General features: G+C 42.0%; 1 protein-coding gene and 1 long non-coding RNA gene across 2 annotated transcripts in view; one reads left to right on the forward strand and one right to left on the reverse strand.

The window, feature by feature from the left end:
- The first annotated feature begins 13,225 nt into the window (after positions 1–13,225).
- Positions 13,226–78,097, forward strand: FNDC1 (fibronectin type III domain containing 1). Its single transcript, XM_052680856.1, has 20 exons — positions 13,226–13,344; positions 37,606–37,809; positions 39,605–39,703; positions 40,825–40,939; positions 41,255–41,442; positions 41,729–41,836; positions 43,845–44,033; positions 44,816–46,621; positions 47,348–47,463; positions 49,272–49,383; positions 51,626–51,994; positions 56,531–56,599; positions 58,442–58,594; positions 61,250–61,480; positions 62,728–62,836; positions 69,594–69,673; positions 71,550–71,579; positions 73,771–73,932; positions 74,787–74,909; positions 76,194–78,097. Exons 1-20 carry the CDS (start codon positions 13,254–13,256, stop codon positions 76,307–76,309), a joined length of 4,470 nt encoding a protein of 1,489 aa, XP_052536816.1. The 5' UTR covers positions 13,226–13,253; the 3' UTR covers positions 76,310–78,097.
- A 63,886-nt stretch (positions 78,098–141,983) lies between these two features.
- LOC128082090 (uncharacterized) overlaps positions 141,984–144,179 on the reverse strand; it is an 8,805-nt gene continuing 6,609 nt past the window's right edge. The window contains exons 2-3 of the long non-coding RNA XR_008207546.1: positions 144,055–144,115; positions 141,984–142,335 (exon numbers count right to left, since the gene is read on the reverse strand). This is a non-coding gene — a long non-coding RNA (uncharacterized LOC128082090). The remainder of the gene's footprint in view (positions 142,336–144,054; positions 144,116–144,179) is intronic.

The raw sequence follows: 144,179 nt of genomic DNA on the forward strand, positions 1-144,179 counted from the left end.
TAGCTTACACCCACACCAAGGCTTTGTGGCATTGCTGAGTAGATGCAGCAGGCCTTCACACAAGTGGCACTAAAGCCCATTGTTTAAGGAGCCATATGCAGCTTTTCACTGCTTGTTAAAATGTTTTTCTTCTAAGCAATCAGTTCTGAAGCAGCTATGTGCAGACAGATCTGTGAGCAATTTAACTTGTTGTGTCGCAGAGCTAACTCCAGCTGTCCTGGGATGACCTGGGAGAGCTAGAGTGAGCCCTTTGGCAGACAGCTCCTTCCAGACTCTGCTTTGTGATTGCATTCCCAGTATTCTGACCAGTTGTTTATGAAGAGGCTTTAAGAGAAAGAAATGATCCATATGCTCATCAAGCAAGCCCCAGAAAGCAACAAGGCCTGTGGTATCCCAGCAGCAGCACAGGATGACTGACCTGGAGGAATGTCAAGACATGGGGCAATGCAAGGCTACAGGCCTTGTAACACTCTGCTTACTTTCAGGCTAGGACTTCCCAACCTGAGCATGGCACTTGGGTGTTCAATCTATTGGGCATCTGGGTCTGGATCTTATTCAGCCTTTGACATCTCACCTGGAGCTTCCCACTGAATTCTAGAGAGAGTTTCAAGTTCTCATCATCTCTCTGGGTTAGATCTTTATCTGGCCTCTCATCTCTGCTCATGAAGTCTTGTATCCCGCTGTTGAGGCTCAGCCTGTGGCACCTGGAAGACCATGGTTGATCTTGTAAATTTTTGTGGTTGGGAAGAGCTTCACACTTCAGAGGGCAGCTGCAGCTTTTGCTGGCCTGTTTCTTTCCCCTGCCAGCTGAGCTCTCTCTGATTTGCCTCCTGCTGAGGTACTACTGGGTGCACAAGGTAAGTCAAATGACTGACTGTTTTTTCTGCACATTTCCTTCTTTCTGCTTTTCCTGGGGACAATTCTCATGTGACCCCTTCTCTTACTCTGTCTTTTGCCTGTGTTTTTCCTCTCACTTTTTTTCTGTTAGCAGACAGCATAGCATTCCAGGCATTAGCAGTGTTATGCTACTGCTTGATGTCTCAGCCTAGCAACAGCTCCTGGTGCTGATACCACTGTTTCTGTCTTTCAGTGATGTTAGAAGGGAAAGAAAAAAAAAAAAACAAACTTACTTTGGCCAAGCCTGTTAACCTATGACTAATTGCTCTACTTTGAGCTGTCAGCAAGCAACTGGTTTGTATCAGATGCCCCGAGGAATAATCTGGGGAAGACGGCAGTTCTAGATAAATTCCATATATATATTTTGAGATACACATGCACAAGAATCACAGAATCAGGCTGGAGACTCTCCAGAGCTGAATTTTCCTCCATAGTCACTTGATGAACAGTGTGCAGGAGATCATCCCAAATCCTCCAATCAGACCCCCAGTCCCACACAGCTAAATGCAAATTCCACAACGGCAGGACCATCTGTCAGCTCCTCCCAGAATCATGGCTCATTTGCTCACATCTCCCAGCTTCTCCAACAAGGAAAGCATGATTTTACAGAGAAAGGTGGCCTTCTCCTGAAACTGGAGCAGTTAGAAGATGTCAGTGTGAAAGCTAGAAGGAAGTATTTCCCCTCCTCATGGGTCTTCTGTGGCTGGGAGAGGGAGCACTAAGAGAAGGAGAGGAGTGGTGAGGGCAAAGCCCATTCGCATGGCACCAGGCTATGCAGCCTGCAGCCTGTGTGCTGTAATGGAAGACAGGCTCAATGTCCCACAGGATGACTCGATCCAGCCCTTCTCCTACCTTCCCAAAAAAACACATCCAAATTGCGCTTAGAAACAGTTTAATTTTCATTATTTTCTCTCTTGCAGCATAAAAAAAAAACAAAAAACAGAAAAACAAAAAAACAACCAGAGAGCCCTTGGCCTTTGAGCAGCAGTGGAAGAAAACCTCATGATGGACTGACACTGTGTGTATATACATTATACGCAGACTGGGCCAACAGTTGGATAATGTATTTTTAAGTGCTACTGCTTCCAAGCACATCTTGGCACACCTCAGATATTTATCTTTCATTTGCTAACTGAATGGAAAACTGGTTTGTCTTGAAAATCTGTTTTCTAGACACTGTAAATTGTGGCTCACAAAAACATGCTGTTCCCAAGGATGCAACTTTGTTTTCGTTTCACACTGTGTGGATGTTCTGTGGATGTGAATAGCCTACAAACAACCCCCCTCACCTTCTTTAAGAGCACTGCAGCAACTTGTTGGATGTGCCAGGAATAAGCATGTGCCAGAAACCAAACTTGAAAAGGACAAGGATCAGCACTGCAGACAGCAGAACTCAAGCACTCATAAGCAACCGTAGCTCTTATGTTGATTTTTAACCTTGTTTTCCAACTAGCCAATATAACGCATTAAGATTGTTGTACCCACTGGGAAGGCTACTCTTCCATTGTGATTTCTCCTTTGTTGTCCTGTCACCTAGAGGAAAACCCTGTCATATTAATATCTCCTTTCAGATTCCAATCCTTCCTTAAAATATTCACTTGTAATAATGTGAAAAAGAGCTGCCACAGTTCCTGCTTTTCCCACCTTTCTTCCCAGTACATGTGCATAGCTCCCTTCTGAGACCTGTGGAGTAAGATCACCTCACTGATGTTTACTGTTTGTTTGCTGATGAGCCAGGGAACACCACATCAGTAACATCTGCTGGGGCTGCATCTATTGCAGTGTGCAGAAAAGAGAAGTGGTTGACAGTGAGCAACACGAGACTTAAGGCTATGGGGTGTTGCCTGGGAAGCATTCTCGGTCCTTGGAGAAACTTTAACATTTCAATGTATGTTTCTATTCGCTTTAACAAAATAAAAAGAAAAAATACTGAAAGGTTTTGTGCAGCAGGGCATTTCAAATTGTTTTGTTTAAAATAGTTGAAACATAAAGTTTATTTAATAGCATGACAGTTTATACCAAGTGATGAACACGGAATGTAAGACATTAAAACCTCTTGAAATAAAACACGATGATGTTTTTTAAAACCTTCTTGTTGATATTTTGGTGGAAATCAGTGTATTTACTAAAATACTTAAGTATACTTAAGGCATTTTACTAATTGAATACCACTGTCTTGTAAAAATTCTCCAATTTTATTTAACCTAGAGCCATATCTCATCCTGCTATTTAGACATTCACCAGAAGGTGGGGCTTAATGTCTTGTAAATGTACTACAATTATAATAGTTTTTACTAAGTCCTTTGGATTTGAGGGCTTGAAATCTGTCTTCTCTCCACCAGTTTTGCAGAGGAAATCCTTATGGATGATCATTTCACTGGACTGTTAAACCTCAGACTCAGGAGCGTTAAATAGCTTGTCTAATCCCAGAACGATCTAATAAAGCAAAAATATTATCACCTAAGATATATTGAAGTCCAGAACATTTGTACCAACAGCACAAACGATTTTGTTACAGGAGACTCTACCAATTTTTTTCAAGTTTACTGGGAAATTAATGAATGGAGAGAGGAGTTTCGCCTCATGTTTGTGCCCCAGTGTTAGCAGGCTCTGGGCACACTGTGGATCTGTGGGTCACAAAGCAGCTGGCCTGATCCCCACATGGCCAACTGTGATGTTTGTGTGAATCTTGGTATCACACGAACTCTCCAGAAAGCCCTGTCTGATGCTCACTGCTGACTAGCAATGGGAAGAGCTCCTGTACCACGGCGTTAACTCATCAACTTCAATCACACTGCAGCAGTGGAAAGTCCATTGGATGGCATGGATCCAGATCCCACCGTGCCTCAGGAATAAGTGTCTCAGATATTGAATGTGAATCAGTTCTCTGTGGGGCTGTCTGGAGGATGGGTGAGTGTATCTACAGTGACCCGTGTTACTAGGATGCTGCACAGCAGCAGTCTGTGCAAGAAGGAGCTTTCTCAATGCTTTCTCCTTAGATGCACAGTGCTGCTTGAATCTATTCAAGTTCGTGTTAGATCATGCTTAGGTAGGTAACTGGAAGTTGGCAATCTTTAGCTAGTTGCTTTATATATGTGCTTCGGACTAAGTCTTCATCCTGATCAGTACTTGACTAAAGCCAGAGCATATCCCTCAGCTTCCTCAGTGGTAGTTTGGGTGGAAGGAAAGCTTTCCTCTTTGGATGATGCAGAGGTTGAGTCAAAATAGCGTTTGTTCATCACCCTCTTTACAAACCAGAAAGATGCTATTTGGATTCAGTTTTTTTTGGGGCAAGTTCATTTAGACAATCTTCCTGGAGGACATGGGTGAGATGAGGCACTGATTCTTTCCCTGTCTGCATATTAACAACAAAATACCTTCAACTGAAATTGGGTGACCAGAGTAACTACTCTGCTGGAACTTACATCACAGCCATAGAAAAGTCTGGTTTGAATCACACACTAATTTTACTAGGCTAGTGTCTGATTTTTGGCAATGGCCAAAGACAGAACCTAGGCAAGAGGACAGAAAATAGAGCCAGTATAGAGTGATTGTTTCCTACACTACTCATCTGAGCAGCAGTGATCTCCAGCTAAGGGATTCGCCAAACAAGATGTGACATCTTTGTATTTGATTGACCTCTTAGAGATTTTTAGCACCTCAGGTGGCAGTTTTCTTGGTTTCTCTTTGTCCCATGTCTGAATTCCCACTACTTCAATTTAGAAACACTGTGAAAAATGTTTGGCTCTAATGAACACACTGGAAATCAACTTAGCATTAAATACAACAGATTCCTTTTGTTAACCACCTAGGTACTGGCTAAACTGATTAGTAAAGATCTAGTCCTTCCAGTTTTCATCATTCATCAACCATTCACTTAAGCAGTAAGAAGCCAGAAATTCAATATATTGAATCAGAATCAATGCTTCAGTGTCCTCTTCTGAAAAAGAAGAGCAATCATTTTCTGTACTTCCAAACATTCCATCATTCCAAAAGCTCTTGTCTACAACAGCCTTATCTCCATTACAACTAGTGTATAGTTGTTTAAATGTGAGATCCCATTGGATATTTAAAACATTGCAGTTTTTCAGCAATCGATAAACTCCTAGCAGTACTGGCATTGAGCTGAAGTTAACCACAACTGAGAGTGAGGTTAACACATCAAACTAACTTGCTCAGGAAGTTCTTGAGACAAATCTGAAATGCAGTGTTCCTGTCTGGCAGCAGAGGACAAATTAAGCATTTTTCTTTACTTTTAAAATGCATTTAATTGCCAGCATTCTCATGGAGGAAATGGGTTTATGAGAAGAATTTCCATCAAAATTATCTTTGTACCTATTTCCCTAGAAAAGAGTTGATTGTCCTTTATTTTCATAACTTCTGTGCCAAACATCCCAAGTATGAGGAAATATTGAGTTTTGCATCCCTATTGCAACAGCAGTTTCCCTTCAGGCAATCTCTTCTACCAGAAAATTCATGCCAATTGCCTTTGCAGTGCTGTTTAGATGGAGCACTGCCACCCAGTTCTGGTGCTGCCAGTGCTGTACTGAGAGTGAGGCTGTGTTCTTCTGGCTGTTGTACAGCAGGAGAAATGAGATGAACCCTGCCAAGAGGTGCCTACAGGAGAAAAGAGAAAGACATACAATAGCTGGGCACCAGAAACTGCTAAGAATCAACCATGATGTGGTCTTTTTATTTTTAAACTTGGATGCATGCAGAAATAATTTAGATTACCTGGAAGTATAAATGTTACGTGGATTACTTAAATCCTGTCTCCATCCATCTGCATAGGTGTTCTCCATCAAGATGAGAATGACTCAGCTGTTGTTATCAAGACAGTTTCACTTCACTGACCATAGTACAACTCTTTCCCAAGCTGGTGCTGCAGGTGGGAAGTCATTCTACTTAGATAGGGTGTGAAATCAGGGAGCTGAGTCCCTTCTTTAAGAGATGAGACAGGAAACAGCCCTTCATGGCAAATTTTCACATGCGGAAGTTTTATATGGTAGAAAGCAAGGAAATGCCAAAGGCTGAGGGATGACAGGTGCTAAAAATGGCCATTGAGGAGAGAGTCTGAAAGGTGAAAAGAGGAGCTAGTAGGTGCTGGGAAGCAAAAGGGTAGAAATGAAGAGAAAATGATTTAGAGTAGCATTCTGAAGGGAGTATGCACAAGAGCAATCAAAACTGGGAAAGAGAAGGGCTGTGAAATGATGTGAGTTAAAGAAGATTTTAGAGAGACTGCAGAAGGTGAATAAAACTGAGACATAGAAGCAGTTTCATCCAGCAGTAGAAGCACTCCTTTCATGTAAAGGAGTGAGGGGAATTAGTGGAATCTTTTACTGCCTTGCCAGACACAGGAGACAGTGCTAAAGTGGATGCCATCATCACAAGCAGACCAATAGCAAAGTAGTCCATGGCAAAAGCAAGATCTGTTTCAGGGAGTCTGAAACATGCAGATGCTGGGCAAATCAAAGGAAAAGGGCAAAGATGACAGGTAATCAAATGGACATCAGTGAGGAGGTGAGAGTTGGAGAGCTAGGAGGTAATGAGGCAAAAGAAAGTCAAAGCTTGAGAGAGAACATCAAAAGATTATCAGGGGACAGCAGTGCCAGGATGGGGCTGGAAGAAGCACTGGATGAGTGGTGATTATGGGAAAAGAGTGAGGAAGAGCGGGTAAGCTCTGGAATCAGTTATAATGAGAAGAAAAGTCCAGCAGCTTCTGTCTCCCTGGGTCAGAGGACTGGACCTGGTTGCTGAGAAAGATGTAAGAGGGAAAAGGAAGAAGTAGAAGGAAACAGTGATATAGTATAATGTGAGAAGGAGGGATGAAAACTGAAAAGTGAGAAAATTTGACTGGGTAAAGGGAAAATGAGATATGACAAAACCACAGTGCTGGAGAAGAAAAGGGCAGTGGGTACAGCAGGAGAAGAGCTTCTGAAACTGCACTGTCATCACTGACTTCTGTGGCCAGGCTGAACTTCAACTCCCTTCACAGTACCTGGATACCAATAGTTTGTAGTCCACACTTCCAGGCCAGGAATCTTAATAAAAGTACCTAATCCCTGAGGCAGAGAAAGAATTTAATCCGTACAAAGCTGGAAGATAAAGCACCCTGAATAAGATAAATGCTGCGGAAGAGTTTTGCCAGGGTGGCCTTGTGCCCTCTTTCCAAACCAGCCCTTAAATCATGCGGAGATATTGCTTGTTGGGAATATCTTTCTCCAAAGACAGTAACAGCAGGGCTGTCTCCTCTGAGCTCAGGGAACTTCACGTGCCAGCCAAGCATCCCTCTTCTTTCTGTGCCATGGGCAGAGCTGAAGCCTGTAGCAGGGCTCTCCAGCCCCACCCTGCAGCTCCAGCTGTGCCTGTGGGTTGTGCTGCCCTCCCAGCTGTGGATCCGGCTGTGACACCACCTTTTGGCCAAGGAAAACTTAATCGGTGCTGAGCTCTAACAGCTGAACGCCAGCAGTGCTTGCTGCCTAGCACTTCAGCAGAAACATCCAGCTATTGCATGGTGGTAGCCAGGGCTGGGGGTGGGGATCTGGCCTTCCTCATGGCCCTGGTGACAGAGAAACCATTCATGAAGAAATTGGGCACAACTTGTCAATGTTTGGGGGGTTGGCTTATGCAATAGCAGCATTGTTTCCAGTCTCTAGGCTGACACAGAGATTTAGGCAATGGAGCTCCTTATTGTTTGCCCAGGGGGACTCTTTCTGAACAATAAAGGAAAGCACAAGCATCTTAGTGCTGCAGAAGATTTGCCTGAATTGTATGAAGAACCAGGGGCACTGTGGCTGAGTCCCATGCACAAACCGTGTGGAAGTAAATAGCCCTGGTCAGGATCCCCCTTTAAAACTAGTGATGCTCAGCCTGTGCTGTGCATAGGTTAATAGATCTGAATCATACTTTTTTCCTTATGGTTACCATGTAACATGATTTGAAGCTCCTCTGGAAATGTTGAATTGAAAATATATACAACATCAGGATTTTTTTTTATCTTTTTTTTTTTTTTTTTTATGGAAGGGGTGGGAAGAGAACATTATAGTTTTGTGAAGGGCTCTTAACTTAGAAAAAAGTTTTCCTGTCTATGTAATTAATGAGAAGTTGTGTCCAGTACTGTTGTAAAAATAGGGGTTTTGTACTCCAGAGTTTCCAGGAAAATGAGTTTTTTAGAGGGTGCCTATCAAGAGTGGGCTTGTCACTTGCTTCCTAGCGGGGTGGAGGGGGACAATTAGGGAAAATGAGCATGGACAAATTGCTAAATTAACAGAATTTACATGGGTCATGTAGACTTTTATTGGCATTGGGAGATAAGTCCTCTCAGACTTTCAGTTTCACAAAGCATCGCTAATCTTCACAAAATCCCTACAAATATGGAGCCTGAAGAGATGGAGAGAACAATCCCCATGAGATCCAAGCCTGGAGAAAGCCCATTCCTCACAAGAGTGGAGCTCCTTGTCTCTGGGCTGGCTCCCTCTGAGTTGCTGGCCCTGAAAAGAGTGATGAATATGGGCAGCTCCTTCCGTGTCCTCAGTGCTTCCAATTTCTGGCAGAATGCATAGCTCCTTCTATAGGACTTAGGGGGAGCTCCCTTGGAGCTGTGATGGAAACCAATTTATTTTGGCAAAGTGGCTAAAGTTGGGGTTTTGTGTAGAGCCCTAAACTCTGTCCCTCCTTGAGACTGTTCTTCAGAGTATTGTCTCAATGTCACCACCAGCTTCATTGTGGAGATATGAAAGACAATCAAGAACAACAGCCTTGAAACTTGGAGGGCCTCTCCAGTTAACTGATCTTCTGTTGCTGAGGGTTCAGTGCAGAAGTACAAGGCATCTTTCCCCATTTCAGCAGCAGCTACCATTGTGTTTAATTTGGAAGAACATAGAGTAAGAGTGGCCAAGGTGACACATTTTTTGTTAGACTGCTGCTTGCCAAGACAATGCTTACTGGACTCAATGCTTTGTGCTGACTGTGAGTTTCAGCAGTTGAAATAACCTTAAACCCAGTTAGTCAAGTTTGACTCTCTCATGACGCCTGTCATTGGATTTCAAGTCAGTCAGTTTTTCTCCTGATAGTCCCCAAGGTGTGAACATTCCTCTCCAGGCATCACTCAGGCATAGGTCCTATACCTCTGATTACTGTATGCTCCAGGCAGGCAACAGCAACACTTGGGTTTGATAAACTTTAGGGTTTGCTGCATTTACCCAACTAATTTTTGACTGAGCCGTCAATCCCAGAGCTAGACTTGGGTTTTGTGAAACCTTGCTAGAGCAAAGGAATCGTGTTCTTGAGGCTTTAAGCATAAATTTTGTGAACACTTTCAGAAACAGATCTTGTGTATTTTACTGCTGACTATAGTGCTGAAAGGTGTCTGGTGAAGTAGTAAAGATTATAACTCTATATGGATGAATTATATCAACACAATCTTGTAAAGAAAATCACCAACAAATGAGGAATGGGGAACCATGTCATCACATTATGCTCACTGTCATGACAAATCACATTTTAGAATAATACAGTGCTATCTCTATATCAATAAACATTCAAAGGTAATCATTCATTTATTGTAGGAGCAGAAGCTGTTTAATAAAGGGGAGCAGCATGCTCTTACTACCACTCACTCTCATTGTGTTGGATGAGTCTCTGTGCAGATGAAGCACTGGGAGGAGAAGGAGGAGAATTGGGATTTGGGGGCAGCTGCAGCAGTAACTGAGACACACCTCCTTAGGTGGATTGATAAAAAAGAGAAAAAGAACCAAATGAAAGAAGCTTAGAATAAACAAACTGATGTAATGAACTTCAGGAAATACACTGAAGGCAGAGTTGTTATTTTAGAACTGTGACTGGAGTTTGGGTTGGGCCTATGGCAGTAACTAATTTTTCAGTGTCTTTGTCAATACAGTGAATTGGAATGTGTTCAGATCAGCTACAGAGAATACTTTTTGGATCTTTCTTCCCTGGAAGAAAAAGCCAAAAAAGACTGAAAGGAGATGCTGCAGGAAAGTGCTTCAGGAAGGCAAGAGGAGGGTCAGGGTAGGGCTGTGAGCCATGGGAAGGAGGAACATCCAATGGAGCACAATGGCAGCAGTGCCAGGCATTTGGGTCCTGCATCAAAACATCAGGGTTTCTGTGATCAGGACAGCATGGAGAAGACGTAGTTGCAGACATGAACAACTCAAAAAGCAAGGAATGCCAGCTCCACTGCTGTCTGAAAAACCATGAGCACTGTGTGCCCACATGCAGACATTGTTTGACACAACCGCCTCTTCTTTCATCTCTGCTTAAATGAATCTATGAGATGGGAACAGGAACCTAGACTACATTGACATTCCACCAAACAACTCACTTTAACGTTTTACTTTTCAGAGGCCTGTGCCTCTACCACCTGTGTGTACACTGATGCTGAAGGAGGACAATCTGCAAGGAAGGGAGTGCTTACCAGGTGCTCACAGGAGTGTTAAGTGGATAGAAGGCAATACCTGTCTCTCTTTCATCCTGTTTCTCTCCTCTGCAGCTGCTAGCCTCCAACAGGATTGTGCTCTTCAACTTAAAAGCATTAAGTGATTGACGTCAGTTTTCTGTTCATTTGAAGTGAGATAGGTGCTAAGGCTTAATAAGTACAGGTAATTCTTGCACTCCTCTCAGGTTTCCAACAATTTTCTTAATGCTGTGATGAAAACCATTAGAATAACTGCTCAGAAAGTCCTTTAAATATAGCAGTCATATTTTCATGTGTGTAAGTAAAGGAAACATTACTGTAGTTCATGAAAGCTGCTGTGTTCTCACTTGCATCCAGAATGAGACTGCAGCTTGTGTGGAAGCCAGCTCTCAGACAATTGCCAGGTGCCCATCCTACAGCCCACACTGCCACCTCCAAAACCACACCAGTGCTGGGGCTGAAACCTGCTTGGTTCTGTCCAAGTCCATGCTCTGGATTGCACAGGATATAAACTGTCCAGAACTCTTGAGGTTTCCAGTAAATATCTGGACAATTTTGCTCATTAAAGTTTTTCTTTAATGTGCCTCTGTCTGTCTTCTGCTTCTAAACCTGCCTTTGTGATCCCGTGGGATTACCACTCTTACCCAAAGATGCTGCAGATATCTTTCTTTTGCACTGCTGACAAAAATTCTGGAAATCAGCAGTGAAGAAATTTGTCTGCCAAATGCACAAAGCTGTTTCATTACCTCATAATTAGCGGAGCGCAAAAGGGGATCAAAGGAGATGAGACAAGAAGCTCTGCTAGAAGCTAAGCTCTGCCAGCAAAGGATCTGCTCCAGTGAGTTTTTCAGAAATTCAAAAAGCAGGCTCCCAGTGCTGCATCTTCGCTGCTCTGGGGCTTTCATTGATAATTTGTCTGGCTGCACATAGCTTGGAAGAAAAATGTTTGCATAAAGAAGAGGGGAAGAATCTGCAGTTCCAAATATCCCTTGTCTTGGTTTGGGCTATATGTTAATCCCAGAACTTACACAGATGTCAGTTGGGCTAATGGATAATTACAGCAAACACCTTTACTGCAGAAAAACAAATTCCACATTACCATAGGAACAAATCCCTACTCATCAAAACGTGTCACCCTGCTTGATTTGTAAGTTATTCACCATCTCAGTGCAATTCTGCCTTTTCAATGAAAGACCTCACTGATGTGCTGCACATGCAGGTGGGCTGGGAGGGCACTTCCATCGGGACAGATGGCCGCGCTGCTGCCCTCTACCTGTGCTGGATGCACTTGCATTGGGCAGGCGGTGAAGAAAGATGAAAGAGAAATGCGAAGCCTTTCAGTAGGTATGTGGGTGCTTGAGGAAGTGCTGAGTCTGTATGCCTGCCTTGCCAGCTACCGAGCATCACGTTTGCTCTTGAGGGCAAGTATCTGCCCGTCCATCCCAGCCATATCCCTAGATCTGTGGAGCCGTGGCATTCATAATGAGTCCTCTGCTAGGGGAAATAAGGAAAAAAGAAACCCGTCCAAAAGGAAAATGGAAGTGAGGGGTGTGGGTATCACAGTCCTTGTCTGCTAAGCACAAACCAAACAAAAGCAAACCAAACGTCCAGCTCTGTGCACCAATCCAACAGGTGCAACTCCCAGATGACTGCCTCGTCCAACACCTTCACAAACAAACATTTTTGCTGCAGGTCTCAGGCAGGATTTGGTCTTTTCCAATCCTGAGATCCCGGACGCTGGGATCTGGATGGGAGGTGGTACTTGTGCCCTACCTCCAGCTGCCAGAACCCTGTTATCTGGAGGCTCCTTTCCTGCTCGGTAGGCAGCTTTGCTTCTAAAAGTCTCTTCTGTGATGTAGCAGTGAGGTTCTGAAGGAAATACTCCAGGAGTATTGAAAGGAGTTTTTCTGAAGACCCCCCACAGCCAAGGGCTGGGATCAGGTCCCTTGGCTGGTCAGTACTGCTGTGCCCATCTAACACACAGTCTGGGACTCCAGCTCACTTTTCAGCTACAGCTCCCACTTAACCGTGGCCACATCAGGGCACAGGAGTCACTTTGCTGGGAAGCAAACTGGTACAGTTCTTTGGGGGGATGCCTCCAAACTGAGCAAGGACGAGTGGGCACCACCCCCAGTATAGCAGTGCAGTGTCCCCAGGGCATACAGCTCGCAGCGTTCTGCCATAAAACCACAAGCTGCTGTCTGTACTTAATTTCTGGCACCTGAGGCTTGAGAGGAACCGAGCACTGCTGTCGGCAACACAGATCGCGCCGCGGCGCTCCCGTGAGCAAAGGCTGCGAGCAGCTCGGCACTGAGCAGCAAGCAGAGCGGGGCCCTGGAGCAGTACCCCAAACAGCAGAGGTGCGGGTGCGGTTTGGCAGCGTGGCCCCCGCAGCTGCCTCCAAGCCCATCCTGCACACGCTGCAGTAGCATTCAGGGCGGGTGTCTGCACAGGGCAGGTGCGAAGCAGGGCGTTTGGTTTGCTTTGCTTTGCTTTGCTTTCTGCTTAGCAGGCAAGGACTGTGATATCCGCACCCCTCTCAACCATTTTCGTTTTGGTTGTTTTTGTTTTTTTTTCTTTTCTTCCTTAGTTCCCCCTAGCAGATGAGCTATTAACGATTGCTACGGCACTACGGATCTCGTCTGGGTGCAGGCGGGAGGGATGAGCACCAACCTGCGGATGGGAGAAGGAGGTGTCGGACAGCCCGCACGCCCCGGGGCGGGACGGGACGGACCGAGGGCCAGGGCTAGGGCCGGCGGGGGGCGGGGGGCAGAAGCCCGCCTCCGCGGGGCCGCCCCGCTGCAGTGTCCCGCCAGCCCGGGAGGAGGAGACGGCGGGGCGCGCAGGAAGGAGCGGGGCAACCCCGCGGAGACGGACGCCGGGCGGGCGGCAGCTCCGCGCCCCGCCGCTCCCCGGCCCCATGGCGGCGCCCCCCGCGGCCCCGCCGCAGCCCCGGGCCGCGCTGCTGCCGATGCTGCTGCTGCTCGCCGCGCTGCTCCCCGCCGCCGCAGGTAGGCAGCACCCAGGCACGGGCGAGTCAATACCCCGCGTGGGGCCGCACCTGTCGCCGCCCCGCGTCTCTGTCGCTCCTCAGCCCGGGCGCGTTCTCGCAGTCCCGTAACTGCTCGAGGGGCTGCAGGTGGGCAGCCCCGAGCCGAACGTCCCTCCGGAAGGAGAGGCAAAAGGAACACGGTGCGTTCCCCTGGCCCCGCGGGTCGCACCCTCGCACCCTCGGGCAGTGAGTGTGGCTGGGAGCGCTGCCGCGACCCGGTGTGTGACTGATGGCGCTCCGGAGGTGCGCGCTGCGGATCCCCTCCAGCCTTCCCTCGGGGGTGCGCACAGCGCTGCGGCTCTGCCGGCACCGTCGGCCCCGCGGAGCCGCTTCAGCCCCTCATCCCGTTCCCGAGACTCCTGAACGTGAGGAGAAGGGAATGGGGCGGGGAGTTGGTGTGCTTGGGGCATGGGCAATGTCTGTGAGCAGTGTCACAGCCCGGGAGGGGAGACAGCCAGATGCCGAACGCTGCCTTCTGCTCGTCCGACTGCAACGTATGAAGTGGTTTTGGGGGAGGTTGAAGCCTGTGGGAGTAAATCCATCCCTGTTCCCCTTCCCTCGCTTTGGTGCTCCCCTGCTGGGAACCGGTCCCAAATTCACTCCGCGTTTGGGAGCCGTTGCCTTGAACTGTGCCCGGAGGGCGGGGAGGCTGCCCGAGCTCCGCGAGGGGGGACCGTGGCAAAGGGAGGGAAGGAGCCCTGCATTTTTGTCTGGAAAGAAAGAAAAGGCTTTCTCATCTGGCCTTGCGCTGGCGCCGCAGACGAATTCGGGCAGCCCCTTGGGCCAAGGAGGCGACAGAGAGGGGCGTCGCGGCAGAGCCGGGCTGCGGGAGATGTGGCTGTGCGCTGCCCAGAGAGACCCTCGCTGCCCGCTGCCAAATCCATGTGGAAAGGTGCCGAGCTCTTACTGACAGGCAGATGGAAAGCTGTCCTCCTTTGGGAACAACCCTTTCTTGGTTGCTCTCATACAAAGAACGCTGAAGCACCTTCCGTGGTAGACGGCGAGAGAAAATCGGGAGGAACCTTACGAAGCTGAGTTCAGACGGAAAGCCTTATTGACAGCAGAAGCTGCTCTCGTGCTCCCTCCTTGTCCAGACTGTGTGACATACACACAGAGAGCTGTGAGGTCTCAAAGGGAACTTTCCACTTCATTTGACTGTATGCAGTGTATCTACTCAGCTATTGAGGATGATGCTGTAATGGTCTTAACTGTGTAGCTCTGTACTAGCCTCTGGGTGTGCAGAAGTGTGAAAGCCCTGGTGCTGCTCAAGTGTGTAATTCCAGCGCTGCAGGCAGCACAAAGACCATGGCTGTCTTGATGTGTGGTTAAGGAGATACTTGTAGAAGCTGGGCTACGGAGGAGTGGATCATGGCACAGAAAAAGGACATGATGTACACTGTGCCTGCAGGAGGAACGGGATCTTGTCTGTATGATCCGGTGTACTGAGTGTGCATTCATATAGACAACTCCCCCTCATGTACGTGCAGTGCCTGACGTTGGCATTTCTCATGCAGGGCACTGAAGTGGTAAACGTGGCTTCTGAGCTCCTGCTGCCTGCAGGTGCTCTGCTGTCTTCAGAACACTGAAGCAGAGCAGTATTCTTACCAGGCTCCATTCCTGGTGTTTTGGGGCTGTGGCTTTTCTGGCTGACAGCTGGTCCCAGTGTCATCCAGCTCTCACTATCACTGGAGATAGGAGTGTGGCTGAGATGTCATGAGGATATGCTGCTACCAGGTGCTGTGTCCCTTAAGTTGGCACTGGTGCACTTCCCTCCCTGAAAGTCCCACTCATCTCTTCTGCTTTCAGTGCTATGAAGCAGCAACTGTTTTGCTGATGTTACACCACAAAGTGCTTTTACTCCCCTGAGGAGGAGTGTGGCTCATGTCTTCAGAGCTGGAAAGGAGCAGTGGGGCTCCTGAAGCAACAGGAGGTGGCCTGGGAGGTTGTCTGCTGTACATGACCAGCGTGAAGCCGCTGATCTCAGGTTTACATTTTTGTCTATGTGTTTGCTATACTTTCTCCGTGCTGTTGGCTCAGAAAGCCTGCAGCTTGTGTTGAGTGTTCGCAGGCTGCAGTGCCAAGATAAGCATTGCCAAGATCAAGACAGTGGCTTAGAAAGCCCAGGATTTAAAATTGAGAAGGGCTGAGATGTTTTGTTTTTCTGTCTGTTCTCTGGGTCTCAGGGACACACGTTCCTAAGCTTTTCTCCACGCCCTTGAATATTTGGGATCTAGAGGGTTGGCAGCTTAGCCTGCATCTCCACAGCCTGCCTCTGCACTAAAGGGGCACTTACAGCAGCAAGGGATTTTGCACTGGCTTGGTGTCTGTCTGAATTCCATGAAGCTCTGATCCCTGCCCTGATTTATTTCCAACTGCAGCACTTGCTGGTCGCACTCTCTCATAGGATAGTAGCACTCAGGTGCTCTGGAGACTAACAGGCACCTGGGGAGTATCAGATTTCGTGGATAAACTTCAGAGAAGCCTATAATAAATAGGACCGTGTGCCTGAGCACTCAGTTGCTATCAAGGACAACATCAAAGGTGTTTTCATGGTGACTCTTTCGTTTTGTGGTGTTGGCAGCCTAGGGAGTGGGAAGGTTGTGGTGACTGCCACCATATCCCCAGCGGGACCTTTGATATCATCTGAGTATTCTCTACTCCTCCATGCTGTGGGTCCTTTTCTCTCTGGTACTCATATCTCTGTGGACCTCTCCTCCCACATCCCTCTCTCCCATGGCGGGCAGCTGCTGGCTCTCTGATTCATGCAGCTCAGCCAGCTTCAATTCCTCTTCACCAGCTTCCAGGGTGTGCTCTCAGGGGTGTAACACAGGGCCCTCTCTCTGCTGCTCCTCCAAGCTTCTGCAAAATTTGCACATTTTATACAGCCCAGGATGGTGCTGTGGCTTGTTACAGGGATAACAATTGTGTCAGTGGCAAGGGTTCTCCAGTGCTTGTGTAGTGGCAACAGGACATAAACAGCTACCACAAATGAAGGGAAATGATCTATAAAAGCCAGAGCCTTTAGGATACCTGTAGGCCCTGGATTTCCTGGTTCTCCAAGTCCTTGTGGTGAAGGAACCTGTGCAATTGCATTGCCTCTGCAATCGGTTTGTGTATGTAGCTCTGTTTCAGTGCAGGGCTTGCGTTTGGCAGAGTTGGTTTATACTGGGAACAGGCAGCAGCCCTGAATAGTGGAGAAAGTTAAGAAAGATGAAGGAATGATCCTAGTCATGTAGAAATTGTATACCTTAAGTAAAGAGCTTGTGCTAAACTAATGGATTATTATTGATTACCACAGAGGAAATACTGAAATGGTGCTATAAGGAAGTTAATCCAAGCTTCTCCTTGCTGTGGAAGGAAACCTAACATGTGCATCCAAATTACATATGAACCTCTTAGAATGGGGTCTGGAGAAGTGAGCATTTTACATCACCCCAATTCAATGAGTAACTTGATCATCAAATCAGCTCTTCATTAAACAGAACAAATTACCCTTTGAGGACTATGGAGTGTGTTCCTACTACATCATTCCAGCATAGCTATTTCACTGTTACTCATCAAGTCTTTTTGGGCATCTCGCATCAGTCTCTGTTCCAGCAAATCTTTCCGACTGCTGTATTCTTTTGGCGTTATACTGATTATTTTTCCAGTAAAGGAGTCAGTCATTCTTAATATATATGTCTGCTGTAAAGTAAGAAGCAACTCTTCAAATGGATATTTGTCATCATGTTTACTGTATAGTTGGCTGCAATATTTTTGGCTGAAATTCTTGTTTGGAAGAAAGTATGGAATTGCTGGAGCTGGAATGTTGGTTTTCCCATTCGTTTGTCCCCCCCCCCAAAAAAAAAAGACAAAAAAAAGACAAAAAAAAAAAAACAACCAAATAAGACAAAAGCAAGAGAAACTGAATAGTCAACATCATTTACCTGGGTGTTCTGTAAGGGCATGCTCCATCCCTCTATTCAGGCAGATGGAGGGCCAGATTTGGATGCTGCTATTCCTGCTGGATAGTGTCTTGCTTTATGTGGCAGCTCTACTGAAATACATCACAGCACCAGTATCATGCCCTGCATGAACAACTTAGCTGCGTTTTCTCATAGTCTGAATGTCTTTCCCTTTCATCACCTTTTGAAGCCGCACTGAGTTTGGTGACGTAATTGTGTGGGGCTTTTAGTGCTGGATCCTTTGCAGATGGCCCCTCAGCTCAAGAACAGAAGGGCTGCAGCAGCTTGAAGCCAGCTTTGCAGAGGGCACTCAGCATTTGCAGAAGTAGGTGCTCTGGCTTATGTGTTTGCTGTGCTGTGATCAGTGTCAGACAAGCTCTGTATCAGCTTCTCTCAGAACTGTGCCATCAACTTACTGTTACTGGTTTCCCAAAGTGAATGTATTATAAAAAATTAAAGAGCAAATGGAAGTGATAGAAAGGCTCCATCTGGCTCAGATGGACTGGGGCTTTAATGTGATTTTGGGTTGTATATGTTTTTTTATACATGCATTTGCTAAATGTCTGAGATCTTATCGCAGGGGCAGAAGGCTGGAGATCAGCAGACTTGGTTGTATTTATGTCAGAGTCATCCAAACTTTCAGGGTGATAGCTCATATTTCCTTAGCTCCACTTTATCTGTTCTAAAGACCCAGTGCCTGAGTGATGCCCAGCTTCACCCTCTGTTCTCTTCCACTTGGAACTCTCCCTGGAGGACAACAGTGCAGGGGCTGAGGTTCCCCTCTGTGTGTTAGGAAGCAGATTGTGATTTTTGTCCCTAATGTAGACTCCCTCTGTTTGATGCTATGATTTACTCAGTGCTTGCACACCTGCTTATCTGCTGAAGTGGTGGTCCTAGGCACAGGTGAAAGACAAGAATCTGGTTGCAAGTTTGTATCCAGAGAGTGGTGGTCAACTGCTCAGTGTCTGGATGGAGATGAGTGATGAGTGGTGTCCCCCCGGGATCAGACCTAGGACCAGTGTTACTAAACATCTTTATAATGACATCAACATTGAGATTGAGTGCACCCTCATCACATTTGCAGATGACACCAAGCTATGTAGTGTGGTCAACACAGTGATGCCATCCAGAGGGATCTAGACAAGCTTGAGGAATGAGGCCAGGTGAAACTCACAAAGTTCAACAAAGCCAAGTGCAAGACCTTGCACCTGGGTCATGGCAACCCCCACTACCAATACAAGCTGGGGGATGAAAGGATCGAGCACAGGACTTGGGGTGGATGGGAAGCTGGACATGAGACAGCAATGTGCCCTTGCAGCCTGAAAAGCCAACCATACCCTGGGCTGCATCAAAAGAAATGTGGCCAGCAGGTCAAGGGAGCTGATCCTGCTCCTCTGCTCTGTGTTGGTGAGGCCTCATTCCAGAGGTGTCCAGATGTGGAGTCCTCAGAACAGGAGACATGGACCTGTTGGTGCACATCCAGAGGAGGGCCACAGAAATTATCCAAGGTTTGGAACATCTCCCCTGTGAGGACAGGCTGAGAGAGCTGGGGCTGTCCAGCCTGGAAAAGAGAAGGCTCTGGGAGAGCCCCTAATTTGCTTGGTTTGTGAGTGAGATGGTTTACTGTTGATCTAGGTACTGGTGGTATTGTAGGGCCTTAAAGATCTCTGTGACGCTAGAGCCCTCTCCTTAGTTACAGAGTGAATACAGAGCCCTCTCCTCAGTAACAGTGTACCAGAGGAGAGAGGAAGAGCTGCCCTTGCTATGTGTGGTGTGAGGACCTGAATATCTTCACCTCTGTGGTGGGTCCACCAAAGAGGTCCTGAATGGCATCCCCCCTTCAAGAAATGGGTCAGTTCCCCCAGAAAAGAACAGAAAATGAAATGCAACAGAAAAAGTAGGCTCTTCTCTGGCTGCACAGCTACAGCAGTGAAAACCTAGAAAGTGTGAACAATCTTAGGAAGCCAAATATTCTCATTAGCTGTGCGAAGCAATGTAGTGTTTTGTTTGCAGTGTGGTGTTGCCCATGGCAGAGCTCTGGGCTCCTGCTGTTTGCTCTTCCTGGCTGCCATCACTTGAGGCAGCACTGGGATATGCCACGTCAGGAATGCAGTGGGCATGGCGTGCATCTCAGTGACAGCCTTTCCAGACCAGCATCTGAGTGGCTGTGCTGATGGTGTAAGGTAGATGGGAATGAATGTGAAACCTTGGAGAAGTGTAAATAAATTTTTAAATCGCCACTATAGCAAAGCTAAAGGAGAAATGGCTTTGTATTTCTCACATCCCTCCCTGGGATGACAAGGGGGCTGTCCCACACTGTGCTGGCACAGTAAGGCTGCCCTGGACATGGCAATGTCTGCACAGCCATGCACTGAGAGAGCTTCTAGGAGAGTATGTACTCTATGCTCTCCATTGGACTGAAGGAAGCAACACCCGTATTTGTGTCAGGGCAAGAGGGAGTGAAAGAGAAAAAAGTTTTTTTTCCAGGATTAGCAGTGGGATGGGAGCATACTGATAGTGGATAATACAAGGAGAAGGTTGCATGCAGAGAAACTGAATGAATGAGTCCAGCTAACTGGCTTGGTTGGCTGTGGTGGGAAGAGGTTTTGGGGTAGCTTTGTTTAGGATTCTTGTTGGTCTATGATCAGAAAGGATAGGAGGGAAGCAGAAAAGCAGTTCCTAAATTAGGGTGTGTGATAGATACGGGTATTCTGAGCAAACGCATGTGGAGAGCAAAGTGTGTTGATGTCTCAGTACAGTAGGAGATTTTTGTGGTTCTTAAGAGTGCACTTGTTTTGAGAGCTGGCATCATGTAGAAATGGCCTTATTGGGAGCACTGCAGGGCACTTGTCTGTTTGGGCTCAGCTGACTTGCCTAAAGGAGAGGGGAGATCTCTTGAGCATACATTTTAAGACAAAGAAGGAAAAAGGATGATTTTTGAACAAAAAAAAGTTTGGCATTGGTACCAATATTTGCATTCTGGTAGCTTTTGTAGTGCTGTCTCTTTTTTTTCTCATCGGGACTTAGGATTGTCATTTCCTGGAGATGCTCTGTGATCAGGTGGGTTTAGACTCTTTTGGGGTGTTTGTCCCCCACTGCAAAGATATCCTGGGTGTGAGAATGGCTCTGAGCTGGGCTTCCATCAGGACTTTTTGGTAAGAAAGGTGAGAATCTTTTTATTTTTTGATTCAGGCAGGCAACACAACTGCATACAAGCATCTTCATAGACAGTCATACACAAACCATGGGCTCATTTCTGAGCATCCAGAAGTAAGGATGTCAGTGCAGTGAAGAGTGCTGGAGTGAGAATTCAGACATTCAGTTCCTGTTGAAGGACCTCCTGATGCTGTCCTGGTGAGGACAAGCATCAGAGTAGCTGCTAAGTAGCATCATGTTTCTGAAAGACAGGATGCCTGAAGATAGTGGTGGGTTATGTTAGCACATTGCCACCATTCAACCTGTTGCTGTCCTTGGAGAGAAAGAAGACTTCCTCCTAAGGCCAGTGTCTTGCAGAACATGCTGCTAATAATTGCAATAAGGGTGGCTGTAATCAAAATGTAAGAGCTCCCATGAAATTAGCCAAAGGGTTTGCAAGATTTTTAGCACTGATAAAGGACCTGTTTGGTTCTTAGTTGGCCTCTAGAATTTATATCTTAAGCTGTTTGTTCTGTATTGATATTTTTAGGTTTTATTTTCTTACTTTTAAAATGTTTATTACTTCTACAAGCATTCCCTATAAAAATGGAGAGGGCAAATATTAAAACTGAACTGTCTGCACGAGCCTTTAAGTATTTTGGGCTGTGAGAACTGTGTTTTCAAGGAGCTTCACTTCTTTAACAAAACGTTTGTGCTTCTGAATGGTAGCAAATGGCAAACCCAGATGACAGTCGCAAATTGCTTAAGCTGTGTGTAGAGCAGTGCAAACTTTGTTGCCTTGCCAGTAGGATGCAGCCTTGGTTAGAGGGACCCAAGGTAGGGTTTGCTGTCCCAGCAGAGCTGCTTCCTCAGTGTTGAGCATACAGAACTTCACAATCCAGGCTGCCTGTAACTATGTTGAACAGCATCTTGTGTATCATGCAGGTATAGTCAAAGCCCTGTGATGGTGGATTTTCCTGACATAGAATTTTGGGGCTGGTTTTCAGCAGGAGCTCATTTTGTTTTCTAGCTTGACACTGGGGTAAGAGCAGCTATTAATTACCATTTTATTTTTTCTGAGTTTTCTGACCACAGTTGTTCCTTTCCCTCTTCCTTACTCCTTTTGTTCAGTTTTTCTTTCCCAGAATCATGGCTTGGATTGTCCTGCTTTAGGGTGATTTTATTTAACCAGCAATTACTGAAGTACTCCTTGAAGACCACAGCATAAGTTCACAAACAGAAACAGGGAGCAAAGAGCAAATTCTACTACATTTGCTCATGCATGTTATTGTTACTCTGTTAGTAGATTTCCTGAAGCTAATACTGGTACATGCGACAGGACACAGTCTTACTATCACTGAGTAGATATAATCTGAAACCAGATATAAAAAAGACAATTAATGGTGCAGAGCTCTATGATTAATTATCTTCTGGAATATTTTAAACTCCCTGTGTCTTTGGAAAGTCTAAAACCCCCATGGGAAGGCTGCTGTAGTATCCTAAAAGCCAACTTCTGCCCTACTTCCCTTCCAAGCAGCGTGGCCAGTGACTGTTTTGCTGAGGACAATGGCAGGAAATTGTGCTGTAGGCAAGATCTTGCTGGACGTTGTTAAAGAGCCACAGCATTTCTGTGCTTAGGATGCAGTGATGCTGTCACAGCTCCATGTCCTGGAAATAGAAAACAGCTGATGCTGGCTGGCAGACCTGTTGGTGGTGATTACTGCCATGAATGGAGAGGACTTTCTTCACTATAAAAGCAAATATAAAAGAAGATTTTTATGAAGGGTATTTATGTCAAGAAAAAAAAAAAAAGTATCTTCTGTCCTGTACCTCTACTTTCTTCTTTGTAGCATCAGTAACTCCTCTCCTTCCACTCCTTCTGCCAAATCTTCCACATTGGCTGCAATAGGGGTGCAATAATAACAGCAGGCCACTCTGCAGACTGATAACGTAGCAGTCTACAAATGGCTTTGTAGGACTCTGTATATAGAGTTGTAGATATTTCTAGGCTAAGCCAGGGGAGATGTCAATGGATTCTCTTTCACAAACTTGCAGAGATGTGTGTCTTTTCACTACATTCAGCTGCTCTTCAAGGGTTTTAATTGGGTAAAATCCCTGCTGAGTCACCCCAGCTAATAGTTGGCAGACCACAGTATGTAAAGTGATGTGACTGCAGGGGGCTGTGGCCGTCTGCCTTGACAGTATGTGCTCGGATGTTATAGGACTGGATATAGAGAAATGTGGAGTACAACCCTGGGCTTTGCACAAAGACATTACTTTGGATCTCACTGATGGTGTTTTCTTTCTGAAAATGAAATGAAATAGGAAGGTTGTTTATCACTGAGGAAAGTCTGTGCTTATCTGTTTCTTCTCTGAGTCCAACCTAGTGTAGAGTTCAGAAAGACAATGGTAAAATTATTCTGCATTTTTTCCAGTATTTATGAGTTTCAAATTTTTGGAGACTTGGACTATGTGCAGTCAGTTTCCTGCTTCAGGGTACAAACCTGTGTATTTTTTGAAAGGGCTTTTGCAATAAATGATGTGTAATAAAGTTATTTAGAAGAATCAGAGCTGGTATTAATTCAAGATGTGAATTGTGAGCAGTTGTATATTACAGGTCATTAAATAATGCTTTAATGCTTTTTGTTTGTATTTCTTTTGTGAATGGGAAGAAGCAAGTTTAATTGTGTTATTTTAGGATGTACTTTTTCCAATCTTTTTGAAGAAACTTAATCTCTAAAAGCTTCTAATGAAAGAGCAGAGATTAATGCAGAGGCAGTGTTTTGTTCTTAGCAAGCCCGTGCTTTGGAAAACTCAAACTTTTCTGATTTATGAAAGGTTTGTAATGTGGAGAATATGTGGAGAGTTTTAACTTATTTTCCTTCAGTGCATGATGAAGCTTGAATTCCTACTTTCTGACTTTGCGAGCTTGAGGAATTTTTGGCAATTTCTAGTGGAAAGTTAAACGTACATTTCAGCTAGAGATGGAATGGAAAAACTTTACATAAACATGTGAATCTCTGGTAGATTAAAAAATCTATGCTACTTTACAGGGTAAGGGAGCAGGCTTAGCATGTATTGTGATGGGTTTAGGGAGAGGAGTAAATCAGCCCTTCTATATATGCAAGTTCTCCAGAGCTTATAGGGAGGGAAATTTTGGTGAAGTCTGTGATTTACATAAAGAAATGAGACAAAACCAGAGCCACACCATCCAAATTGACAAGACTTTGGGTCCAAAACTAGTCTTTGCTTCAGAAGTGTCTCACTGATCGTTTTTTTTGGGGGGGGGTGGGATCAATATTATGGTGTAGGTACCTGAAGAACAGTTGAAGCTATGAGTTTTTGGCTAGTTACAGCTTAGTTAGCACTTAGTATTGTTTCCTCAAGTGACTAGGGTAATTCATTTAGTGGGCATTAAGGTACCTGAGATGAACTCTTTCTTCAAAGGTTTTGGATAATGACATAAAGAGGTGAATGTGGAAGAGAGGTGTTGATTCCCACTTAACATGGAATCCTAAACCAGTGCAAGAGGAGCAGCATTCGTCTCCTGCTTTGTGGATCTGCCATAAAACATCCCAGCAGCCAAGAGCTGAACAAAGTTTGGAAGGAAATTAAGTGTTTGAATGGGTGTATTTCATTGAATGAAACTAAGCGTAGAAAATGAGTAATGTGAACTAATGGTATAAAACCTTGAGCTTTATGAGTGTGAGTAACCACTACTTGGTGGGGATGGAGTGAAAGCTGGTGTAGGCTGGTGTACCACCTGCTGTGAGTTTCCATAAGCCTTGTCCATATTTCCCATCAAGATAATTATGTGCAATGTTTCCTTCAGCCTTTGAAGGAGCAGGAGCATGTTCTTTACTCCACTGCCTCTGTAATGTGCCAGTGATTTTAATGAAATGGCACTGATGTGAAAACAGAGCAATGGAATGGAGATTTAAGTTCATGAGAAATGATCCAGGTGTGCAGCACAAAGATGCTTCTATGGTTTAGCTGGCCTCTTAATGAGCAGTGCAATTTTCATGGGTGTGTTTTACTGCTTGGAGATCGATGGCCATGGCTGCAGGCAGCAGGATGGGGGTTTGACTCATGAAAGTACATGCTCAAGCTCTGTCCCCTGCCAACCTACTTCAAAGCTAACTGTGGGGATGTGGCATAGAGAGGGAATGCATGACAGCCTAGAAACAATAACCTCTCTCTTTTGTTACCTGGCCTGCAGGTATTTTTGGAGGCCTACTCCAGAGAAAGAGGCTGACTCACCTGCAGACAGGGATAAAGACTTGTGGACAGGCTGTGATGAAATGATGTCCAGATGAAGGTCCAGACTGGGCAGAACAGCATCGTGCAGGCATCAGTGCTGGAGAGAGCATCTATGTAGTTGTAGGATTGTTAGCTCTATGGCAGTATTTGCTTTCTTGGTAGAGTTTTTGAAGTTTCTGATGGGTGTAGCCACAGAGTGGATAACGGCTCTATGTCTCAGGCTGCATGGAGGAGAAAAGACTCTGGGAGGACCTTATAGCAGCCTTCCACTACCCGAAGGGGGCCTATGGGAAAGCTCAAGAGGGACTTTTTATACAAGCAAGTAGTGACAGAACAAGGGGAAATGGCCTTAAACAGCAAGAGGGTAGATTTGGACTAGATATGAGGAAGAAATTCTTTACTGTGAAGGCAGTGAGACACTGGAATAGGTCGCCCAGAGAGGTTTTGGATGCTCCCACCCTGGAGACCTTCAAGGCCAGGCCGGATGGGGCTTTGAGCAACCTGGTCTAGTGGGAGGTGTCCCTGCAATTGCAGGGGGATTGGAACTAGATCATCTTAAAAATCCCTTCCAACCCAAACCATTCTGTGATTCTATGGAGTACTCATTAAGAACAACCCTGCAAAGAAGAACTTAGAGGTCTTGATGGATGAAAAGCTAGACTTGAGCCAGTAGTGTGCTATTGCAACCTGGAAGGAAGGCCATCAGTATCCTGGTTATTATCAACAGAGAGGTGGCTAGCAGGGAGAGGAAGGTGATTGTCCCTCTCTACTCTGCCTTTTTGAGGCCCCATCTGGAGCACTGTGTCCTTGCCTGCAGCCCAAGTATAGGAGAGATGCGGAGCTGTTGGAGTGGGTCCAGAGGAGGTTCACAGAGATAATCAAAGGGCTGGAGTACCTCTCCTGTGAAGAAAAGTTGAGGGCATTGGGCTTGTTTAACTTGGGTAAGAGAAGGCTTTGGGGACACCTCATAGGCAGCCTTCCAGTAGTTTAAGGGAGCCTTCAAGCAGGAGGGGAGCCAATTTTCTTTACGCAGTCTGATAGTGATAGAACAAAGGAGAATGGCTTTAAGCTAATGAGGGAAGATTTAGGTTAGATGTTAGGAGAAAATTCTTTACTCAGAGGGTGGTGAGGTGCTGGAACAGGTTGCCCAGAGAAGATGTGGATGCCCCATCTCTGGAGGCATTAAGGGCCAGGTTGGATGGGTCCCTGGGCAGCCTGATCCAGTGAGTGGCAGCCCCACCTATGGCAGGGGGTTGGAACTAGAAGATCTTTAAGGTCCTTTCCAAATTAAGCCTTTCTATGATACTTCATTTTAGACTATTTAGATATTGATGTTAACGTACTCTCAGGTTTGAGTAACAGGGGAATATGATTATGAAAACCACCATGGATCAGATGTGTAAATAATGTGCAGACAAGAGTCATACCCACAGTGTCAAATGACACAAACTTTGAAGGAGCTGTTTTTGTTCCAGACAATGTCCTACAATGGCATGAGGAGCTTGATGTAGATTCATGTTCTGATTTCCTCCAGGACATCTCCTGGCTGTCAATGAATTCCTGACTAAAGCTAGGAAACAGCTTGTGAGAAGAGAATCTAGAGGAAAACAAACTCTATTGTCTTTATTCTTTGCTTCTGACATGTTTCTGTTGCTGTCAGATTAAATTCAGACCTCACCACTTAGGGCACCTTTGGGCTCTAATTTATCGCAGAAACAGAGCTTGTAAGTTGATATTTGTGCTCTTTCTGTAGTTGGATGTACACTGAAGCCTAGAAGTGTGAATTTCTTGCCCATCTGGTTGGATTTGAGAGTCATCAGAGCCCCCAGCTGAAGCAGCCAGGAGTCTTGAGGAGCAGTACAGGGTCAGCACTGGGAAACCTCGGGTGCATGGCAGATGAGAAGCACCAAATTCCTTCCTTTGGAAGGATGGGCAACTGAAAGGATGTGCTTGGGAGAATAAGATGAAATTGATGGCTTTATCAGGTCCATTGCCAACTTTTCTTTTAATCAGTGAGTTCCACTTTTTGCAAACCTAATTTCCTATGACAGGTGTGATAAAGGAGAGGTTTCCTCCCTGAGGTCAGGGAATATCAAGTCAGACTTGGAGTACCACAGAGTTCAGAAACTCTTTACCTGCTTCTCTTTTAAAGCCTAAAAAAAGGTTAAACAAAGTCAGTAAATAAAGATTAAAAAGATACTTGCATATACAATTGAAAGTTGCTTGGCTACTAGAGATTTGAAATTTAATTGCTATCAAAAACTTGTCGGTCCTAAGCCTAATTCTGTTGATGGTAACACCTGATAGATTTGTGCTCTTTGATGGTTCACCACACTCGCAAACAGTTGATGTTGAATTTGTGGCTTTGTCCTCTGTGGGGATAAGGAATTCTTACCTTCTTAGTCATTCTGATAGTGCTTCTGGCTGATATGGTTGAACCATATCTAAGAGAATGATATACTAGAAATAAAGATTACTTTTGCCAAGTGAAGAACTTCAAATGTAAGCAAGCTAATAATATTACAACCATGAAGTATGCATTGAAGAGAATCCATACTCGAACTTAGAAAGGTTCTAGCATGGAAAACAGAATAACACTAATGTGCATTAAACAGCAGGTGGAGGAGATGTATCTGGACAAAGAAATGACTTGAGTGGTGGATTTAAAAGCCACTTTCCGGTACTGCTTTTGAAGTTGGTTTTGAAGCTGGTTTTAAAAACACTTCTGAAATGGTTTTGCTAAATGTTCAGCTTTTTCCATTTCTTGTCTGTTAGGGAGTTGAGAATAATTAAAGTTTTTATGACATACATTATTCTCTAAACATTGCTCCATTTTCTTTTCACAATTGAAGATTTTACTGTAGATGAGTTACAGTTCTACATATCATATCTAATTTTATAGTCTGCGCTGCACCCATCTCCATCTCATGATCAGCACCTGGAAGTTTTCAGTAGGCCTGGTATTGGAAATGGTTTCATGTTTTATAATCCCAGACATGGCTGCTGAGTCAAGCAGGTTGCCATAGTTCTCCAGGAACTGAAACAGTGGCTTGATGTAAACCATATGCTCTGGAGCCCAGGCAGCCCGCTTTGTGTGGGTTGCAGCAGGGAGCCCTGGGGCCTGAGCCGTGCAGCCAAGAGAGGCCAGGACTCTCCTGCTCAGCTTTGCTGGAGTGTTGGAGTGAGTTTTTTTTATCTGCACCATGAATGGGAAGTAGCAATGATTTGCTGCCTCCTCTTCTCCCTCCAGAGCGGGAGTAGCTTACAAAATAAACTGTGTGCTACCAAGGTCTCAGCTTGAAGAGCGCTGAAGAGCTTTGGATGAAGTCTTGAATGAAAGAATTCAAAGAGTGATACTTTTAAGTGCTTGTCAGACTGCCAGCTGCCATGTTTTTACCCCATTGCCTTGGTTGTTTCTGAGATGTTGTCAGTGCCTTTTGTAACTGTTATTCTTCAGGTAATCAGAGCTGAGCTTTAATCCATCTCTGCATTTCTTTGCTTGGTATAACATTGATCTTGTCTTGGGATCTTTGTAGACAATCTCTTCCCAAAAGGGTACACTCCAGATGGCAACTGAAGCTTCTCCATCTTCTGTGTTGACAGTTCAAGCCATCTGGTTAGAACTACCTATTTATCTGTGGATCTTGTTATCTGTAGATAATAGGGAATCAAACAATTGAGAAGGAAATATATTTTTGCATCCGTTAAAAAAACAAAAACAAGAACAAAAAAACCCACAACCTCCCTGAATATATTGCATTGACTTAAAAAAATAAAATCTAATAGAGTGTTGTATTGAATAGGGAACTATTGATAATTCCTCAGAAAATACTGATGTTCAATAGGAAGTGCCCCTTGTGGTGGTTTTGCAAGTGTTCCTTATGGGAATTCCAACTGCAATTTGGCCCTTTATTTTCAGAGACAGCACTTAGTGCCTCAGTCCCCAGCCACTGTGATGTTTTTTGTTTCTTCTAGTTCTGAGGTCATGTTTTAGATCTCTTAATGTCTTTATGTTTCTTTGGTGGACCTGTATCCTTCTTAAAACATAGTGACTGGCTGTAGAACACAGTTCTTACAGCAGCAAGGCTTCATTGCACTGCAGGTTAGAATAATCTTCAACCAATACAGCCAGTGTTACTCTGATTTTTATTTATTTTATGGTTTTGTGTTGTTACTTTGGTCAGTATGGGAGCAATGACAATGCTGCTGCTTTGCATGGCATTCTTCATTTCATGTTTACTTCTTTGTGATGTCTTTTTTAATCTTCCAGTGTATATTATAAATTTTGTCAGTGCATATAGATATATCTGCAATTTATATCCATGTATATATAACCACAGGGAAATGTTACACTTGCAAACACACACTTCTTGAATGTCTTTATTATTATATGTGTACCTCACTTTTCATGAATGTTGGTGTTGAAAGCTTTGAATTCAGGAAACTCCAAGTTAAAGTTGCAGTCTTATCTGCACAGCGGTGCTGAAGTCTTTCCCAGAGGAGCTGAGAGTGTTGAGTCTTCATCCTATATCAGAACAGCTTAGCACTACTCTCACGGAGAACTTGTGGAAGTCTGCTTATGTGGTTAGTTCAGTAAAAAGTCAACTCAGAATAAATGTTAATAATATGATTTACGGACTTGGCTCTTTTTCACAGTGTGGAGCAGCATTTGGAATTGTTTTTGCTGGTGGATGCTACCATAGTAGAAGTATGTACATCTGTCATTTTGGATTCCTTGGAAAAAGCAGGAATGATTCTGTCATCTGCGTGGATGTCATGGTCACACAGAGTTGTGCCACTCGCAAATCTTCTGCCTTTTCTTCCAAACTTACTGATTGATAGAAAGCCAAGAAGAGAATGTCTCTTTCTGATAAGAGAGATGTGAAGCTTGCAGAGCTGGACACGAATTGTGACTTTGAACACGATTGCTCACATAAGTGAATGGGTCTAATGGTAAGATTGTGGAAAGGGGATCCAAAATGGAAAGTATTTTGAAATAAACTTGCAGCCCCTTTTCTTTCCTTCTTCAATGGTAGATGTGCTTCTCATTCTCTTAAACCCCTCTGCTCTGAATGCAATGTGGGGTGTGTGTGCACATATTCCCCTTTCCTCCCAAACCTTCCCTCTGCTCTTCCAGCCCTCACTCCTGGGGCTGCTAAGGAAGTGGCCATGCCTGGTGGGCACCTGCAGACCACGGCAGGGCTGTGGTGTGATTTTGCAACCCCTACAAGGTTTTGGGGTTTTACCAGAGGAAGTTGGCCTTGGTGATTTGGTCACTGGAGATGCCTCAACTGAAGCCTTCAGTAACTTGCTCTCTGCTGTTCTTAAGTTGTAATTTGTCTGTTAAACACATAGAAGTATGTTGTTGCGTTTGCAAATTGCAAAGTCCTACTTTACTTGGCATTCAGAGGGCTCTTCTGAGAGTGCCCTGGAAACTTCTGTTAATGCTGTCAATTTAAGGAATGTCTCCTGGATGCTAGGTAACTCTTCTACGGATGTATAATAAATAGCTCTGTGTAAATCAAACATTACCGTTGGATACTGGTCCTCTGTCCAAAACTCCTTGCTGGAGCCTGGTGAATTATGGCACACTTTCTATTGTGCTTTGCAGGAACTAAAGTGTTCCAGTTCCTGCTTTCCATGGCCAAGCCCAAGAGTGTGGATACGTGTTGAATGAATTTTCTTTGTGAAACAAAGGATTTGTGTGTCACTTGCCTCTGCTACTTTAACTGTTTGGCTTATTTCCAGGAGGAGATCTGATGCTGAGCATATGAATTAGCAGCATTAAATAAGCCAATCAGTCCATGCAGGGTCAAGGTTGATGGTGCCTACTTCCCAGTAAGCCTGAGGCTGGATTTGGGCTCCCATTTCAATCCTATTTTCTCTAATTGGATAATTCCACTTGAGGTGAAGTACCTCAATGCTAGGAAGAGACTTGTTAGAGTTAGTGCCACACTGTGTGATGTGGCTGAGCTAAAGTAAGTCAAGGACAAGGTCTTGTGCAGTTGGAGCAGGCAGTGCATCTCGATTCAGAGGGCCACATCAGCACTGCAAGAGCTGGCTCACCAACTGCAGGAAATATCTTTGAGGAGTGAACTCCGCTCAGGATGGCCCCAGTCCAGCCCGCGATGAAGCTAGTGGAATTGCTCCCATTTTCTCAATGAACCTTGGATCAAGCTATCAGCTCAAGAAAAAAAAAAAAAAAAAAGAAAAAAACGAAAAATCCATTAGTATTCTGCCAAAGTGACACGGTGCATTAATTTTTGGGTAGAAAACAAATGTCTTCCTGTATTATTTTGTCTGTTCTTTTCTGCTGATGTGGCTTTGGGATAGCTGTGTGAAGATAAGTAACACTGAGAGCATGTGAAAGCAGGGAACAAAGCAGCCACCCCTGCACGGATTGTTGGATGAGGAAGGCAGTAGTGCTACCTAGAAAGTAGCTTTCTAGGTAACCATAATATGCACATATGCTAACCATAGAAAGTGCTTTCTATGCTGCCTCTCAGTGATGGTAAAATGTGGCTTTTCTTTTGCTGCTGGATAGAAAGCCTTGAGCTACACAAAGAATTGCAGAACTTTAGATGCTTGGCTCTGCTACTGAAGTTTTGCTCTCTCCTTTTTCAGATTCATACTCTATTTCAAATTGGATGGAAAAATTAAATGATGTATCCAAATTGTCCCAACCTTAAAACCCATGCATTAAGTGGTTTACCTGCTGGAGGACTATGGAGAGCCATGAGGAAAACAACACCCATTGCGGGCATGAAATGATAGGAGATCATGTTGCAAAGCATTTTTGAAAACAATAAGCTCTTTTCCTGGCAGAGGTCTGGCTGTGATACAGGCCTTGGTGCATGAACACACTTTGGCTTTCCTGGTGCCTTCTGTGGCTGCATTTGCCACACATTACAGACTTAAGTGTCACCAAATGTACATTTCTCAGCAGTTGCATTTAGGGGAGATTGATATAATAAGCTATAGAGTGTTGATGTTTTATGAAGAGTCTTGCCTCACAAGTGGAATTCATTTTAGAGCTGCCAACTAAAGAATCAAAATATAGTGCCTCTCTTTTCTGTTTGTTTTCTGTCAATTTTTTTTTTATTACAAGTACAACTGATACATTTATGTCTTCTCCTCACAATGGCAGGACTTGAACACTTAAGAGCGCATGGTATCCAGCAGCATTATATCCTAAAGAATTATCTCAGAGATGTAGCAACCATAGCTGGTTTCTAGCATTGGTGATGGGTCTTGGGAGGGAAGCTGTAGGGCGTTGATAAACTGAATTGCTGAGCTCTGAAACTGGATAGCTCTTGCAATTTGGCAGTGGTGCAATGTTATTATCTCAGAGGACAATTGATTGTGCTCAGGGAGCAGTTAAGGACTTCTTAAGACAAGGATCCACTCTTTCAGGAGGGTGAATGAACTGGGCTGTTTGGCACATTTTATTTAGTCTTCCTTGTTTTATTTTTTATTTTTTGGTAAAGGAGCACTGGTCTCAAATCCAGAGTACAGAATTGATCAGCCTTATCTGAAAACCTAACATATTAAATATCTTTCTATCTATAAGAAATTCCACCAGCTTACTGTTACAGTGCAGACATGATGATTTTTAGCAGAGCTGTCCATGTCAGGATTTCCTTCCCACCTGGCATTTTTGGTCTTTGCTAATACGTGCGTTTGATCACTTTCTGATGAGCTTGTCATCTCCAAGCAATGTCTCTTTTCAATCTGTTAGTTTGCTAGTTTGTGTCACTGTGCTTAGTCTCACAAACTTCTGCCTGGAATGAAGAGATTGGTAGATGTTTATAGACTGTATGAATGTTGTCTACCATCTCTGCCAAATACGTGTTCTCTCTGCAGCGGAACACATTTTATAGGTCCAGTTTTCCAGGGCTGAAAGTAATGACATATGGGGAGAAAATGCAGAAAAGTTCTTGCTGACTGCGAAAGGCAAAAGCAAACATTTTGCACTTAGATTTGTGGTGGTAAATTAACAGCGCCCAATTTTTTATTTTTTTTTTTTGATTTTTTGATTTTTTTGGTGCATTCGGATTTCAGCTACTTTTTACATTCATATTCTAATTGGTTTGAATTGCTTGGGATATTTTTTCCCCACAGTTACAGATTGATTACTAGGGGTCAGTACTTTCCTTTTCATCTGGAGCTAATCTGTTTTTCCATTGCTCGATAATTGATGAGGCCTTCTGAAGAATCTGTGTGATTTGGCAAGTGCAAGCTGCCTCCTTGTGTGGTTGTTTAGAGGATGTTTTATCCTCAGCTTAGACCTCAAACTCTGGGCTTACATCATTTCTAAAACGTTCTCCCACAGTCCTGACACACACAGAAACTTTGGCAAAAGTAGCAAATGCTTCAACTATGATAAGTCAGTACCAGCGCTTTAATCAGCCCTGCATTTTTGGGTCCAAGAAACAATATACAAATTCCTGCAGCTGTAGCTAATATTTCTACACTGAAAACAGCACAGGGGAGTCACTCGTTCTTATTTTCTTGAATGTAGAAAAGGACTTGATTTTGTTTTAATTGCAGATAGAACTTCAGATGAGGTCTTAAGATGGTTAGTAGTTTATCTTTGTAGTTTGCTCAGAATGGAGGTCCACAAAACTGTTAAGTCGGTTTTCAGGCAATAAGCCTGGTCGTATTCGCAGGCACAAGTACTGGGGAGGTGGACAAGTGTAAGTTTTCAGTTCAGTCAATTGCTTGGTAGTCGATCCCAAAAATTATTAGAAAATAATGGTCAGGAGTGAATGCATTTGCAGTGTTAGTCTTTTCATTGCTATGCTTTTGGAACCTCATCAAGAGTTTGCTGAAATCCAGTTGAATTCCTGGTGTGCCAGGGTAGGTATAAACTGGGGAACAATAACTGCAGGCTTGTGTGCTTTTATAAATGTCAGATTTACTGTGTCTCATAGGAAAAGTCACAGGCACTGTCATAGCTGTCAGTTGTTCAGTTTTCACATTGATCTGAAGTATGTATCTTGTATTTGGACCTTTTGGAGTTATCTGTCACTGAGAATTCAAGCAACTTGCCTACATTTAGACCACTGCAGAAGACAAGGAGAGATGGCTGGCTGGATCAGCCTATAGGCAATCCAAGGAAGTGGTAGAAATGCCCCCACTCTCAGAGACCCTAAAACTGACTGCTCTCACTGTCCATTTTAGGAACTCCATTTTAAAAAGCCCATTTATCTGGGAATGACTCACCAGGCCTGGATGGAGCTGTAATAACTAATGTTGGGAGTGAGCAACAGTGCAAAGCATCCATCCATCCATCCTATGGGGGTATGTTATGCCAGGTAGCGAGCAAGAAATGTGAGTTTCTGTGTGTCTGGATCTCCTGTTGGTAAATGTACTACTTTCTGTATCACTGGAAATGAAAACTCCCAGTTGTAATCCAATGCATCTTTCCTCCCATTTGCAGAAAGAAGTTTAATTTACTGATCTCTTTACCATTTGTTGTTGTACTTGCATAACTGTTGGATTTTTGTGTTTAAGTGAACCAGTTCTTATTGTCACATTAACCTGTTCAGAAGAAACCAGAGAATTTGTACAAAGTCTGGTTGAAGGTAGATGAAGCCCAGCATAACCGCAATGGATCCATTTTATAGTCGTCCATCTCTAATTTCCATCCATACTTCTCTCTTGTCCTATTCTCAATTTCAGCACTGTTTCTTCTCAGTTTATACCAAATTTCCATTTGTATTCATATTTCCATGTTGTCTTTAGTATTACTATAATATCTAATATTGTTGCTATCAAGCAGTTACTTCCCTGGGTCTTCATCATTTCAGCCTCTCCTCTTCAAACCCCATTTCTTGCACCTGTTCTTGTCTCTCTTAGTCTATGACTGAAAACAATGCCTTATTTTTTTTTTTCCAAGAGATTTTGCTTTCTTTTGTTTTCTTTAGCTCAGCAAGACTCAGCAAATAAACAAACTGCATGCTCTCATAAATCCAAGTCCTGACATGTCCACGTGCACATCCAGCACCTGAATTCTAGAGACAGAAGAAGGTCATGGGATTTGACCTTTGTAGTGCTTTGACCTTTCTTTTTTCATGAACTGTGAGCTGTTTAAGACTCTTGTTCCTGAGGAGTTCAGGCTCCCCACAGGAATCACTGCTTTGGGAACTGAATTACTTTGAATGATGCTCCAGATTTATTTCTTCCTCCTACCTGATTTTTAGGAAAATGTTATTATTCAAGTATTTGGGTTTTTTTAATTTTGTGTGTTGGTTGGTTTTTTGTTTTTTTTTTTTTGATTGCTTGCTTGTTTTTTAAGACAAATGAGCCTGGCCAGCAGGATCAGGCTATGCTCCGTAGGGCTAAGTAAGCTTTGCTTGTTCCTCAGCCACTGCAGTCTCTGCATTACTGTTCCCATGGAAATCCATGCTTCTTGCTGGGGCCAATGTGAGAGGAGAGACCAGAGCAGGAGAGTGCACAGACACGGGATGTGACAGCAGAAAGCAGTGACTTGCTGTCTATGGGGACTCACTGAGTGGGAAATGTCCTGACTGGTGGAGAGTGGAGAGTCCAGCTTTGCGGTGCCTTTGGGACAGCAAGTTTGCAGGTGCTCATATAAGATGAAGCAGTCTTTTTCTGTGCCCAAGGTCAGAGCCATCAGCCATATTCTGGATGAGGTTGATGGCTCCCAGGCCATGGGCTGCAGCAGCATGGACAAGTTTCATTCTGCTGCTCTTTGTTCTTAATGAGAAAGAACTTCCTTGCCTAGCTGGACATGTGCTTCACATAAAAATAGTGTTTTTGGTGGTTCCACGTTTACCATCAGAACTATCTAAACTGTTCTTTGATAGCTCTGTCCTGGATGCTTTCGTGTTGGTCAAACTATAATGAGAGAAGAATAATAGGAGTGAAGCTAACTAGAAAAATAGAAGCAATGGGCAATAAATGTTGTGCTACAATGAGGAAAATAACTGAACCCTTAGGAAGCACTGGTTTTAAAACCTCAGCTGATCTCCTTCACTCAGCATCAGTGCCGGTAAAATTCTCTTTACTTAAAGCCACATTTGTTTTAAATTGAATTCTTGCCATATGGCTTTCTGGCTAGGCTAGTTTATTTTGAATCCTTTGTCACTTACAGTTCTCTGTTTTAATTCCAGTTGGAAGCCATGGCTTTTGACTGGTGAAGCAGAGCTGATGCACTGCAGTGTTGCTTCCTGCTCTTCACACCAGCAGGCTCTCAGTTCTCAGCAGTATACAGGACTGCTGAGAAGAAACCTGGGCTTTTATTACTGCCTTCTGACCAGAGCTGGACAGCCACAATGGTTGTCCAATGGGACCCAGCTCATGGAATCACAGAATGGGTTAGGTTGGAAGGGACCTTAAAGATCATTGTGCTCCAACTGCCTGCCATGGACAGGGCTGTGACCTACCAGATCAGGCTGTCCAGGGTCCCATCCAGCCTGGGCTTGAATACCTCCAAGGATGGGGCTCAGGAGGGATGCTGAGATGTGAAGAGGTTATGGCTGCCATCTGCACGTGGGCTGCTAGTAGAAGCTGTGAGAGTGGGGCTTGCCTGGTCTGGCCAAGAGGAAGGTGGAGGATATCCCACAGCAGCCAGCCACTGCTTGAACCAGGACTACAAGAAAGCTGCTGTTTGGTGCTATTAGGCTGTGTGAGCAGCCACAAGTTGCAGTTCGAGTGGGACATTTGGGAAAACTTTCCCTCTAGGCAGCTGATGCAGCACAGGAGTGGGCCCAAAGGGAGACTCTGTGAACTCTGTCCATGGGGTTTTGAAGACTGAGCTGGCCTTGCTCATTGTTGAAGGTGGTCTGGCTCCTGTCAGACAGGCCACCTCTAGGGCTTCCTTCCAACTTGGATTTTGCTGTCTTTTGTTTCTCCATGGTGATGCTGTGATTGAAGATCTCTGCCTGCATGATCCATGACTGGTGAGCTTCCGAAATCTGTGCTCGCAAAGAATCTGCTTTTGGTGTATGTGGGGACATGGGGGCATTGATACACAGTTCAGGTAACATAACTGGAAATAAGTAGGAGCCTCCCAAGCTGGTGCAGGAAAGAGAATTTCACTGCTGCTCTGGCAGGGGGTACTTCAGTGCACTGATGTCTGCCCAGCTCTGCAACTGGCTGCTGGTACAGTCCCAGGCTCTCTGACATTTCTGTAGTTACAGTAGCTGGCTTAGCCAATGGGTGAGAGGGTTTTAGTACAAACAAACTAGCTGCTTGAGGAATCCTTACCTTATAGCTTCTTAAAAGAGCACTGCTAACTTGCCAAATGGCTTGCATAAAGTACCTGTTACAGTACAGAATGCTCAAGTGTCATGTAGCGGGAGTTTGTGAAGTCAAGTGGAGGCATTTGAAGAACAGACCTGTTAAATGCAAGGCTGTCAGTGAGCAGAACCATTAGGGAAGGATTTAGGAGAAGAGAACCTGCTTTTAATGTAGATTAGTTTCTAAAAGTTTAAAAATAGTGAAATTGCTCTGTGCTTCATTTTACACTGACCTTTAGCACTTGCCAGAAAAATAATGTTCTTGTGTGCCTGAACTATGGAAAGGGGATTTATAAAAAATGGGGAAAGATTAAACAGGAAAGCTGCAAGACAATCCTGGTTTCTGGCAGCAGTTCTTGTACTACAGTGTGTTTTCACTTTGGGTGTGCTGTACCACTCTGTCTGAAATGCCTGAGAAAAGACATTGTGGAGTATTGTCTATCCTGCTAGGAAAGCTTCTTTGGGTTTTAGAGCAAAATTAAAAAACTATAAAATTATATTCTTTGTTCTGATGTTATTTGTGTGCTTCCAACAGATATATGTGGGCTGCTATATATGTCATATGCTTTATAATAACTGTGGTGATGTTTGTGTGTGTTTGCTTCCTTTCTGAAGAGAAGGACATGCCAAGCAGACCCCTCAGAGCTCGTGCCCAGTCTCCAGATGGCAGGTTTTCATTTCGGTGGAGGCCACCTTATGGAGCAGGCTTCAGGGGTCCACGCAGCAGATCGCAGATCCGTGGGTATGGAGAGAGCAGCCGAAGGATGAGCTACGCTCCGCTGCCACAAGAAAGGCAAAACCAGGAAGCAAGAAAACTTGGTAAGCCAGATTTTTATGATACCATCTGGGGGAAAACTGCTGCCAGACTGCCCTTGGCAGTGACCCCATCAATTCGTTCTGTCTTTGGTTTCTCTTGCTGTATCCGACAAGGCTTTTCTCCTGGCAAAAAGCAATCTTTTGTAATTGCCTGTTGCTGCTACGTGGCCGTAGATGATGTTATTGTAGCCATCAGAATTATTTCCTCTTATAAATGAAAATGTTTGCTGTATGTTTGGTGTTACATGAAAATGTGATTACCAAGCTAGAAAGCATAGTAAAATATATTAAAAAGAGGCCATGTGTAAGTTACCTGTGTGAATAGCAGAGGAAGGGCAGAGAAGAAGAGGCATAGCTCAGAGTCTCCTCACATGGTGGGGGGGCACCTCTCAAATCCACTGTTTCTTCTTCTCTTCTTAAAAATTGTCCCTGCATTATTTCAGACCAGTGGATAAAAAACACTCACATGTTACCATGTTACCCTCATATGCCCATGTTCTCAGTAATTTCTTAGGGAGGTTCTGGCCACTATCGTTGTATGTGTCAGATTGGCCTCTGCTGTGCTTCCTGTCCTGTCCTGCCATACTGTGATGATTTGCATTCCTTCATTAGATCACATGCTCTTGACCTAAAGACTTTCAGCTAGCTGTACTAATGGCATTTGCAGCAATCTTGTTTCTCTATAGGCAGAGCATCTATTTTTGGGTTTGTCATTCTCCTCTTACCCGTCTGTTCTGTAAGCTCTCTACCTTGAGTGGGCTCAAGGTCTGCATTCATGGCTTTCACTTTAACCTTCTTCTTGGAAGTTTTAGCTGCTCTTTACTGCATTTGTTTAAGGTTAAAATTCTTAGTCTTTCCTGTATATTGGAAGCCTGTCCCACAGACAGTTTGGTCTTGGATTACAAGACTGGTGATGGTTCAGAAATCACATATGACTGCCAGAATTCCTGGCGTTGTAATCTAAATATCTATTTCCTCTTTTATTTTGTTGGCTTAGTACAAAAAGAACATATTTATCTTGGTTTATCCAAGGAGAGAGAACTTCTAGGTCACCTTTATCAGTTATTCCAGGGTTTCACAGCCTTTCCTAGCTGGGATCTCCTAATTATTCTCATCCCTTCTCTTCACTTTTCATCTTTCTGCCAAGACCAGCTCTGGAAAGAGACTCACTGTAGCTGGAAGTTCTTCCACATCTGTGCAAATGTTGTGTTGGCAATCCAGTTCTCTTCTGGTCTGAGTTTCTCTGTAGTGCTTGGCTGCTGTGTTTGCTGCTCCTGCTTCTGTTTCTTACGCTTTCATTCTTACTCTAAGTTTCTTCAGGCTGAGGTTGTCTCTAAGTGTTATATATTGTGGGTTTTTGTTTTATCTTTTTTTTTTGGTCGTAATTTTAGAGGGAATTTGGTATCATAGTGCATCTTGATGAGAAATTCTATGTAACGTGGTTTTAACCATCTTCTTCTTTTCATTCTTTTATATTACAGTTTTTTCAAGATGAAGAACAAATGTTTTTTAAATAATCAAATTCTCAGGAGAGGAACTCAAGGCTAGAGCATAGAAATCTTGTAATGTGTTTTTTTCATGTTAATAATTTGCTTTCTTGCTTCTAGTACCAACTTTATTGTTCTTACCATATGCATTCTGAAACTTATGAAATAAATTATATGAATCCAAATAAATTACGTATCCTTTCGTATCTTAAAAAAGAATAAAATGGATTTTTGCCTGTAAAGTGTTTGTTGTTTTTTTTTTTATAATTATCAAGTTTACAGAAAAATCTGTTTTTCCCTCCCATGTACAGCCTCTGAATCAGTTCATGTGGTTTCTTTGCCATCACGGAGTACCCAAGGACGCAGTCAACCTGTCTATAGGTCATCTTTAACTAAAAGGAAAGTCATAGGTATGTTTCTTTCACATCAACTGTCAATTCCTGGAGAGTTTTGAATTGAGATAGCTTTGTGTTTCTTGACTGCAAATGCTAGAGATAGGTTTCTCTATATGGGTTAAAGTGCTTGGTGGTTGTCTTTGCTTCTGTGTCTCAAGCAGTATTAATAAAAAAACAGAATCTCATAATATGGTTGAGTTTTTGGTTTTTTTCTTCTTTATTTTTTAATCTCCTCTGCTGTAGCTATTGGCAAACATTATGAACTGCAATAACCCCATGAGAAGGCTTGATTAAATGGAAGCCAGCACCTCCACAACTAGATGCCTTCTTGTCACACCTCTGCCCTGTTTTCTGCAGGGTTGATTTCCAGTCAGCCCAAACAGCAAAGTCATAGGAAAGTGTTCACTTTCCTTTGGAGGGAAAGTGTTACATATACTGTAGATGGGATCAAAAAGGATGAGTGAATTTCTGAGTCATCTCCTTGCCTATGCCACCTTCTTGCTCCCTCGCATTATGGTTAGAACAGTGTAGTGTGGATGGATTTGTTTCAAGTATTTTGATGGTGATAGAAAATGCCTTTGTCAGAACTGGGAGCTATGTCTTATTAAAATCCCATCTTCTCTATGGAGGTGTTGCCATCCACTACTCATGCTTACTTTCACTTTTCACATGCTCCCATTGCAAGCAACCACTTTCAGGACGAGGGCAGAGATTTCCACTTCTGTGGCTTTATGGTTTATGAGACACTGCTATCATGAGAGGTAATGAAAAATGTGTGTTCTTTGTGGATAGGTCCTCTAATCCACTTTCCAGTAGTAGATAAGAACTCTTTGCCAGTGTGCAGGAGAGTTTGTTTACAATGGAAAATCTTGTATTATCTACATTAATAGCCCATTTGAAAGAAGTGTGCTTTGCAGCTGCTTGCTTGAGCAAAATATTAAAGGACTACAGAATATATGAGTACTCCAGTCCTGTAAGCAAATGCATGTGCTTTTCCACTACTACTGTCTTTGCTATGCATCCATGCTGTCTGCCTATTATAGCATAAACTACTAGGGTTTATGTTTTGTTTTGTTTTTTAAATGGGATCTCCACTATTCTTATTATTGATGTGCCATTTTATTTTCTCATTTCAGAGGAGGAAGAGGTGGAGGTGGTGCAGGACATAACTGTTCGAGTGATGTCCTCTCAGTCTGTGCTCGTTGCTTGGACGGACCAACAGTATGAAAAGCAGAAGGTTGCAGCAAATAGGTAGTTAGCCCATGTGTCTTTGTCTGAATAGGCACTGGAGGTGAAATGCTGACAGTGCAGTAATGATTAGTTCTGCATTTATTTAATAACAGTTGGTAGCGGGAGCAGTTTCACTTAGGGCACAGGAATGTGCATGTCTCTGTGATAGTGGCTGGTAGGGGGTGCTTCACCATCTGGAGGTAAAAGTAAGCAGAGAAACCACAGTGGGATGGGGACTAGGCAGCAACATGGGGCTGGGACCTCGGGGGCTGTTGCTTTCACTCTGCTAATATGCTTTGTGTTTGAACTTTTGTTTCCTTGTGTGTCTAATCCCAGACAGTACAATGTTCGTTATCGAGAAAAGGGAGAATCAGCAAGGTGGGATTACAAGCAGGTGTCCAACCGGCGGGCGCTGGTGGAGAACTTGGCACCAGACACCATGTATGAGTTTGCTGTCCAAATCTTGGAGGGAGAAAAGGAAGGCAAATGGAGTGTGTCTGTCTTCCAGCGAACCCCAGAGGCGGGTATGTATGGAGAAGAACTAGTGCTGCTGCAGTGAGATGAGAGTGGGAGAGGTGATTTGGGTATATTAGAAGAGCAGCACTGCAGCTTGGACTTGCCTCTTCCTTTGGATGCATCAGCCTGACAGAGATGTAATAGGGGCATGCATGGACCTGAGCTCTGTATGTACTTTGCGTTTGTCTTTGAAATGACCATATAGGCATTTCTGCCACGAGAAGAAGCAAAAAGCAAGTGCCACGTAGCTCATGCTTTCTTAATTGCCTTTTCTATTGTTTGTCTGTTTCACAGCTCCTACAAGTGCACCTGAAAATTTAGATGTTTGGCCCTTGAAGGGTAAACCAACTTCTGTAGCAGCATCCTGGGATGCTCTCCCAGAGAGTGAAGGAAAAGTCAAAGGTAAGTTGTCATTCTCAGTTTGTAACTCTGAATTGGATCTGGTCTTCTCAAAAGCAGATTGCCACTATGCAGCAAGCTGAAACTGCTGACTCTGCTGGGACTTCTTTAGATGTTAGTGGCTCACACCCAAGCAAGATTTCCTTGTTTCCAGCCCAGATTTTCTACTGCACTGCTGGGAAGCCATCACCTTGTTCCAAGGATATCACAGAGCTTCCTGAGATGTCACACATGCATACTTACCTCTTCTTCATCATTAAGCAGGTTGAAATGGAGCTCAGGAAGGGTTTTTCCCAAAGGATTTGTAATTGGATTGTTAGGCAAAACAAACAAACAAAAAACCTAAGGAAGTGTTGAGTGGCTGCCAAGAATGTGAGTGAGTTTGTACTGTGTTTTATTTGTAGATTACTGTGGAAGGAAAGCCTCTGCTTATAAAGCAAGCACAAATAGAGATTTCAACAGATTTCACACATAAGGCTTGTGCAGTGTAGCAGTGTCATACGTGGGTGGAAAGCTCATTTGTCAGTGAGTGGCCATTAACTTGCATGGATGGGTTTAAAAAAAAAAAAAGCTTTCTTGGATTTTTTTCCCCTTTTTCCCTCCAAAAAGAAATAGGTAGGATTTTTGGATTCTCTCATTCCCACTGATTGATGGGATTGTGTTCTCCAGTTACACAGGTTTCTGGAAGTGCCTTATCAGCGCTGTAGCATCTCAGGATTTAAAAAGTCCCAGTCCTGGAGGGAAGTGTGCTGTGTCCCTGTAAAAGATTTGCTGTATGCATTCTTCATTCTTCCAGGCAATGCTGGAATTCTTTCTTCTTTGAACTCAGAAGTTTTGCCAATTACTTCAGTAGAACTGCAATTCTGACTAAGAATTATTATTTTAAAAATATGGTCATGCAGGGACATTATCTGAAATTTAAAATCTGCTTGTAATTTTGAGCAGTCTGTAACCCTTCTTCCATATTTGGCTGCTGATCTTTAGACAGTTCATCTAGATGAACTATTTTAAAGATACCTGTGGGCTGAACACTTATATGCACTTAGTGTATCATTACATTTTGCTTGGCTATGAAGTGTTACATGAAGTGTTACGCTATGAAGTGTTATTTAAACTAAATAAAGAGCATACATAATATATACACTGGCTAAGTGACATCACTGAATTAGCACTTTTTAGTCATTTTGATAGCATGTGATAATCCAGAATTTTTGTCTTTCTGTCCTTTTGTTTTGCAGTCTTTCCCTTTTACGTGTTTATACCACATATTAAAGAACTGTCCTCTGGTAGCCATTTGAAAGCTACCAGAGTAACACAAGTTTTTCTGTAATTAAAACATCTCCTCTGCATTCTAAAACAAACAAAATCTAATTCAAAGTTCATAATACCTTCTAATACCATGTGGTGTTTGTGTTGTCTAAGCAGCAAATGCGTTTCCATATTCATGACTTTTTTTTTTTGTTTTGATGACATGTGCTTGGATTATTTCTTAATGCACTGAATACAATCTCATTTTTAGAAAAAAAATGATTTCCATGTTCTTAGTAGTGTTAGAGTTTTAGAGTTTTTCACTCATTCATTTGGAATTTATTCTCAGAATCCTGTTTTGGCCTCTTATAGAGGCTTCAAAAAACAAGGAAATCTACATGTGGCTAAGCTCCTCTTCATGCCCACAGTTATCCCTTCCTACAGACAACTAGCAGGGTGCATGTGTACCACTGTAATCCTAATCTGAAAGACGAGAACAAGACAGATTTCTTAAATCATCTCAGTCATTAGATCATTGAAATGATTTGTTTTTATCTTTCTTTAAAGATGAACAAATATTTATTTAACTTACCGATCTGTAGATATATCATTTCTTTGTACTCCAGCTGTTGACTCGACGTGCATTGCTAGTGTATTAATTTTAGTAATGCACGTTCTAATTCATCCTACCCATACAGTCTGTCCGCTGGAAACAGGACTGTTTTCAGTTTCCTCCTTCCAACCGTCTGCCAAATCATTTCAGAATACATTCTTTCATACGCCCCTGCTCTCAAGCCTTTTGGAGCAAAGTCCATCACCTACTCTGGAGCTACAACATCAGCCATAATAGATGGTCTGCAGGCTGGGGAGCGCTATATTTTCAAAATTCGTGCAGCAAACAGGAGGGGACCCGGTCCTCAGTCTAAAGCCTTCAGTGTCGCCATCCCAGCAGGTAAGCAGCAAGCCAGTCACTAATTGCTTAGTCTGTCTATTCTTGCCTAGGTTCCAGTTACATTCATTCTCTGACTTTTCTTAGCTTCTCCTGTGCTCCCTCTATCTAACCTGGGGGATTTTACTTCTTCAACACTGTTTCTGCTAGCTCTTTTCATCATTATATTGTCCGAAGAGATGCTTATGGATAAGCAGATAAGCTTATAGTAGATAAGCATATAAATGAGCATTCATTGCTCTACCACGTGTAATATTATGAATATTGTAATACTTTAAATAAAGGCACATCATACTTTATTTCCTGGTACGCTGCATGAATATATGTGCTTTTGTTACACAAAGGCCAAATAAAACCATACTTGGTTCTTCGGTTGCACTATTCTTGACAACTGCTGCTCTTTAAAGTCAGCTAAATTGGCCTACTTTCATACAACTCTGTGTTTGCCTCCTTGCCAAAGAGGTGCTGTTGTGGGATTTTGCTGAATCCTAAATTAAAAATGTGTCCTGTCTCAGACAGAACAGTGCAGCATGCTGTCATAAACGTGACTAAGTTCTGCTAAAGATCTGGTTCTGCTGACCGAATGTTGCAAGCCCCACTTTTAGATATTTGATTTTAATTGCTTGAAGTTTTACTCAAGTTACTAAAAAATCCACATAAGTGGATTAGCACAGAAATAAATACTGTCTCATGTTCTCCTATGTAGTCTTGTTCTTGCTACCTGACTGGTTTCTCTTGTATTTTGTTCTGCTATTGTTATGAATAAACACTTTTTTTTTTTCCAGCTCCTAATGAGGATTCAGTTGCTCAGCAACAAAGAAAGATTCAAGACAATTCGGGAGTTAAAAAACCTGTGAATGCTGGTTCATCTTCTTCTCAAAGTTCCTCTGTTTCTTCACAAGTGCAGATGTCACTTTCCTCTAAGCAGTCATCTGTTCATTCACCTGGTGTTGGTGATAAAAACAGTCTTCTTTCTGAATATAAGAATAAAGTCTTGACTCGAGGAGGTGTTCCAAGTAAATCTCAGTTACCCTCCAGAAAGACAGGAGAGCTGGAACTTGATCTCCAGTCTACTGAAGTGACAGAGGATCATAATTCATCTGAAGAAGCTCCAGTGACACTGCCAAAAGCCCAGGATCACAGGAGGACTGTTAGACCCCTGTCTTCTAGTCGGACAATCCACCCTGTTCTTGCCTCAGGGAGGACCCCTGTTCGATCCCACACACCAGAGGCATCACGGCAGACTAGCGCAGAGAAACGTGAGCCATCAGCATTGTCACCATCCTCAGCACAACGCTCTTCTGCCTCATCTGTTCCTACGTACTCAGATAACGAAACAAAGCAACTGAGGCAAAGTAATACTAATGTGCCTTCTCCTAAAGCCTCTTCCCATTCTCTGCCAGCTAAAAATAACGCTCTCTCTGGCAATGTGGAAGAAAAGCCAAATCCCTTGCTGGTGAAAGTGCCTTCTAAAACTTCAGAGCCTGGACTCAGGGGTTTGCCATCAAATCGGCAGTCTGTTGTAACTCATGAGGTGGACCCAAGCCATCCAAGTGTATCTTTGCCTAAAAAGACATTCTCTTCTCATCTTCCATTACAAAAGACCCAGAAGACCTCCCGTTCGGAACCTCTGCAGAAGGTACAAACCAGTCCTTCCTTACTGCATTCCAGGGGCAGGCGGCTACCATCTCCTGTCTCATCCCAGAGTAATGAGGAATTGCAGGAAGATAATGATGAGGATGTAACAGAAGACAGTGACAGAGCCAGCAGTCGCTCTGTGTTTCCTAAGGAAGTGTCCACTTCTAGGGGATTACCTACATCTTTCTCTCAGGGAAGCTCAAGTTTGTCTCTATCAAAGCAACAGCAGCCAGGTTCTCAGGCACCTTCCCACAAATCAAAACTTAATCAGCCAGACTCTAGTTCTGCCAGCGATAAAGCAAAAGACAACCAGTATAATTCAAAGTTATCATCCTCTTCTTCAAGACAAACTCGTCCCTCATTATCTAGTCAATCAAGGGCTGCTACAAGAATAGTGTCCCATACAGAGAAAAAATATGACCTGTTACCATCTAAACTGTCCCAAACTGAACTTCCTCGAAAAGTTCCTTCCTTTTCCTCTTCTAAATCTCGTCAGTCCGTTTCTGATGAAGAGGATGATTATAACAGTGAGTATGATCAGAATGAGATGGAAGAGAAACCTACATCTTTGGCGGCAAAGTGGTCCCCTTCTCTTTCTAGAGGTAATAAAAACACATATGACACTGCTAGCAATAAGAGGAAATCTATGGACACTCTTCTACCTCACAAACTAGGATCCGAAGAGGAAGAGAAGGAAGAAACTCCAACATTAAAAATATCTTCTCCTGAATCTCCAGGCAGCTCTGCTGTGGCGTCACGAATTATTCATTCCTCTAACAAACATACTCCTTCTAAACCAAGCTTCATCTGGCCACGTTATTCTCAATCTACCACGACACACACTGTTCCTCCAACTGTTTCCTCTTCCACTTTGTCCCCTCGCCAGCGACTACTGAACTCCAGGCTACGGAGCCCTTCCCAGCGGCAGTTTGTTAGACCTCCTTATAGGCAAGGTATCTTGTCTTTGTTCTACTAATGTTACTGAATTGAGGTTTTCATAAGTTCAGCAATCCTTGAAAAGTTCTCTATCAGAATGCAAACTCAGTTGTTTAGTATAACATTCTACTTTTTTATTTAGGATGTTCTCAGGGAGCCCAGTTTTTGAGGACACTGTCTAATCCATGTGTGCCCTAGGCCTTTGGTCCCAAAGTCTGATCTGCTCAGGCTCCCATCATCCATAGTGATTTCTGGGTCTTCAGTTTTGTGTAAGGATAGATTAGGAAAGTTGTTCTGTTTAATAAGATTTCTTCTCTCAACACACACCCCAAATGTTTACAAAGTTCAAAAGTGTCTTGATGGCCATGTTTCCACCTCTGCTACAATGCATGGCAGCCCAAATGGGCAGCTGAATAGGGTTTTGTATGGCTTCTCAGATCCAGCAATGATGTTACACATTGGTTCAGTTGCTTACTTTTTGAATATTGATTACAGATTTTGAGATGTATCATGAGAAAGTCCTGAATATCTGCATCTGTTAAACAAAGCTAAGGGTTGCTAGTGGGAGTCATCTTAGAACCTTCACCAGTAAAACACAAGATTTGCATTTAACAGTATATTCTTAAGAGGTTTTGTATTCCTTTGCATTTTAAACTGCATTTTAAACTATGTTATAAACTACTATGCTTTGTAGTATGCACAATTTTCTTCTAAACCACTGTTATTTCCTTCTCTTATTTCAGGTTATAATGGCCGACCTAACCTTACAACAAAGAATGGAAATGGAAAAATATTAACTGGTAATAATGGAAAACCAAGTGGACAGAGAGTAATCAATGGCCCACAAGGAACAAAGTGGGTAGGGTGACCTCTGCAAATTCGAGATGCTTTGGCCTTTTGTTTTACTTACTTTTTCTTTGAGAATAGAGGAGAAACAGTGCCCCTAGTCAAAGAAGCTGTAAAATTAGGTGGTTTAATGATGTAATTCCACTTTTTTGTTTAAATCTAAATACTCCATTTCATTATTCAAACATTTCAAACATTTGATTTAAAACTTTGAATGCTTAACTGCATCAGTACTCCCATAGACTTAGCAAAACTTTTTTGTCATGGTCAGTGGAACTTATGCTCCCCAGTGACTCAGGATGCTGCTGCACAGTGTGAATGGAAATTGTCCAGAGCAGTTCCCATGGAAGATGAGCTCTGTGATGATGCTACTTCCAGATGCATCTCCAGAGAGGGGCTCTTGAACAAGACTGTCAACATGAGAAGTTGCTCCATAAATGGCACGTTGCTCTAAAACCAAATATGTCACAGTAGGTTTTATGGGGTGACAGGCCTCAAAATGATACTTTTGAGTGTTTTATGTTTCAGTCTAATTTCTAGTGATCTCACACACTATTAATAGCAAGTCCTACTAGGTGCCTAAATACTTGACTTTTAAAATCCTTTCCAGTCAGTTTATGACCAACCACTGTAGTGAAGAAAATAATGTTTCATGCATGCTTGTTCAAACACTGGGTAGGGTAAAGCTCTGACCAGCTTCAGTGATGTCAGTAGAGCTGCTCATAGAATAGAACACCACATGATACAAGTAAAAGAAGGGGCATAAAACCAATTATTCTATGGCCATTTCAGTCTTCTTTATTGCAATAGAGGAGCACAGAAAAGTGTATCAGGTAACTCACGTTCAAGGAAGGTGTTTTGAAAAGCCAGTCCAAGATTCTTCAGATAGACTTCAGAAAGTGGGCTAGAAAGGTCCTAGGGAAGCTGCGGGGCATCTGTCCCTGCTGCAGGAGAGGGAGACATTGCTGCAAGTAGAACATTCTAAACATCTTGTAAAGCAAGAGGACCTGTGTCGTCATCTGTCATCATCTGGGGCCTGAAGGCCTCCAGAGTCTGCCTGACCTCTGCAAATCTCATGATTTACTGTTCCTCCTGCTACAGTCTTTTCTGCAATACCAAATTCAAGCTTTTCTTGCCAACTTGAAAGTGCTGCTCTTGTCCTCTTCCCAGTTCTCGTCAGCTAGCAGCTTTTGTACTTTTGTGCTCTATGCCACAGCATGTAATAACCCAGGTTAAAACAGCACACAATTCAGCTGTTTTGAGTTGAAATAGCAATGAGGACTGGATTTTAATTGAAGTAACCTCTTAAATTCAGTCCAGGCTCTCAGACAGATTTGTTTTATGAGACAGAGGCTTTTCTTCAGTCTCCTACCTCAATTAAAATCTTAGTAACTTTGTTTTCACTGCTACTTCAATCTAAATTAACTAGTTTAATATTTTTCTTTTTTTTGATTAGGAGATGTACTTTTAAATACTGTTTTTAAAAGGACTTGGGGTCATACTCAAATAAGTGTTACATGAATCCACCTTAGGAGTAGTGCAGCCCAAAAAACTCAGTGTAGCAAGTCAAGGGAGTAGCTCCTGTACATGCCCACATTGTAGATGCCAATATGAATATGGTTCTTATGCAACATTGAAGCCTTGCTCCTGGGGATTTGCCTTCTTCAGCAGTAATTTATCAGTGATTCCTATACTCACTTTTAAAAGTCTGTCTGGAGGTGTTGTACCTATTCTTCATCACACTTACCATCAGAATTTCCCCAGGATTTCTTTTCACATTCTCTCACACTAGCTAAATTTGAGTCTATCTATTGCTTTTAGATTGTAGATCTTGACCGAGGACTAGTGTTAAATGTTGAAGGAAAATACCTCCAAGATTCCCAAGGCAATCCACTTCGAGTGAAATTAGGAGGGGACGGACGTACAATTGTTGGTAAGTTGCTTCCATTTTACAGAAAAAAAATCTAAAGTTTTTTTGCACATGGTACAAATCTTTGAGCTGTTTGGTGCTCCAAGCATTCTTAGGTCCTGCACAAGCCATTTAGGATTACTATACTTCAGGTCAACATCAGACAGTCACAGAATCACAGAATGGCCAGGGTTGGAAGGGACCTCAAGGATCGTGAATCTCCTACCCCCCTGCCACATGCAGGGCCACCAACCTCCCCATTTAATACTAGACCAGGCTACCCAGGGTCCCATCCAATCTGGCCTTGAACACCTCCAGTGACGGCGCATCCACAACCTCTCTGGGCAGCCTGTTCCGGCACCTCACCACTCTCTCTGTAAAAAACTTCCCCCTGACATCCAACATAAATTTCCCCTCCCTCAACTTAAAACCATTTCCCCTTGTCCTGCAGTTATCAACCCTTTCAAAGAGTTGATTCCCCTCCTGTCTGTAGGCTCCCTTTAGGTACTGAAAGGCTGCAATGAGGTCACCCTGCAGCCTTCTTTTCTCCAGGCTGAACAAGCCCAGCTCCATCAGCTGTCTTCATAGGGAAGGTGCTCCAGTCCCCTGTTCATCTTTGTGGCTCTCCTCTGGACCCTCTCCAGCAGCTCTCCCCTGGGGGACGCCACTCATCACCAGCCTCCACCTGGACATAGAGCCATTGATGATCACCCTGTCTGCGGCCTTTCAACCAATTTCTTATGCATCCATCAAATCCACCCATCAAATCCACATCCCTCCAATTTGGATGTGGTGGGGGACCATGTCAAAGGCCTGGCTCAAGTCCAGGTAAATGACATCAGTCACCTTTCCCTTGTCCACTGATGCCATCAGTCCATCATAGAGGGCCACCAAATTGGTTAAGCATGACCTTCCTCTGGTGAAGCCGTGCTGGCTGTCATGGATCACACACCCATTCCTCATGTGATCAAGCATGTCATCCAGTACGATCTGTTCCATGATCTTCCCAGGAACAGAGACTCACTGGCTTGTACTTCCTGGGGTCCTCCTTGCTCCCTTTCTTGTAAATGGGAGTGATGTGACCCTTTCACCAGTCATCCGGGACCTCACCTGACAGCCACAACTTTTCAAATATGATGGAGAGTGACTCAGCAACCACCTCAGCCAGCTCCTTCAGAACCCTGGGATGCATGCCATCCAGCCCCATAGACTTGTACACATTCAGTCTCATGAGGCGGTCTCAGACCTGCTCTGTCCTCACAGCGGGGGGAGGATTTACCACCCCAGTCCCCACCTGGAGGTTTAGGGATGCAGGGCTCATGGACGTGAGAAGTACTGGAATCCTGGCTGCCAGTGAAGACTGAGGCAAAGAACTCAGTACCTCAGCCTTCTCTTCATCCATTGAAGCCAGTTCTCCTTTTACATTTACCAAAGGTGATAACATCGCAAAGGAGGTAACATCACAGGATCGGGGGATGCCTAAGGGCACACTGCAAAGGTTCCCGAGTATGGGGCAGAAAGAATAACCCAAGTCTGTCTCACTTGTATCAGTATTAGAAGGGACTGCAGAAGTGAGCCAGAATAGAGATCGATACTTGTTTATTTCTGTACATAAAAATAATTATTCTTCTACTTGCACAGTGCCAGTCATAGGTATGTGATGGTTTTTGTTTGTTTTCTGAAACTGACTACAGATAGCAAAAAACCCAGTGTATGATTTGTGAAAACACTGCTGGCTGAATATCACTCCATCTGAATAGATCTCTTGAATGCAGATTTAGTGCCTGCAGTTGTACTGGTGATCGTGAATACTTGCAGTATCTGGGACTTGGCACAAAAGTGGCAGTGACAGCACCTCACTAGCTCATTCCAGTCTTTCCTTGTGCATATTTGATAGGGAACAGAATATAGATTCATCCTACTTTTCATCAGTTAAAAGACTGATTTAGATTAAATGTGGGCAAAATCTGCATATTGTGATTCTGAAAGGAAATCTCCCTCTACTCTTCCCAATAAACCCAATAAACATTCATCAGACAGCTGGTATCACTGAACAGTATTGTGATCTACCTGAGATTCTTATGAACTTTTTAGTGATTTTCTTAGCCATGTGTCTTTTCTAGATAACAACATCCTTTTTGGCCAAATTAATTACAGCAGGTTGTAATTGCTTTCAGCGTTCATGTGGTTTTTACTGTTGTTAAGTACCATACTATAAGTCTGCAACAGATAATGCATGAGATATTTTGATTTTGTTCTCTCCTAGATGAAAAGGGTGCCCCAATGGTGAGTCCTGATGGAATACCTTTGTTTGGACACGGCAGATTTAGTAAGCCTGTAGCAAGTGCACAAGATAAACCTATAATAAGCCTTGGAGGGAAACCTCTGATTGGTCTTGAAATGATTAAGAAAACAACCACTCCCTCCACTACAACAACAACAACACTCCCACCAACCACAACAACTACTACAACCACCACAACAACTACTACAACCACCACTCCTGAACCAACTACAACTGAACCTCCCACTGAGAAACCACCCCCAACCTGTCCTCCAGGCACCTATGCACAGTATGATGATGAAGGCAACTTACTGTTAGGGTTCGATGGCCTGCCAGAGTGCAATGCAGAAGGTAAATTCTTTTTTTGCTGTTTGGACTTGTTTGGTCATGCTTTTTGTACACCACACTTGCATAAATGTAAAGCAGAAAAGAATCTGCCTCTGAAGATTTTGATAAAGTAAGGAGCTGAGATTGGAGAAGCTAGAGAAGGGTTTGCGCATTAAATGGTTTTCCACTAAAATGCTAGCTTGCCCCAAAGATGAAGTTTATCATGGAAATATGTTGATTTCAGAAAAACACTCATCTTCTTTTGAATCCAGTCTTTTCACGTATGTTCCTGCACATACGCACAAACATACGCACAAACATAGGCAGTGTTTCTGTTGCTAAAGCAATCACCTAGAATCCAGTCCTCACTCCAAGCCAGGGAAGGACCCAAAAAAGTCTTTCTAGCTTATTTGTTTTGCATTCATTCTCATAATAAGTTCTGAAAAGTCTCTTTTGAGCTATAGTGGGATGAATATTCAAAAATTGGGATTTTTGTTACCTCACCACACCTCAGAGGTAGAGATTTTCAAGCAGAAATGCAGCACAGTATGGATTAACTTGGGGAAAGACAACCTTGGCTCTGCACAGATAATGCAAAGATTTGTACATTAATTTCTTTTTCATCTAAAGATAAAAAATGGTATTGGTAGATGCCATTGTTTCTCTCATGCAGTTAAACAAGCTTAGGATGTTGTGCAAATCAAAAATCCAAGGAAAACAAACATAAATTCAACTGCAGTTGTGGAGTGTTGAGCCTGTTCTTATCAGGTTTTATCCTTTTGTCACCTGAATGTTGCACTGAAAATCAGTTAGCTACTTACTTTATGAAACTAGATCAAGGAGCACCATGGCAGTCCTTGTTCTTTCCACTTATAGGTAGTCCCCAGCTTAGTCTACCCAGGGGCAGCAGAAGCATGGCTGTAACCTAAAGAAAGAGTTTGCAGTCAGACATCTGCCATCTGGAGTAACTAGTTTCAATGAGTAACTAAGCCCATTTACCTTCTCTTATACACCTATGTCTCTGAAGCCAAAGTAGATTTACTAGTAGGTCATGTAACCGTGGCCTGAAGTCTGAACTATCACACTGAAGAGTAAAGAAGATATGGAAAGATATGGCTTCAGCAAATAGTAGTGAGTGTAAAGACAGCAGCTTTGGAAAGGATCTGAGAAGACAGAAAATTTCCTTACTAGTTTCACTGGGTAAGTAATAAGTTAGAGACGTTATTGCCTTGTACAGATGGAATTACAATAACTTATGGTACTAATGTATATCTAATATTTAGCCCCATGGTTGTCTGTGTCATTAAATATTTCTTTGAAGATTTTTGGTTTTCCTTTTGGTACTTTCACTGCTCTCTTATGTATTTACGAAAGTGTTACAAATATTGCTGTACATGGTCAGCCTGGTATTTTGTAAGTTGTCTGAGTGGGACTATAATTTTTGGTTGTGTTAGTGTCCCTCCCATTCCTACCACTTGTGCTATTTGATACATGAGGGACCTCTTCTGAGAATATATATATTTTTATATATATATAAGTAAATAATTATATTATATTAAGAACAATAACATTTTGTGAAGCATAGCTAAATCTGAGCAGCTAAATCTGAGAAAAGGCTCCAGAAGCTGAACAACACAAATCATTTTTAGGAGAGGTGTGCCTTGTGGAGCTTTCTTGTGAATTTATGAATGTGTAAAAACATTCTGTTTGGTGTTTCTGTGATTCTGTGTGTTTTGGGGCTTTTATTTTGCCTTCCATCAGGTAGCTTGATGATGCTTCGAACTTTGTTAGAGCCATGAATGAGAAAAAGTATTTTTGTACAGATTGTGTGTTCAGTGAGAATGACTCTCAAAGTCACTCCCAAACTGTCTGGCATTTCAATAGTAAGTCTGCAAATGGATTGAGGTGTACAAGTACAAGATGATATTGGTTTTCCATTCCTTATATAACTTGAGCAACCTAACAAGTATGAAAGTTTGTCTGAAGAGTGATTAGGATTTTCTAGCATCTTTTTTCTTTTTTTCCCTTCATCCTGGTGGCCAGCAATTTATGAATGCAGCAAGACAACCTGCCTGTTCACAGAGGAGCTTCCTTGGGAAGAAAGCATGATGATAGTATTTACTTAATTATTGCTGTTTGTTTGTTTAACAAGTGCTGTATCTGTTTCAAGAGAGATAAACAACTACTACTTGAACTATCAAAACATTTCATGCTGTTCTCCATTGACGGTTTCTAAATCATATTTCTGCTTTGTCTTTCCTTTTAATCTGCATCTGGAACGCGCTCCAGTTCATTTAATGAAATGCTTATTCTTCCAAAGCTTGTTATTTTGTTTCTAAGAGCTTTACTCCTAAACAGCCAGAGTCTGCAAGTGCCAAAAAACACCGCCACATGTTCTGCTTAAGCTTTGGCAAATTCTCTTACTCTCTGGCAGAATTCTTGCTTAACCCAGCAGAATTTATTATCAACTTTTCACTAGAATCAAAAGTCTTGAACTTTCAGGAAGGGGATTGACCACACTGGAGTGATTTGCCAGTGAAATTAGTTAGTTTTTTTTTAGTGATCTCACATGGAATAAAAGTGGAACCTCAACCATTTGCTTTGTGTGATAAAATCAAGTGGTGGTTGAGCAGTCTGCTGTCTTCACAGATGGCAAAAGACCATGGCAAACACAAGATGTAGCCTTACTTGGCACAGGTAGGGTTAAATTAAAAATGCAGCACGGATGCTTGGAGCAAGCAGGAGAAATGCAGCTGATATATGGGGAGAAAATAATAGTGGCATGTCTTTTGGGTACTACCCCATCCTCTTCATTCCATAGCTAATGCAACAAAGCACAGAAAGTGAAGTAGAATAGGCTGCACAGGCACAAAAATAGAAAATAGAATTCAGCATAAATAAATACATTGTATATGAATGAAAGCTCCTTAGCTAATAGGTGTGAATGAGTTGAAATCTGCCATGCAAAATACTTCAAATTTCTAGCTTATCTGAGTCTCCTGATTACTCTGATGGGGTCAAAGAAGATCTGCAGAATTCCACAGAAGATCTAGCCTGTCAAGGTGGCTTTCAAGTGGCTGATCTTCTGAAGAGTGCAACCTAAACATACCATTAGAAAATGTCAGAATTGCTATGAAAGTCTGGTAAGATTTAACCAATTTCCTGTGTTTTTGTAGCTTATGTTGGAATTAAAATTACTGCTGTATTATTCATTTTTAAAAGAAACTTCATGTAGCAGAAAAAAATCCATCATTTCTTACAATAATTATTGGTTTTAAATTTTAAAAAAGCAACATAAAATGTATCATTTGAATTTGTAATTTATTTAGTGTTTGCGGTTGAAAAATTCCAGTATTCATAGTACTAGCCTAGTGAAAATCACATTTCTTTCTCTCACATCACGTTCTGTATGAACTTACTAATTTAGCAGTTATCTTGAGGTCATTGCTGCCTGTCTGTTCTGTTTGCGTATTGCCCTCCCCTCAAACCCAATGTTTCATTGAAGACTTCTGATTTTTGCTGTGAATTTTGGCATCACACTTCTGATTTCTTTGCATTGCTTTTCATGGCTAGTCTGAGCCTTGTGTACTCAGAATATTGTGGAGAAATTTCTCCAAGCATGCTGGGAAGCCTTCCAAATTCACAAGTTGAGCTACCTGGCAGTTGGTGTATTAGGTGCTGGATACCTCATGTGCAGAGAGATTAAGATGATTTACATGTGATTTACATGAGCGGGAATTTAGGAAGCATTTGCATTGGCCTTTGGTTTGAATTGGAGGGTTTCAATGTACACCTCCCAATCATCTCTACTTGCCATGCTTTTATATGCATTATGGGACAATTTCTGTGTGAACAATTTCAATTCCTTTTGGATGAAACCAAGGCAGAAACAGTACTTCAGAATTACATGTATATACCCTAACATGTAATGGCTGTTCAGCATACTGGATCAGACTAGAGCAAGTGCAGAGGAGATCTGGGTGCCAGATACTGGGAGACCCAGCACAACTTGCATCACTGCACAAATTCATGCCTTTTGGACTGCATTGGTGGATTGCTTGATTTTTTTCATACCTTGCGAAAGATATTTGAATTGAAGTTTTCAGATGTTTGAATTGCTTTGAATTTTTCTTTTTTTATATATATATGAATTTCTTATATTTGCAACTCTTGAGACTACAGAATATTTTTAAATCCTGGCATGAGTGCTATGTGGTCGTAGATAGTCTGCCTTTGCTCCAAGAGCCGCAGAGCCCAGAGCAGAGCCCCAGGAAGGTGTATTGCTCTCAGTTTTCAGAAGCAGCTCTCAAACCATTTTCCTCCAGCAGAACTCCTGGCTGTTAATATTAGTTAGCTACTCATCAGTTATTCTAAATATGCCGAATGGACTGTCGCTGTGTTATCTGGCAAACTTGGTGATTGTCTTATTTCTTTATAAATCAACCGTATAAATATTTTTATTTTAAACTTTATTTTAAACTTTATTTTAATATTTTAATAGGAGGGTGAGGATGAGACCATTGAATTTTACAACATTTGTTTTTTTTCTTTTTCCTGCAGTAGATACATTCTCAGGACTGGATTCAGAAGTGACAGCAACTCCAGAGGCATATGTGATATACGATGATGGTACAGATTAACTATAAGTATCTATTGCAAATGACACATTTTGGGTTGCTGGTTTTTTCCCTCTTCTTTCTTTGAAATTGAGTTTGCATGACAGATTGATACACATGCATGGCAGTTTAAGTAAGCAGTGGTGAACTGGAAAAACTTTCCGTAGTTCTGCATCATACATGAAGGACAGTGGTACAAATGCAACTGTTAATGGACATGAGGGTCTCCTTCTTACAGTCCTGCCATCTAACAGGAGCTTATTCTGGAAATAAATTACATTCAGAGCTGGTTCGTACACTCGCTACTAGACATTCTCTGGTACAACATCTAGTCCAAAAATCACTGAACTGTTTTAAAATAGAAAATCAAAATACTGTCTGAGCCCTGGAAACACGTGTTTTTAGCACTAGAGTGCCAACAAATTATGAATCCAGTGTTATGAATATTTTCTTGTCTTTTTTGATGTGTAGTCTGCATTTAGACTATAAAATGTTTTCACACTGAGATCACCTAGGCATAAAATAATTAGTCTGCTGAATCCTTGCAGAATTTAAATTAAAAAGATTTGCAAACAGATAAAAGGAGAAAAGGGAAACATTTTTGCAGTTATGTTCATGCCATCTTGGTGCTATTAGGACACACAAAGCTTAAGAGGAAGCTTCAAGTCTTAGCATTTAATTATTGATTTCCAGAAGGAAGGGAAATAATAAATTACTGGGACTAATATTCATTGTACACCACAGCTGGTTTCTGATGTTCTGCTCCTTTTATTTCTCATATTCTAGCTCCTACACCCACATATTAAAGCAGATAAGTACAGGCCTCTGCTGACCTCAGAGCTTTTAGTATCAGTAGTGTAATTTGCGGCTCTAGAATAAAAAAGTTTTTCTTTTGATGGATGTGGTCCTGGGAATTTAAGTCAAACCAACAGTCAAAAAAAGCTCTGAAAAGGGAGTGCAGCCCCTGAGAGAAAAATGCCTGAGAGTTTTGTACTTTTATTCCAGAAGCTTCATACTAAGGCTGACATTTAGGATTTGAGGAGAAAATGAATTGAAACCTGCACGAGTTCTACAGCCTAAGTTCCTTACATCCCCACATCCTCAGCATGCAGGTCTTCTGCTGGGGCTCCCTATAGGGGCAGGTCACCTACAGGAGACTGCAGCAATTTTAGGAAAAAGAAATCCAAGTAATCAGATGAGTTTTCATAGCCCATATGAGGACATGGCAGGGATGTCAAATGCTTCTTTCCCTTCAATTTCTGTGTCAGTCTTGTAGTGTGGTAGCTTTTCAGAGAGCAATGGATTTAATGGTACTGAATATCAAGTACAGCTGAATGTCAGGAGGTTCATATGTGCCAATTTGCTTGCCCTTAATGGGACTGCAAATGGCAAATACAAGACACCATGTCTGTAAGTTACTGGAGGGTTTAAAAGCAGTAGGAAACAGCTCTAAGATTTTAGATTAGTAACAAGGAGGTTGCTTAAAAAGCTGTGGCTGTGGGTTCAATTACTGTGCTGTCTTCTTTTAGGGGTGGTAAGGGGAGATGGCAGATAACACACATTCAGAATATAGATTGTATAAATATATAGAATATACATTTGTTTATTGTCACCCTTTTTACCTGGTGATTGCTGTCCATCAGTTTAGTGGAAACACTTGCGATGCTGAAGTATGATTAACTGTGACTTAGAGGCCCATAAGAAACATGCAGTAGCTGTAGTAGGATACACAGCACTTCTTTGGGACTGCGGCTGGTCACGTAAATGTTTTCATTCTCATAATTAAGCCAAATCAGTGTGAAGTGTTGTGAATGTGAAAACAGGCTAACATTTGCATTTTGTGTTTCCTTTGAAGATTATGAGTTTTTTGAGAGCACTTTGCTACCGACCACCACTACTGTCACTACCACTACAACAGCAGAATCAGAAATTGTCTATCCAGAGACTAGTGTTGTTGGTACTGGCCCTGTATCAGAATATGACATTGCTGGAAAGAAACGGTTCACTGGTAAGGATATACTTTGTATTATGTAGCTTGCTGCTAGTGCTGCAAGTAATTCTTGTTCTAGGAAGATCAACCATTAAGCCAAGGCTATTTCATGAATATGAGCAACAGACTACTGTGGGGTCCTTGTAATGACTGGCATCAGGGAAACCTAAACAGTACTTTGCTCATTGCTTTGATGCTTGCACGTTTGCATGTGGACTCGCACCAATACTGTTGAAGCAGGGCAAACCTTTCTTTACTCTTGTAATGTAAGTACTCTGCTTTATATTCTGCATCATGTTCAGTTTACTTGAAGTCAGTGAGAAAGTAAGAGTATCTGCTTTGGTGCTCCAATAAGCTCAGCTGCATCACTTTAAATTCACACCGGGAGTGCATGCAGTACAAGTCTCCACATAGATGTGAATCATCCTCTGGAAGACCTAGTTCTTTTCACTGCCCCATGTAACGCCTGTAATTTCGCCATGTACATCAAAGGTGTGGTTCATTTAGGACATATGGGCAAAGTCAATAAGTGAATGACATTTGAATCTGAACTTTCCAAAAAGTAAAGCCTGCAGATGTAAATTTGACTTTGCTATTTCTTTGCTCTGCAGAAAGAGCATAGGGAACGAACACACAGTATGCTGGCAGGAGGAATGAGCGTTGCTCCAGCATATGTGAGCCATTCAAGTGTGTAAATAGGCATTGCTGCTCTCATCTCAGAGCTGCTCTGGTCCTGTGTCAGAGAAGCAGCTTGAGATCAGACTGGAGGGATTTTGAGGTGCTAGGGCATTGTATTCCAGCCTCCAGCCAAGTCTGCTTGACCTCTATCATTCTTTTGCAAATGTCTGGACTTTTAACTGAGGTCTGGTCATGTGCTAGCTTGCCTGGTGTTTCAGATGTGAGTTCAGGAGATGGAGCGTCATTTTTGAATCACGTCTTGCTTTCCATTCCAACATCTGCAGGCTTCGTGGTTATAGTGGAGCTCTGCTGCTGGAGTGAAATATTTGTTTTTATATTTGCCAAGACTTTTTCCAGTGAATCCTCAGTTTTACTGTCCAAACAATTTCATGATGTTTCTGTTCAGCTCTCTCACTGACAATGCTTCTTGATTCATTTAGCTAGAAGGGCTAAAATTAGCTTCATTGCAAGATCTGGAAAAAATTCCTAAGGGCATGAAATCCAATAAGGTAAACCAAGAAACATTAGCGCATTTAAAGGCTCTAGGGAAAAAATAATACCTTTTTGTTTTAATTGCAATTGAATAAACATTTCCAAAAGCAAGTGTTATAGTCCTTATTTTGAATGTTGTGGTGACATTTAAATAAGTAACAAGATGGTCTAATCTATTTACTGAGCCAAAGTGAAATTCCAGTCAAAATAAGTATTCTAAAATTAGAGATTACAGGTCATGTTCCTGGAAGGTGGAAACTCATGACTCCCAATCCTTTAATACCCAGGGGACCACTCTTAATTGCTTTAAGTGTTCAGACTTCACTTTGGAATTATTCTTCTTGTTCATCCTGTTGCTTCAACCTAGTTTCAGAATGTTTGTACAGGACATGGTGAAGTCTTAGATACTGATCAAAGGCCCTGGTAGGGTTCCCATGTGTAAAATGCCAAGAATCTGTGTGATGTTTCCACCCGACATCCCAGAACAGCTGTAGGTAGCGTGCAGAGGTTCTTGCAGCCAAACTGCTCTCCTCTGTCTCTTGCAGTAAAAACGGACCTCCTCTCTTTAGGTAATTAGGTACAGTTGTGAGTGTGGGGTCGCCCTGAGTGTTGGCATTCCATTTTCCCCTGCTTATGAATCAAATTGAGCAGGAGCCATGCTTTGTTGCTGCAGTAGTTTCTGATTACAAAGACCAGTAAATGATTTCTTGCATATCTCCCTAGTGCAGATGACTTCTGTATGGAGAAAGATAACATGCATGAGAAGATTCCCGGCTGCCAGGCAAGGGCAAGGCTATAATCTAAAGCTGTTGGGATTTGTACATTGCTTGCTTACCTGGAGACCACCAAAATCTTAGCTTTCCTTTCTAAATTCCTTTGGTAAAGTGCAAGAGTCTGGTGTGAGGGGCGTAAGCTAAGGAAAGGCTAAAGAGGGCTCAAGCAGCACTAATCATTTCTCTACCATGATATATACTTATGTTGTTCCTTTAGGTCAGGTTTACTGCCATAGCACAAGGAAGTCTACAGAACTTGGCAGAAACTGTCACCTTAAAGTACAAAGAAATGTGTAGAGGTTGGACAGCCAGAGTTGCCGAAGTCAGATTGGCTAGGTAGGGTAAGCAGAAATGCAGGAAGCCACTAGGGCCATGAAAGTGATGATGAAAGGTTTATAGCATCTGATATGTGAGGAGAAGCTAGGAGAGCTGGAGCTCTTCGATATGAAGAAGAAAAATCTGTGTGGAACCTTGCCAATGTGCATAAATAGCTGATGGGGACTGTAAAGATGAGAGAGCCAGGCTTTACTCACTTGGTGCCCACTGATAAGATAAAGCAATGGGCACGAACTGAGACATAAAAAATCCTGCTGTGATCCCAAACTGGCCACAGTGGTCCCTGTCTATTAGTCAGAGCTGTAGGAATCACACAGGGTATTGGCAGCCTGCGTGTTACTCTCTGAAATCTATGAAGTGCTAACTAAGTGCCACCCTTCTCTGTCTCTTCCAGCACCTTACGTGACCTATCTAAATAAAGATCCAGCAGCCCCCTGCTCCTTGACAGAGGCCCTGGAGCACTTCCAAGTGGAAAGCCTTGATGAGATCATCCCTAATGACCTTAAAGAGAAAGACACACATCCCCTCAAAGCCCCTCATAACATCACTGTTGTGGCAGTAGAAGGCTGTCACTCCTTTGTCATCGTGGACTGGGCCAAGCCAGCTCGGGGAGACATGGTAACAGGTACTGCAGAGCTGGTGTCTCCAGCACATGGGTAGGATGGGCTGTTCTCCTGAGGGGGGAAGGTTTTGCTGAATGACCATTTTTATCAAATTGAGCCAACTGCTCATGAAATTCTCTCTGTGTTAACAGTTCTCTGAGGGAGGTGAGCTGCTTTCTTAGTGGTGAGAAAGGTCCTTTTGTCATCCTTCAGTGCCAGGGTTATCTGTTCATGCCGGGCCAGATATTTCAGATTTTGGCTCTGCTTCTGTGGCAGCAGTTCTGAAGGCATTGCTTCTCACCAGTGCAGTGTCTGTGATAGTACTTAGTTTGACTGACTACTTCTGCTCCTGAGTGGCACTCTCAGCACCACTGCAAGCACTTCCCATATTTTTCTTTGGAGCATCTTTCATATTTGCATTCAGTCTCCTCTGAGCTAAGGCAACCTCAGACCTTTTAAGAGCCACATAAAAGCACAAACTGACTTCAAAAATGAATCTCAAAACTTGTTAGAAAACATTGAAATAAATTACTGAAATATTTTTAGAAGAAAATCAAAGTCTATTTGCCATTGGACCCAGAATATCTGAAGTAAGACATGGAAAAGGCCTTTGCTTTAGTGCTGCCACCTCTGTGGATGGCAGCAGTGGCAAGGAGATGGGAACTAGCAGAGCCAAATAATGTAATAAAGGTTTGTAAGGAATTGGGCTGCACCTGAACGGGCCATGTGGTGTTTGTCCTACAGCACTTAATTCTTCAAAGCTGTAGATCCAGTACCTCACAGAGCACAGTTTATCTAAAAATAAAAGAAATTAGACACCACAGTGTTGAAGTGGAGAATATAATTTATATATCATAGAATCACTATTGGAAAAAACCTCCAAGATCATCCACTCCAACCATCCACCACCACCACCATTTCCTCAGTAAATCTCATCCCTTAGCACAGCATCTACACAGTTCTCATGTTTCTGCATAGTGAGTGTCTAACTTAAAGCAGTGGATAGGTTGAGTTTGTCATCTTTTTGTCTTCAGTGTCTTTTAAATCAGTAATTGCATATTGGTACTGTTCTGTAATACAATGCACTGTTGTTATTGGCTAATGATAGGAAATTCTTGTAGCCTGAGAGGTTCCAGGAGAGCTAGGCATTAACTCACAAATTCAAAGATGCTTACATTCCTTCTAACTCATGAAATTTAACATGGCACCTAAGCTTGGGATACCACTTAAGTTTAAAATCCTCCCAGCTTTTTGTCTTTCCTTTTTACAGGCTATCTGGTTTACAGTGCATCCTACGATGACTTTTTAAAAAACAAGTGGTCAACTAGGACTGCAGGTACTACTCATCTGCCAATTGAGAACCTGAAGCCAAACACACGGTAAGAATTTGCAGTTCTGGAAGGGAAGTAAAACAAATTTGATTATTTACAAACTTTTTTTTTCTTGGCCTTAGTATAAATATCTATGTCTCATACAGATTGTAGTCATTTTGTTTGGCAGAAAATTGTTCTGTAAATCTCACAGCAGTTTATGTGACGTATTTACCATGTTAATCCTAGAATAGATGACTGTGTGTACAAGTATATATGTTTGTGTATATAAAGACACTTATCAGTAAGAAAAAATATCATTTAAAAACTTTGTGTTCTAGTCATATGCATCATTGAATCAAATTTTGTGGGAAAAGTGTATTAAAATATACTCTTGTTGTAATGTGATGTGGCCATGCCAACACACCAGCGTACTCAAAATTTAGTAGCTATGGGGTGGTGGGAAAAGGTGCCAGCTCTCTGTGGCCTGTTTTTGCTGTCTGCTTACATCAGTTGTATCAGTAGAGGAGCCTTCACGGTATAAAGAGGCCATGACACTTGTTCAGAAGTCAGTTTGGCAGGAGCTGTAGCTCTTTATCTTATCATATTTTATCAAAAAATCTCACAGAAGATGCAAAACAAGAATGCTTGCTATGCATGATGTTGGAATAGTTTATGGTGATTGGGTGGGAAGTGAATGGGCACAGAGGGAATATGTTAAAATCACTGATTTTGACAGATACACAGTGTCTCAATCCTGTTCTGAGTCTGAAAGACTTCTGTTGTTGCTGTTTGCTAGATGATGATTCTTCACTTTATGATGACTACAGTCTCTTAAGCACTGGCGTCATGTGCTGCTTGTGTATTTGATAGCATGGGAGATGCACTGGGGTTGAACCTGGGAACTAGCATGCCTTATGTGATGAGAAAGTATAAATCAGACCAGTCATTCCTAGAACAGCCACAGCAGCACAGAAGAGAGAAACAGTGTTCGTTAAAGGATATTTTTGTTCCAAAATGATTTATGTATGAGTGTTAAAAGCAATTGAGAGTAAGGTTTTACATCCCACTTGTTTTAACTGCTGTATAACTTCTCATATTATTCAAGGTTCTGGTTAATTGCTAAAACCATAAACCTCAACTTGGAAAACATAGAAGAATTATCTGAACATTCATCTGAACACTTAATTAACATATTTAGGAAAAGTCAATGCAGTGTAGTATTTGGGTCTCAAAAATGAGTTGGCATATTTTTTTCTGACCATGGCACAGTGCTTTTCAGAGTGATTTTCCCCAGCTATTGTTGATTCTCTTATTGTAGCTCCTAGGGACAATATTAAGGTACAAGATTCCTTGCCAGCAGTAGTAATGCTGAGCAGGAACCAGCTGTGAAATGTGCTGTGAAGAGTTTGCAGTATCCTTATTGACTGCTGCAGGAATGTGTTCAAGAAATAAGGGTCTATCTAAACAGCTTAAATATGTTACGCCTATATTAAGGATTATTTATCTAGAAATCTTAATCAAGTCCTTATGAGATGTGCATGGTGCATTAAAGCAGGATTATTTGTACAGCAGAGAACTACAGCTGGATGTTCTGTTCTAGTGCCCTTATTATGAAATGTCATTATTATAAAAATATTGAGGAAAGTGTGGGGCACAGTTTAGCTCTGGATTTTACCTGGTAGAACAAGACAGATGACATCTGAATGACCTAAACTCTTTCCTAGATAGTGAGAAAAGCAGATGCATACCTTCCTGCCTTTGTGTGTACATCTTCATTCCATGAGAACATTACTTCTCTCTTAAACGTCTCTTAAACTTCTCTCTTCTTGCCTCTAGTACCTGCCTCCACACCCCAGACTCCTTTACGTCCCCAGCCTTTTTCCTTTTCACCAGTTTTCCATAGTTTCTCTCCCACTCCCCAACTCTCACTATGCCTTGTGCAGGCCAGGAAGGCACTGCCCTTGTGCCCCAGCTTCCCCTATGAAAGATCTTCCATCATTTGTTTCTCTGGCCTTTCCACTTGCTAGCCCAGCTCCTCGTGCTCTTAATGTCTTTCATTCAAGCCTCCTTCTCCTTCTCCTGCTGTCCTAAGGACAGTATCAAATGTCTACTATAGATCTTTCTTGTGCCCAAAACCTCAAAAGTTTTCCGTCACCTAAATGAGCAATTGCAGTGAAAATCCCATGGAGCCCCAGCCATGCTCTGAGCAGAGGAATCAGTGGGAATGGAGCTGCCAACCAGCGATATGTCTGCTGAAATGTATGTGAACTCCATGCTTCAGAAGATCAAAGTAGTAAAATGAATTTTTTTATAGAAACAGCAAGGTTTTTGCATATCCACAAATCTACTGACTCCTTTGTTGAATATGAAGGCTTTTTCAAAGCAGAGAGATTCAAACAAAATCCATTTGTTATTTCTGAAGAGCAGGATAATCCATTGGCCTCTGTTTTATACTCTATGAAAGAAAGAAAGGCATTGTGTGGGGTCTGTGGTGGAGAAGTAGGGTTCTTTACAAGAGAAAATTTGTGCATATCAGCCAATCTCATTCACATTCTCCCCATCCACAGGCTGAATTGACTGCATATTTTTAGTCTTAAAAATAACTCCCTAACCACTGGGAAAGAACCCCATCCTAATTAAGAAAACATGGCATGGTATCTGAAGTTGGTCTAAAAATGTTGTGTTTGCCTTAGGAATGCATTGTGTGAGATATCTCTGATTAAGTCAGATTGCTATATGCAGATGCTATGGAGTGGTGGGTGTTCCTTGCGGGGTTGTTGGTGGTACAATCTGTGGTGCACTGAGAATACCAGAAAGGGGTTAGTATTGTGTCAGAAGTCAGCTCTGGAGAAGACTTGAAGCTGCCAACATGTCCTGGAAAATGTCTGCCTGGTGTTCAGGTTTTACAAACAAAACTGAAGTCTAAATTTAGCCCATGCAATAAGCTTTCTTTGGAGGCCTGGCCTGGCCTCCAGTTGAGAAGTAGAAGTTTTTCCCATTTGCAAAACACTGGTCAGCTTTGGTGGGCACAGGAGTGCTTCCTCATGACATAGGAATATAGGTGCTAAAATAATTTTAAACCTTAAATCTTTAAAGTGGCAATCTTGACAATGTCCTTTTCCTAAGCTTAATTCTCTGCCATCACAGAAGAAAGGCAATGAAAAGGGCTGGAGAGCATCCACTCACCACTAAATCCAATCTCTTTCAATCACATTCATAAACATTTCAAACTCCTTCTTTAATATGGCTAGGCTTTCCTCTGTGTTTCTGCAGGAAAGCTGTGGCAATGCCTTACAGAAGGAATTAGGTAGCCTTCTGATGTTGAACAACCTCTTTTGCTGCTTTATCTTCAAACCTTTTGTTTCTATATGGTTTCTATTCCTTCAGGGCTTTTTTAACCCCAGAATGTCTGCTACCAATTCTAGTGGTGTTGCAGAGCATTTTGCAGGAGGCTGCTCAAACAGAGCAATTGCGAGATCTTCTGGCTCTGAGGGCCAAATGGGCTGAAAATTTCTGTTTCCTTTCTCTATCTCCATTAAACAAAGCATCAGCCACAACCAGCTGCTCTGTGTCACCAGAGCAGCATAAAAGAGGTAAGATGCGGATGAAGCCCTCTTCTCAAGTGGTAGACCTGTTGATGCATGCCTACCTGACAGCAACCATGAAGAAAACCCCTCTTCCAGCCCCACTCTAGTGAATTATTATGTATTTAATATACATACTTGTGATATATGTGATGCTGAGCCATTTTCTGACGGAAGCAGCACCCCATGTGGATTTCCTCCTTGCAGCCAGGTCAGGTGCACATGCCGGTTCCTCCCTGATAGAAGTAGGCCCTGTTCCCTGCATTGCCTCTGCACAATCACCATCACCCTCCTCCAGCACTGAGGGGGTATCAGCAGCCACAGTCCTTTTATCCCTTGCTGACATGCAGCTATGGTGTTGGGGTGCTCCCAGGTTGGGCAGAGTAGGCATGTACAGCCTACATGTCTCATCATCTCAGGCTGCTGCTGGTGGGACCTGGGAACTGATTTGTGAATGGTTAATCTTTCTAACAACAACTGCTTCCCTAACTGTTCCGCTGAGTGATCATCTCCCTTTGTAGCTACAAGTTCCAGCAATTAATTTTCAGCAAGAGGGAGACACTTGGAATTAAGTCATAAAATCATTTTGCTCCAAGTGACATGTATGGATAAGAATAGTCAAATGAACATAAATATCACACATTCATTGCTCTGTTGCAGTTTATTAAATGCCTTCTTTACATGTCAGTAGATGTGGTATATGAAATCTCAAAGGAGGTTTATTTTTAGCAAAAAAAGGCTTTGTGTATGTGTTAAAAACTCACAGTCTTGCATCTCTTTCAGTGGAGGCTCTTATATACCTATTGATAACAATTTATTACAAGTCTGGCTGAGCAAAGTGTAATAAAAGCACAGTCAACTTCCACGCTACAGTTTTTCGTCATGTATTTATGTGATGAAGAACAGTTGAGTTATATCGATTTGAGACTTCCTGGCAAATCCATCAACTGTAATGCAAATAAGATCCTGACTAATGAAAATGTCAGACGCCTGGCCTAGAAAGGCTTTGGCAATTTCTTCTTTATTTGTCATGTCTGAGAAATAAATATATACTGACTTCATTATTTTATTGATGCACTTAATACAGCAAGCATAGCATGGTCTATGCTTAAATCACAGGTCAGCAAGTCATGAGTCCTGGCTTTCTTTCTGGCACTGTGAAAGACTTCCTGTATATTTAAAGGCTTAGGAACTAATTTTCCAATTTAGTAAAGAGAAATGTATTCATAACTTCATCACATGTTTTTCCAGACAGTAAATCAGGCTACCCCAATGATCCTATATCTCAGATGGGCTTTTTGTGTGCACAGTAGGACACCTGGTCATAGAGGTGTGAGTGACAAAGGAGGTGTGAATGGAGTGTGGCCACTGGTGCAAGTGTCCCTTGGAACTTGGAAACATAGATAACTTGGGAATTAAAGCAGTCCTCTGCTTCATGCTCTGATCTAGGGTACAGGAGCATGCAGGAGGACTTTGCCTCCCTGTCCTTCCCCAGCCACACTGAGCACTCCCAAGCTGCTGTCGGGAAAACAAGGCCAACAGTTGAAGCCACAGGACAAGACTTTTATCAGGATTATGCTGGGAATTAGAAAAAAACACAGCCTTGCTAAATTTCACTATTTAATATGGTTTCATTTTGCCACGGTGTGTATGTCTTTTAAAAGAAAACTGCAAGCCCTTTGTGTACATTCAGGAATATTCCTGAATACTCCCACTCCTGCTGCCCACTTACTCCTTGCTAGAAAAAGCAAGGTTCCTGCAGCTGGATGCTGTTGAATTTGCTTGCTTCCTGCTAGCTTGCAAAGCATGAGCATCTTATTCATCACTAAGCCACGTTACACACTTACATTGCAGGGACTACTGTGATTTCATGTGCACAGAAGTGAAGGAAGGGGAGCAAAGCTTTTGATGTAGATGGCTTCTGTACTTTGTACATAGACTGTACAGAAGCCTCCAGGGGATGGCAGACCATAGCTGCTATGAAGCTTTCTGTCTTAGCCCAGTGCACCCCATTGCTGGGCCATGCAAGCACAGCAGTGCCCAAGGGTTTGTCTGCAGGATGGGGTGGCCACCATGAAGCTTTTCATGGGGCTTTCCTTCAGACCTGCCACTTGGATGGAACATTGCCCATCAGTGCTTGGTGGCACCTATTCCTGTGAGTAAGTGCTTGCCCAATATTGCAGGTCACACAGTGTGGTTTTGAAAATGTCTGCTTTTGGATGAAAAGCTAGCTCTAGGCTGTGTGGATATTACAGAGATTTTTTTTATTTTTACTAATTTATTTACAAGAGTGTAATTGAGCAAGCACGCAAGAAAGAGAAACCTAAACACAGGCACTTAAAAAATGTTGTGCTGGAACTTTTTACAGTAATCTTCCATTCTTGTTTGTTTCTGCTGGACTGGATAAAAACATAAAAATAAATGTCAGGGTAGGCAGCAAATAAAAATCATGATATTTGGAAATGAAGTAGTAAATATACTTAAGCATTCTTCTCCCTGAGTCAGAATAATAATTTTGTTTCTGTCAGGCAGAGAATGGAGTTCTAGTGGCTAGTCATGTGCTTTAATTTAAGCATGTGATTTAAATAATCTCGATGCTGCTAGAGTTTGTGAAGAAAGGTCAAAAGCTTAGCTTCTGATCTTGTATAAACCTGATACAGTTTTAGTTTTGTAGCTTATACCTCTACTTTCTTAGGAACTAATCCGGATAAAGGTTCCCGAGGTCAAAATTTATTTCCTTGCAACCTTTTTCTTGTAGTCTACTGCTATTAGTTGTTACTTTTAAAGTGAATGTAATTATGAAGATGATAAAAATAAATAAGAATTACAAAAAGATGAAATTTGTATGTAACAGCCAGCTCATAGCCTGTCTGAGTATCTAAGTCCAAATCTTTTTTATAAATGGAGATTACAAACAAGAGAGAAATAGACTTTTTACAGAGGTAGATAGCAAGGTTATGGATGCCCCATCGCGGGAGGCATTCAAGACCACGTTGGATGGGGACCTGGGCAGCCTGAGTGGTGGCAGCCCTGCCCTTGGCACAAGGTTGGAACTGAATGGTCTTTAATGCTCCTTCCAACTCAAGCCATTCTACAGTTCTGTAGTATAGTAAAAAGGGCACTCAAACTCTCTGGAATTGTGTTGGTTTGATTGTCTCCCTATTTTAATATTATTTCTAATTTAGTCATTGCAGTGAAATCAATGGTTTAATCTTATTTTTCTTCTCATTGTGTTTCAGATATTATTTTAAAGTCCAAGCAAAGAACCCCTTTGGTTATGGACCTGTTAGCTCTTCAGTCTCATTTATCACAGAGTCTGGTACGTTCTGCTTTTTATCTTCATCACAGAACTGAATTCATAATAGAAGATGTGTGAGGGCAGTTACTGAAACAAACATAGTAGTAATGGTGATTATCCTGAAATTACTACTTTGAGAGTTTTTAAGGTTAATTATTTGTTTTCAGTAAAGCTAGGAACATAATACACAGTCATAACGCCACTATGAAAATATAAGTGATGTGAAAGTTTCAGGGGAACAGGAAGTTAAATTTAAAATACAAAAGATTACTAATGTTCCAAAATACAGAAGCAGTGGGAAGTTTAATGTAATTGATAGATTGACCAAACATTTGGTAAATTGGTTTCCTAATTGTGAACAGCTGAGCAGTTGGAAGTGGCTGTCTCTGGAAAAAATATAGAAAACAATTGTTCCATCAAATGGGCAAAGTTCTCTGTTCCTTTTTTGACAAAGCATGCTTCTCTTTCACAGGGCTAATAGTGTGCCCAAGAGCAACACCCCCTTCTAAAAATAGTGTGTTCAGTGAGCTATTTTTACCCATTTCTTCTTCTATTGAGCCAAAGGCCAACGATTCCACTGAAAGTACAAATTTTTTAATCTTTACTTGAGCAATAGGTCAGTTGTCTCTTTTGAATTTTGCCCTTTTGACAGTATGGGGTTTATGTTGTTTCTGGTTTTGCTCTTTAGCTTCAACCCGTAGTGCTCACTTCAGTGGAGCCATTAAGAACCATGGAAAGTAAGCCTACACAAAAAGGAGACAAAGATGCAAGAAAAGTAAATGGTCCTGCATGACATGTTCAGAGTTTGTTTTTTCTTAAAACGAGTAGCAGAAGCTCAAATATAAATCCTAAGAGGTCTGACATTGGGCAAATACAGCATGCTGTGCCTTGTGGGGAGTTCTGCTGATTAGCTAACTGCCAGTATGCAGTTCTGAATGCCTAGTTTTTCGAACCACAATCGGCCACCTTATGAACTTTATGTAAGAAGTTAAATCCATTGAAGTTTAAGTTTTATTTGCAGCAGTGTTCTGCACTTGTCACGTGGCCAAAGATGGCTTTCCAGCTGGCACAAATACAAAAGCAGTTGCTAAAACTAAAGCCAAATGGTATAGTTACAGTGATTGAATAGATCAAAAGAGAGTGAGAAACTGCTGGTTCTAAGAACTGTTTGAGTACAATTGGAAGGTTTGAGCTGCTGAGAGTATCCCATAAAGAATGCTACCACGGGATCAAGTAGCTTACTGAAAATATCGCATCTTACCTTCAGTAATGTACAGAAGAGAAAAGAAAACCATTGTTTTCTTTAATCAAACTGTAAAATCCCTAGAGTTTATTTTCCCCATCAGTATATAAGCACCATACTTTTTCTTCAGGTACTTTGTGTATAATAAAAGCCAGTTAAGAGACAGCGGATATGGCATTGTAATGAACAAGAAGTTCACTTATTAGGTACTGTTGAGGTGTTATCCTTATTCCACGCCTATTCCATCCTCCTTATGTTAAGAAAAAATTCCAAACAAGCAGAAGCTCCTGATGTGTTGGATAGAGCTCAGCACTGTCCAGTTGGCTCTTGAAAATCTTCTACCATTCTGACTTGAGAAGTTAAAATGATAAATTTCACATGTTAATGAATACCACTCAACAACAAGCTAAATATGATAAATGTCTGAGACTAAGGTTTGCATGCAAAAGGTAGCTTACCTTTCCCTTTGGAAGTTAGGCCGCTATGTGTCAGTCACACAGTTTAGCTCTGCAGATCAGTGACACATTCACAACATAACTAATGGCAGTTGCTCTTAATCTTTGTTTTCTTGAGAGATGCTATACATTTCATATGATAAAAAAAGATTTGGAATAAAATACTGAGATTCCTTTTGCATTTGTTTCCTTCTTCTAGATAATCCCCTCCTTATTGTCAGACCTCCTGGTAAGTCTTTTTCCATGTTTTTTTTTCATTAAGGGCATGACATTTATGAAAACCAGAATATACATATTAGAGACGTGTCCCAGCAGACAGTTGAATTTGCAGTTTTAAGCAGGAGAGGGAAATAGTTCACTGTGCTAGTTTTAAGACCCCGTACTCTATGAAAAGAAACATCTTCTAAGTTTTGTTAGATTATGAGCTTTATTTGGGCCGACCTTCCTGATAAATCAGCCTTCATTGCTTTGTAAAAAGCATTAAACTGTATTGCTTCTTTGTGTCCTTTAGCAGCCTGCGCATAGCTTGGACAGCGTAACCAGTTTTTCCAATCTCTAGCTGTTATGATCATCTGCACTGTTTGTCATACTCTTATAAATAATAACAAATTCCAGGATTTGTAACTGAACTGTATGACAGGGACATGCCATGAAGTTGCTGAGGTTGCTTTCTGTTTTCAAGCCTATCACTCTGTATCTTTTGTGGCTTATTGCACATTCAGCCTGTAATCAGAAGAGCTTGTATTTTGGTGCTAGGAACAGCCTTGCTGATATGTAACCCCAGGCAGTGCATGCTCTTGCAAAGGAAGCATGAAAAAGGCCTTCACAGCTATTACACTCTGTCAGCTTTCCTAAGCAGTTTAAATGGTTAGTCCAGGGGCTTTTCAACTACATTGTTCATACAAACAATGTCCAGCATGTCCCTCCCTCCTATTCTGGTTATGCTTACTAGCCTGTTTTTTCCATGTCCACCCACATGTCTCTGATGATGTACAGATATGCTGTGTCTCTGGCAGCCAGTATGGGAGGCCTCTAATAGTGGACTTCCCATACTCCTGGTCACCTCCAGGTTTTTTTTGCTGTCACTTAGTTTGTGGGTCTGTTAATGGAAAGGAGATTTTTGGAAAGTAATAGAAGGGAAACGGCTGTTTACAAGGATTGATAGTGATAGGAAAAGGGAGAATGGTCTTAAACTGAGACAGAGAGGTTTAGGTTAGATACTAGGAGGGTGTTTATGCACTGGAACAGGTTGCCCAAGGAGGTTGTTGATGCCCCATCCCTGGAAACATTGAAGGCCAGGCTGGATGTGGCTCTGGGCAGCCTGGTCTGGTGGTTGGTGACCCTGCAGATAGCAGGGAGTTTGAAATTAGATGATCGTTGTGGTCTTTCAACCCAGTTCTTTCTATAATTCTAAGATTCATATTGTTGCAGTGTAGAGGTAGGTAGAACCAAGACCAAGAAGAGGTCTACCAGAGCAGAAGTTTGGGAACTGTGGGCATGAAGAGCTGAGAATTAAGCTCTTAGAGGCCAATTTAATATTCATCTCTTACAGGAATTTGGAAGTGAGCAAAAGTGATGGGTGAAAGTGGACTATTCACAGCAGTAGCATTGCATTCAAGAAATAGATAATACTTTGTTCTAAAGAAAAATCTATGGCCAAAATCCTGCAATCATTTTGCCATGTGACTAAATGCATAAAGTCAGGCCAGTTACATTTGTCTTCATACTGGTGGAGTTTTGAGGGTTACTGATCAGTGATTACTTCTCACTTGCATGTGTCTGCAGGATTTAAATCATGTGCCTAGAGAAAAGGAGGAAGAATGACTAACAGAAATACCTTTGACCTCAAAACAGAACAGTAAAAACAGGGCTCTGCTCTGTAGGTAGAGAGAAGAATACCGATTACCGCATTGGAGCTTCTGTGCCCATTAATGCAAGAAACATTTCAATAAGTTAGTATAAAGCAAACATTTAAGCAAGCCAGTAGAATATTTAATCTTTTGTGATATAATTAAACTGTTGCTGCAGTGCTTTGGGCAGAGTTCCCCACGAAAGGACTCACTTGTCTTTTATTGGAACCTCCACTGTTTTGATGTAATATGAGAAAACAAAACAGAAAAGTAGGTTTCCAATTTCATCTTTTTAAGACAATAGCAAGAAAAAAAAGGCTTTCTTTCACATCACAGGATATTAGCCACCACAGAATTTTTAATATCTGTTTAGCAAAGGAGTTAAGCTTTGTACATTCTGTTAAAATGCAAATGACTATTTAGACAGCTTCACTGTCAGAACTACTGTCAGGCTTTGTTTAGAAAGGGAACTAACAATCTGTAGGTAGAGAAGTCTCTTAATAAAATCAGTAGGAATGTTTACTTAAGACTGATGATGTCTGTCCTTAATGTTGATTTTTTTTCTTCAAGGTGGTGAGCCTATCTGGATCCCATTCACTTTCAAATATGACCCCACCTATTCAGATTGTAGTGGCAAGCAGTATGTGAAGCGAACTTGGTATCGCAAGTTTGTAGGAGTGGTTCTTTGTAACTCCTTAAGGTACAAGATTTACCTCAGTGATGACCTGAAAGGTAGGCACTGAGATTATTTTCTTGCTGTATGATTACTTGATATTGTCTCTGTCTTCTCACTTTCTTTACTTCTCACTGAGTCTTGTGTGTTATCTGAGAGTCCTCTCGAGAAGGTCCAGTATGACAGCCAAGCTGCCTTGCCTCTGTATTTTGTTCCTACAATAGCATTAGCTTTTAAGCAGAGCTCTTGAGACAGAGGACAGAGAACAGAAGAAAGTTTCACTTGAAAAGTGTACGAACAGTTGTATTGTAAAGACGTTGTACTTTATCCTTTGAAAGCAATGTTCTGCTCCCCACACATCTTCCTGGGAAGATTCATGCCTGCCTGATAGGCAGATGGTCACTGGATGCACATGGCCAAACAGAGCAACATGTCCTTGTGATATTCAGGGCAGATTCAGATAGGAGTGGAGGAGAAGAAGGCTGGTATCACAGTGGCTGAGTAAGTGGTACTCCCAAGGGTTAACAGTATGGATCTGTTTGCTGAGAGATAATGAACCAAACTTTCCCTGTTGTTGATCTGGGGTACTGGGACCATCTCAGTGGCTGCTGTTGTGTTACATGTATTGCAGTGAAATTCTCTGTATCCATCATCATTGGTGCAGTGCATCCATAAACATGTAAAATGGAAAATGGTCCTTACTGAGTTGTGAAACATTTTTGTTTTCCATAGTTTCTATTTCTGTAATGTGAAAGTAGCATTTTCTCTCTTTTCAGCCTCTGTTTGTTCACAGGTGATGTTGCTACATTTCTTTTTTAACTACATTTCTTTTACATCTGTTTCCACAGTGATAGAAGAGCATCCCAAACAAAAATAGTGCTGAATCAAATAATGTGTCTCTATTACTCTTCAGATACCTTCTATAGCATTGGGGATAGCTGGGGAAGGGGTGAAGACCACTGCCAGTTTGTGGATTCACACCTAGATGGAAGAACAGGACCTCAGTCGTACATTGAAGCCCTGCCCACCATCCGAGGTATGGCAGTGTGGGAGTGGGATGCTGGCCAAGTGCCTGTCACTCTATCTATAGGGTTCAGGGGTAGGGAGCATTGCACAGGAAGAAAGAGAAAGAAGGGCATATAATGCAAATAATTTACAGGAACAGAGTACAAAAGTAGAAAGAAAGAAATTGTATAGTCTTATGAAATCTTTTTTTCTCAATTTTAAGACATCTTTATTAAATCAAAGGGCAGAAACTCTTCCACTTAACACAATGGATAGCTACAGCTCAACAGACTGCTCTGCAAATGGTTTCTGACCTATTCATTCAGTACAAAACACATAGGAGAGTGTCTAGGTCAGTCTGCAGCACTTCTATTCTGCCCTCATAGAAACTTCTTTCCAAGTGAAAATTCTCGCTTTGAGGGAGCTCCTCTGAGACACTGCTCAACTAACGTAGCCAACAGACTGATGTCTTACTCCACAAAAGAAAATCAATCATGAAATTCAGCCAGTCCTTTCAAAAAAATCAGTTGATATAAGCTATTCAGCTGGCTTTAATAGTTTCCATGCTATTTGTTTATATTCATGGTGGTGTTACCAGGAAGAAACTGAAGTACTCACTGATATTTATATATTCCTGAGAAGTATTGCATTTCTGTGTTCAGAAGGGGAATGAAGAATTGTGTATTAGTAGGTCTAGGAGACTGAGATAAAGAGCACACAGGAATTACGTTATTGGCACAACATACCAGTGTTTCAGATGTTCCAGTGCACAAGCTATGCAGAGAAGAACGCTGAGCTTCCCCTAACGCATTAAGCAGTTGCATTCTTTCTACAGATGAAGAAGTCTATCAGATGGGTCAGAAAGGGCTTAAATTCATATTTACTGCATGAAATGATACCTTTTTATTTTGTGAAAAGCTGATGTTTATTGATAGTCTCTTGAGCCTGATGAGATAATACGATTTGATGGTATTTTTTGCCCTAGAGTACTAAATATATTTAAACTGATCTGCAAACTTCATAAAAGTTGCTGAAATATAGCCACGTTTGGAGTGAAATGCAGAAGCTCTTTGGCAGACCACAGCATTACACAATAGTTGAAAAGATTTTGAACAGTAAAACTGATCAAAACTGCAGGAAATATAAAAGACCGGAGTTAAATCATTCAACAAAGCCTAGGCCAAGTACCAGGCCTAACCAATAGCCTTTTGATAAAGCTCACTAGCAGACAGCTTGTGTGCTTTCCTTTGGACTGTAGGATTGACTCCCACTGTGTCTGTCACTTTTGCTAGATTCCTGTGTCTTTTCCCAACAGGGTATTACCGCCAGTACCGCCAGGAGCCTGTATCATTTGGACGCATTGGATACACAACTCCCTACTACTATGTGGGCTGGTATGAGTGCGGTGTGCCCATCCCAGGGAAATGGTAGCAGTCTGCTTCTCCGTCTTAGGCAGGACAGGCTGACCACGCTTTTCAAATGATTTCTACCAGAGGACTGTGAGCAGCTGAGTCAGAAAAGGAAAAAAAAGGAAAAGAATCATCACAAATTAAGCAAACCAGTGAAGACCGTCTGCTCAAGAAACCTCTGCGAAACCAGACATGGTCCTACCTTCATGAGCCTAAATCTTTGGTACTGTTTGACTTCCACTTGGAAGCATGGACAGGATCTAGGTTTGGTATCCTACCTTCCTCCTCTTGGTCATTAACGCAGAGCGAGGTGGTTGCAACATGTGCGACCTGTGAAAACTAGAACTGTGTTAGCCATGAAAATATGGAATTTTCTTATATCTTGCAGGAATGACCTAAGCATGCTGTGCTTGCTGAATGGAATGCTAAACTGTCCCTCGTTGCCAGCAGCGGGTGCTGCCAGAGCTCTCCTATGCAGTCATGCCTTGTAGCTGGCCTCCCACCCAAGCAGTATATTTTCCTGAAGACTTATCTGTGGGTTCTTATGGGTTCACTCGTTGCTGGACTAATCACCAGGTCACAGTGTAAATTCACTTTGATATATATATCTATGTATATCTATATAAATACAGTACTGTACATCTGCAGAAGTACTCTTAGAGATGCTGAGATTTTCTTGTTCACTAGATAAATATATTTGGAATTTTTATGTAAAAGGTGCTGTTGATTCTTTGAGATAATGCTATGAACAATATATTAACCAAGGAAAGATCTATATTCTTCTTGTGAGTACTCTTGATCTGATATATGAATTATTGATCAAACACCCGTGTCCCATTTCCTTGGCAACCTACGGACTGGATGTTCAAGAGGAATCTACTCCTCTGTCCATATTAGAGTGGCAGTGTATATTCCAGCAGAAACACTTATCCAGCAGTTTACCAGCATCAGTTAAACTTTTTCTGCTTTACAGTTGTGGTCGTTTAACACCAATAACTAGCTAAGCTTCACCACACCACTCTCTCATTCTCTCTCCTCAATGATACAGGAGTGAAAATACAATGAAAAAATAAGCTTGTAAGTTGAGATAAGGACAGGTTTAGTGCAACCTTTCTTCAGTCAGTTTTCATCAAATGAGTATGTTATTTATTTCTTTGCTCCTTCCTTATCTTTCACTTCACTTTGTGGAGGCATGGGACAAGTAACTTGCAAATGGGAAACTGCTCTTATTTGTCTTCCAAAAGGAAGCCAAAGCCATCAAGCCATTACAGGACTCCAATACTAGGAAACTCCTCTGACTTTGATCCATCCTAAGACAAATCGGGATACACTTCTTTTAAAATGCTACCAAAATCTCTTCCATCCAGATCAGAAAGCAAAAGCTGACATGGCTGAAAGCTATAATGATTTTTAGCAGGCATTTGTAGGCTTGTAATAAATGCAAGATTTGAGTAGTCTTGGGCAATCTAGCACTAATGGTTTACCAAATAACTTTTGTAGTCTTACCATTTCTTTGTAATATCTCAATACCTTTGCTCATCTTAGTAAGTCTCCACTGTTCTAACAGCCCAGATCTCTTTCCAGCTTACATTTAGTATAGCACAAATACCTTTTGAGTTCCTTCCAGTAGTTATTATAAATTGTATGGGGAGAAGAGGAACTGAAGTGATTAGAGTACATTTTATTTTTCATGATGATTTGAGTTTTAACATTTTAATTGTTCTCAGATACTTTTGCTTCCATACCATGCCAAATATATGGTCTTGAAATATACCTTCTTTCCCTAATAAACCTATGATAAATCGTTCCATTTCTATTCCATCCTTTTTGGTCATGTGTCAAGCAACCTGACAATGTAACAAAGTATTTACTTCATTGAAGTCTTCCTTGGGAGAAGAGGTATTGATTTTTTCCAATGGACTAAACTCAAAGGGTTGTGATCAGAAAGTCCCAAAGACAGCTGATTATAGGCACAACCCCTTCGAGGCCAGGACTGGGAGCAGTACAGTCTAATGACCTGGATGATGGGAAGGAATGCACCATCAAAAACCTTGCAGCTGATACTAAACTGGGGCTGGGAAGCGGATGACACACTGGAGAGCTGAATTGCTATTCAGAGAGACCTTAGCAGACTGGAGAAATGAGCTGACAGAAGTCTCAGTTCAGCAAAGGGAAATGAAGTCTGGTGTGTGGGATGGAATATCTCCTGCAGCAGCACGGCCTGGAGCTTACTTTTTAGGCAGCAGCTCTGCTAAAGAGGACTTGAGGTCCGTGTGAACAGCAGATTGAATATGAGTACTGCACAGATCCATTCCAATATAAATTATTCAGTGACTTTTCATGATTCTAGAGCAGACATTCCATAATAAAACATAGTTTTTCTGTTATTAAATCAAAATCATGCCTTGGCCTAGAGCCCAGTGTTCAGTATGAGTGAATGGAATGTGCCACTGACTTGGCAGAGCAGGACCTGGTTTCACCAGTCATGGTCTGGTTTACTGTTTGAAGATCAATGTTCTCTTCTACAGTCAATGCCTTCTGCATTTTCACCCTTAGAGACCACAGGGTAGGTTTTGATTTCCTCACCTGCAGAGATCTGTTTCCTTAATTCTGTGCTGGAAATACTCCTGAGGTGGGGCAGTCCCATTCAGGGTTGTTCCACTCAGAGTGAAGAGCTCAAGGCATAATTTTTTTTTCCCACAGCCTCAGCTGAGGAAGAATTGGGAAGTGCTGGGGATAAGCGGTGAAGGGTGTTGCCCATTGTTACTCTCCAATGCAAATGTTTGACAAGGCTAACCCAGCCAGGACAGTCAGCAGCAGAATACAGGAGAAAAACACATTAGATGCCACAGTATCACAGAATCACCAAGGTTGGAAAAGACCTCTAATACCATCCAGTCCAACCATCCTCCTATCACCAATATTTCCCACTAAACCATGTCCCTCAGTACAACACCTAGACATTTCTTGAACACCTCCAGGGACAGTGACTCCACGACCTCCCAGGCAGCCCATTCCAGTGCCTGACCACTCTTTTGGAAAAGTAGTATTTCCTAATGTCCAACATGAATCTCCCCTGGCACAAATAGAGGCCATTCTCTGCAGTCTTATTGTTAGTTACATGGAAGAAGAGGCTGACCCCCACCTCGCCCCAACCTTCCTTCAGGCAGCTGTACTAGCAATATGTTCCCTTCACCTTAGGGTCAAGATGAATTGTCTGTGCTGTGTGAGTTGATCTGTTCAATGTATTTGCATGCTTTGCGCCATGAACAAGGTAACACATTACTATGATAATAGGTAGTTCTCTGAAGAGACAACTCTATTTCTGGATGATAGTATTTCTGCACACTGCTCATTGTTTATGTACAAGGTGGTGGGATCAGAAGGAGGAAACTGAAGACACATGAATCAGGAAAGCCACTGCTCATCCAGGTCCTCTTTCTCAGGCTCTGGCAGTGCCCTCACCCTTTTACTGCATCCTTTCCCCATTGTCCCTGTGACACACTGATCCTGAGGCTTCACAGAACAAACAGTAGGACAAATGGTGTGCCCATGTGCCAGGTAAAAACACTTTTAAAATATCTGTGCAGCTTTGTGACTGCACTATCTGCAAAGGGATGTTGTACTGCTCTGGATGTTGCTAAAGGAAGAGGGATGGGTTTTTCCCTCCATCTCTTCTCCCATGCCCCTCCCACTGGCAAATCCTCATCTTCATCTAGTCTCCAAGCCCTTGGTGTCAGACTGGTGAATACCATTCACAGGCTCTGTGTGGTGTTGCACCAACCTTGTCTTCTCCTCTGAGTAATCCTTGAGGGAATGGAATGGAAAAGAGGGAGGATCCCTGCAGAGAGAATATACACACAGATTTTTCAGACACTGTCTCTTGTCCAAGTCTCTCCAGGGTGGAGGATGCCAGGGCCCTGCCTGGTGGGGAATTCTATAGAGCTAGCAAATAAAGGGAGAAAAACACAGCAGGGAAGGGGTGGGGAGGAAGAGACAGGCAGAGAAGTTGCTTGAAGCATTGTCTGACCCTGGTCAGTTCCAGATGCTAATCTGTGCTCGCTGCACCGTATTTTTTTGTGAGAATTGGGATTTTTGCCTTGAAGGCAACAGGAACAATTGTCAGCATGTGAGAAATGCCAAGAGTTCTTGGGGGCAGCCAAAGCCCAGCATGCAGACCCAGGATGCAAACAGAAGAGCTCTTTGGTGATGAAGGAAGCATTGGGCGTCACTTGGAAAGATAATTGAAGGCCTTGGCAGGAGGTAACCCAGCCCAATGAACAATGTAGAATGCTCCTTGTGGTTTCTCCCTACAAGAAGCTTCATGCTTTTCTATCCCCTAAGCCCATGTCCTTTTTTGCAGCCTGGCAGATAGATATCTTCTTGTGAAGAACTGCGTTCCTCCCCCAGAAGAGAATGAGGTAAATACAAAAGGGAATGAGGTCAATGCTGCGGCAGCATGGCTCTGCTTCCCCCCAAGGTGAAGCTGACATCAGCAATTGTCTAAAAAATCCCACCCCTGGAGAGCAGCCAGCCTGTCTGAGGGGTCATAGCTGGCAACATTTGAAAATAGAGCCATGCCTTGTATTTCAGCTTCCTTTCTCATTGTGCTTCTGTGTCTCATAAAGTCAGGAGCACTCCCACAGGATTTGTGCCACGCTGCCATGCCCATTGAAGCACAACTGTTAAGTGAAAAGGATGGCAATGGTGGGAAGGAGAACTTGGAGCAGAATATGCACAGGATATACAGGAGATGCTGAGTGCTTCAGTTATTTGGTCTTGGGGTGGGAAAGCTTGGCAGGGAGGTGGATCTAATTGATATCTCTAACATCATAATGAGGTTGTATAGTAGCTGGAGCCACAATTTTGTCAGAGGCACACTGTGAAAGGAGAGAGGACAACAGAAACAAACTGCAACATGGGAAAGTTCAGTGAAGTTTTAGGAAACTGTTTTTAGTGTGAGTGTGATCAGGAATAGGAGCAGCAGTCCAGAGAGGTGAAGAGAACTCCAAACATGAAGGTTCTTGTAACCTGCTTAATGTAGCTTTGTCATTCCATAGAGTGTGCTAGGAAATGTTTCCTTGCTATGAAAAACCAGTGCCATTAAATTTGTCTACAAGACCACAATGTCATATTTATTTTCTCTTAGGAAATCAACACTTTATATAAAGAAAAAAAAAACATAAAACTTTTTGTTGATCTTTTTTTGTAAATGTAAGTTGCAAAGTGGCTCACAGATAAAAGCTTAAGTGCTTGTAAGGAAGGCTGTGACAGAATAGAAGAGAAAAGTCTTGTGACTCCTGTGAAGAATTTCTGAGCTTGGCTTGCTCACTATGAGTAGTTCCTGCGCATGCTTCTCCAAATATGATCGGTGCAAGCTCTCAACTGCCTCTGGGAAGCAGGTGACATGTGTTACCGATACCCTCACACTTGTGCAATAAGCCTCTAGATGGCAGGAGATGCTATTTGGCCAGGTCTTGCAGCAGTTCCCTACAGGAGAGACGAGCGAAAGCATTGCAGATGGCATATACATTCAGCATTGCACATGCATAGCAAGAAAACAGTATTAACAGGACCCTGGTTTTGATTCAGGTGTAATAAAGTCCTTTCCCAGCCCTTAGAGACAACATCTTAAAAAAGCTTGCCCATCCCTCACAAAATTTATGATCTGTTACGTCTACAAGGTTATAAGCAGAACCAAAGTGCAAATAGACAATGGGCTCTTGCCATGTTTTCTCAGGAGATGTTGCTCTTAAAACTGCCATCGCTGTGATTTTTCCCTGGAGTACTGTGGGCAGCAAGAACCAGTTTATCTTGAAGTAGAAGCAAAAACATCTCTGGCCATTTCTAGGAGGGAAAATGTGCTTTCATACTCTTCTGGAATATGATTGTAGTGGTGTTTCTGCTTAGTGAATTGCTTTCAACAGTTCATCGTTTTGGAGGTCATTGTTCCCTGAGCTGCAGGTCCTCTTCATCCATTAAAAGCATAGACTGCGTTTATTTAAATTGTTAATAAAACCCCCATCAGCTTTTTCTGATCCTACATTATAAACCTCGTAACTTCCCTCCCCCTCTCCCTGACCTCTTCCTTCTGCAGCTGGATATTCTTGGAGATAAGTGAAGTACTGTGTCCTAAAATTATGTTGTGAAGTATGTCCAAAAATGCTTCACAGTGCTTTCCCTCCTTGCAGCCATGGATATTGTCCCATTTGATATCTTCTAGCAGATGCTTAACCTGCCTTGCCCACATGTTATTTCATCCATAAACAGTGGAGATGCTAATGCTACAACTCTGCACGTCCCCCAAACCTGCCAGTAGCAGCATTCCCACCTTTGCTATGGCAAGTGGCATCAAGAGGGAATTAAATGGAGGTGATAAAAGACTGGACATGACCTTGGATCAAAGCTTTTCCATTCCTCCATCTCACCTGGCTTTTCTGCCTTCATGCTGGCCCCTGTTGGGCCTGGTCCACACTGCAAAACTTGCCTTGGATGAACAATTCCTATGCTATCCATGGGTCTCCTTATAGTGTAGGACATCCTGTGCATGCTTCAAGCCCTTGCACTACAATCATGCACCATCAGATCAGCTCCTTCCCCCTTGCCAAGTTTGCCATCAGACTTGGAAGGCTGGCATTCCTGAATAGGCTGTGGTGAGGAAGGAAGGGGCTATTCCAAATGGCTTCTCAGAAGTTCCTGGTTCCCCCACTTTCTGGCTGGAACAGCCTTCAGAAAGGGAGAGGCCATCTGCAGAGCTGAACCCCTTGTACCTCCAGGCCTCCATAGGCATATGCTGGGGCAGAGTCAGAACCCAGCCCCATATGATATGGTCACCCTTATAGGAAGAGCTGCCTAAAGGCACCAGCACATGGATAAGAGGTCCACAGGCTGCAAAGGGTAAACGTGTGTGTGTTTGTGTTCTCTGTCCAAACAACAGAGTATGTAAGTACAAGTCAGCAGTGGTCCTATTCAGTTTATACTGCTAATCAGCAGTGAACAAACAAGAGAAAATGATTCCAAGCTGTGAATGTTACCATTTCCCCCCTCTGAATGTGAGAAAAGTGCAACCTATACAATGAATAAAATCATCAGTACTGCTTTTAGGCAGCATCACCTGTTAATACAACTATTAAGAATGGGGATATGTCTGTACGTTATAAGTTATAAAGTTAATGGGTTATTGTTATTTATGCAATTAATTTTTTTAGTACTTTCTGGCTGTTTTCTTTTCAATACTGCACACTAGTAAATTTTTCTGCTGTCCTGCAACAGAGCAGGCTCCTGTACAGAGCATCCATGCAGCCTACCAGGTCCCCTGCCAGATACTCTACTACTCTTCAGCCTAAAAACGCTCAGAACTGGTCTTTCTGACAAGCATGACATGACTTCCAAGGTGATGGGAAATCTTCCTCTGGCAGGAAACAGTGAGATTTCTGATACCCAGTTTTCCCATTTGCTTTTGGCACTGAGATGATCCAGATTAGGTCAGAGCTTATTTGAGTTATCCATAGCTCAACTGGCCAACCATCTTCCAGTTGTGTTTACTGCAAGATCCACCACCATGTATTTCTGCAGACTTTGCAAGGTTAATGGACCTGCCTTAGAATCACAGCAGCAAGAAGAAAACTATCCTCCTTAGACAATGGAAAGATAAGCTAACTGCCAACAGAGGGAGGATGACTTAGTGCACATGCAACCTGTGCTCAAGTTGAAAGACCTTGGAAAATTATGAAAACATCTGGGAATCTTTCAGTGGTCCACCTGGTATGGCATTCTCAAGAGGTTGCACAATGTCCCTTGCAACTATCAGTGACTCCTAACAGCTAAGTCATCAACATTTGATGCTCTTCTTGTGATCCCTTAGACTTCTGAGATTCCTAGGCCTTTGGCTTTCTGTGCAAAAAGGAAGGGTTGAACCACAGGCTGACAATGCAAGCATTGATTCAGAGATCTTTGCTCTGTCATAGCAGAAGCAAGCTGCTGGAGACAAGTGTTTAGATTCTCCAAGCTGAAGGGCATTCCTATCACCCTGGTGCGTAACTGCAGTTTTCCATTCTTGTCATCCACATTTTCATTTACATAAACGTTCTGTTTATCTGAGGTATCGCCGTACCAAGTAAGAGCTTCAAGCTCATGAAAATCATTTTCTTGAAATAACCAACTGTGTATCAGTTGAGAGATAAAAGTACTGTAATGTAGATTGATGTCTACAGATTAATGTCTATATGAAATATTGGGATTTTTATAACTTTTATAGCTTAAAAGGAGTAGCTTCTCTCTATTCAAGGCTTTATTTGTTGGCTCCATTTTTGTTAGAAGGCATATACTTCTATAAGGGGAATGTTCATTTTTCTATGACTATCAGCTGCTATAAGCCAAATTAAACATGACATTCATTTGCTTTCCAAACAGAGAAAAAGACAGGAGCCAGCCGACCTCCATTTTTTTGTTGACTTTGTCATCACTCCTTCATTTGTCCCTTTATGATGGCAATATATGTCTTTAATACGCAGCCAGACCCGAGGTCTTCCTACATCCAACTTTGACATTTCATTCAATAGTAACACCCAATGCATAGCCTACTTTGGTCCTCTTGGATCTCACACTACTAAGGAATAACAGCAAAGGAGATTGCAATCATGTCAATGACTGGGTAGTTTCCTATATCATAGAATCACCCAGCAAATATTATATCTGTCTTAATGTTGCTTTATGCAATTAGAGAAGTATAAAAAGGGATCACCTAGAATCTCCACCGTTTTAAGATATTTCACAGGGCTGGACTTAGTGATTCTGGGAATCCTTCAGAGTGGATCAAAATATGTCTGTGGGTTTCTTGAAGTCTCACCTCTCCTGGGAGACTGGTGCATTTTTTGTGAAGTCCAGTTACAAGCAAAACTACTTAGCACTGGATCTTGTTTTCAATCTTCTTGTGTCTTTTCCACAATCTTTTGTTTTTGTAATTGCCACTGAGCCTGAAATGTTTCCGAGAAGCCACTCTGGTACAGGATCTGCATGTTTCACACACATCTGTATTCCTTCAGCAGGAATTCAACTAACAGCCAGAATCACAGACTCCTAGAGACATAGGGTGTAGATCAGCCATCTGCTAACAGCCACAAAGAAAGAGGCTGGAGCTGAAAGCTCCAGAAAAGCTGCATAATCTCCACCTCCTTCCCTAGATGATAGCAGAAGATGTTTTCACTTCTTGAAAATGCAAAATATGCCTTCTGAAATCTGAGGTTTCCTGTAGAAATAGGGCATTAATTAGGAGAACTTGCTTGCCTTAGAACAGGGTTGGAATTATGGTTTCACATCAGCTGTCATCCTCGGGAGGAGAACATTTAGTGGTCTTGAGTTTGAATTGGTGTATAAAATTGGACAACAAACTGTTTACAGATGCAATAAACTAAATGATAGTGCTTGGATTTACATTGCTGTTTCTGCTCCCATGTGCTGCCAGTAAGGCAGAGCAGCCATGTCAATATGCCAATGTGGTGTATCAGTAGAGATGCCTCTACTGATGCCTCTGGGACTCATAATTTTTAGGGTTAAAAGTGACCACAAGAAAATCTGTCTTTTAGAAAGAATGAATGCTACCATGTAAGGGTATGTAAAGGCTCCCCACATAAGCTCTTTCCTCCAGTTCTGACTAATTTCAGGAGTCTATTCTACTCACACAGCAAATGTTCTTGTGCCTTCTTTTCAAGCACATTATCTGTGTCTTATCCTATTTTATGAGAAATGTTCATTTGGCTACTGCTATGTTGTTTTGTGTCTTGTGATGCTGAACTGTGATCACAGAATCATAGAATCACAGAATCACAAGGTTGGAAACGACCTGCAAGATCATCTAGTCCAACCACCCTCCCATTCCTATCAGTGCCACAAGCTACTAAACCATCTCTCGTTGCTCCTCATCCAGGTGCCTCTTGAACACTACCAGGGACGGCGACTCCACCACCTTCCTGGGCAGCCATTCCAGAGCCTGACCACCCTTTGAGAGAAAAAGTTTCTCCTATGAGAAAGTTTCTCTTTCCTGATGTGATTCTCCCCCAAGATATGAGTAGATCTAGCAGGAAATAAACATGGCTTAATGCACAGATATGGTTGGATAGAGACAGTCAAATCCCAGATGAATCACAATTCTTTTACTTAGGTAGGAAATGGGGATCTTAATATCTGGAACAACCACAGAGAAGCTGACTAGCGGTGCCAGGTTCATATTTGGCTCCCTTGCTGTGTCAATATTCCATATGCTGGCTGTGTCAACATGGGATGCTTGACCCAGTCTTGAACTTCAGGCAGTATCTCAAGGAGTGGTGCATCCACATCTGACATATCTTGATTTCTGTCTCCCAAAGTTTTTAGATTTTTATACTGAGTGAGAATAGGCCACAGTCAGACATGTCCATTTACTCATTCCTGTGAAACCAGCAGTAGCTAGCCAGCTGTAGAGGGGCTGAAAGCCAGCTGCAGAAGAGACTTGGCTGTTTCTGAAAACAATTGGTCAGTGTCAAATGTTTTTTGGGGGGATGTTATGTGATAATACTTCACCTTACCGTGCCAGAGGGGGAAATTCATCTTGTAAGTGCTGCAGTTACCAACATTTTATATTTTGCTCTTGCACATGGTCTTTAAAACAAACTGCACTGTACTTTTTCTGAACAAACTCAGCCACTAAGTAACTATAATTAGTATTGTAGGAAAGTGAAATGAAGAGTAGAAGTCATTCCTCATCCTCCAGAACATAAAAGGGACAAAAAAAAAAAACAATTGAAAAGGCTAATGTGTGTGTTCAAAGGAGGTGTGTTGCCATCAAGAGCAAAGGAGGGACGGAAGCTAGAAAAGGATTGAGGCTGGATCACAGAGAAATGTGAGAATGAGCTGAGGCCATGGAGTTCTACTATAACCTTTTTGTGTTCCTGGAGCTAGGCAAAAGCACTGCCAAACGAATGCCTGAATATTGATTTCAGGAACCAGAGTGTTCACTTCTTTCTAAATCAGCAGCATAGGTGATAGTCAGAGAGAATAAGCATGTAGGTTGGGTAAGATATGTTCTTATCTGAGAAGTCCTTGAAAGGATGTAGATTTGAGTATCCTATGGCCAAGAAAATCAAGACAAGTCAATATCAGACTGCAGATGTCCCAGGAGAGACCCAAAGATGAGAAGGACACAGAATAATCAAAGGAGAGGATGGTTAAAAATCTCTCCCCCTTCTCCTGAGGTTGGTGTGAAAAACGAGTAGCAGGAAACTTGGCATGAAGTGTGTGGGAAGCTGACTTCTATGTAAGTGAGGGGAAGAAGAGTTAATTGCTGAGTGGGAGGGAGGCAGAATATTACACTGGGAGATTTTACTTAGTTTATGGAGCTTGCTCTGGGCTGTAGAGCTTTTATGGGTCTCTGAGGAAACATCTGAGCTGCCTAAAAGTTCTGCTGAGCTGGAAAGAGGACAAAAGTACAGTGGGTTGAAAATAAGAAAAAACATTTAAAACAATTTGTATTACCCTTTTTGTAATCCACAAATTATTCATATGCCAATATTCACTCCTTTTTCCCCACTACCAATAAAGCTTTAAAAACTGAAGTGTCTGAATGACTTTATTTTTCCCCCCCAAAGAGCGCTGCAAAAGTGTTTGGAAATTTTAAACTGAAAATAAATTTCAAAAGTTATGTTCCTAAGCCCCGCCATTTCCAAAGCCCTTGGGAAATGAAAAGTCATCAGTTTGGTTCAGAGTTTCAGTGGTTTCATTATTCAGCTTGTGCTAAAAAGGCATTCCAAAATATACAGCACCTGGTACTGTCAGTTCTGGAGCATTGCTTCCTCATTCACACTTTGTTTTCTCAAACCTACGAAGTATAAGAAAGGGTTGAGAGAGAAAAGCTGAAGATCTAACAAAACTAGAAAGTTTAAGGCAGATTCCTACATTTGTCATCCAGACCATGGCCAGCTGTGCAGAACAAACCAGTACTGGGCAGCTCTAATCCTGTGCTTTTTAAGGCTCGTCACTTCTCTTTGCAATTAAGACATTCTACTCAGATCTCTGTTAGCTCCTGGAAGCATGGGTAGATTTCCTGAAGTATAAAGGTTCTACTACTGTCATACATTTTCCACTTCATGGATATAACACAAAAGCTAGAATGCCATTGAAATGTAGACCCACATTAAACACCCTGAAGAGCCCAAGCATTCCCACTCCCTGTAAGTCTCATTTAGTAATCCACTAGATACAAAAGACCTGATATGAAGTTAGCATTCTCAGATAGCAAAACGCTGAGCTATCTGAACATATTCTTTTGGAATGCAATGTTTCCTTCAGGATAGGGGAGAGGAATGTTTCTTTTGCTGAGAACCAAATAACTCCCTGGAAAGCCAGATGTCTCAAAGGTGCCTGCAGTGTCCTTTAGACCTTCTGATTTTTAACTGAATATGGTTTAAGACAAATTAATACAGTGAACATGATCTTTAGATCAGACAGGAACATGGAAAACATGAACTAATTCTGAATTCTTCAATGCTCAGTGTAGTGGAAATGCTGCATCATTGTCTGAAACAGTGATGGAGCACCTAGTGGGAAGGCAGAATCAACCCAGAGGAGCTCAGGTGCATGCAATATACCTGAGTGACCAGAAGGGGTGTAGCCAGGATCCACACCTTCCCAGACCTCATTTAAGGGTTGGCAGTGGTAGTAAGGGCATCTGTTGCTAGAGATCTCTGCTTATCTGAGACCTTCTAAAGGTAAGCAGCTTTTTTCCTTCATTTCTGTATTTATGGCTGCTGTATTTGGGCTTATTCTCATTTGCTGTAGCTAAAGGCATTGTTACTCTGCTATTATCATCCCATTATATCATTACACTCAGCAACCTTTCCAGTCTGATTTCAAATCACATCTGTAACAGGAGAGTAACAATCCATTTTCAGTCATCAAATAGTAGATCATAAATGTGTTCCAAATCCCCCATGAAAGAGTGTTACATTTGATACAGACTCTAGCGAGAGCTACAGAGATAATTCAGTTTTCTTATTAATGCTATGAGATTTGGAAAAAAAAATTAAAAATTAAAATCAATAAAACAAAATCACCCACCTTCTGTTTACAATACTGTCAAGCTGTCAGTAGTGCACCAACCACCAGTTTTGACTAAGCCCATAAAAAGTACTCTGCAGACCAAGATGTCATTTCATCTAGGTGATGGAGCAAGTTACCAGCTGCAGAGCCAGGTTCATTCTCTAGGGGTGAACGAATACAGGGTTGACTGCATCAAAATAGTTTGTCAAAACCCATGTAAATCACCTCAAAACTGTTCCTGATGCTTCTAGAGGTTCAGAATAGAAGACAACTTGCTTCGTACCTAGGATATCTAGGATATCTATAAGACTGCAGAAGACAGAAACAAACAAACAAAAAAAAAAACTAGTGGTGGGCACATTTCAGCCCTTCTGCTGACTTATTAGTACAAATATGATCATATTTATTTAACTAGTTCTCTCTGTTGCCTGACAGCTTTGGCAGTGTTATCAGATAACATTTTCTTGCAAGAATGTCCAAGCTTTGTGTTTCATAAATTCGAGGATCCTGGAAATATCTCTATGCAACCAACAGAGAAGGTCATCTTGTATAAACTGGAAGAAAACAAAAATTAACATAATTAAAATAAAGTGTTCCAAGAAGAGCTACAGCTGGCTCTCCTAAAATATCTGAAAAAGTCAAGTAAGGCCTGTCTCATACTGGCTTCCTCTCAGACTGCTTCCTTGCCACTTCTATAGATCCTTACGTTATGTAGATGATTCTGTTCTGGACTCTCAGACTTCTGTACCATACTTCTCTCTATCTTTGTACACACTTCTATCTCTAAAGAAGACCTTCAGCAATTCTAAAGGAGTTACTTTCAGTTGTGCTTACAATAAGCAGAACAAAATTAAATCAGATATTAAAAACTAACAGCTCTTATTTTTCTCTTTTGCTTCAGTGCCAGGAAATACAATTCAATAAAACTAAGAATAATAAAAAAGGAACCCTATGGTAGAGTTAGGAAATCAATCAAAGAGATTATTATACATCAATGTGTCTGGGCCAAAAGTTTTTAATTTTGTATTTAATTACCAAGTAGTGGGCAATCTAATATACCTTTTAACATCTACTGTGTCTATGAATCTCTATGACTATTTCAAAAAATGTCCCAATGAAGAGATGCTGGAGGATTATATTTCTTTTAAGTCATTCTTACTGATGGTGGTTGTAGAACAGTTGATGTTATTAAGTAATAATTAGTAATTATCCAACTCAATTCAGAATGACCCCCCCAGAATAGTCATAAAAGTTTTGCTGCTATACCTGAAATAGATATTGCTTTAATGTACAAGCATTGCATAGACATGAAGAGAAGGGCTTCTCCAACTGTCTCCCAGTCTCAGCAATAGACAGGCTGACAGACAGACATATCAGTCAGTCCACTGACAGAATGATGAAATATGTTCTCTTCCTTCTTCGGAAATAATGGGCAATAAGCAGCCCACAGAAGGTTCAGAGGTCAGGTCTCCTTGGGGAATGACTTGAAATACCAGGCTTCCCTTGTCATGGGATCACAGGGAAATTCAGACTGGCATAACTCCGGGAGGTCTCTAACCCAGCCGTGTGCTCAAGGCAGGAGTAGTGTTGAGGTCAGAGCAGGCTGCCCAGTCTGATCTTGAAAACTCCCAAGGACAGAAACTGCACAGCCTCTCTGGGAAACTTCTTTTCCTGCCTGACTCCTTGAAGGGTGAAAAGGCTTCTCCTTAAATTCAACCTGAATCACTTTTATTTCAACTTATGCCTGATGTTTCTCATTCTCCCATCATGCACCTGGCTCCATCTTCTTTCTCCCCAAAACTGTTCTGCAGAAAGCCCCTCAACCTCATAAGGCAAGTATTTCAGCTCTGGTCATGACCTTCCACTGAAATTTCTTCAGATTACTAATCTCCTTATTTTACTGGAGTATCCAAAACTGCACACAGTATTTTGGATGCGGGCTATTGAGTAGACTTACTTCCCTCATTCTGTTGGCTGCGCTCCTGCTCAGGCAGTGGTGCCTCTAGCCTTCTCTACCGTGTTTGGGCAGAAGTGACAGAGAGAATGGTCCATACTCTGCTCACACTTAAATTAGTCACTAATTTTATCCTGGTAGACTTGAGATCATAAGAGAGCAGCAGACTAAATAGCCTTCAGCTTCAGTACTTGGGTTTTGTTCCCTCTCGTGGGCTGAGGAGGAGGGCAACAGAGGGATGTAGAAGCCTGTTTTAAAAATATGTAAAATATGTCAAACCACAAAAACCAATACATTTTTTTAAATAAATTAAAAATTAAAAATAAAAACTAACCACTAAACTTCAAAGGATGAAAGTAGGTGAAACAGCAATTTATCTGATCCATACATCTAAATCCACGAAGAGGCTGCTGGGCAGGCACCTTCTCCCTGTGAGCACCAAAGTCCATAGTGCTCGCAGCCGGAATCTTTAACTTCATTTCAGTTTTCATACATCCATATGGCCAATGTACCTAATAAGATACATGAAATTTCTGGCACTTAAAGGAACCGCATCACTCTCCTTGACCGTGCTGCTCTGAAGGGCCCATATGTTCCCTTGCAAGGGGTCCCATTTCCAGATGCACTGCAGAATTCTTTGTCATGATGGAGCTGTATCCACAATTGCACTGGGAAAGTGATAAGGAAATACAGGCTTATAGTGAAACAGTGGCTTTATGAAGTCATTGAGAGTCAAAGGAAAATACTTTGTTATTCCTTCATTAAGCTGAACTGCCTGTTTAGATATATGATTTCTTCCTTATATGCTTTGTACCTATGGTCATGATTCTGACTGTGAAACGTGCACCAGCTGCAGGTCAGCTGCCACAGTGTCCTGGAAGCATGGTAGGATAGATGCCATCAGCTCGTATGATGCTGGCAGCAGCATGACTGTGCTCAGGATCTGGAGCAGTGACACATTCAAATTCATAAGATAAGAGCATTCAAGTTACAAACATGCCGAAGCATTGGCTGGGATGGACCTGGAAAGACTAATCATTTCTGGTAATACATCATATTCTTTCCATCTGCAACAAGCTTTTATTGCCATTTCAGCAAAGTTTGCTTTATTTCATTTCCAGTGTTTTTTCTTCTCCATGATGCTTTCTGCTCTTCAGGGGTCTGACTAATGGTAGAAGTGCTACAACACTTTCCGCTGTCTTAGGCTGTGTATTTGCAGCCAAGTGATGTCAATCCAAAAGGTTTACATAAGTATAATAAGCATCCAAAATTCTGCACTGGACCTCTATCCATTATTTGTTGATTATTACTATGAAGATCGTTTTTGGGGACCCAGTTCTGCAAACAGTTATGAGCATGAGCAGCCTTCTCCGATCTATTGACTCATGGTCATTTGCAGGATAAGAATATGGAATATTTGTTTTCTATTCAATAAATTTCCCTCTTAAGCCCAAGAGTTATATCTTCATGGCTCTAGTAAAAGACTTTGGTCATTCAAGATGAATGTCTTGAACTCTTCTCATTGTTGAGAATCCACTCTTGAACAAGGAGACAACAAGCACAATGGAGAGAAGTCAGAGCAAGAGTTTAGCTAGTCTTTAACCTGTCTAATTGTTGCAGTTTACACCAAATTATGAAATGATCATGCCTTTCCCCAGGTACAACCCATTGAGATTTGTGCTGCAGACAGGTCTCAAGGAACTGGGCTGGGCTTAAGTTAGGCAAGCCCATGAGGAGAGGTGCTGCCCACCAGCACTTTTGGTGCGTGTGGTCTTTGTGGGCACCCAGCCAGGTGGAGCTGGACTAAAGGGAGCTCTGAGCAGCTGTGTGGTTGAGGCTTGGTCCTCAGCACCAACTCACTTCAGAGATCTGCTCCAACTGCACCACACTGCTTGTGGGTGCAGGCAAAGATGTGGCCTTCCCCAAAACCCACCTTGGTGATGAAGCTCAGAATTTTGAAAATACCTGAATATTCTTCAGGATAACTGCAAAAAGCAAAAGGGAAACAAGGAAATGGTAACTAAAAAATAATTCTGCACATGGAGAGAAGTAGTTAGGAAAATCTGATTTGGATAAAGGCAGCACAGTCCTCAACTTTTACCTACTTTCAAGCTGAACTTTCACACAGTTTAGAGAAAAGCCTTTGCTTCATCTTCCTCTAATCTCCTCCAAATCTTGAGTATTCTGTTTGGTTTTGGGCCCCTCAGTACAGGAAAGACTTTGAGGCCATGGAGCATGTCCAGAGAAGGGCGACAAAACTGGTGAGGGGTCTGGAGCACAGGTCTTATGAGGAGCAGCTGAGGGAACTGGGATTGTTCAGTCTGGAGAAGAGGAGGCTCAGGGGAGACCTCATTGCACTCTACAACCTCCTGAAGGGAGGCTGGGGTGAAGAGGGGTTTGGCCTCTTCTCCCAGGCAACAAACAGAATCTGGGGAAATGGCTGCAAGTTGTATCAGAAGAGGTTTAGGATAGACATGAGGAAAAACTTTTTCTCTCAGAGAGTGGTCAGGCACTGGAATGACCTGCCCAGAGAAGTCATGGAGTCGCCATACCTGGCAGTGTTCAAGAGGTGTCTGGATGGAGGAGCTACGAGATATGGTTTAGTGCTTGTGGTAGCAGTGATAATGAGAAGATGGTTGGACTAGATGATCTTACAGGTCGTTTCCAACCTTGTGATTCTATGACTCTATGAAAACCCTCTCCATCTCTGGCAGCCTCCTCTGGCTCCTCATTGTGCTGCTATTTGCAGAACCTCTTGCAGCATCCCTGGGCAAGTGCACAGCATTTGAGAGGGTATTTCTGATCCACTTTGAGACCTTAGAGCTGCTCAGTGTTCCTGGGGTGATCCCCCCTTGGCTAGGGGCCTGGTCCTTATCCAGGCCTAGAGCAATGCCAACCATGTGGTGAATGTGGTCCAGCTGGGGCACCTTGCCCTCAGTCCCTTTCCCAACTTGGAGCGAGCTCAGGCTGCAGGTTGGGAACTGTGAGCTTACATGGGCACAGCCCCTCAGCAGCTGCTGTGAGATCGCTGCAAAGCCAAAGCTGGTTTCTCTTCAGTCCATTTTTTGTTGCTTGGATATCAGAGCTTGATGATCCAAAATGAATGACTAAGGGTGTGAGGGGGTGGCCAAGCACAAAGAGCCCTGTGTTTGTTTTGAGATCACACATTTTGAGCAAAGCTAATAGCTTGTGATGTGCCATCTGATGTGCCAGTGTTGGGCACAAGGGATCCCTGCTTCTGGGAATGTCAGGCATTTGATGCATCTCTGAAAGCCCATCATATAGGGAATGGATTTAGTACATCTTGTAAGATAAAGAAAATCAAAAGAGTCCTGAAATTGTGCATGGTAGCATCCCAAGTGCATGAGGAGCACAGCTGGGAATTTGGAAACCTGCACTACAGAGAACAGCATTTGACATGGCTTTGTTGCATTTAGGATAATTGAGCCTGTACTTACCAACAGCCCTGTGTGTGATACTCAGGGATATCACAGTGTTCTCAACCTACTCCCTTCACTGGGCTATGGAGAGGGCACCATCAACACCTCAGAAATCCCCTCTTCTGATAACTTCTGAGGTAGAGATGTTTTAAAAATAACACCAAGGACAACAAATGCACGAAGGCTAAAGGACAAATGGGAGGACAACTGCCGATTTCACATTTCTCTTTTTACTTTAGAATCCAAATGCTGTAAGGTTTGTTTTCAGTTTCAGACTTCAATTACTGTTGTTCTTTGTTTGTTTTTTTTTTTTTTTTTTTTTTTTTTCCTTGACTGAGGAGGAATGATGAAAAACAAGAATTTAGTAATAATGTTCTACATCTGTTTGGCAAACAGTTTCTTGTTCTTGCTTTTAGTGTGTTCAACAGCTCTACGTCTCTGCTGATCTGAGAATATTTAGTGAGCAGCAAGGGTGAAATATATTGACTTCTCAATGGCTACATTAAAATTGCAATGAGAAAAACAGAGAAGAGGGAAACTTCAAAGTTTTAATTCTTGTATGGCTTGGCACGTTCCTCTTTGTTTATTATCTGTACTGGTATAGTGCCTGCATCAGGGAGCAGTAGCCTGCTGTGCTTTGGAAAATGTGTAACAAAAGTATCCTGCCCGTGGACCTGCCAAGCAAAGTCAGAGAGACTGCAGGGAGCATAAAATTGATAGAATTCAAGTGACACACAACCAGGAGAAAGATAAGCTTTAGGTCAAGTCTGCGGAGGAGAGAGTGGGATCTTTGTTTCTAGATGACAAAGCTGTAGGAGATGGCATGCAGTGGAAGCTGTTTTCAACACTGATTTCCTTTATCACATTAAACAATAACTTTTGTTCTCAACATCTTTTTCTACTCTGGTGGTGGTTTCCTTTTGGAAGCAAATTGCTCAGCTGGTGTACAATCCAAGGGCCCATTTCTCATATGAACATTGCACACACAGAAGGGCCGGGTGGGAGAGGTTCCTCCAGCCCCACAGGAACTGTCAGAATCTGACATTCTTTTCTGACCAGAAAAGAAGAAATGTTGAAGCCCTGGAAAAAAGAAATTATGCACAGCAAATCCAAAGGAAATGAACATTTCAGACTGTGTGACCAGACTCTTTATTTTCCAAATGCTTATTTTGATTTTGACCTTTTAAAAATGTTTCCAAATTCTTTTTTTTTTTTTTTTCTCAAATAACTTCCCAAACCTTTCAAACGGAAATGCCATTATAAATGTTAGCAAGTAAATCCTTGGCATGCTGGAGTGGCCAAATATTCCAGCTATACCCAGACTTCCTTTTTTTTGCACTGTGATGCTACAAGGGTGTGGGAATTTTGTGCACCAACATCAGTGGCACTTGGGAGTGGACAAAGTGGTGGGGATTCTACCCATGGCATGGTGCTGGGGCCAGGCTGCTGCTAGCTGCTCCTGCAGGGGCCCTGAGTACCTGCACTCATTACTGAATTGTCTCCCACTCCATATAGAAGGTACGTGCAAGTGAGGTTTTGACTTAAAGCCACATGTACTTGTCTGTACGTGTCAGCTGAGACAGCTGGAATACTTATGGTTCTCAGTATTCTCATTTCATGCCTGACCTATTCCAGTTTGCTTCTGGCCAGACCAATCCTTCTTAAAAGACTGGTATTGCCTCCTGTCCCTTTCAGCCATGTCCCAGATACCTCACTTGGTGAGGAGATGGGTGCTCTCTGCAAGCTCTGCTCATGTTGACTGGCTACTTCATAACGTGAGAAAAAACTGGCAAGAGAGCATGGACCTCTCCATGCATGGAAAGGACCTTAGTTCTTGGGGAAAAGCAGATATCTAATGGATTTTAGACATATGAAAGATTTTTGGAGCTCATCACATTATAGAGCTACTTGGCTTTAGGACTGTATCTTAAACTGACATGTAAAACTAACAAATTTCAATTTTATTGACTTGCCTATCAGAAACAATGATTCTCTAGCTCTTCCTCTCTGGAGCACAACTCATGACAGCCGGAAGACTCTCGTGTGAATTACACCACATTATAAGCACCTTCCAGGCATCTCACCTCTGGGTTCCCAAAATGTTTCTCCTCTAAATCCTCCCAAGCCAGACTCCCTTGCTCAGTGGTTTTGGCTGCTATGGAGAATTTATGGCTTTAATTTTGATGGAGCCTGAGTTGTGCCATCAATCAAATGATTTTTTTTTTTTTTTTTTTTTCCCCCCACACAAAAGGAAAAAATTTAGTTTGATGGGATAGCATGTTAAATTGGGAAAGTTTTGTGACTGGTAAAGCAAGGAGCCAATCTTTATCACAATATTCTGCCCTTCTGAAAAGATAAGGACAGTAATGGCAGAATGTATCCCATGAAGAGCTACTGGCTCAGAGGTGTTTATAGTAATAATAATCTTCATTACAGACATGTCAATGCCAGAGGGACTAAGCCTATCTATTCTAGTTAATGGGAAAAATTCAAATCAGCTGAAGGAAGATGAGACCTAACAGTAATCAGCAATTTTGTAGCTCATTATCCTTTTTTTTTTTTTTAAATCATAAGACCGTATTCCTCATAACTATTTCTGCATTCAGGAAATTATCGTCCCCGTTCTTCTGCCAGTAGAAAATGCAGATCTTTCTGTTCTTCCTACTCCTGTGCTACAAGAAACAGGACACTGATGAATGTGAAACCTTCAAGTGAAGCTTCTGCCTGTTCAGAGAGTGGTTAACTTCCTCTGAGTTGCTCCAAGCAACTGGAGAGTGAGCAGGAGCCTTGGAGAAATGACAAGCCAGGACATGAAGGCTTAAAAAGTTCTGTAGCTAGTCAATCTGAGCACTACTTCCTGCTTTTCCTGCTCCCCAGTAGTGATAAGTCCTTGTGCACCATTGCTACCTCTACGTAAAAGCCTGAGTTTGGACACACTGGTGAGTAGCTGGTGACTGGGATGGTCACTGGGTGCCCTCAGGGTGCCTTCATTGGTCATGTCAAGCATCTTTGATGACCTCAAGCTCTGGGTCTGCTTGGAAAGGGAGAAAATAAATACTGCCCTTGCAGCACACAGGGAATCAGATGGGCATTTCTAGCCCAGTTTCACAGCTGGGACATCATTTTTTCTACCCTCTACCTTGCTCCCAGCCTTTACAGGGCAGAAAGGGAAACACAAAGAAAGAGGCAGATATTCCTCAGACTTTGAAATGTGCAGGACAGTAGGGATCAGTAGCTGTCCTAAGGCCTTCCTCAATACCTTCTTCAGGCATTCCCTAAGGCATGTCCTGACTCATCCTTTTAATTTGTGCAGGATATTCTTGCAATGTGTGTGAGAGAGTATAACATTTTCATGCTAGCTATACATAAGTTGTTGCTAGCACATATATATATATATATATATATATATATATGCTTTATATATATTATTTATATATATTATTACTATATATATATATGTTGTTAATTATTTAACTTCTCCTCCTTTAATTCTCTATTACTCACGTCCTGTCTGTCCAGCACCAAAAACTAGTAGTCTTCCAACATCAAGGGGTTTCTGATTTGTAAAGATATTTACTGTGTCTAGCTTACCTTCAAGCGAAGGCCCAGAAGTTTTTCAGATGGCTGGACAGACACGAGATGCAGTCCTCATGCTTATAACTTATTCCATCTGCCTAATCTCTATGGGTATATAGATATATGTATATATTATTTATTTACTGAGTATGTGTTGTTGAGGAAGGTGTATCTAGAAGATAAGTAATGAAAATTATCAGAGAACCCCAGTGAGGTAAAAAAAAAAACCCTGAAAAGAACTATTAGTTCTAAGAAGGGACCGAAATGGTAGCAGAGGCCATGAAATTAAGAAAATTCTTATCTTGTTCTAATGCAGAAGCAACATTTGATTCCCCAGCCTCTTCCGTGGTGTCTGAACTTATACATGCAGATGTCCAGCTGTTTGTTTGCTTCATGCCTTTCAAGAATCATATTTAAAGATCAAAAATACTTACTATTTTCACGTATCAAATGTTGTTTGGAAAACTGACAAAAAGTAATGGAAGGTTCTGAGTCCACAGAGAAGGAAGGTATCTGTAAGGAAGTGAAAGTCAAATTAATTTCTCCTTCAGAATGAGATTATATATAGCAGGGAGGGGCCCTGCTCGATTCTGGGCTGTTTTTGACCGCACATAATCATGACAACCTTCTTCACTGCTTTTAAACTGCTCTTGTAACATCTTTAGGCATTTTTCTGTTCTTCTGGTTTACATCTAATGGTCAACAATTTGAGGTCACATCTGTATATACAATGCCAGAAAACAATAAACCACTCAAGGATTCACTTGAGGTCACACTGCATTTTCTTCTAATTGTTGTTTTGTCCAAACATCAATGGAATAAGCTGGTTGTGACAGTGTGTCTTACTGCTATGCATGAGGAGCTGCTCTGCTTGCTGTGTGTTACTGGCCCTGAAGTGTCTAAAGACAGGAGGAACAGAACAGCTCTCGGTTGCAAGAGGACAGAATCCCACAAGGGAGGCATAAAGCTCTAAAATCTCTATGTGAAGTTTTCCCAAGAACTGTATTTCTTTTTCCTTTCTTGAGATTTCATCAACAAGATTTAGGTACTTCTGGTGCACTTCAAGGTGAAAACACATCCCAAAGTACCAAAATTGCCAGCACACCAGAAAACTTGTGTGTCAGACAGCATAGGTCTGAATATATAGCTGCTTGCTCCCCTGCAAGAGGGTGAACCACTAAGAGGACTTCTTGGTAAGAGGCAGTGCAAAAGGCATTGCAGGAGATGATGGCAGTTAAGCTACTGCCCAGTCCTCAGCATGCAGAAAGTCAGAATCATTCACAGCTACTTAATGCGAAGCTGATTCTTGGCATAAGCTGCCAAGTAAAAGAACTGGTTTGATTAATGGAAATCTTCCTTCCTAGCCATTAAATGCAGGAGTTCATTGCTGGCTTTGGGAGACAGCCTTTCAAGGACCAGCAAGAGTTTGCCTGTATTTGGAAGAGATGATACAGTAAATGTGTTACTTGTTGGCACGATAATGTGAACAGGAAGAATTTTGCAGTGGACATAGCAGAAGGAAGCAGCGTGGTGATAACTGATGTAGTAATTTAATTTCTGCAAATGCAGTCTGAAGTATGGAAGGTAAGCTGTTAGAATTACCCTGGAAAGCTGTTTAAGTTGTTATTCATTCAGAGAAGTGCATCACTGTATTAGGTCAGTTCATGCTCTTTTTCACACTGCAAAACTTTCATGCCAGGATTTAGTTCTTACGGGATCTTAATACCTTGAAAGAGCACTCTGAGTTTGCATAGTGAGGCTGTCTGAGCCTTACAACGATCTTGTTGCAACTTGATGACTCAAACAACTAGGCAGAATGGAACTTGCCTTAATGACTGTCAGCCTTAGTAAGTATCTTCGAATGAAAGAATGGAGCCTTAACACAAGTTGGAAGCTGTAAGATCTATGGAACATTACTTCGCAAGGGCAGAGTGATTGACTGTTTATGTTCCTCTCATGGCTACTCACAGCAGATAAACATCAGAAAAGGGAAGAGGGGGTGCATAATCACCAAAGATCCTTATCAGATACTCTCAAATCTAGACACAAGTGGAGCACCAACTCAAAGGGATGTTTTGGACCAACTAGACTATATAAGAATGAACTCTTATACAAAGGCATGTTTGTCTTTGTTGACCCACCATCCACAGATCCCAGACTTGAGACAGTGCTGGCTTCAGGCAGTGTCTCTGCCTCTGTTTCTCTCTCTTCTCTTTTCTCTAGGTTTTGTTCCACTTACTCTTCTTCAAGTAAGCATTGTCTAAATTTCCGTTAAAGTGGTTGCTAATTGCTGGAAAATTGACTGATTTTTGCCTCAAAGTAGTTGATTAGTTGTTAGAAGTCTCAATAAACTGCCTTGTATTGATCCTCTGGGTCACTGTCTGACCCTGCTGCTTTGGCAATCCCTGGAGAGTAGGGACTTCCCTGTTCAGAGGGATTCCTAAGATTCACCTTACTGACAACCCACTGAGTGGGATGAAACAGAGGCCATGAATGCTCGGTTAGGCCTTAAAGTGTCATTTTAATTTAATTTAGGTCTCAGACTAAAGCCAGGTAGGACATGCTGAACTCATTGTGTCTTTGATTTCTGAAAAACAATTATTTGCCATTTTTGCTGCTTATGATTTTCATGTGTAGTTCTGCACAAGACAATTAGAGCAATGTCCTCCAAGGTCCACCATTTTGTCTATTTAAGGTACTTGCTGTAGCTTCTGTATATATTGCTTATCTATGATAAATGTAAACAAGGTGGAAACCAGGTGTCCTTGAAAAACCTGTGCCCGTATATAGACAAAATGAGCATGGGGACACCTCCTCAAATGATCACTGAAGGAAGCGGAGACAAGCACAGAAGTTTCAAATATGTTTGTGTAACCTTGTAACCACAGTAATCTCATGAATATGAGATAGGTGTGCCCTGTGTATTAGATAGGCGTGTATTGAGAACTTCTGGGTTTTAAGTAGTAGATAGTGTGATGAGTTGGATGCACTCAACTTGTGGAAATTACCCACCCTATGCTCTGCACAGAAATAAAGCAACATCTCCTCTCTAAACACTTTTTCAATGTGTTCTAGTAGATTTTGAATCTGACAACATCTTGTGACTTAGGTAAGGTAAAACCCTTTATCTCGGAGTATTCTTAGCTGCCAGGTATGGAGGGAGTGACAAGACTTGTGTGGATTTGTGGGATAGTGGGGGAAACTGGCAGTTGGACTGGCTAGACCCTATACAGGGTATTAGAGACTGGGATGCATGTGTGAATTCCCACTGTAACTTGAGGATGTTGGAGGTATGGGTGAGAACCAGAGTTGAGGGGCTAGAGGGCCAGTGTGTACACATGTGCCATTCACTCACTGTTGTAACATTTGCGTCCATTACAGTATGCTTTCTAGGATTCTTGTTCCCTAGGAGCAACACACTAGTCCCCACACTGAAGGGACAGACTACAGAGGATCGTTTTTACAAGAACCAGAGAGGGAAATCTCCTTGTGAACCATCTGGTGCTCAAGCACTGTGCAGAGGACATACTGTATTGCAGTCTATGCAGGCTATGGTAAACAGAAATACCCAGATCTTGGTAAAATACACTGCTTCTTACACACAGATGGAATAATGGGGAAGTCTTATCCTTGGTAATTGATCAAGATGTTTAATGAGATTTTATATGTGAAAACATCAGAAATTGGCAGCTGTAATGTCAGTGAAAAACATTTACAAAAGGACTTATGAATATGATTTTAATCCCATATAAAATTGTGGTGAGAAAAAGGAAATTTCTGTTGGAGTCTCTCCACAGCAAACCTTTCATTTTGGTTGATAAAAATCTTCCCTGAATAGCTTCTGGTTTCATTACGTTTTACAACTATGTGGAAAGGCATAGCAGGACAACCAAGCACTGTGCTTGGTCCAGGTAGTCTTTCACATGAAAGGAGAACAGGAAATTAACACTGAGGAAAAAAATACATATCTTGATATTAATTGGATTTTCCTGATCCTTATAAACGTTCCACCATCATGGAGGAGGAGGGGGTGACAAGTGAGCTATTCCTCCACTGGCAGACTGCTACATTTCACAAGCAAGACCTAGCCCCTCTAATGGAACAGAAATTGTGAGGGATAGCTTCTGTCTTGATTTTATTTCTTTCCTTTGGGGGGGATAGTAGTGTGTGACTGAAGTTTCGATTGAGTTTTTGCAAAGCTAATGCAGAACTACATACAGCTAGGAGAAGGTTTCAGAAATTTAGCATTCAGTTTTGTCCTCTTTAATTGGGAAATTGGATTTCCAGGGTAACATCTACACCACAGACTGCAGAATAGCACAGATAAATCTGTCTTGAACTAGGTGATCTAAGTACAAGAAATAGGAAAGCCATTGCAGCACGAAGTTCCCCACAGATTGCTTTGCAGATGCCTGGCTTGGGTGGAGTGAAGCCAGCAGCAACATCTCTCAGTGTCTCCACGGGCTTTGGGATAAACACACTCCATATCAGTTCCTTCAGCTTCTTCCCCATTGTCCGCCTTCTGCTTTTTGAAAGAGATTGATTTTTTGTGACTGATATAAAATATGTTTATATATTCACTAGTATGTGAATATAATAGTACTCCTTTCTGTGCAAAGCTCACTGTGGACCTTACACTGGAGTCTGAGGTCCCAGAAAGTGTCATAATTACAAGATACAAGGACAGAGCAGTCAAGTTCCTTACTGCTGGGGCTACTCCTACAACCATGTGGACAAACTTTTCACCTTATGTTTTTTTTTAATATGAGAAGAAAACTCTGAGGAGATCAGACTAGAAATGGCAGTGATCTTTTGAATTATTAATTAAGTTTTGTTCCAAGGGCACCAGAAAAAGAGTATCAGCAGTTGTACATGCTGACGTGTACAACAATTTGGAATTATGCACATTTTTATATAGATACTCACTTTGATCACAGCATGCTATCAAGGAATTTCACACTGGGATCTGACCTCTTCTACATGAGAGCTGTGTTCCTAATACTGAAACTACTTGTTAGTGGTGTTGGCTGACCTTGTGGGTGGAGCTGATGATTCTGCACATTGGTGGGTGGCAGTGCTGTCAAAAACCACGAAGTCCTGTGTAAAGTTCTTTGATTCCAGGCACCTGTTTCCCTTGGATTTATTTCTTCATCTGTTTGTGCATAGTTTCAGCTTTTCTTTATTCCTCATGTGCAGCAACTTTCCTGTGGGAAAACAGAGCAGAAAAAAAGGTCTCTTTTATAATGCCTTAGCTAACTGTGTTTGTTCTGTCCCTCTACAGCTCAGTGGTGGCCATTTTAAAGCCCTACAACAAGCTGAAGTTTATCAGGTGGAAGTACATATGGTTTCTCTTGTTACTTAAAAGCTTGTAATGGAAGTAATAGAGAGAGATGTGTAAAGCTGCATCTCAGATTTGGCCTTCTTCGTAGTACACATCTGCAGGGAGTTTTTGTTTTCTGCTATCTTCTGTTCCCACACAGCACACGCAGCATTACGACTAGTACTAGAAAGAGTACACTGTGACATGATTCACTGATAATTTATTACCCTTTGTTTTCTGCAGTTGTGTGATATCTGTTAAAACATGCATCTGGCCAAGCACTGTTGAGCAATGGGCACTGCAAACTCCAGGCCTTCAGACACAAAAAGCAGATGCTACAAAAATGAGCATGTGCCTCAGAAAAGCAGAACACAAGATCAAAGGTACCGTCCATGTCCTCAATCTGTGCAACAGCGGAGAAATGATGAAGTAGACCTGGGCACTTCTCCTGTTTCTAAAGTTGTAAGTAAGCAGTTTATAAAACAACTGAAGTTGCCTTTCTTCTGCCTTCAAGTCTGAAAACTGGAAGATGGAGTTGTGTGGGGCCTCTCTGAGTGCCAGGAGTGAGGCAGGAGCTGCCTAGCCACTATGTGCAACAGAACACCCATTGGCAACTCCTTGCTGGCTACTGTGGGTGAAGTCATACAACTGTCTGCAGCAAGGAGGATCTCCAGATGCCATTCCAGTTCTAGTCTGTGAACACATGTGTCTGAGGGCTGTTGTCACCAGTATGATTACATAGGGAAAAATGGAGAGAGACAAAATGTTTGTGGAAGACGAACTTGATGAAAAAGGAAAAAAGGAAAAACAAAGATCTTGATTAATGAACTTGTGTTTAGGTCAAGGGATACATACATTGAAAACAGTTATAATTCATTTCTGATCATTTCCCATTTTACAGGTTCAGGTGGAGGGGAATGTGCATGGGGATGAGAGTACAAACAGACCTTGGGGTTGTCTCCATTTCCAACATAAAAGTTTATAATTCCTTGTGTCCCTAAAGTGACTGTGGCCCAGAATGTGCAGACAACTCTGACACAGCAAAAGGTACAGTGGAAGCCACTTTGCAGTCACTGGCAACACATTCAGTCATATGTGCCAGCCACACTTTTCTTTCCCAGGCTTATCATTAGCATGAAAAAAGGCATCTTCTCCACATCATCCCAGAAGTGATAAAAATGTGGAGCTCTGTCCATCTCTTGGGAGAACTTTCAGCTCATATATCTAAAAGAAATGATGAGCCCTTTTTCAGAGAACCTTTGCAAAAGGCTTTCTTCTCTGTCTGGGCCCTACTGCCTACCTGGATATTAGCTGTGATGGATAAGGTAAGTGTGAGAGTCACTGCTTGCTGAAAGCAATACTATTGAAATGTTCCATAGCCAAAACTTGGCTGGATAGCAAAGAAGTGACAATCTTTGTCACAAAACTTTGGCTTGATTCACAGACATCTGCTGAATACTCTTCTTGTTGGCCAAAAAGCATAGGAGTCTGGTGTTGCAAGCTGAAAAAAAATGCCATTAGAGTTTTAATCAGAGATTTTGCATACACTTTTTCTTTTTTAAATGTTTGATCTGTTTTCCACGTAAAGAGACCGTGTTGTAACTTGGACATAAAGAGCAGATAGGCTCAGCCATATTCAAAACTGGTTTTTGAACTTTCCATTTGTTGGGAGGACTCACTTCTCCACTCCCATGTCAGTGCCTGGGAGTCCTCTGCTGCTCAGATTAGCATAGGAGATAGTTGTATTAGCTTTATAGTGAATAGATGAGTCCTCAAAATCCTCTTCTTGCAATAGTATGTCAACAATATATTGAGAGCCTATTTTCACTAATTGATTCCAACTTTAGAAGACATACAGTCAATTTATGAAAAGAATATCTCATGGCTTGTGCTTTTAAAGAATCTGCAAGAGGCCTGGATGCCCAGAAGAACAGATGCTGAGGCTCATCAGTTGCTTGAAAGCGAGGATCCACAGCTGGCAAGTGGAGCTGTGAAAAGTTAACATATTGGAAAAAACAACACATTTTCCATGTAAAGCTGCTGTCTTAAATAGAACACGGCTGCACAAATTTTTTAAGCATTAAATATTCTTCAAACTCTATTTCATGTCCCAGACAAGAGGAAGTATACAAGTTTAACACTTGAAAGAAGGAGGAGATGGAATTGATGGCCTGTGGTCTCGCTGTAAGGAGTCCTCCATGCCGTGTCGATCACAAGTGTTGTACTGAGCATGCACTCTTCAGCATTTCACCTGGCAGGTGCAAGCCTGTCATCTGGCTGATGTGAGACCAGCTGAACCATGGCATGCACATTTCAATGTGTTAAGCCATCTATCTCAGTTATTTTTGGTGCAGAATGTGTGTCCTAACATCCCCTCCGCACCCCCAAATTATATAAAGCTGTTCTTGTACTCTTTAGATGCCTGTCATTGCCCAGCCAATGACACTGTCAAGCTAGAGGAAATCAGAGTGTCTGGAGGATGGTTTCCATGAGGAAGAGTGCCATGTGAGGTCCTTGATCCTTGAGGTCCCTTCCAACCTGAGTAATTCTATGATTCTATGTATACAAATGGAGGCTGTCTGACATGGCTTTGCCAGACATTGCTAGGTTATATGGGAGCCCCATCCCCAAGAGGGCCCAGGAGCAGCAGCAGTTCCTGCCCATGCAGCTGTTCCCAAACCTGCCTACTTGGTGGCTCTTGAAGCTTGAGCTGTTGCCTACTTTGGGCACAGATCCACCTGGCTTTGCCGTTCCAGCACGCACACCGTCCCATTGCCAGAGGAAAGCCTCGCTCCTTTGCTGGGGCTGCCTTTAGCATGGCTCACAGCAGCCTGCAGCCTTTCACTCTCTCCACAGATGAAAGGCCTGACAGCTCTTCAGTCTGACAGCTCATTTTCCCATGGTTTTAATGAAGCAAATAATTGTTTTGGACTACAGCAGTTAATTTTGGACTATAAAAGCAGTCAGTAATTGGACAGGAAAATAAAGGTTCTTTATATTGCTTGCCAAACTGACCCCCTTTCTTGGGCACCCTCTTTTCTCCTACAGAATCTTCATTGCAACTTTCTTGTCAGCCTGCTCCCCTCTCTGGCTCCAGACTTCTCCTCACCCTCCTGCACAGGTTCACACAGCTCTCCCTTCCTTTGCCTCCCCCTGCAGCTCCCCCTCACCTCTCCCAGCTTCTGCTAGCTGCCATACCAGCCCGGGGCATACAGCAGCAGCAGGGTACTGCTCCCGCCATGGATTTGAAGCATCCACTGCTGCAGCAGGCAGATGCAGGTCTTTGGCATAGCTCTGCTACCTTTGACACTGCCAATGCAGCCTGATCTCTCCTCAGCATAGCTAGTGCACACGGAGCACTGTCCTACCTCTGTCATGGCCTTTCATCAGCTTCACTGTGGATAGCATAACCAGATTTGATCCATGCCTGCTTCATGGTCATTTTCCAAATGTCCTTGAGTAATGTGACTTCTTCCACTTCTCCACACAAGAATGTTATGTTGTCCACATTTGATTATGGGCCAGTAATTATCCCAGCAAGAATCCCATGGATTAGAGACACGGGCCTGAATTCCTTGCTAACAAAGGCTGCTTGTTTTACAGAGGTGCTTCAACATGAAGACAATATCCAGCTCTTAACGCTGAGAAGTAACTTATTTCTGGATAAGCCTTACTTTTTCCTGTGTACTGTATGCTCATAGCTCCCAAGCAGACAGGAAAGTTTGGACTCAAGGAGTGGAATTTTTTGCTCCAAGAAGAGAAATGAATTTCTAAAGGCACATGACACTGGATCACACAAGCAAAGAGTAAAGCATGAATTTCTATTTTAAAAAAGTGCTATAAGAAATTGCTCTCCTAGCAACAAAGCACCTTTGTTTGCCAAATGCTGAACCTTAACAACACCAGATTTGTGCTAATTCCATCTGTTTCAGTTCAAGATGAGAGTAACTAAATGAATTAACAGCAATAGGCCAGCTTCAGGGACTTAATAAAGAGTGTAATATCATTGCCATGTAATCTGTCATCCATATAAAAAAAGTAATTACAGCAGTTGTCTCAAAGCTTCTGGATCATATGGAAGAAGCATGCAGAGGGGGAACACTGTCACAAAGTGTTAATTACATTATGTTGCTCACGTTGGACTTGATACATTTACAAACCTCAGTTCTTAGGTATTCCTCCAAAGTCTTGGCCAATGTAAACAGAAGCAGGATGGCTAGATGCACAGAAGAAAAGCTTTTCTCCTCTTTGTATAATGCTTCTTAAAGTAACTTTGGATCTCTGCTGGTTGCACATGCTACATCCCAGAAAAGACTGGGATAGGCTTTCTAAAGCCTGCAGAAGAGTGTGGTGCTGGAAACAGCTTCAGCCATGGGTGCTGGGACATTGCCTACCTCAGAGGGAGCTCTGTGCAGCAGAGGGAAATCTAACGAGAAGCAATTCACATTTCCTCTGGAAACTCCTTCAATCTTCTCCCTCTTTCAATTGTTAATTCCAAGTAACAGCAAGCAGCTTCCTTCTCATGCTCTGTGGCGGCTCATGCCCCTTCTTAAACTGTTAAACATATTGCTCTGAAAAGAAATGAGGACAGAATGGGAAGTCACTTAGTAGTGAAAATTTTAATACTGGCCCAGCACCCTCTAATCTAAAGCCTTGCTGCATATTCTGGTTTCTCTCTTCAGATTTCCTGCCTGCTGGATGGCTTCTGACTCACAAAGGCCTAATGAGGCACATGCTGCAAAGAGTTGAGGAGAAAGGTCCAGAGATAGATACGCTGAGGACAGCAAGGGTCTCTTCCTAGAGCTGCTCTTTCCATCTGCGATTTTTCTCCTCGTAGTAAACCCATAGAGCATAGGCACCCTTGCTAAGAAACCTCTTGGAAACCTAGGTTTGGGCACAACACAAAGCACTTTTCCCCCAGGGTCTTCTGGCAGTGAGCCACATGGGGGCTGACAGCACTGCAACACACTCCTGGGCAGCTGTGTCAGCACTGTGCAGCCAGACAGGAGGGGCCGGCAGTCTCTGAGCACTTGCAGAGCTAGGGAAGGAAGCGCATGCCTGTGGCATCTCCAGAGGAGCAGATTTCACTGATGTTATAAATTATAACCTTATGTTTGTTATTGTTGTTTATTTCCTTTTAATAGAAAGACTACAGAGTGATACTAAGCTGTAGCAGGAAATTATTATGAGCATAATAAGCCTAATTTTGCAAGTGTCAACTTGGCAGAAGCAGGTTCATATACTTCTTCCCTCTGCCCTGTCATTCCCAGTCAAGAAGAGCTAGGAATTATTCGTAAGAAAATGTCATAGGTCAGGATATGATTTTCAAATGTTCACACATTAAATAAAGTGAAGATCTTTAATAATGCCATTGTTAAGAGGTGTCTTCTTCCATAGGAAGGCGTGATTTATTTATTTGATTTATTTATTTACATTTCGAATTTACATTTAGTCATATACACAGCTGCAAATGTCAAGTCGTGTGCCTGCATGACCAAACATTGGTTGTGACAAAAGAATTGTTAAATACTTCTTACCCAGCATAAATACACTAGCATAGTAAAATAACTCTTTTTAATCTTATCCCAGACAAAACTCAGCTTATTCATATTGCTGCCCATCATATGTACAGTAATAATTCTTAAAGTCTATTTCCAGAGAAACAAAGCAAGCAGCTGGGTATAAGGAAAATGATTCATATGTTCTCCATACAGTTAAACGTGCTCTCTTCGCAGACCAGACAAACTCTTCCCTTTCCCCCCAGCAGGACAGGAGTGATTCACCTACCTGATGCTCACAGCCCCCAGTAGTGTGATGTGGAGCTCTGTCACCCAGGGCGAAGCAAAATCACCACTCCTGCTATGGATAGCAGGTGGTCCCTTCTCCTGCATGGTGTGAATGCCAACGTGGGGCAAAGATATCAGCAAGTATTTCTGAAGGAAGAAGGGATAGGAATAATTTTGGAGGAAATACCAATGAACTGTTAGTAAGTTGTGATGCTGAATACTTGGGTCCCTCTCTGCATGTTCTAAAATAAAATGGTAAAGTTCAGTGGCAGAGGGTCTATACTAAGTGGTCTTGATGATAAAAGCACCAACATGTGCCTTTTGTGGCCAAAGGCCAGACTGTTATTTGAAGATAGGTGGACAACCAAGTGTTTTTATGCAATGCTGTACTGAATTTCTGAGCTTGCTCAGCAAGACCTGGGCAGCCCTACTCTGTACAGTGTTCACCTAGTATGATTGCTCTGAATTCAACAAAGAATAACACTATTTTGGTCCTGCTCTCACACCCAAAGCTCTTCTACAGCTAGTTACACTTTCTTGCACTACTGACCTACAACCGTCCCATCTCTCTAGCATTTCTTAGAGTTTAGGCACCTGAGATGACGAGATGACTTGTGTGGGTCTTTTCCAAATGTATTTCCTGCTTTTTTTTTCCTCAGAGTTTTCCTATGTATTTTTGAAAGCTGTTTCTAAGAAGTAATTCTTTCCTGTAGTTTTTCCTGCTCTGCATCATCACATACTGATTAATACCAGCCTCCACAAGCTCCCAGCTTCTGAGTCACTTTATAGTCCACATGCAAAACTCCATACCAACTCCATTAATAGAGTGTATATTACTGCCTTGCGAGGCGATTCCCAGCAGATTATGGGCAAATCTTTGCACTTCAGAGTATGAAGGCTTCATATGCATCCTTTTAATTGCACATTGTGGTACACAGCAGAGATCGTTCAAGACTGCTCATTTTCAGCCACGTGGCATTGCTAGCATAACTTTTTCATTTAACTCCCATCTGTTTTCAAAATTGTTTTTTCTGGAAAAGTGATAGGGGTTTTAATGAAGCCTGCAAAAGGTCAAAAAACAACCTTTCTAATTGAATGCACTCTTGGGAATTCATTTGGAAATAATAATGCTCATTTTCTGTCTCTCTGGCTGGCTGCCAGTGTCGAACCACAGAATTAGACAGCCCAACTAAAATAAGCCAGCTTCTGTGTCAGGTCCAGCCACAGTCATCTCTAAACATTTCCATTTGCTGATACCAGAAAGATAACAAAGGGAAAGGGTGCAGCTGGGGTGGAATATAAACATATACTGGAGGTGGCTTAGGTGGGTATTAGAAATACCTTCCTTTTGGTGATAATCCCATGTTGTCCTTCTGCAAAGAACCACAGAGAGAAAGGAAAGGGCAAAAGGCAATTGTTTCAGAAGAAAGCTGTACAATTTACTCCCCTGTCCAGGACACACAGGGTTTGGCTTTTCTGCTAAGTGTCCTTTATGGTGCCATCTTGCAAAAAATCACAATCTGGTGGAGACGAGCATGTCAGGCTCCCAGAATTAATATAGGTGGATGGCAAACAGTACCCAAGAACCACCGTCTCCATTGCTGGTGGGCCTTAGCTGGGCAGGGGCAGAGGCACTGCTGCAGTCTGAAAAGGTAGGGGATGCCTATGGCACCACAACCAATCCATGCTGGCCAAGTCTGCCAAGATGCTATGTTAGTATCTCCCACAATAGCTTTGTTAACAGTTACTGGAAGATTGACACATCCCATGCAGTCTCTTGAAAACCATTCCTTCAGCATTTTTGGTGTGACTCCAACCAGCAACAGCTATGGAAGTCTGTCCTTAGCACTGAGCTGAGAACTAGGCATGATGATCGCTTGTCGCCTTTTGACAAGTCCCATGACACATCCAGTCAGCCTCAGACACACCCCTGGAGGGATAGACCTTTTGAAGTGTTGTGTTGGCAGACCAGGAAAGAAATGCCATCAAATTAGATCATTTTAGGTTGCTGCTAAACTTTTTGCTTATTTGAAAAACTTATGCATGAATGAATGAGCAAGCATCCTCATGTACCAAAATGGATTGTATAGGAGTATTTGAGACTTTACATTTTCTAGGGAAAACTTATTTTTAACAAGTGAGATTGACCTGATATGCTTTCTTTTAGTTTGTTCTCATTTTTAAAAGGCCTCTTGAGAAATTTGCTAATGGAGAAAAACAGAGGGCTGTCTTAGTTTCAGCTGGGATGGAGTTGTTTTTCTTCACAGATCCATAAGATTCTAAGGCATAAATGAGTTTTTTGTTAATTGTAGGAATACAGAGATTTAGAATGCTTCTAAAGGCTGTTTTCTTGCACTGTGAACATAAATCCTTACTTGAACGTGCCCAGGAAACACCATTCTCCCAGAGCATAGTGCAGCATTTGAAAGCCCTTAATTTAGCCAGGCACCATGTTACATGCAGGAAATCATGCTATTTGTAGCATTTGTTTTGGGGCTAATTAGTTCCCAACTTCTGCAGCTGGTGTTGACTGAGTTGTCCTAGCAGGGCTCTCACAAGGGCTGTGACAGTGCTGAGGGACTCTGTTCAAGCAAATGTGACAGGAGGATTGTGTGAAGAAGAATTCAAAAGTGCACACATAACATGCCTATGATTGGCGGGAGACTGGAAATGTATTTTACAACAAAACCTAGCTATACTTTTTTTTTAAATTTTATAGCTCTTCTAGTATATAGTATCTTCAAGAGGCACTTCAAGAGTCTCATAAAGTTAACTATAGGAACACAGGGCTGGAAGAGTTCTCAGTCTTGTCTGGTTCAGAACTTTGAGACCAGATCTGAAAGATGCTTGTCACATTGCTTTTCAAAGCTTCTTGTAGAGGGGAGTCCATTGCCTCTCCTTCCCTGAAAGCAATATTTCCCCATCCCAGAAGTCAGTCTTCCCTGATATTGATCTGAAACTTCCTTTGCTGCAAATTTCTTCTTGTCCTCCACTTTCCACTATGAAGGAAACTGGTAAAAGAGGAATGAGAAGTTCTGCAAGCACAGACATAAAAAGGAAAATAACAGCCAGACAGGAACGTTATAGAGAAAAGTCAAACAGCTATGTGCAAACAAAATAAAACAAAACTTAAAGAGAGAGAAAATAGTACACTTTTGGTACCATCTCTCTGATTTATTAAAATAATTCCATTTGATGTCTGTTCTCTCCTTTCTTTCCATCTTGCTAATAAGTTTCACAGAAGTTTTCTCTGTACTCAGATTAAAACTGCACGTAAGAGAAAGGTATGGAGCAGACCTCTAGATTTTGCAGGACATTTCTGCTGAGGTGGACAGCATGACACAGATAACTGTTGCCTGCACATGGTTAGATATCCACATGCGAGTGGTTCTACTTGAACAGTTTTGATTGGGTTAGCATAAGAAAATTGGACTAGAGAATGACAAGAACTCAAGCTTCTCCGTTATTCTCCAGGAGAATTATCCCTTCAGTGGAAGAAGATAGATTAGTCTGAGGCAGTTGGGTCTTGATAACATCATGCTGATGGTTTTTATCATTTCACTGTTTAAAGCTATTTTAATTGTTTTGTTAACAGCCTAGGCAGCATGGACATCATGCTGATCCCTAATTTATTTAAAGAGCACAGGAGTATCTGTTGTCTTTTGATTAAGGGGTCTGAGTGCTCTGTGGCTAAAACCACAGATGCTGGTGAAGCACCTGTCAAAAGGGCAGGAGGGGACAGAGTGATGCATGCACCACAAAACTAATAAAAAACAGATCCTGGCTGCTTCATCACTTCAAGAGAAGAAGATCAGAGAGTATCATGACACATTCTTGTGTGATATCCCAAGCTTACTGCAAGTGTCCTTCCAAACCAGGCACTTCTCTCCAGAAGGATGCTGGTTTGGACGACATTTCTCAGTAAACACAATTTTCAGTGCCACAGATGACATGTGCTCTGAGTCACTCCAGCACAGCATATTTACCCAGCTCACCACAAAAGCCATTTCACTGTACATCTTGCTCAATGAGGAGGCTTGGCTTGCTCGTGGTCCCTAAGATGGTGGAGCACAGGGCTGAGGAACAGCAGAGCTGCTAGGGGCTAGGCTGCTGCCCCTTGCCAACTCAGCCCAGTACCCTTTACCCCCCCAAACTCATGGGGACTGTTCTCTCTCTCCAGACCTGAAAATATGTAAACAACCTGTAATGGTTTTTATGCCATGTGACATAAAGTATCTTGGTCTTTGTAATTTCCCTGTTTTTGTGCTCTCCTTAAACTCACTGGGCTCCCTGCCAGAATCAGTTTGGACTGCTGTGGGCTTCTAGGTGGAAAATACTCCCTGACACTTGCAGTTTGCTGAGCTTAGACAGCAGTGAATTTAAATGGCTGGATGGCCTTTGATTTGGCTGTGACTTTGCTAGGGTTTCCAGGCTGCCAACACACCTTGGCAAAACTTTCAGAAGATGAAGAACAGAAACTTCTAATAATTTATGTCCAGACTTCTCAAAATGATTCAGCCCACTACCATCATGGGTGTGGAGGGAATGGAAGGGAGACTTAGACAAAATAAAATAAAATAAAAACAAAGCAAAATAAAAAAAATATGTCTCTAGGCAAAGCGACAAGATCTGCTATTGGAGACTACTAAATGTGTCTCAGCAGAGTTTCACCAGGATTTGCTCCAAATTTGTAAATGTAAACTGACCCAGGCTCTTTCTCACAGAATTGCTGAAATGAAAACTTCCAAAATAAAATTGCTAATAATTCAAACAGAAATTTTTCTAATGGTCACTCCTAATTACTTAGTTTTAAAGAAGCTGGAGTCCCAATTTATACTCAAATATTGGCATATAAATTTTCTGGAATAACTGTAATGGGAGATTCCTGCCTCTCTATGATTCTGCTGACAATGTCTTTAAAAATAAGCTACCTTCTTCCTGAAACAACTTGTCGATTAGGCAGGTTCTGGGCCAAGTCCTTCACTTACTCATTATTAACTGTCCCATTAACTTTAGTGGGTTGGAATGGGCACAGTTCTGTCCCTAAAAACAAATTTAAACTCTTGCTTTCAGAACACAGACTTGCAAGGACAGAGAAATCCAAGCCTGCGGTACTGGTAATTCTAGGAACTTGAGGTAAAGAAAGCCAAGAAAACCATCCAAAAGTCCTATCTGAATATTTGCACGACTTAGTAGCACCATATATAAGTGAAAAGTAGAGTTAGTGTTTAAAGAAGACTATGTAACCAGGACAGCAGATTTCAACATGAAACTTACATAGTTATCAAAGGCAGTATTTAACAATGCTCAACAGTTTGTTTTGTAGGTTATGAGGTCCTGAAATTTCTGTCACTGCCAAAAAGCTGTTCCATGGAGGTTGTGGTGAGGTGGGGAGTTAGCCTCTTTTCACAGGTAACTAGCAATAGGACAAGATGGAATGGGCTCAAGTAGCACCAGGAGAGATGCAGGTTGGATATTAGGAAAAATTTCTCCTCCAAAAGAGTCATCAGGCACTAAAATTTGCTGTCCAGGGAGGTGGTTGAATCCCTGGAGGTGTTCTAAAAATGTATGGATGTGGTACTAAGGAACATGATTTAGTGGGCAGTATTGGTGGTAGGTGGATGGTTGGTCTAGAAGGATAGTTGGTCTAGAAGATCTTAGAGGTCTTTTACAGCCTTAATGATTGTGAGTAAACTGGAACAATATAAAATAACACTGTGAAAACCTGGGTGAGGTTTTCAAAAATATTTGGACCGAATCCATCTCAGTTTGTTCCTGAATTGCATTGCATCGCAACATGAGAACAGTCACAGACAAACAAGGCTTTTGAAAAATCCTTTATCTTTTCTCCAGTATTTGTTTTCAGTTCTCCCACTTAGGGAAATAACATGCTTTCTTGCCTTCAGACTGAAAAATCATGTATTTCAATCATAATTATTGAAAGCAAGTCTAGTTATACTGACAACAAAGGCTGATCTTGTACTACAAAAGTAGATGAGATCTGCTTGAGAAAAAAAAACAGCCAGAAAAGATGATAATTATGTAACACTTCACTGAAATGTTTAGCACAATTTCTGAAACATAGCTGGGGCTCATTCATACTGCAAGGTCGTAATGGCTTTATAAGCAAGTTCCTTCAGCTTTTGCTTGTGGCACTTGAAAGGGCCAGAACAACAAGTGTATGCTTCATAAAAGCTTTCAGTACAAGATCCATTACTCAAAGCCTTTAAATGACAGGTAGCACATGTTGTTAACAAAAGTATGGCAAATTAAGCAGAAACCAGTACCTAGTGAAGAATTTTGAAAATATTTTAGTTAATCCTTAAATGTATTATGATTTATTTATGTTTGCATAAATCCAGTGACTAATCTGAAGTGGAAAGGGACAGATCCTCTATTTTTGATGGCATTTGCTGCAAGACAGTGGTGAATGATCATATAAATGTGGAATTTTCAATAAGCATTGTGCTGAAGCTGCTTCTGTAAACATTCAGATGTGGCTGAAAAGACAAACAACACAGTATGGCTTATACTAACTAATCATGTAGCTCAAATACGTGAACAAATAGTTGTGGTGAACAGCTTGTGAGCCAGTCACAGACAGATGTTTACTGGTGGAAAACATGCAGCTAATAGTAAGTATTTCAGGAGAAGTCATGATCTTTTTACAGGCAATTTCTGGCATTAAGGGACTATATTCATAACTAAAATGTTTAGACTGAATTGATTTCCAACTCTAACTGAATCTGAATGAAGAACTAGCTTCTTTTAAAAAGCTCCAACACGTACGCCTTTCCTTGATATGCTACTATCTATGCTTTAATTTACCCAGCATCGTCTTTACTCGAGAGTGTGGAAAGCATGCTCTTTTTCTTGTCCCTTCCTGCTATTTGATAGCTTATTGGTGAAGTCTCTTAAGACTTAAGAAAGAAGGAAATCATAAGAGCATGAAATTGCAGCATATCCAAATAATGCTAATAATATCATACAGATCTGTCACATCAAGATTAAGGAGTATCCTCACCTTGCGGATGGAAGATTTGCCCTAATGAGACCTTCCTTGGGTCAAAGCAGGCTGCACCGCTTGCTCTGCACAGGTTAGTTCACTCAGCCAGGGTAGGCAACAGGGTGTTGAATGAGTGCAAAATCACTGTAAACCAAAAAATATTACTGACAAGAGGGCAGAAGGACTCTCCGGTTTATTTGAGCTGCCACAATTCATGGCAGTCTTTGAAATGAAAGCATTTTGAAAGGTCTGCCCCTGAAGAGAAATGTCATTCTAGGTATGGGTTAAGACTCAGATTCAGGTCAGAGATGAGAACACCCATCTCAATTGCAGTTCTGGATATGCTTTGAAGAAAGTGCACAATGAAACTCTGCTGTCCTTTCATAGGAGTATGAACAGCACACGCACTACCTGACTCCTTGCAACACAGGGCTCAAGCAAATCTCAGCCCACCACATGGTGTTCTTCATCAGGAAAATCCAAAAGGACTTCTATCTGGGGCTGCCCATAGGCAACTGTCAGGCCAGAACAAAATTAGTGGGTGCTCGTTCCTTCTTGTCTGTGTTTTCATGCAAGACAAGCTCAGGTTAGATGGAGAAGAAGTCTGCGCTCTCAAGACAGTTAAGGCCACTGCCTATAAAATGGAGCTACTGAAGGTTCAGATCAGCTGGTTCTGGCAGCCAAATGAGTAGTGTTGATGAACTAACTATTGTGGCTGATCACCCTTGTGATTTTTCCAGGCACTTGAGAACAGCTGGATCTGTCTATAAGGGAAATGCGACACGCTGTCTCTTGATTTTATTGTTGTTTTTGGCAGCATGGAAATATCTTCAGAATGCTCCATTACCCAATACCAGAAGACATGCAGCCTTCTAATACAGATTATAGTTTCAGCTTGTATCTTATACTGTAATGAGCAAGACAGATTTTAAAAATATAGCATTTAATGGCAGTTTAACTGCATATACAGTCTTTGGAAAGCATCAACAGTTAAAGAGAAAACCAATATTGGTACTCAAATATCTCTAAAACCACAGAGTCTGTGACTGGAGCCAAGAAACAAAGCCAGCATTCCTGCTCTAAGAGGATTAAAGCAGAAGTCATTCAGGGAATCAGTGGTGTTGACCAGGCTTTACAAACTGTTGGAATGATAGGGTGTGTTGAAATAGTCATGGACAAGCTAATGTCTCATAAAGTAAGAATTAGCTGGTGCTTTTTGGATGAGTTTGTTACTGAAATGCTAGAAATGTCTTTGTCTTGTGTTTTTATGGGCAAGCCAGATGCAGTAAATTAGGTAGGTTAGCTGGGGTGCTGATCTCAGAAAAAAGATTTTCCTTTGTGCCAACTTTATTCAGGTTTTCTACTGTGCTAATGATGACAAATATCAGAGGTCTCAGGTGACTAGAAGAACGCAGCTAGACTTCCACAAGTGTTTCTCTCAACTCCACAGTGGAAAATGAATGTAGGAAGCAGAAAGAGCAGTCACAGTTTTGGTGCAGTATCCAATGACATTTCTTCAATATGCAGTCCCATGGCAGCGAGGAATGCTGGCCTTGATCTCCTTTAGAAAATGATCCAAAAAAAATGCAGACCAGTAAAACAATCTTGAAGGCTTAAAAACGTGGAGGCAAGGAAAAGAAAAACCATCACACATAGTATTTTTGAAAAAGAATTACAAAATAAGTCAGATAAATGAACCTATTTCTGAGTCCAAGGCTTGGCTGCATAGCAGGCTCAGATAAGCCATGTGTCAGTGGGAGAACTGGTGACTGAAAGGGTGCAAATTCCTTCACAGAAGTGCAGTGGTTCTGGTTCTGTGGGTAACACACTGAGTGGGTAACGCTGAATCCTCTGCTTTTCGAGTACTTCTGGGTGAAGACAAAAGCCTAAGCTTCCCAGGCAGAAACAGCGAACTAAGGAAAGTCAGAGCAGAAATTCCTGTGGGAAGGCTGTCATCCATAATGATGTTGATTACGATCTCAGGTACAAACACCCTTCAGTCAAATCCTGTTAAAATGCTGCTGACCTGCATCCCTAAAGAGGCCCTGCATCTCTCTGTGCTGAGAGCTGGCTCCATCAGTCTCCAGTCAAACATCTCCATGCCTACTGGTGCTGTGGCAAATTCAAGGCCTGGTTAATTCAAGAGCAGGCTGTCAGCAGCTTGGAGAGTATGAGTGGAACACCAGCACTTGGAAAACTGATCATTGTTTTCCAGCTTGTCCATGGCTCCCTGAGAGAAATGCTCCCCAAGCAAAACTGTAAGGCTGGATGTATTGTAAATGATATAAAATAATTGTGAGATTGAAGAGCCAGGACAAAAATATAACTGCTCAAAGCTTTTGCCCAGACAGCTGGAAGTGTGCATGCATGTTAAAGAACTTCATCCTTTTTACAGCTCCAGCACCTGCTTCCTCCCCATCTGGGCAAGGAGAGCAGAATAAGGGCTGAACAGAACTCAGGTACAGTCTGTCCCCAGAAGGTATTTTTGGAGACTATGCATCCTCAGGGAGTGCTGCAGATCCTGAACTCTGAGTGCGCCTTCCCGCTTGGCACCAGACTTCCCCATTAGGTTGAGTGACAGGGGCTGTGCTGCCAAAAGGAGATAGTTTAATTACTGCTTCCCGTCCTCCTCCCTTATGAAGTGGCTGTAAAACTGCTCACTGCTGAGACTGAGCTGCCCAAGGAATTGAGTGAGTGAAATATTTAAGAGGGCTATTTACTTAGGCACCAAATCCATACTCTTCCTTTGTAATTGTCTGCACAGCCATCAAGTGTTTCCACAGCAAATAGTATGATTTATTAGGACTGTCTTGGATCCGTATGCACTCTCAACCACCTCCATGGACCAAGTCACGGAATAGGATACCAGAGGACCTGGTTCAGATCAAGGGACAGCAAATTGAAGCTTCCCCAGGCTGGAAAGAGCTTGCACCAGGCTTTCTGAACTCCACCATTCTTGAACAAAACAGCTTGCATGGAATCTTCAAGGGTGGGACAAGATGAAGTTATTTTATAGGGAAGCAAGGAAGTTTGCTTACATGTACTTGCTCAGAGTGCAAGCTTGATCATAGCATCTCTGGAAACTTTTGTTTCAGTAAAAAGCCGGTTCTGTTTTTGCAGGATGGAAATTCCCTTGCACTGTCTGTCAGCATATGGTTTATGAAACTGCTGGTAGCAATAGTCTGGTGAACCCCACAGCAAGGATGTCGCTGTGATGAATAGACAAAAGAAGAGGCAGATGGGAACAGACAGCATGTGATGCTCAGAACACCAAGAAGGCTGATTTTCAAGATTAAGAAAAAAAAAAAAAAAATAGAAACCATGAATACAATGTAAGCAATACTTGATTCCAGTTGCAAAGCTGATATTTGAGAAGGATGATCAGTTTAAAGAAAATGAAAGGAAAGCTCTTTTGGAAAGGTTTTTTCAATACAGTCGCAAGACAGGGAAATAAATGAGACACTGATACTTGCAGAAACACTTGAAACACCTTAGAAGAACAAATAGGAGCACAGGAGTATTGGGATTTGAAACAGAATTCAGTATCAGAATATGTTAAAATAGTGACTTATTTTTTAACCCTAAAGAAAGAAATGAAAATGGATCACAAGTTCAGAAATCATCATTATAGTCTGGCTGCCATCTCTATATGTATTTTAGTATATTCGGGGGTATTAAGTCTTCCATCTTCAGAAGCTGGGTCATATATGGGAGTGCAACTACAGCACCCAGGGTGAGAATAAATCTAGCATATATGAGTCTTCCAGATGGCAAAGAGAATCCCAACAATGATTATATTGCACATAAGGCCACAGACCCGATCTGGAGAAATCCATGAGGCAAGACAGAGATACACCAAGCTTACAGAACCTGAGGGAGACAGTCTGTGTTCCTGGAGACTGAGAAAAAATAGTGACCTTCCCTTAGAGAACAAGATTGAAGGAATGACAAACTGAACAGCACAATTTTAATTATCCAGAGAAAGATCTGAAAATCATCAAATAGTTTATGTTCAGATTCATAGAAGATGAAAAGAGCTGAAGAAAAATTAACTCAGATAACTCAATGGCAAATCATTTCATCCCTTCGTCTCATCAAAGACTAAGAATCAGGGAAAAGCAGGGATGTAATCCATCTTTACTTTGTAAAGTTTTGTCGCAGTATTTTGCAAATTATTCTTATAAGACAATTTGGGAAGGAGGAACAAAGTGGATACAAAACCAGCTGGAAAACTGAATAAAAGGGTAGCAGTTACAGAGGCAGGTTGTATTGAAAGTTGGGTACCAAGTTGGACAATCAGCGACAGCACTATTCACTGTTTCAGTGACTGTAAAGATGGAATAAAGAGTCTGCTTATTTAATTGGATTTGCTGCCAAATTTCCAAAATGCTGAAAGAGAGACAAGCTGAAGCAGAGGTCTGAAATGATGTGGGAAAAACTCAGCAAACAAAGTGCAAAGTGCCATGTTTGGATAGGAAAAAAATGTCTGATTCAATACAAGATGTAATAATTTGGCAAGACTGTAGGTCTTTAGAAGAAGACCAGGGGATTATACATGGTGATAGACTGAATCAACAGTTTCAGACAGTTGCAGAAAAAAGTAGATGTTTTATTGGGATGAATAGCCAGAATTGTTGTAAGGCATGAAGAATTGAGGAAGGTTAAAAGAAAGGTAGAAGTCCTGTCAGAGGAAAAAACTGAGAGGAAAAATAGTAACTGTATCCAGACATCTAAAACTGCATAGAGGAAGAGAATTTGCACTTTCGTCTGCTTCCTCCAAGTAGGATTGTGGGTACTGAAGGAAACTGAAGGACAAGAGGTTTGAGGTTAGTTAGACGTTAGGAAATGTTTTCTCAACAAAGGCCAGCAGACACTGAAATGGATTATCTAGGAGGGCTGTGAAATCTCCAGAATGATGAGAGGCTGGAAGTAGATGGAGTTGATCCTGCCCTTAGCAAAGGAGATGGATACATGGTTTTACAGAAATGCATTTTCAGCTTCATTTTACATTCCTCTGGAACCAGTGAAACAATGATGCAAAACAGTGGCAAAAGCAACTATCCAAGCTGTAGTGCTGCAGATAAGGTGGGAGATAGCTGCGGGCTCCAAACTGTGAAGCGTAAAACCAAAGCCAGCAGTAGTAATGTGGAGATGAAAAGCGTACAATCCTGGCAAGGTTCTCTAAAGGGAAATCTTGGTAGGACTTCAGGGCCTGCAGGCAGTGGTGCAGCTCACAGCTCTGACCCAGGCAGCACACACAGCTCACCTCCTGCCTCAGTGCCTAAGGAGTATCTGAAAGTTCCCTGTCCTCAGTCTGCCCCAGCCTCCCTGCAGCCCACGCAACAATCCTGTCACTAAGGGATGTTTCTGGCCACTATCTTGTCACCTTTGCAGTTTCCCTCTGAATACAGACCTAGCTGAAATTGTAGCTCCTACCCCCTAGATATACAAGTTAAAGGTAACGTCTCATGAAGCACCTGGGGACAGAGCATGTCTCATTGCTGTTCACTGCATTTTGGAACATGCACACCATGGGTTGTGGACAAGTCCAATATACAGTAAGTGTCATCTGCTGGCAAATTTGGATATGGTATTGAGTAGGGGCATAAATGGCATAATGCACCCAGCATATATTCTCCAGTCATTGGTACTGTAATGCTGTTTGCTCTCCTAGCTCCTGATGTGCCATGGCTGTAGATGGAACCAGCCTTGTGCTATCTTCATGCTGACATGAGATCAGAGGCCTGGATCTGCAGGAAGATGCCAAGGAGGATGCTGAGCCAGCATCCTGGCAGCTCTGGACAAGGCCGTGCCTCCATTCAGAGTAGAATCCTCATTTCAGGAGAGGTGTAATATTACTGCTTATCCAGTAAGAAATAAAACTTCTGTTACAGTATGTAGTGGAAATGCCAAGTAGTGGAAATGCCTGAAACAGTGATTGAACACCTGGTGCGAAGGCAGAGCCAACCTGGGGGAGCTCAGGTGCATGCAATGGCTGGCTCCATTCCTTCCCAGGGCTCATTTAAGGGTTGGCATTGGAGGCAAGGGTATTTTTTTGAGATCTCTACTTACCTGAGGCCTTCTGATGCTAAGCAGCTTTTTGCCTTTATTCCTGTGCCCGTGGTTGTTGCATTTAAGCAAGTCCTCCCTTGCTGCAGCCTAGGACCTCACTGCTCTGCTGTCTTTGCTGTGCTTTCTATTGCATTACACAGTATTTATAGATCTGTGAGAATGTTATCTAATTCTGGGAGTTTTTATCTTCTGACCATGGTGGTAGGAGGAAGTTGTACAGCACTCTGTAGTGTGGGATCCTTGCAGCCTGTAGTGTACGCACAACAGTCAGATCTCGTAACATGGCTTGTGAGCTTTTTCGCAGTATTTACTGTGTTACCTGTATAAGGAAATAGAGACCCAAAACAGTAGCAATTTTAGAGTGTATGTTTGGGTGTGTATGTGGTTTCTACTTGCCTTATTATGTTAAAAAACAAACAAACAAACAAAAAAACAAAAACAAAGGCACAATCTAAGTAAATCTGTTTTATCTATCTTCGTTGGTGAGAACTCTGAAAGATATGAAAATAAATACTGGTCAGTGAGTATACATTTTTTTTTGTGCAGTTACAGAGGTAGCAAAACCCAATCCTTTACTGGGCAAAAGTATTTGTGTGTGGATACTTCCAATCAAAGTGTCATTTAAATGAGAATTCTGTAGGAATCTTTCGCTACTAAAAGTGAAAACTCAGCAGGACTTAGTTGAGGTTGCTTTTTTCCACTGGTGAGATGATGTGAAGTCCTGTAGAAAACAAGATAGTCGTGTGTTATCTATGAGATAGCTGTACTCTTTGAGGAAAGACAAAAGCCTAGCTATAATATGCCTTATCAGCTAAGAGAGATGAAGTATGGTGTCCATTAAGAGGACAATAAGCTGCAAAGCATTATTTCTATCATAACATGCATATATTACCCTTTTAATTTGGCAAAATAATTGTTTCCTTCCTGACATTTTTCCAGGGACACAGCTGTAATTGGTCTGCCTGAGGATCCTTAAAATTCCCCACAGAATAAAAACACGTGCAATGCATATGAAAAGTGCTGTTAATGGTTTTCAAACCAGCCTAAGTTAGGCATAGCTTCCTTTTCCGGAGAAAGTAATCACTAGAGAATCCACCAGTGCCATAGAATTGATATTGAAATAGACTTTTCCCGCTTGAAGGTTGAAATCAGATGTAATTTTTAAGACCGAACTTGAAGAAACTTGTCAACCTCAGAGACAATTGTTCTTGCAAGAGCCCTCGGGTGTGAACAAGAAAGCTCTAAGGAATGAAAACCATGTGCAATATTTCTGCTGTTTTGGCATGAAGTCTTACTGGGATGGTTTTTCTGAACTTTCCATGCCAGAATTAGTACAGCAAACACTTGCTGAGTTAAGATCTCCAATGGACCTGTGAAACCATAAACTTACAAAATGGGAAAAATATATTATTTTCTCAACAAAGTTCTCCCAATGCCAGTTCGGTCATCTGCTATGTTAATATGTAATGGGCAAGATCTATAGCGTTGCCACAAACATACCTGGATATGTGGCTTTTGAAATACATTATAAAGCCAATAAAAACTTAAAAAAGGAAAGTCAAGAAAAATTATTTAAACCTGCTTCCTAGGATATAAAGTAAGGAAGAGGAAAAAAAATCACATTCCAAAGAATTATCACAATAAGAGGAACTCAGTGCAGGCAAGCTGGAGGATATTTTATTTGTGTTCTCGGAGATATAAGAGCTAATCATGTCTGAAATCTGTAAGACTCTATCAGTAAACTAGACAGTAGGAAGGGAAGGCAAGTGAGGTCCTCAGAAATACCCTGAGGCTTTGTTCTAATAAAATAGTACCCAGAAAAATTCTGTGGAAATTTCTTGGCTATGAAGAGAGAGAAATTATGAACAGCAACACTTTTGGAGTGCTGTTGAATTGGTTTATTAATGAACTAGAAGAACTTAAGCACATTGAAAAATCTAGGGAAATAATCTCAGATTATGTCTATTTCTGTATCTATAATTGTTTTGAGATATAGAATTAAGAATTCAGCCAACTATTTTCCATACTGAACATATAAAATTGTCTGGTTTTGCCAGGCTAGTGGAATGGGTATGTCTGGCATGGCTGCTTGGAAGCTTTTGTTATTTGGTGAGTGTACAGTGTGATCTCAGGTAAGAACAAAGGAAGAACAAGATTAGCATTGCTCCTATAGCAGCAGACTTAAATAAACCATTGTGAACAAATAAGGCCCTGGAGATGCCTGTCTTAGGAGTGGGAATTTCAAATTATGGTCTACAGACGCCATTAATCTGCAAAGATTAGATTAAAGGCAGGAATCATCAGGTACCAGCTGCTGGGAAGAGAGCTCCTCTGGCAGAGGGAAGGACCACCTGGCTATAAGATGATGCTGAGACTTCTTATAGCTCTGATGCAGGCTGTCCCATGGTAGCAGGATCATGCTGAAGTCTGGACACTCATGATAGTTTTAGACCTGGAGAGCTAGACTCAGCCACCTGCCTTCTCACAGAACACAGGGTTTCAAGCCACTTTCAATTTGTCTTTACTTTCTTGGTGAATACAAAATACTAAAACAAGCCTTGATGTTGTTCTTCATCAATACTTTTATGTATACTGCTCTGACCCTTTAACTATGCTCTTGCTATACCAGACTGGCTAATTAACTTCATTATTAGCAGCCTGTCTGGGAATGAAGTTGGACACTGTTATACTGTGCAATATGTCAGGTGCTCAGATACATAGCATTCTTGGTTCACTTGATCTAAATTACTTTAGCTTTGGGAATGGAGCTTAAAATGGCCAAACCACAGAGTTCAGTAGTGGTGAGAAGGTACAAAAGGACTGAGGAGACACTGGGCCATTCTTGGCAATAATGACTTCAGTGCCATTTGGCCTTGGCTTGAGTATCCCCATCTGGAGTACTGGGTCCAGGTCTGGGCCTCCAGTAAAGGAAGGATGCAAAGCTGTTAGAACGGGTCCATTGGAAGCCATGAAGATGATCAGAGGGCTGGCGCAGCTCTCCTATGAAGCAGGGTTGAGGGAGTTGGGCCTGTTTAGCTTGGAGGAGAGAAGGCTCTGAGGAGACCTCGGTACAGCCTTCCACTACTTGAAGGGAGCTTACCAGTAAGAGAGGGACTGACTCTTTACATGGTCTAATAGTGATAATACAAGGGGGAATGACTTTAAACTAAAAGAGAGGAGAATTGGTCTCTTAGGGAGAAATTCTTTGCTTAGAGGGTGGTGAGACAGTGAAAAAGGTTGCCCAGACAGGTTGTGGATCTCTGGAACACATCTCTGGAAGTGTTCAAGGCCAGGTTGGATGGGTCCCTAGGAGCCTGATCTGGTGGGTGGCAGCCCTGCCCATGGCAAAGGGTTGGAACCCAAACCATTCTGTGATCCGCAACTCTGTGGTGAAGAGGAGCTGGATGCAGAATGTGCGTTTTAAACTCCAGCACAGTCCTTAGCTTTGCTCAGGAGATCAGGCAAGATAAGTAAGAGGGGTGGCCAGCAGGGACAGGGAGGTGATTTTCCCCCTCTACTTTGGTCTTGTGAAATTCCATCTGAGTACTGTGTCCAGGTCTGGAGCCCCCAGTACAAGAAAGACAGAGAGCTGTTGGAGAGGGTTCAGAGGAGAGCCACGAAGATGATCAGGGGACTGGAGCACCTTCCCTATGAAGACAGGCTGAGGGAGCTGGGCTTGTTCAGCCTGGAGAAAAGAAGGCTGAGGGGTGACCTCATTGCAGACTTTCAATACCTAAAGGGAGCCTACAAACAGGAGGGGAATCAACTCTTTTAAAGGGTATATAACAAGGAGTCATGGGGAAATGGTTTTAAGTTGAGGGAAGGAAGATCTAGGTTGGACGTCAGGGGGAAGTTCTTTACTATGAGAGTGGTGAGGTGCCAGAATAGGATGCCCAGAGAGGTTGTGGATGCCCCATCCCCAGAGATGTTCAAGGCCAGATTGGATGGGGCCCTGGGCAGCCTGGTCTAGTATTAAATGGGGAGGTTGGTGGCCCTGCATGTGTCAGGGTGTTGGAGATTCATGATCCTTGAGGTCTCTTCTAACCCTGGCCATTCTGTGATTCTGTGAAGAAGGCCTGTTAGCAAAATGTAACTTTCACAAAGGTTGCATCTGTGGGTGTGCATTTTGCATGTGATATCACAACAGTCTGAGAGGGAAGCCTGTCAGTGCCCAGTGTCTGTCCTTGCACTCTGAGCTCTGCAGTTATGGAGACAAGATGGATTAAGTCAGCAGCTTGCCGGCTGCTAATGCAATAGCCTCTTTTGACCCAATTTATTTATACTTGGAAAAATGAGAACATAAGCATCTTCCACAAATATTTACTGTAGACTTTTAACCAGATGTATTTTTTAAAAATAATTAATCTCCAAGTGCACTTCATGGTTACTACAGTAGTACTTACTTATGTTCAGGTAATAATGCACATGTAGCAAAGGTAGGTGGATTGTAAAGGGGACTTCTTTTTTTGAGATTACTTTGTAGGCTAGCAGCTCAAACTGAGGAAATCACAGATGTTTTTAAGTGAGAGGGAAGAAGGAAAGGCAATCCTAGATATGTAGCTTCTATTAAACATCTGGCAATGGTTTTCTTAGAGATTGCACATAAACAGATTTCTTTTTTATGAACAGTCACCTTCAATTCAGAAAAATATGCATCTACTTGTAGACAATAGTAAGGTCTGCAAGAGGTTTCTGCTCTTGCTTTTCTGATCTTGCGTACTTGAAATGACACCCATTTTCCTGCTCCTCTATACTTAGAGTTTGAAATAATAGCCTATAAAATCTTAAGTAGTTGAGAATAAGAAAGGGCAAAGGTGGTGTATGTTGGATTATGGTGTTGCAACTAATTTCCTCCACTTGGAATCTCTGCTGGCTGAAAGTGAAGTGACTGGATTCGGTGTAATATGGATCAGTGTGTGTAAATTGCAACTTTTCAGGAAAAGAGGTCTGAAAAGCTGGACTTCTGGAGCTAGTTTCATTCTGCCTCCACCTTGCATTTGCACAGAGCAAATCTAATTTGGAAGCTAAATGAAGTCCTTTTCTCAAGGTGTAAAGGTAGCCTCACCTGCGTGCTCAGCTGCTATGTGAAATAGATCCTACCGTCACTCTGTTAATGCACATGAAGTCCCCATACTCAGAAGTAGGAAGCCCCATGCTTGCTTGGGATTGTTGCCTTCAGTTAGCTCCTGCAAGGGAAGCAGGCAGTGCAGTCTGTTCTGCATTATGCAAGGAGAGAAGGGCTGCTGTCCTGCTTTTGATGCAGCCTTTGCTGGGAATGCCATGCAGTGGCAGTGGAGGATCTGGAGTCCATCCAGACTCTCCAAGTCTAGTTTTGTTTTCTTTTGACAGGGTCTGGGCTATCCCGTGCATTGCTGGTGAGCTGTATCTGCATCACATCCTCTACTGGTGTGTGTGTCTACCCTGGCTCTATGAGCTCTGACTGCATGGAGCCACCTGGGATTAGTTCTGCATTTTGGCAGTTGACATCCTGAAAGGCAGGGAGGGCTCTAGAGACAGAGGTGCAGATGTGCTCATAGGGCTGGGTGGTACAGACCTCAGTGTTACTGCTGGCATTATTTTCAGCTCTGTGCCAGCCATGCTGGCTGAGTTGGGCTTCCCAGTGCTTCTGGCCAAAGGAGGTGCAGACATCCCACATGAGCTCAGGCTTGGTAGGGCTGGTAGCACAACCAGCACTGATACAAAGCCACAGAGAGCAACACTGCTGCCATCCATGGAGTATGCCACTAAATGCCATGCTGTTTTTTATGGCTGCTGTCCCCTGCTTCAGCTGAGCTCTGGGAACCCCACTGATACATCCCACCTGGGAAAGTCAGGTATGGGAAGGCAATCAGCCCACACACACAGAGAACCCTGCTTTCCACCAGCATCACACTGGAGAAGGCCCTTCACAGATGAAATCCTCCTGCTGTTCTCTGTTTTGAAAAGGCTTCTTTGACACATCTCTCACTGAAAGAGTGAGAAAATGTTTCCAGACGTATGACCTACATTTCTTTCTCCCTCTTATCCTTTGCATATAGATACTCCTTATGCTGCCCCATCTCTACCCCTCACTCTAATCTTCCTACTTGTGAAAGACCAAAAATGGAAAATTAACATGATTTGTTTAATTTTGTAATGACAATTTAACAAATATTGTTGCTTGGCTAGCTGGGTCTTCTGGGGGGATTTGGAATGTTGGAAATAAGATTGTTTTTGTTTTGGGGTAATATTTTTGGACTCCAACAGTTTTCCCCATGACTCTTGGCAAGAAGACTTAAACAAAAAGAGAGAGAGCTCCAGATGAGTGAGCCTGTAAAGTTAAAAGAATTGTTGTTTTTTGTTCAATGAAGGCTAATTAATTAGCATGTTGGAATGATCATGGTGGATCAACTTCTCAGTTCCAGACATCAAGTCTGGATATTGCAGAAGAGTGTTGTACACAGGTCCTTGTTTTGAAGACTCTTGGATGATATGGAAACAGAATCCTGAACATATTGGGATCACTTTCAATGTACTTGTGTTTTTCACAGCAGATGTCTGAATGTTTATAACATGCATATATTTATGATGCACTTAAACATCCTCAGCTTACAAAAGAGAAGCTCTCTCAGATAAATAGAGCATCAGCTTGTGCTAATCTGGCAGTTCTCTTTGGGAACGTGACGCATCACCTTCTGTGTCAGAGGGCATGCTCTCTTGCATTGAATGAACTACCTTTAAATGATCCTCCTGAGTATAATGTCAGCTTGAAGAAATTCATCCAACAAAAAATGTGGATTCTAGATCCTAACCAATAAAACTAGACTTTAGAATCTTCACAAGGATGAAAAGGAAAGGAAGATAAGAAAAAAAAAAAGTAAGTGAGAAGGTAAATTCCAAGAATATTTGGTAAATAAAGAGAAACAAAGCCCACATCTGGGTTTGAACTAAAATTTAAGGAGTTCTGGCAAGCAAACCTTCTACACCTTCAGTATTGACTCTTGTAGGTAATAAGAGGAAAATGTTTACCCTTTTAACTGAGCTTTTTGGGTGGTGATGGTTCATATAACTGGAACTAGCAGCTCAGTTGTCCTTTAGATATGAAAGAATCAGATCTGTAGGGCTTCCTTCATGCTACTGTGGGCTAGCACTGTGATGGATCACGTCAGTGCTGGGAGGCAGATTAGAAACTAGGACAGGAAATTCACCCCTCACAGAGTCCCAGTTGATCCACCTCTCTACATGATGGAAGAGGAAGATGGAACTGCTGAGAGTGCAGTCTGGGAATAACTGTGCTCAGGACTGGACCTCAAGGAGATACTGGCTGCCTCCTATCTCTGCTGGCTTCAGCCCTCAGACTCTTCGGCATGGAGAAGTATTGCAGACAGAGGAATGTGGTGCAGGAGATACCTCTCATACCCACTGAAAATTTTAGCACAGAGCTTAGGTGAAGGAGTTGAAATCTCCTCACACTAGAAAGTGCAAAGCTTGAAACACCAGTGTGGAGTCATGCAGTGTGAAAATTGCAGTGCGCAGCTGGTAAATGTGCATTGTATGTAAGCATTAAAATATGGAGTTATTTATTAAACTGGACAGGAAAGACAGGGATCATGCAAGATAAAATTCATGTCTCCTTTAAATTAGAATGAATGGGGTGCATCTGTGCATTGAATGGCTGGAAGTGACCTTATTAAGCAGCCTAGTCAGGCTAACATTACTACTTGAAGCCTTTTTTGCTACACATCTTTCCGTTTGCTGTTGTTTTTAACTGTGCAACTCTTATCTTAATTTCCTAGTTAATCTTAAAAAACAAAGAAGCCAAAAGGAAAGATGGGGCTTTACATTCTCATTACTGCATCATATCCAACAATGAGGAGAAAGTGGTGGGCACTTGTAATAGAATCTAGTTTGTAGTGAAAATCTCTCTATATGCACTATGCTTTTAAGGTCCCATTTTAGCTCGTGGACCTGAAATGGCAATCAGCACCTTGATAACATTTCAGCTAACCAGCAGGTTTCAGTTCCAAAACACAAATATCTTCTGATGCCATCAGAGATGCTACAAAGCATGTGAGAAAACTGCACAGGACTCATAGATACAATGCAGAGCTACAGGAGACCCACACTGTGATAGAGTGGCACAGGGGGTGCAGATGAGATGCAGAAGGAAACATAAAGTGACAAGTTCAGGCAATCCTAAATGTCCATTTACTAGCTTATATCTGTACCTACACAAGAAAATCTCCACATATGATGTATCTCCATTAAATTAGGCAGTTTTCAGACATTCATGAGCCTAAATATTTCTAGCAGGCTGTGTTCAGAGCATGCAACCTCTGAATTGATGTTGCATATAAATATTTGAAAGCAAAGTTGGAATGAAAAATTTTCTGTTTTGGACTGGAAGTTACTGGATATAATTCCTCCAAAAAAAAAAAAAATTAGACTGAGGTTCTTTGGTGGTATGAAATCCCCACATAAGAAATTACTAATGCCTGAAAGTATTCTATAGTCTTCTTCTACTTCTGTGTCCTTTCCAGCCACCTACTGTTGGAGAGAGGCATGCATTAGTCCATCTGAGTAGGTGGATTCTAGGTCTCATCCAGTATGTTTACTCATATTTTTCTTTCAGAATTTAATTAGGGAATTTTCATATTAACTTCAGACATTTCAAAGTTCAGTGGTTTGAAACTGATGAAGGCACCCAACACTCCTTCTATAGCCAGTGGGCATCCAGATTTTCTAAGGCAAGTAGAACTGCATGTGAAGGAAGTTTTTCTCCCCAGTAGACTTGAGGTGACTGACTTAGGTTTAGATTAGCTTCACGTATATAAGGGAGGGGATGAGACTCCCACTCATCATATTGCATGGCCTAGAGAGTGGTCTGGATGACTCTGAGGAGAGGGTTTCAAGTGCTTACAGCTTCCACACGCATCACTCAGAGCTCTTGGCACCCAATAAAAAGAATAAAGAGTACATTTGATTCAAAGCCTTTCCTTCCCACCCCCATTCACTTGCCTTTTGATTTTGACTTTTCCTGCCAGGATCTGAATAATCTACAACATACTGACTGGCATGGTTCCCTCCAGCTGAAAGACAAATGGGAGGGAGAGGAGAGATCAGCTTTTGCTCTAGCCAGCAGGCTTGTTTTAAACAAAATCACCACATTGGTCTCTTGTTTCAGCAACACTCCTGCAAACTGCTGAGTGTGCAGGCAGGGCAACACAACCGGTGCGTGATGCCGAAGCCAGCCAAGTTATGATATTAACTAGTAACGGTATCAATGATGCACTGTTTCCCCTCTTATCTCATTGCTTGGAAAGCAGTATGCTGCAAGCTGAACTGCAGTGAGTCCAACAGGGCTATGTGGGTTTCCATGTAGTTAGCACCTCCATATATGCTAACTGCAAGTCAGTGGGATTGTTCATGTGCTTTAAAATGTGTTTAAGACCTGATAGTCCCTCCTTGCCCATATGAGGCCCTGGATGCTGCTCGGGGCTGCACAACTTCTAAAGACCTACCTCATGGCTGTGCAAGTTGACGGCGCTCAGCTGTCCAGGCCCTTCCCTGGAGAAAACATGCCAGCTCTGCAGTGTTAGTGTGTCTCCAGAGCCCTTGTGCAGATTGTTCAGTGATCCACTGCTCCCAGTGTTTAACTCGAGCAGTCCATGTAATTTTCCTACAGCCTGTTCAGGCAGCCTTCTAGGAGGAACCTCTCTGCCCACACCCAGCAATGTGATGTGGTGTGGACTCAGGGACAAACACACCTAGTCAAGTTGGTGTAATGCTGAAGAACCTCAGGTTCTCAAGGTTTAACCCATTGTAAGGCAGGCCTTCAAGTACAGGCACAAAGTGTTTACTGGATTTCTTTGACATCCCTTACTGCTGTGAAATGCTGTAGCTCCAACAAAAGCTACAGAGGTTTGTCAACGGGAAGTTCAACTGTCTAAACCAGACTTTGTGAAGAAGATGACAGCTTAATCATTGCAAATCATGATAGTTCTATGATTCTACTGGCACTTTAAAATAAGTGTCAATAGCTAAAATAGGGTTTGCTTCATCAGGAAAAATCAAAAGCTGGTTTCTTGCCCCTAAGTTAAAGGCATAACTTTTGTCAGTGTATAAATAATAAAAAAGGAATGTCTGCCTTTCTAGTTGATCAACATTTCTTAGATGTGATATAAGAAAAAACGCTTGGTTCCAGAAAGCAGCTTAAATAGCACATGAAGCAAGATAAAATCTGAAGTGTGGGGCCATATGAAATTTGCACGCAAAGATTCTTTCAGGCAGCAGCCTTCTTAGATTGTATGTCATTTTGATTGAAAGGTTCAACAAAGGAAATAGAAAATAAGCTACCCATAAATATTTTAAAGCTATTTTTTATGTCTTATATTTAAGATAATAGCAATTCACAAAACCTTACTTTTCTAGGTATCACTGTTAATGTTCAATCATCATGTTTACCTACAAAGGTCACCTAACGTACACATTTTTATTTCAGAAAAAATGTTCAAATATAACTGCCCTACATACATTTGCCTTCTTTTCTGCATGTGACTGGGTGTGCCAGTTGATTTTTTGACCGAGAAGTAAAAGCAGGCAAGCAGCATCCAAAGGGATAATCTGGATAATCTGCCTAGTCTGCTCAACCCATCTGGATCACATCAGCTTTTTTTTTTTTTCCTTCACATGAGGATATAGGACAGAGGCAAAGGGAAAACCTGATGAATTGCTCCTTCAGACTAGCTGGACACTTACATAAACTTTGGGCTCACTTAATAAAATATGGCCCTAACACCCTTCTAACTTCTCCATGATGCAGGTTTTTTGACTCAGTGCACTCAAAAGCCTATTTAGCAGTTAGGGTGCCTAATTAAGCATGTGAGCAAAGTATCCCTGAGGATTTCATCACACAAAGTGCAACTAGCAACCTTCAATGAATACTTACTGACTTAGCTCAGCTACTTAAAAGTTATGTTTAACAGTCATTTAAATAATCCTCTTGATTATTCAGGACCTTTTCTGCAATGAGATCATTGATGAGAACAACACATGAAATCGCTGTCCTATTTGTTTCTGGCTGAACATTTGTCCTCTTGCAGACAGAGAACAGAATGACCATCCACTCTATTGCCCTACCCTTGAGTAGGAAGAACTGCGTAATTCCTGACTGCTTTTTGTGTAACTTCTTCCTACATTGATGGAAAATATATGGACTCACCAGGAAATCTGTTCTATCTGCTTCACTGTCCATAATGCTGCAAAGTTCTTCCTAATGTCTTTTTCTAGTTAAGTACTGACCAGTTCAGTCAAGAAATAGACTCAATTTTTCTTGAACCATTTCAAGAATCCCTAGAGTAAACTTTCTGGTGATTTCTTCTATGAAAAAGCTACAGTTTTTAGTTTTCATACCAGAACTAGAATTAACAAAATGGTGGGAGAATGGTCGTGTTACATATTTGTTGGAACAAGATAACAATGATCTGCTTTGACAAGTCTGCTTCCGTAAGATGTTGTGCCACAAAGCCAAAGGAGAATGAAGCACAGCAGAAAGGAAGGAATCACACTTGTAGCTGCTAATCTGGAAAGATCTCCACATCTCTAAGATTTGCTATGGTCACTGTAGAGATACAAAAGAATGAATAGATATTTGATTGAACAAATGACAATCTAAAGCTTTAAAACATTGTTCCCTAGCCTCTGGTCTCATGAGAGCACGAGAGATGGTCCTTCTTGTCACAGGATTCCTGAGGAATGGAGATGCTGTCTAAATTAAAGAGGTTTTGTCCAAGATGTTTCCAAGCAGAAAGAATGAAAAATAGCCTGTGTTGCGTATTTTCACAACAGGTAATAAAGCTGTGTAATTCTGGCCTGTTTTTCCCTTGTTAACCAGTACTAAGCCCTAACAAGCACAAAATCAAAGCTCACCATTCAGGAGATGGGAAACTTGAATATGCTTGCTGACCTGCCAGCACAAGCTCTTCTGAGGGAAGGCAGTGCCCTTTACAGGCCGCTTGCTCCTCTACTACTTCCAGATTTTTATTGCCTGTCTGCCCATACTCTGTGGAGTAACAACAGGACTCTCACTCCACAAGTTCCTTAAAGTTCCACAAGTTCCTCCCTTTCCATGGTCACCTCTATCTCGGCTCATCATCTTCCAGAGGGCCCAGAGTTAGGTTCACTCTTGCACTTTCTTCTCTGCCCGTGTCTCCTCAGGGGATTGCAGTTGCGATTATGGATTCCCACACACTGATCAGTACCTGCCTCCAGAATTGCAGCATATGGGACAACCTGTGCCTCTCTTTTCTCCATCATGTAGCGCCGTGTGAGATGCATAGTTACTCATAGAATTGAGGAGTAAGATGAGTCTCAAGGATGGATCAAAGCTTTGGGACAATCTGCTGTTTTGCAGATGGCAATTATTGGCATATACGTCTTTGCACATAGTGCCCCAAATTTGAGTCTTCTGTATCAACAGAAGACAACATACAAAAAGACAGATATTTTCACAAAGCTTTTTTTTTTTTTTTTTTTTTTTTTTTTTTTCAGTCCTGAATAGTCTGGAGAGAAATTACTACTCACAATACTTTCTTTTCAATCCATACACAGGTAAATACAGGATTTTGAAACATATTTTGAAGCTGAGATGACCTGCATATAAGCCATACCATAGGATTTATTTTAGGAAATGTGTAAATGAGTCACAAATGTAGCACCTAACAGTGAAATACCTTTTGAAATCAGTTTGTAAGATTTACTCTTGTCCTTTCCAAATGTAGATTGGAATCTATGGATATCCCTCTGCATAAAGATGTGGAAGAAAGATGGCAGATGTGTCAGCAGAGGTTTGCCAGTTCTCCCTGTTACTGCTGGGAGCAATTTTCTGGGCAGCTCTGGGCCTGAAAGAAAAAGGTTCCACAGCACTATTTCTCATCACCTCTGAATAAATCTCTCCTTTGCCACATCAGCCTTAAGCCTAGCCAGATAGGGGCTGATCCATGAGTGTTTCTGACAAGAAAAGCTGGTTTGCTTCAATATGTGCTTTGAACAGCAGTATTTGAATTGCTGGGCTGCTTGTTACAGTTAATTCCACATGTCTATCCATAAGGTAGAGCAGCCTGTGGTGCAGCTCCCTTCCCACTAGCATCTAACACTCCCAGCAGAACACTTTCCACTGTATTTTAAAGTATAAAGACACAAGTGACAGCCCCTCATATGGATGAAACTTACTGCTGCATAATATTTTTAGAGAAAGAGAAAGGTATAATCTGTAGCGATTTAGAGATCATAGAATCATAGAATCATCAAGGTTGGAAAAGACCTCCAAGTCCCTCCAGTCCAACCATTCACCTACTGCAGATATTTCTCACTAAACCATGTCCTTCCGTACAACATCTAAATGTTTCTTCAACATCTCCAGAGACGGTGACTTCATCACCTCCCTAGGCAGCCCATTCCAGCTCCTGACCCCTCTTTTGGAGAAGAAATTTTTCCTGACATCCAACTTGAATCTCCCCTGTGGCTTGAGGCTATTCTCTCTTGTCCTTCTCTAGTTAGTGGGAGAGGAGACTAACGTCCATCTCACCACAACACAGTTTCAGGTAATTATAGAAATCTATAAGGTCTGCCCTGAGCTTCCTCTTCTCCAGACTGAACAATCCCAGTTCCCTCAACTGCTCCTAATAAGACTTATGCCACACCATTATCTTTACCCCGACAGCCACATAGACTGTACAAGCTCAAGTCTCACATTGCAGCTACTCTCTCTCTTTCATTTTACGAATTTCAGCTGGTTGTTTATCAATTGGAGACTTCCTAAATCTCTCTTAGACAGGTTACCTAATCTTTCTATTTTTTCTCCCTTAGTCTATCATTGGGCAGAAACTGTATATGTTGCAACAGAGCCAAAATAATCCATTTTCAATGCCTTCTTTTAGGGAGTGGAGACCAAGCCACCCTCCAGCAGAAAAACATGGAGCCAGGCAAGCACCAAAGCTCTGCATGAAGCAGAGCTCCTACCCCTTGGGAGGAGATGCTCTGGCATGGTTCTCTCATAGTGCACTGATAACTTTTGCCAACACTGGTGTGGAAACTTTTCTCCTTCTTTCCTCTCAATGAATCTGCTACTGTGCCAAAACTGAAGTTAAGAACATGCTTCTGCCAATGTACTCTGTAAAGCTATTTCAAAAATAGTCATCTTGGTCAAAAGACATTTCAGTACTTTGGTTCAAATGCAGATGATCTCATAGGGAGAATTACAGCAAAATATAAGCATTTATTAAAGACAGAAGACCTGGAAATCAGTTAAAAAAATAAAACTCTGGAAAACGTATTTATATACATTCATTCAATGTACGTATTTTGTAATTGTTCCCAAATCCCCATTCCCTTGCTCAGACATAATTCAAAATCTGATGTTATCCCACTTCTATTTAATATAGCAGGGGTCAAATAACAGAAAACTTTATTATTCCAGAGATTACATAAAAACAGATTTCAGTTTATGGTAACAAGATGATTAAAAAATGGTGATAACAAATAGCTCAACCTCCGATACTTCATATTAGTCTTGGCAAGTTTTGTAAGTTGCATTTTACTATCAATTAACAGTAATGGATTTTTAGACCATAACTTACTGCACTAGAACTTCTTGGGATATGGGATGTGCAGATTTAATATCAGGATTGCTCAGTGTTCACTTTAAAAGAAGTCTAGATCTAGTCACATAAGAAAACTTTGGCTTTAAAGAGATTTCTTGTTAAAAGAAGTACAAAATTTGCCCCACTAAAAACAATAAAATCAACACTAAAATCAAATATGGGTGCAATGTTCAATCTAATCAGAACTATCTTGCTCCCACTCTTAAAAGAACTATTGGTAAAAGGAATATAAGTTGCTGTGCTCTCTTTCTGTTTCCACATCTTTGAATGCTTTTGCTATTGGTTTGTCTATGAGGGGAAAAAAAAAGAAAAAGAAAAAATTACTGTCTCTCTGAGGTAAAAATAGCAAATACCATTTTATTGTCATTATCTCTGGCTTTATTCTGACAAAGAAAGTCCCTTTTTTTCTCATTGGTTTTATAAATAAAACCTGTTTTATTAAGCTCAGTGCTCAGTTCGGAAGGAAATAGCTATAGATGTTGCATGTAATAATGTGGGGTTATACAAAAATTCTTCAGGAGTGAAACATTAAGAAGCTGCAACCTCATGGAAAGATGCCTTAAGTTTGTCACGTTTAGTGGCTTCAGAGATGCTCATGAATTCGAAGTTGAGAGTCTTGCTCAGAGAGAGCAAGAGAGCAGAGAGAGCAGGTGTGTTGGCAAAAGTGTGTGCAAAAGGATACATTCCATTTCCCACATCTGCCTGCTGCTTGAACAGTCAGAAGTTTTGATAGCAGCTTTTGGACTTTTCTCTGTGACAATGATGCACTAACACATATAGGTGCATGATAGACTTTTCCAACGTTTCTGGGGTGTTGCTGTTCAAAAATAAATGTGCTGCAAGTACTGACCCAACAAGGGTGGCCATTTCTCATTGTAAATGAAAATGCTTTCTCTTTGACATAAATACCATCCCAAAGTCTTTTGAAATCTCAGATTCTTCTCAGACCACTTGTAAGAATGAAAGATCATTCATGCCTTTGCACTACTCATTAAGATTTTGCACAGACAATAAAATTTTATGCCTTAGCTTAGGAATTGCTGTAGCCATGCAGATTTCCATGCATCAAACTACAGCTTGCACACTAGTTCACCAATCCTTTTGAAGGAGAAAAAAGATAGTTCCACTTTTTATTTCTAATCAGTCAGCTGCCCACAATATGTTTGCACTGAGAACAATCATACTGGAATCCTTGATCTAATGGGATCCAGTGTGCTCAACAGACCTGATGCCGATAACTCTCCAAGTCCAAAATCCCTTTGATAGATTGATAAATCTCTTGTTCCCATTATACTCATGTAACAGGAAGGATGCAAAGGTTTCTGTGAACATATGAAAAAAACATCCAGAATGCTTACCAGGATTCTAGGAATTATGTTTACTGGTAAAAGAGAGTATGTGGCAGAGCTATCATCACTTTTTCATAACTGGAATGCATCACAAGCAGTGATAGCAACAAAGCTGTGAAACAGTGTCACTGAAGCCTGGGGTGAGGGTAGATTTTTAGTTTCATCATCTATATCTTCAGAACTCAGGTACACAACAAGCTATATAATTGCAAAGGGCCATAACTCTGGATTGAGAAAGATTAGGAAAACTAATCACAGGCTGAGGAAATGAATACCTGGGAATCACTTTGAAAAGATTTTTTCTCCCTGAGGGTGAGGGCGTGCTGCCTGCAGAAGAGGAAGGATTTCTCCCCCTTAACACCTGGGTTCCATTCAAATGATCACTGTAATAAATATTGTGGAAAATGATAAATTATACCTACTTGAACTGTGTGTCTTAAGCAGCTGACACTTGCAATGCACAATGAAATCCCCTATATGAAAGTTGTACATTCATACTTCTGTATGAAAAGAATTATACCGTTTCCTAGTTTCATTCCAGAGAAAGGATACTCAGAGTTGCAGTGTATGTGCTGCAAAATGTGGATCATTTACTTTTTCTTTCCTGGTGAACAGAATTTTAAATAATAATGTTTGTGAAAAGAGCACTCTGCTCTCTCTGAATCTTTGAAGCAGATCTAGGGAGACATCTTCCTCTCTAGTAGAGAAAGCACAAATTCTAAAAAGCATATATATATACCTACAGACTGCTCTCAGGATTTCTAAACAATTAGATCAGTGAAAATGTAGATTGGGATATCTAATATTGTATGAGAGAGAAAAAAAATACCATCAGACTTAATGTTTTCATGATAGCATTGTTACTACATGAGGGATAGATTAATTAGTTTATTTTTGTTCCCAACAAGGTTAAAACTCTTACTACCAGCAGGAGGGAGGACAAAAACAATACAATATTGCCCAGATTGGATGGGGCCCTGGGCAGCCTGGTTTAGTATTAGATCTGGAGGCTGGTGGCCCTGCATGCAGCAGAGAGGTTGGAGCTTTATGATCCTTGAGGTCCCTTCCAACCCAAGGCATTCTATGATTCTATTATATAAATAGAATAATAAATATTACATATTATATTATATTAATAACATGCTGGTTAATGTAAGTTAGCTGCTGTCACTATTCTGAAGTTCACTGGTCCTAAAACAGAGTGAAATAAATGATCTTACAAGTAGGCTATAGAGCTAGGAAATGCTCATGTTGTTTCTGTGATAAAGGTTTGAGATTCCCCAAACTGGGAAACCTAAAGGGTACAGCATCATCTGATGTGAATAAAGACATCATGCCCCTGCTGTGGATGTCTGCATTCCCTGCAGCCTCACATGAGGGAGGGAGCACTCTTCCTCTCCCAAAAGCCCATTTTCTCAATCTGAATGTGAGAGCTCTGCAGTGGCACAGGAGTGCAGTGGCAACTGACACACAGCCCCTTCACCTTCCTTTCCTCCTTGGATGAGGCAAGACTGGTTGTGGGACCTTGAATTTCTACCACTTGTCTTCCTGGCTTTCCAGAGGGGATGATCAGAGAAACTCCCTCAGAAAAGTGGCACATGTGCAGCAATGACACTATTGAGGATTTTCTGGGGTTGCTGAAAGAAATGCATGATGAGCTCTTACAAAGGGATTGGCTTGCTATGTAGTCACAGCACTTAGCTGTAGTAAATTGGTTCCTGGCAGAGGAGAAAGGCTTATCTCGATACATGCATCATGCCAAGTGTGGGCTCGGCTCCACTTTTCCATGTAATCCAGCTAAAGCCTATTTCACACGCTCTCAGCAGAGTCTCCAGACCCCAAGTAGCCAATCCCTTTGCTTTGCAGGCAGGGAGAAGGGGAAGGGGATCACAGACAGGGGAATGGAGTGGACCTTTGTTCCTTTGTTTACAGCTGTTTCGAATCACTGTTGCTTTGCAGATCTCCTCCAAATGGACTCTCATAACAGAGTGAGGCATAGGGGTTAAACCCAACAGAGGTGGTCCTGTCTGTCAATCCTGTTTCAGCACCAGACATCAGCTAGTTGAGTGCAGAGTGCAGCCATCATTTCTGCATCTGCATGTCTCTGTGATCCAAGACATGGCTTTCTGTGAGTAACCCACTGGGAGTGCGTACCTCCAGGTGCTGTCTGCCACTGCTCACCTCCAGAGTCTACAAAGTCTAATGGCAGCAACCTGAGCCGTTTTCTTGCTGTTGGTGTTAGCTGAAATTCCCTAAGCCAGGGAATCCCACAGCCTTCCAAGTGCTGAAAGCCACAGGAAAACTATGAGGCACCTGTATATCATCAGAGAAAATGCCTATGGCACCCAAAAAGATAGAGTCAGGTCTGGCATAAAATGAATTGGACCTAACATTGAAGATGAAGGCTTCCAGAAAGTTTACATGGGCTCTGACACTTTTTTTGTAGTCTGTTCCAAAGATTTCTCAAGGATCTGCTAAGAACAGAACACCTGGCTTGTGCTGTTATCAGATTCAGCAATAAATAATACTGCTACATGGCAAATGTACACAGGAGTGTAAAGCTGTTTTTGACCCAGACTGGGAAGAAGAACAAATGCTCTCACAAAGCAGAACACAATCGTAACTTCCATCTCCTTATCATACTTTTTTCTCTCAGTGCCTAAGGAGTTATCCCATCAAAAATACTTTTGCAAAATGTTTTCAACATCAAGGCCAGTATCTGGATATAAAATAAAAAAACCGTCATTAAAAGTTTCAAACCAGGTCTCATCTATAGGTTTACCTGACTACAAGAACAGGGTCTGCCTTCTGCTTCATAAGTTTTAAGCACATTTTTTTCAGATATTTAATGGAAAAATGTAGAGCATTTAAACACTAGCAAATCAATTGGCACCATGGACATTTGGGTGCAGTGCAAAAGCACCTGAACAAAGGAAATGCTTTTCAGAAAAGAAAAACCTTTTTTGGTCAAAAATGCTGTTTTGTTAAAAACCAAACTGCTTTGCAGATGCACGTGGGCACTGACCAACCTTGTATTGAGTGTAGAACAGAATTTTTGCTGGAGAAAAATTATAACCCCAGAATAGCTGATAAGTGCCACATACTATCATGCCTAGACAGACCAGACAGGAGCTTGGAGCAGACCAGATCCCATTTCTTGGGGTCCTGGTAAGGAAAACAATAGTGAGAAAATTTTCTCTGCTCTTTGGTAGTTTTTTTTATTAAAAGTTTCAAGTTTCAAGCAGATTTGTGTTTTCAACTTTTTTTTTTTTTTTAGCTACAGAAAGTAATTAAAGCCTCTTAGGTTTTCCCAAAGCAAAGTTATTCTCAGTGTACTTCATGAGATTTTGTTTGTAGGGCAGGTCCCAGTTTCTCACTACTGTCAGGAACTGTGACAGCAAGGTCCTAGCATGTTCACGCTTGTTTACAGCAGCCATTTGAAGCAGCAAGCTGCACCTCCAGACATTGAGTAAGACCCTTGTAATTCCCCTTGCAAACATACACACTGCTGCCACTGCTGGAGGCACGTTTCCAGTCCCAGCATGACCGTCATCTTCATTTATCTCATGTGCCTTGATCAAGTTACTCTTTGATAGCCCACAGGGGAAATGGGGCCTTAGCTACTGTCAGGCTGTTGACAGCAAAACACAATATATTTCCTTTGGGTTTGTGGTATTTTGGTTGGGTTCTTCTTCACTTTCACATATCAAAGAGCCAGCCTTGACCATGACATTCCATCAATTCAGTATGATAAACACCTGCTGTGGGAGATGGCCTCACACTGAGGATAAGATTGCCCCATCAGGTCTGGGGAGGACACTATCTCATTCCTCTCCTGTCAAAACAAGAAAGCAAGAACATTTAGAGATGGAAGAGGAGGGGAAGTAGTCAAATTTTTAAAAGCTTGTCTGTTGTTTCATTTTGAAATCGCAAAATTATTTTGAAAATAAAACACATGCTCACCTATCAGTCATGTGTCATTCAAGATGTCATCCCCCAGACTTCTGAGGGGTTCTGGCATTGAGGTGTGCAAATAATGACACCACAATCTGATCTGAAGCTGTGCAGTAGGATTGCAGACTTTGGCCTGACACACATGGTGACATTGCTGTAGGGCAAGAGGTCTGTCTGAACAGTGATGCTGGCCCTATACTTATCTACAGGAATTGCAGCGTAGTTGCATTTCTCTTAGACATTTCTCTTTTTCCTTCCCGAACTATACTAGAAGGTACTACTTTGTCTACCATGCTCTAAGAGTACCTGTATGGACAATTACTATGACATTCACATACCACAGTCCTTTGCATGCCTTCTCCTCACTAGCCTGGCTGCTGATAAAAGATTTGTGTCATTCATTTTTCCAAGCAACTGTATTCACTGCACAGTGAAATAAGTGATGAATAACCTGGTTAATCCTTTGCTGCTGCAGTAGTTATAATCACTGTTTTTATTACCATTATTGTGATTATTTTTTGTTTAACAAAGTTTTGCCAAGCAGTAAGAAAGTTTCCTTGTTTCAGACACTGATATATGTCTCATAGAAGCACTGCCTAAACAGATGATGTAGAAGACGAAAACTAAAGAAATGAGTTTAACACAGAGACAGATTTGATGGCGTGATGGCAGCTGGTGTCATATCAAGTGTGCAGTGTGATGGCTGTCAGGGTTCTGGAAGGAAGGAGGGATATACCAAAGGGGTTGGAAGGGAGGGGAGGTGATAGGAGAGGGAAGTCATTTAGGTTTGCACTGGTGGGCTCTTACTCATACAGTCCCTCTTTCCACGGTGATGAATGCCAATTTTATTGTGAGAAAAAGTAGAAGACTCTCCAAGCAAAATCAATAAAAATAAAATTATTCAAACGATAGTGTCAGCATAGATAAACCTAGAGACTTTGTAAGAGAAAATAAGCATTGCTAAAAATAATCTCAGATCATTTCTTATCCTTATATGTCACCCATTCCTCAATTGGCAGCATAGCTACAGTGGGCTGACTACTGTGATGCTGTGTTACAGAAATTACTGGGAGCATCTGGAAATACCATCTGCTTGCATTTACTAGCTGATTTTTTTGTCTGGGTTCATTATCACAGATGCTTCATACAGAAGTGGTGTTCCAAAAATACTTTTGTGTGGTAAGCCTCACTATTTCCTCATGGCTTATCTTCATAGCATTTGGCTGTACACATTCACTCCCTGCTCCTGCTGGGATAGGCAGTGACAGTCACTGGAAATCTGAGCCATCAGTTAGCAGGCAAATGTATTTTTTTCCTAAATGACAGGAATCTGATCTTTTGGCACTGGATTCTTCATTACCAAAATAGTGCATCGGGGTCCAATGGATCAGGTAAAAACGTAGCCAAACGCGTGTCAGCAACATCTCAAGACATTTTAACACGCATGCTTATTCTGTAGGCTATTACTTCATTAGGGCTATCCAATCACAATCACCACTTCAGGCTCTTGGAGGGTCACAATGGTATTATGCATTTATACTCTTTAAAAACTGGAAAAAAGTACAGATTTTATAGCACAGTACATGTTCTCAAAACCCACCTGGAAAGTAGTCAGTTTTAGCTCTGCTCTATTGTGCCTTCCAAAGTTCTGTATGTGATTTCTGTAAACCCAAATATGAGCATAGGTTATCGTTAGCTCAGAGGCTTACCTGTGCAATCATTCAA

This window comes from Tympanuchus pallidicinctus, unplaced genomic scaffold (genome assembly GCF_026119805.1).
Source record: "Tympanuchus pallidicinctus isolate F22 unplaced genomic scaffold, pur_lepc_1.0 scaffold1, whole genome shotgun sequence".
NCBI classification, from domain to species: Eukaryota; Metazoa; Chordata; class Aves; order Galliformes; family Phasianidae; genus Tympanuchus; species Tympanuchus pallidicinctus.

Excerpts from the sequence above, each read along its gene's own strand:
- FNDC1 (XM_052680856.1), top strand. The coding sequence starts at position 13,254 with ATGGCGGCGCCCCCCGCGGCCCCGCCGCAGCCCCGGGCCGCGCTGCTG. Across the intron at positions 37,810-39,604 it reads CCAGGAAGCAAGAAAACTTG|CCTCTGAATCAGTTCATGTG; the intron begins GTAAGCCAGATT and ends TCCCATGTACAG. Across the intron at positions 40,940-41,254 it reads CAGAAGGTTGCAGCAAATAG|ACAGTACAATGTTCGTTATC; the intron begins GTAGTTAGCCCA and ends GTCTAATCCCAG.